Source organism: Oenanthe melanoleuca, chromosome 15 (assembly GCF_029582105.1).
Source record: "Oenanthe melanoleuca isolate GR-GAL-2019-014 chromosome 15, OMel1.0, whole genome shotgun sequence".
In the NCBI taxonomy this organism is placed as follows: domain Eukaryota; kingdom Metazoa; phylum Chordata; class Aves; order Passeriformes; family Muscicapidae; genus Oenanthe; species Oenanthe melanoleuca.
In genome coordinates this window covers 8,046,546-8,154,985 of record NC_079349.1, presented here as the reverse complement: position 1 = coordinate 8,154,985, position 108,440 = coordinate 8,046,546, and the positions used below count along the sequence as shown (strand labels likewise).

Genomic DNA, 108,440 nt, shown 5'->3' with positions numbered 1-108,440 from the left:
GCTGCTGCTCCCAGGCCTTCTCAAATACGGGTAACAGCACAGGTCCATGGCCAACCTTGGAGAGTCTGATGAGAAGAGGTTTAGTATATATATGGTCTTGGTACTTTGGAGTGGTACAAGCCTGATAGGGGACATTCAGAATGGGAAAAAGCAGGATAATGTGAATGCTGCCATTGATAGCCCTTGCCAGCAGCCAGCTCATACTGCTGTTGTTGACTGCTTCCAAGAGACCTTCTCATTGCTTCCAAGTTCTATCCCTCAGGATGTGTTGAACTCAGCACGCTGCTCCTCCTTGCAATCCTCAGGGGGATGGGTTTGTCCATATGCACATCCTTCCCTCAGCTGGATTCCTTCCTTTCTGTTGCTTTCTCCCTCCTCTCTGGAGTGACCATGACTGGCAGTCCCTCCCATGCAAGCCTCTAGGGCTGTTTTGGACTCCTACCACCACATCCCCTGAATTCCACTGTGAGGAAAAAACTGAAAATGAGTGGAAGTTAAGTAATTATCTTGCAAGTTGCCAGAATATTTTTGCTGGAGCTAGATGGATGTTGTTCCTATGGTGTCATCCTTTCTACCATAGAATCAATACAGTGCCATGGCTAAAGCAGTGCAGCTGGTATACAAGAAGCCCCACACCTAATCCCCTCTCTTAATTCTGAAGATAGTGAAAACAAACACACATTTGATTGTTCCCCTGATTCTGAGAATTATTTGCACAGACACTGCCATCACGAAAGAGGAAGCTGGCATCTAAACTGCAGGATTCAAGCACAGATACATTCCAGATGCCTCAGCACCTTGAATTTGATCTTGTCCATGAAGGCATCAAATCTGATGATTCTGAGGAAGCTAGGAGGATGAGGAATCCTGTAAGTGAAGAATTTTCTTTTATTCATTTACACTTCAAACTTCAGTTGTATGAAGTGTATCCTCTAGGACTATCAGGGCTGTGCATAATATTGCCATTTTATGAAGTTTGGCTTTGACTCAGCACTGTTTGATCTCATCTCAGTCCTGCTTACAGTAGAAAAATGAGCAAGTTAGCCAGTGTCAGCTACTGTATGTGCTTTTCCATATATTCACAAAGGGTAGGTTAGGGTGGCTCACTCAGGGTGGGTAACAACAGAATAACTTGAAGAGATGTGACTGGTCTGGATCAACCTAAAGTTTTGCTACAGTCCCCCCTTGTTTTGCCAGTATTGGTAGGATTAACAAAACAAAACCTACTCTCCCTCCACCCAACACTTTTAGCTTTGAATTTGTGTCACACATGCATAATTCCGCCAAAGAATCGACTTTATTTCCCTTGGTTTAGAAACTTTAAATTGGATAAAGTTGACTTTAAAAGCCGAGTGACTCTTGGCCAGAATCAAATCCTGATTCAAATTTCAGAACAAAGAGAAATCCAGAGACATATTTAGTTTTGCTTTGGGACATTTCTTAGAATCCTAAAGTTATTGTCACTTATTCCTTTAATCAGTTTAAAATTAGTACTTGTGAGATGGCTGCTTCATATTAGTCACATTCTTTAGAAGTGCCAGTTCTTCTTCCTTTCGTTATTTTTAATTACTTTTTGGGGGGTTGTTGTTGGTGTTTGTTTGTTTGTTTGTTTGTTTGTGATTTTTTGTGAGAGATGTCCTATTATTACTAGTAAGAGATTATTTAGAGCTTGCAATGTAGCACTTTCTGTGCATCCCTGAATGGTGCTCCTGTTTCCTCTAGATGGAGATGGCCTGGTCTCTGCTTCTGTCATCCATGCAGCAGTTTCTTCACAGGATTAAAAATGTTCCACTTCCTACAGATGCTTAGATATGCTGGACTGGGGTTGTTTTAACCCCAGCAGTGCTGCTACACCGAAGGGGCCTGTTGAGCCTCTCAGTGATAAAAAACTGCTTTGTTACTGCCCTGGGCACCCCTGGGAGGTAGTGGGGTGCTCGGCAGGCAGATCCATAATAAAAGGGTAAGGAGTTGTAGGGCTGTGGCAAATCCCGGGCAGTGCAGCTAGCACTGGTTTGGATGCTACATCTGTGAGGTAGCAGCTGGAAGGCTGGAGCAGATGACAGCCCAGCCAGCAGTGGGATGCAGGATAACTGTATGGGAATGATGAACATGCACCTCAGGAAGTGCGTACTGGGCATGCTGGTGAGCAAAGAGCAGGTACTGTGTGCACATCACAAGGTGACAATGACATGTGAATGAGGTGGCTCTACTTCTGATGATTCTGGAGCTAGAAATATTTCACCATTTTGATTTCTGTTAGCTTACGATCATTAATCCTTTTGCACACAGCAGTCCAAGTAATCACAGAATACTTCCTTAAACATGTTCCAACAAAGGCTTCTGCATTTTATCTATGCATTCTCCATGGTTGTTGCACTGTTTTCCTCTGTCCTATCTCTCTGACAGTGAAGGGTTAAATCCCTCTTTTTTTCCACATGCTTGCTGATGAACTCTAAATATGCAGCTAGGACCTGCTTTTCACGCATATGTCCCTTTCCATAATCCAGTCTTCTCCACTGGAGGCTCTTCTGCAGGCAGGTCTGCTGCCATGGGATAAGAAGCAGTATGTTGATTTACATAATCACGTATGCAAATAAGCTAAATCATGGTGCTTTCATTCAGCTTTGGTTTTAAGGGGACTCTCCATGGGTTGAGAGCAAAGAGGTTTGAAATGATGGTTTTCTTCTCTGGAGCTCTTGTGGAATAGAGCACCCCCTCAGAACAGTTCTGCTGTTACCATCCCCGTACAGCCCAATGGGTATAAGTGATTAATTGTACAAACCCACCTGGTAGCCCATCCCATGCAAATGCACCCCTACCCTCCAGGCCTACATCATCTGTTCTTTCTACTGGAAGTGTGGACTGCATCCTTAAGCAGGAAATGAAAGAAACTCCATCTCTGAGGAACAAAGGGAATTAATCTTTTCATCTGGTAAAACACTTAAAAGATGTTAAGAGCAGCAACAGCCTCACACCTGTGGCATACCAGATGAGACACCTGGGGAGGTCATTTCAATGTGTGCCCTTAGAAAGGCTACAGAGAATAAATCAGAGTGCGGCACTGTCTGTCAGCACTTGGAGCGAGGACTCCAAACATTTGTGCTTCTACTTGGTTCAGTTTTCCTTAGTCCTGGGATGCTGGCCAGCCTGCTGTGGGCTTCTGGAAAGCTCCAGGAAGTGGTGTGAGCCATCCATGACAAACTCATTGATCAGTTCAGTGATCCTGTTTCCAGCAGTGTCCCTTGTAGGGGTCCAAAGAGAATGAGGCTATCAAGGTTCCTGGTAAGGCAGTACCTGTTCTGAACTTGTGAGGCTAGGACAGGTACCAGCAGCATCACAGATTTGAGCCTGGCTGATGGAGTGCTCTAAAGATCTAACAGCCGGAAGATGAAATGTTTAATCAAATATCTTTAATCCTTAAAAAACCACCTAAAATTAGTAAGCTATTCATCTCTCTTGCAACAGTGGGAGTAGAGGTAAATTGAATGTGTTAATTAAACATTGAATAAAAAATGATGACGTTTTGTCAATTTTAAGTGCTTTGCCTTTGGAATTCCACTGACTTTGAGAGAATGCGTATCTTGCTGTGCTGTTCTGTCTGAGTGATCAATTCCTACTTGAAGTAGGAGTTGTTTATAATACATGGAACTTTCCAATTTGTTTTACAGCTTTAGATGAGAGAAAATATGGTCAGGTGCTCTCTAGCTAAATGCCACAGAATAAGGGAAAAGATCTAACCCAAGAGATACAGTAGCTGGGTGCTGTTGACTCTTGTCCATTACAAATTCTGATGGCAGGAAAGTTAACAATGGACATTCAGAGGTAGATAAAGTTGTATTTAAAGTAAAGTTGTAAAATGTAAATGTAAATGTAAAGTTGTATTTAGCTTTAGGCAATCTCTTCAGTGAGGGCAAATTATTTTTGATCTAAGTCTGTCAAGCAGCTTCATCATCCTGGAGTTCAGAGCTGCAGACTCCAAGCTGTTCTAGGGCTGCAGTGCAGTGAGCTGTGTCACACCCTGCTCCCCAGAAGTTGGCAGAGCTCTGTAAGCAGCTACTGGCACATCCACGATGCCAAGGGCAAGCAGAGGTAATGAAAAAAATGCTGACTGGATTGCTTTGGTGGCGTTAGGAGATTCCCTCTGACATCTAGTTAAATCACCCCTGCAGTGTCTGTACCCCTGGAGCAACACAAAGTTGCCATAGATAGGATCAGAGTTGGCTCATTAGAAGTGTGTAAGCTGTCTCTGCCCGGCTCTACCTGCCTTGCACACACTGTGGCACCCAGCAGGTCTCAGTTCTCCTAAACCAATGTCTACCACCAAGTACCAACAGCATCACCTACACTAGCAGGACATCTCAGAAGAGCAAAGATATAGTGGTTCTTCTAAGAATTAGCTAGCACTGAAGAGAAATACAGCTTCTCTGCATTCCTCAGAACTGTTGACACAGATAGTATCCATCTCTTGTAATTATAATGCTCATAGAGTAGTTGTGCAGAAGCTGAACACAGTGTTCTTGCTAGGAAACAGTGCTACTGTTAGAACGTGGTCTGAGTTCATCCTCTGATGCCCAAGAGGTTGGTCGTTACTGCTGAGATTAAATTTTTGGAGCATTTTGCAGCACCAGTAGCATTTTGTAGCACTGCGTAGAACTAATTAAGTGAGGCAGTGCTTTGCTTGACTTGGTGCATCACAGACAAGAAACAATTGCATACAGTTTCTTCTTGACTCCATATGTATAAACTCAGGTGGTACCTGGCACCTGAGGCAGGAAGAGTAGGGATTAAGGGAGGACCCAGTGGCTATTTTTTCTTGAAAGGTGAACTTTTGAAAGTTAAGCTGAGTTTGCGTGTCAGACAGAAACTGGGTGTGCCTGACACTGTGGTCTCATGAAGAGTCTGGGACTGGAAGGCAGGGGCTGCAGCAGCTTTTGAAAGTGCTCATCCAGGTAATTTGATTCTGTGTTTAGTTTCTTCAGCCAGTAAGGATGTCTTTGCCATCTCTTGATCCTTATACAGACAATAGGCCTGACCTGAACTGCGGGAGTCACCCAGCATCCAGTTTCTTAATTCTGACCAAATCTCCATTGGGTGGATGGGAGGAACGCTCAACAGCTCTGCTTTTACATACACAAGTATTTGCCATAACAGAGAATCTTGCAAGTGTGTGCATTTATAGGGAGGCAGATGTAAACCACATTTGTCCTGTATTTCTGGCAAAGAGAGAGCGTGAAATATTTGTGACCCGAGTCATTGGCTTTCCTGCCATTTGTATAAAAATTTCCAGATGTGATTGTTGATGCCTCACCTGGGACCAATTAAAGAAAGAAGGGATATCCAGAACCAACTGTGTTCATGTGCATACTTGATTTGTGTGTGCGTGTGCGCATCTCTGTTGCAATGTGTGTGTTTTAAAGTAAAGCAGAATTTCAGTTCAAAGAACTTGAGCTCTCTCTTAGGACCTTCCTTTTGTCTGTTATCCTTTCCTTTTCGGATTTTTCCTATCCCACAAACCCGCATCAATTTGGATCTCTTAGATACTTTCTCTCCTCCTAGTCATCCTCACCTTTTCTGTTCCACCTCCCACTAACTGTTTGTGGCTCACCTTGATCACTGTGCTCTTCCATTCAGGCCCAGCAAGTTTCTTGGAGGAGATTCCTGAATATATAAACTTCCAGGAAGCCAGTGTGAAATCTCTAGTTACACAACAGCAACTAACCAAAACAGAGTCCAGCACAGCATTTGGACCACTCACCTCCAAGTGAGCTTTTTTCTCTGGTCTGTCTCCTGCCCTTGCTTTTCTCACCTATTACTTCAGGCTGTGAGTCTGCTGGGTCCATATTAATAGACTGCCTGGAGATGCCTGCAGATTAAACTCCTGGCTCTCCTCCCTTCCAGGCTGTGTCCACAAAAACTGCCTCCCAATCACCTGTTTGGTCTTAATTTCCTTCACTCTACTAATGACTGGAAACTTCTATCTCTCTTGTTTATTTTCTATTGAATTTCTCCATGTGTTTTTGTCCCATCCTGGAGTCCTGACTGAGTGTACTTACCAGGCTGATTTCCTGCCATAGTCATACTCTGCTGGAAAGCAAATCTGAAGCCATCCAATGTTCTTCCCTTCTTTTATTGTTGTTTTTGCAAGGAGAGCTCAAACAAATACACCCTACCTCCCCCAACATCTGGTGCCTTTCAGGAACATTAAACTCATGGCCTGAATGAATATGCGGAAAGAGAGGCAGGATGGTAATCCAGCTAACTTGCAAAAACTAAGCATGGACCCAAAGCAACAGACTTTTTCTAATTTAAAGTATTCAAGAACAAAATTTGTACTTCTGTTCTTATCAGTCATCCCCTTTAGCCATGATCAAAAATCCATTTTTGTGCTTCCCTCCACACCTGCTGGTGTCACCCACTTTTCTATGTGGGCACAAGATCTTCCCTGTGCAAGCATTTGTTCTAAATTGGGAAAGAATGCAGGGTCCTGTCTGCAGCAGGATTCATTGGCTAAAAGATCCAGAACCAGTTCTGTAACTTCAAACTCAATGTGGCAAGTATCAAGTCCAAAGTGAACTTTCCTTTCTTCTCTCTCAGTTTTTAGCACTGACCAAGTGGATTTGGATATGTTTGTTTCTTTTCAACACAGAGGATAATTAAAATACAATTGTCAATGCTAGCATATGTTTTACACAGTCATTTCTTCATTAACAAATGTTTTCAGGATCGTTGTTTTATCTCTAGACTTTCAGCTAGGATTTTATTCCTCCAGCAACAGATTTTCATAGCTAGACTGAAATTGACAGTCTTCATAGATGACATGTTAAAACAGGACTACAACTCAAGTGTAGATTTATGTTTTCTGTGTTTGTTGGGGAGAGAGATAGGCACATTCTAACCAGCTGATTATAGTATTTCTAAAAGAGTTATTTTTGTTTCCATGGAATATAGCAAAGGGAAATTACTTGGTGTATGGCTGTGCCCTGAAAAAGTCTCTAACAATTAGAACTGTTCTGCTTCATTTTTTAAATTAGAAAAGGGACAAGCACATTCAGGAAACAAGCACATGACTATCACTTACTCAGTGAAGCTTTTAGATGAAGTGGCTGTTCTGTTTCAAAGTTCTGGCTGGCATGGGTGTAAACCTCTCAGACTTTGCCCGTCGGTGTATGCTGGCACCACCAACCCTTGACCCAGACAACTTTCTGCACTCTGGAAAGGTGCATTTTAATCCCATTGTGATACTGTGTCAGGTGCTGTAGCTGCCTAGCATTGAGCCTCTCACTCTTCTTCTGTGGTGCAAACAAGTAAGAAAATAAATGCAGTGATAGGATATTCCCCTATCTGCTCTGTCTCCTTGCAGGCACTCTGGCTACCCAGGGCTTTGTGCCACACTGCACCATGGAGTGAGCTGCACGCAGCCAGTTCAGAGAGAAAGGGCAAAGATAAACTGAAGCAGTGAGTTCAGCAATGCATCAGCCAGGTTATCTCAGCTTCCTGCAAGTGCCAAAATTTCTCTGAGTTGGCTCCTTGATACTTGGCTTCTTTGTCTTTAACCCTAGGAAAGCCAGAGTGGTGGTTTTCACCCTTCCACGTGCTATGAGCCTCTCAAAGGAGAGGTGGGACAACAGTGCCCAAAGGGCAAATGTAGAAGGAATGAGGCTGGGTAGCTGGGAGCCAGGGGGATGGGACAGTGATGGCTCTGGGAGAACGCTGTGATGGCCCCAGGGCAGTGAAGGAAGACTGGGACTAGAGAGAAGCTGTACAAAACTGATCAAATGGAAGATAGAAGTGCATGAAGAAGATTCATGGCTACATTTGAGCAGGGGAGTGGAGTGCTAATATAGTGGTGGCACGATCAGGTATCTGGCACCATTTCTTTGCAGTGAGGCCAAGCTGAATATTCTGCTGCATAAATAACTCCTTGCTTTGCAGGAGAATTTCTACCAATTTCTGGCTCCCAGAAATTGCTCAAGTCATGGGGCTTCCAACCAGTTTCCTGGCCACTGCAGACTAAGGTGGTGCCAGTGCTTCTAAAAACAGCCTGTGCTCTCTCCTCCTCCTCTTCACTTTGGTGAATTCCTGCCTCCTCCCTTTCAAGCAATGCTTATTCAGCTTTCCTTGCTAGACTCTCGCCCACTCTGGAGTATACTGAGTCCAGATCTGAGGAGTGGAGTAGATAATGCAGGAGACACAATTTTAGGAAATATTCAGCCTTCCCTGCTATTATGAGACAGGTCTGGCTGCTTTGAGATGCTTTCTACCTTCAGCAGCTGCTTGATTGTCCCAGCAATGCTTAAATGGACTATAACAAAGCTTTGTGGGTTTTCTTCTCCTATCTGAAGGAACACTTGTATTGTTGAGGATCTGGCCCAGTTCCTCTGTATGTTAATCAACACTCAGCTGTGTTTTAAACTATAAGGGCTGGGGGATGTCAAAGACTCCTCCAGGTACATGGGGACAGGAATGGAGGCTGTTAGGGAAAAGGGAACCCCAGTTGTAGCTGCAAGCAGGGAATGCTGGTGCCCCACTACGGTAGGGTTGGGGCCTGCCTTTCCCCACACATGAGCATAGCCATTCTATCAGCAAAGCAAAGGCCCAGGCTGGTGGTGCAGGGCACCCACCTCACCCTCTCGGGGCCGCTGGGGCTGTGGGGTGATGGCCGCCAGAGTCAGGGATGGGGCCGTGGGCTGGCCTGAGCTCTACAGGCAAGGGAGCTCCCTGTGGGTCAGGGAGAGGTCTATGGGTGAGGAGGAGACGAGGGACTGCCTAAGGCAAGCGTCCGTCCGCGTTGTCTTGTGTGTCAGACTTGATCAGATTTGCCTGGCGCAGGGGCAAGGCCTTCACGCTGTGAGGGGTGGGTCTGGCCGGAGGGGCAGAGCCAGACCCGCCTTTTATGTGCTGGTGAAAAGTGTCCTTTGTTGTGGGGTTGGCTGGCTTTGTCCCTTTCTGGAAGCAGTGCCCCTTTCTCCAGGCTTCAGCCCCGCAGAGGTGAGCAACCCAGTTTTTCTGTGTCAAATCTGAGCTCTGCCTTGTGGCCAGTGCTTGGGTGTTGCACTGACCCGCCCAGGGGTCGAGAGAAGCATTTTTCTGCTAGTTTGGAGTTGTTAATTTCAAACTGCATTTGGCAAGGATCCAGCAAGGTGTTAAGCTACTTTAAATCCGGACTTCCGCTGCCCCCCCCCCCCCGCAGTCGCTCTCCTGTTTCTTCAACCCTTTGTGAAAGGTTTGGAAGAACAGCTGGAAACAGAAACTCAAATAAAATCTGCTCTTCCAGGCCTTTCTGCAGACATGTCCCCCACAGCCTGGATGATCTGCACTCAGCAATTTCCCATAGGGAAATTAAGGCTTTGTTATTACAGTATTAATTTTGAGGAACATAACAAACTGGGAGTAAACAGGCCTTTGTTGACTTTGTGAACCCCTGAATTCAGGGACTGATAATTGTCCGCCCCTTACAAACTGCATACTCAAATCTTCCTGTATTGGAGAGCTCCAAAATGTGTACACCACAAACCGGGGAGCTCAGTGGGTGTGAAGGCAAAAGGTGGGTGTTCCAGAGAGCAATTTTCAGGCCATGGATCCCAGGGGCCTTGTGTCTCTACCATGGGATAGACCTGGACTGAATGTGCAGCTGTGTCCAAGGACAGTGCACTGGCAGTGCTGCATTGCTTCCTAGTCCTGAGGGCTTGGCTTGTCCAGCAGTCTGTTTGCCACCGTCTTGCCCATTGCATCTGCAACGTATCCATCCCTATGCCATGCACTTCAAAGGGTTAATTTATCTTGCCCAAGGCCAGATGACAGGACAATGAAACAATTTTCAGATGACAGCTGGGTTTATATTTCCTGTGTATATTTATTGTTTTGATTAAAATAATTTTAACACAACAGTAGCTGGAGGGCTGGCTATCTTTCTGTTAATATAACTTATCCCTCCTCTTGTTGCCTTTGGCAATATGAGAATGATGACTGATCTACAGATCCCTCCTCTGCAGACTAATGCTGTCATTGCCCTGGGCATGCATAAAGGTTTGGCACTGCAGGGGTTAAATAGCTCGAGAAGGGTGGAGGATTCTTCAGTCAAACCCAAACTGATTGCACCTGGTTTGCTCAACCTGTGTGTAAATGACAACGTGGTCTTCCCACCCCCACCCCAGTGAATGCCACAGGGTCTGCCAAGGTCTACGTGCAGGTAGGGCTGTGCGAGCAGGTGTGGGGCCTGCAGCACTGGGAGGCTCCTGGCCCTGCCGCGGGAGCAGCTCGCCTGTGCCAGTTGCACGCACACGGCAGCCTGCAAACTGCAATCACCCTCAACTGCTTAACATTTGTAGCCTCCTGTTAAACATATATGTCAGCCACTGACAGACCTTAGCAGAGTCTGTCCTCTTGAGCAGGAAAAGTGAGATTTTGGCAGCATGCATCAGGCAGCCTGCTTAGCCCTGCAGTGCTCTGACTGCTCTGTCTTTGTGGAGTTCCCAAGGCTGAGCAAGGCCCACTCCTGTCTTTGCTCAGCTGTGCCTCTGGGGCAGTGCTGGCTTAATGTACAGAAGAATTGAAAGCAAGGAGGTTGCTCACACATATGATCATTGCTTTGTTATCCTCAGGGAAAGCAATGAAGGGTTTAGGTCCATAGATTTGAGACTCAGAATTTAGTCTTTGGGAATTTAAAGGAATTTAGAGTCTTAAGGAATTGCTAAGGAGGCAGTAAGTTGTTTTACAGGAAACTAGTCTGGAAGTGTGTTCAGGGAAATTATGCTTCTTTAAGTGTGGGCACCTTGTGCAGCAGAGAAAGTGATCACTATCATGCAGTAGAGGTGCTGAGATTATTCACGTTTATTCTCTCTTCCTCCACCCTGACTCCAGGTGGAGCCAGTCTTTCCTTTTCCAGTTCATGCTTACAAAGACAGTTGTCACTGGGTCATCCTGCTCTGCAGAGCCTGTGCTTTTTTTATGTGTCAACCAAGATACCGTTCATTTCTTACTCTGTGTCCATTATTTAGACCACGCATATATATCTGTGGGTGTAAACAAGACTGTTCTGCTGAATGTAAAGTTATACTCAGCTCTAGTGGAGAGAGTTTGGCCTAGGGTTCCCAAAGGATGACCTGCATGTGGGTTTTCTTTGGCATTGTATAAAGACTGAGGTGAGTGGTAAGGGCTGGGGAGATTCCATGTTGTGGCCCAGCTGGCGTGTGCAGCCACAAATAATAATTAATTGGCTCTTTAAGAAGTCTTGCAAACTCATTTTTTTTTGTCTGTTTTAAGCTCCTTTTAATTAACTTCAGTCATGTCCCAACACATCATCTTGGCTGAATCATAGACCTCACTGTGCCAGTTTTTTGCATTCCTGAAATACACAGGCCGCCAGTGTTGCAAATGCAGCTTGGAGGCAGCGGCTCAGAGGAAGTCGGGCAGCTCTCCTGGAACTCTGAAATTTTCAGGAACTGTTGTAACACGGAGAAGCAAAGCAGACCAGCCTCTGCTTCAAACTCGTGTGCTGTCCAGTTCCCAACAGTGTTGCTGGCTTGCACTTTACCCGATGACTCAAGGTGCAGGCACCTGTGTACAAGCAGCTTTTTTCCTTCAGAAAGCCCCTTATTCGGGTTACAGTGCTTGGGGCATACAGCCATTTTTTCCCCATTCAAGAGCTTGTTTCTTTGTCACACTTTTTATTGCAGAGGGTCAGCTTTCAAGATTGTAGGGCATGTTAACAAGATACTCAGGCATACTTAGTCACCAAACAAAGTCTGTGAGGCAGCAGGACAAACTTTTGTGTCTTTTCACTGGAAAGCTTCAGGCCTGGTCCAAGGATCATTTCCTTCTTTCCAGAAATTTGGGGTTCAGGAATGTCTATTGTATTATAACCTGTCTGTGCTCTTACCAATGCTGGTAGAAATAATGCCAATTACTCAAAGCTGTGCCAATAGCTTTTGTCTCTTGATCTATGTGGTTGAAGCTGGCGCTTCTGCATTTGGTAATTCAGACTCAATCTTAGCACTGCATTTAGCAATATGTTTAATTTACTGAAAATAAGGGGGTGGTCTCTTGGTACATGCTTAATGATCATGTAGTTTTGATCATGGAGTTGTCCAAGGAGGGCAAAAAAAATTGTTAGCATTCAGTGGTTAACAGTAGCTTTTAAACAAAGGGGATGCAGTATTACAGCATTACAGTGGTGAGGATCTTTATCCATTTGAATAATGTATACTGCTGTATTCTTCATTCCAAAGCAGTTTTGAACCAAGTTTGGAAGCAGTCTCCAAATAAAATTATCATATTAAAAAGAAGGGAATTTATTCAGGATACTTCTGTGATCTGTGCTGAGGAATAAAGAATTGCAATTTACCTTCTGCCCTAATGAGATATATAGGAGACAAGGCATTATGATAGCAGCTTCAGGTGGTGTGCCCCAGGCTGCAGGTGAGGAGCCATGAGTTGCCAGAAAACTCCTTTCCAGCAATTCTTGTGTTTCCATAGTAGCTCCAGGAATGACTGCTCAAAGATTGTTGCTGTGTTGCATGTTGGACTGTTTTGGTGGTGTATTTTGAAAAGGTGTGAGGAAAACACATATGATAGCTGAAAAAAAAAACAAACAATGAGGGAAAAGTGCCTCAGTCTTTTGGGAAAAGCATAAGAAAATCAGAAAAGGTAATTTCCAGCAAGCATCAGGTTGGAGCATGGCAGCAACATCTGGATTGCTGTACTAAACATCTGGGGCTGTACTAAAGAAGCACTAAAGACACAGGCACATTGCAAATGAATAAGAAGCAGGAGCAGCATTCAATAACGAGCAAGAAAGTAACGCAAAATTGAAAATGCCTCATCAGTCCCATGGAACTGAAGCTAATTCCCTCTGCATCTGGTGCATGATGTGTCATGTCACTGTGTGTACAGGCTCTGACCCAGCTGCACCAGTTCTAAGGTGAGGTAGAAGTTGCTTAGAAGTTTTGAAAAGAAAACTTGTTAGAAGTCAAATAGCAAAATACACTGGTAATGAAAATGAGAGAAAACTTAATGAGCTGTAGTGGGGACACTCAACTTTGTTGCCTGTTCAGGAATTAAGAGTCTGTTGAGACACAAAGGATTTGGGTCTTTTCAATTGCAGCCTTAAGGAAAGACCAGGTATCCTACAGTGGCTAAATTCAGGAATATATTTCCTCTGACATACTTTAGAACTAACGACTTGTTTTTAAGGAGCATGTTAGTCACTGCTTCCCAGGGAGAACATTGCCATGGGTCTGGATGCTACCGGACCTGAGGGAATGTTCACTCCAGGTGCACAGAAAATTGCAACCCTGGAATGGGTTGGACCCCAAAAGAGATTTCAGAAGGCTGCCATGCCAAAAGCACAACTTTAACAAGAGAGTTATAAAAAACTCCTGTCATGGATGTTGTGATAGTATTTTTCCTGAAATTCTTCCTCTAGTGAATAGTAAACACTGCTTTCTAAAGCACTTACTGGGCACCTGTCCCACAAGAAGTGCTGGAACAGCAAAATTGAAGTGTGCTGTCAGAGAGAGAGGGCTGGACTTGGCCTTGAGCCACTGACAGCCTGTTTAATTCACTCAGTGAGGTGCAGGAGGAGAAAAGGAAAACTGAATCACTGGTTATTAGAAATTATGAAAACAACTACCAGGACTTGCTCACAAAGATCCATTGGTAGGTAATGTCCCTTTTCTCTCTGTAGGGGCAAGGCTACTGATCATCACCAAGTGTCTTTAAACAAATCATACAGTAATTTGTTTGGTTTTTTGTTGGTTTTTTTTTTCATATTTTTCACATATTTTCAGCTATGATTTTCTTTCAGCAGACCACTTGAGCCTAGGAAAACTATGAATCAAGTGTTGTTTATCCTGAGGATCTGGTGTCACATGTTTATAACCAAAAATGGGTGCACTTTTGGAAGTGAAGGAGTTAAAACAGCTGTCTTTCATACTAGATGAAGTGAAGAATGCATGCCACTCACTGATGCAGGAAGAGAAAAAGATCTTTGTACAAAAGTTTGGGATTGCATAATGCAAAAAGTAACTAGTGGTAGGGAAAAAGGAAAGCAGATAGCTCTCAGAGCAGCATGTCCTGATCAACCACCTTTGGAGAGCTGACCGGGCAGCTCTGGCCTTGCTGACTTCTTCCAGCATGCCACTTCTATAAAATTGTTACTGGCTCTGCTTCCCTGTGTTCCCCATGGCCCCCACAGGGATCCCCAGGCACTGTGTGTACATGTGACTCACAGTACAGAAAAGGATGGGAAGCTCTACTTCCCAATATTTTTCTGTCTGCTTCCACCTCGGAAGGGAGGTTCTCAGGTGTTCTGCATGGTTGTGTACCAGGCAGTTTCAGCCTATGTTTCCATTTCCAAGGGACTTCAAAAGAGGAAGATACTCCCATTATTGTTTTCCATGGTAACAAATTAGGCAAGCATCATTTTTGGATGCAGTTGATGGAAGACTGGTTACTGCCACTGCCAAGTGGGTGTCTAAGTTGAGACTATCAAATGATGTCTGTTGTATTAAATACTTTGTTAAATTTCCGGCTTGGAAAATTATGCATGTGTCAGCCAAAGCTTTCTGTTCTGGCATTAAAGCAATCTTGGCACCCGGTGCAAACTGTTTACTTTAAAAGCTTAATTTTAAATATAGTTTTGGAACACACTTGGAAATGTCTGCGAATCAACAGTAACAGACAGGAGACTAAAGCACTGTTTCCTTAACTCCTGTGTCCTTTGAAATACCTTTTGCTTTGCTTTGTGTGAGCTGCTTCTGGTTTGTTTGTGATTTATTCACATATTGTTTCTTCCTGAATTGGACCATAGCTGAAAGACAGGTAGGAGCTGACAGCACAGAATAATATAATGCACCATTTAAAGTCTTTTTAGTATTATTTAACCCTTTTTTTTAATATATTAGACTGGTACAAGGAGAACATGTTCTACCTTGCTGAGCAGTCAACAGAGAAGCCTGTGTTAGGATCCTGAAGGGCACTCTCCGGTCTGCTGCAAAGCCAGTGGACATGCCAACATGCAGTGCCATTAATTTCCAGCTAGCAGAAAGGTTCTTTAGAGTGCCAAGCATGACGCCAGAATAAAAAACACTTCGTTCATCAAAGCATTAAGTAAGAAATTCTGTGTTTTTGGTTTTAGAAGTAACTTTTGTACATTTATGACTTTTTCCACATTAAACATAATGTATGGTTTGGAAATTGTTCAGGCAAGGAGCATATGGTTTCTGCTCCTGAATATCAGAAGCAGTTTTGCTAGGTTCGGTCTCTATTTTTTGTTGACAGTTTTTGGCTTTTCGTTTATCTTTTGGGTGGACCTTTTTGGAGCAAACTGCCTCAAGGAGCCCATAACGTGCTTTCTAAATGAAGACTAAGGGATCTGCGTAAGGTGAAGAAGACTAATTTGGTTTTGGTATAGGAAATTTGGGTTCAGAGCCAGACTTTTGCAAAGTACCTGGTGAAGAAATACCTTTTCTGGGATTTTCCCTCATCAGAGCAATTGCTGGAACAAACTGAGAAATAGGAATTTTACACCTGTGCTTTGAGACATAGGTTGTTAGGTTTTTCCACGGGCAGTGTGAGAAGTTATGGAGTAGCTGTTGAATTTTCAGTTAATTCTATTTGTGCTGAATGAATGGGAAAGGGCTAACTCAAGATCTTGGTTTGTATAGAGATTTCAAGACCCTACTTTTTCAGGCCTTTCAGTGCATAATTGCCACATTTCAAGGGAGAGTGGATGAAATTACATAAATATGTTCTCTATGTGCATCAAAGCATAGGTGACTGCATGGATTGGATGTGCTTTTGTTCCTGCAGTAATTTGGATTCTAGTGCTAATTCTTTCTTTAGCTGACCTGGAAGGACAGAATGTAGAAACCAATGCTGGTTTTTGCCTTTCTGTATTCAAAGCACTGTCCAAAAGAACAATGTGTAAATGCTCTGTGGGGGTCCAGTTCTGCTCCTTGCTGAGTCCAGTTACTCCACTGAGTCTTGACAAGCAAATGCTGTGGGGTATCTGGATATAGTGACAGGTACTACAGTGCACAAACTGCAAGAGCTGCTGCAAGCTCGAAATCCATGCCTTTGTGATTCTGGGGCTGATGAGAATGTAAAAATTGCCCTTCTGGGCCACACCAGTGGGCTGCTCCCATCCAGACACAGGTTTTGTCTCTAGAAAGGGTAGCAGGAGATGCTATTTAGAAGCAGCTTTCAAACCTGGCCCCTGTCTGTGCTACACTCACACTTCTCAGGTGCTGACTCACATCTATCTAGAGAAGCTCCTGCTGTTCTCTTCCCAGAATCTTCTCTGGGGCTCTGTGTTCCAATTGCTCCTGGCTCAGAGACGCCTTTTCTGCTATCATGTGGGATAGCAGTCAGAGGGAGTTTCTGCTGTCTTTCCTGAAGTGTACTATCAAGAAAAAGGGCCCTGAATTGAGGTCTTATTTTATTTCCCTGCTCCTGCCTGAATGAGGAATGAATAAAGACATATCCTATGAGATATTAGGGGAGTTCTCTTCGCTCATTAGCCCTTTATATCATGGTCCAGTGACTTCTAGTGCTGGGTGCCTCTGTTCTGGTGCAGTGAGCTTTGAGACTGAAGTTTGTGAAAGTTCCCTCCAGCAATAGCCAATGTAAAGTTGCCTGGAGCATACAGCAAATGATGCCTACAACCTCTGGAATCTGGGATGGAAGCCTGCTTGGAGGGAAAGAATGTTGCAGCTATATTTTTAAAATTGCTTCCTCTTTAGTGTTTGCTTGTATTCTTCCGTTACCTGACCATGGGCATCCATCTGTCTGTTCTGGACAAAGAGCAGCACTAAAGTTCAAGGAGATAAAACAAATATTTTAACAAATTCTTCTGTTTGTTTTCCTCACTTGCCTAAACTTTTGTGTGTGCCTACTTTGTATCCCAGCTGCTTCTGCAAGTCTAATGTGTCTCTATTTCTAAACCTAGCTTCTGCTTCCTGGTGCCCTGGGCTAGGGGCTTGGAGCATTTCTCTCTGGCCTCCCACAGTAGAGCAGCCTGTTACAGCGGGGTCAGGACCACAAACCTACGCGTGGTGGTGCAAGCTCTTCTAGCTCAGTCTCCAGCTTGATTTGCAGTGGTTTCCCAATAATGGGAAGAGATTATGAAATCCAAGAAAGATATTTCAGGGCTGTCAGGGCAGCTGTTTGAGATCTCTGAATCAGATGGAGACAGAACTCCACCACCCTCAGCTTCCCCACCCTCAACCAGGACATCTCCCGTGTGCAAAGCAAAACCAGCCCCACCCCAGCCGTGCCATTTTAGCTAATGTCCTAGTTAATAAATGGCAAATTCCAGGGGTAATCCTGTCAAAGCCTTCCTGACATCCTCAATTGATAATATTAACCACAAAGTGCTCCCCTGCTCATCTGATTAATACCAGAAGAATTCTACTAACAATCTTGATTAGGTTATTACCAAAGGCAAATGCAGGAAAGATAAATATTCCAGGGAAAAACAAGGCTTTAGACAAGGGGGATGTCCAGAGTGTCCATGGTTTGTAAAGCTTGTGGGGCGGGAGAGGTTTGTGATTATCTTCTGCTCCCCAACAACCCTTGCATAGGATGCGCGTCCCAGCCCTGCTTTGCCCATAACTCATTCATATCATTTTACTGTGAGCAGTGTAAGCCAGGTGAGTGCCTACATCTGTGAAGGGTTGCAGACTTTAAATGTAAAGGTATAATGGCAGAGACCCATGTAATTGTTCCCTTGAAAAGTCTGTGAGGCCAAATTACTGCAATTTTTGGGCTCCTGGCACACAGCTGAGATTTAAGGGAGGAGCAGAGGGTTTTTTTCCTATCTTGTCCCTACCATACTCCTTTCCTGGAAAAGGTGGGATAATAGTTTGGAGGCTGGGTAAGAAATACAGTATTTTGGGACAGATACTGAGCTACTTACCCTCTTACTCTTTCCCACCCTTTCCAGAGCTGTGGTTCTTAGTTACCTTCTGTTGAGATGTCAGCTAGTCACACTTCTCAAACTGGCTGCAGATTCAGACAGGCACCACAAGATTCCTTACACATGGGCTTTTAAGTATTTATCATCCGGCAGGCTTCTAGAAATGGTGTGGGGAGAGGGTGTCTTTTTAAATGGATGTCAAGATTATGATATAGAAAATGAGTAGATCAGTTCTTCATCCCTCTTTTCTGATGCTGCCTTTGATAGCTCTGCTCTCTGCATCCTTGCTTCTTCGTTACTGGGAAGTACAACAAGGTTTGGTCATGCAGGTATGATCAGAACAGGAGCAAATACTTGGACACATCTGAGTGGTCGTTTGCTGTGTGTTTCCCTGGCAGCTCTCTAAAACTGGACTCTGCTTTGCTGACCTAAACAGGCATTAATGGGAAAACTACATGGGGAGGAGACAGAAATGTTTTTGGGGTTGGATATGATTAGCTGATGTGTAAAAATAGTTGATGGGAGGAATAAAGAGGACACAGACTCTTAGTGATTTCTATTGTAAGGGTGTTTGAACCTAAGAACTGGTTGCCAGAGTGGCTGTGGAATCTCCAGCCTCAGAGATAACCCAAAATCCAACTGTGTGTTCCCAACACACTGTAGTTGAGCCTGCTGTGAGCAAGGGGGGGTGGACTGGATGATCTCCAGAGCTGCCTCCAATGTCAGCAATTCTGTGATCCTGTAAGTACACTTGCAAAAGACACATTAGAGGGTAGTTGGGATAAGCTGACTTGGGAGGTGAAACTAGCTTTGGAAGTTCTCACAGATCCCTGGAAATACCATAGCTGCAGACAGCTTTCCATATTTTGGGGTTTTTTCTAGGACATGTGAAACATAGCCTGCAGACTGATTGGTAATTTCTACTGGGGAAAGGGGTGAACTGTAGGACTGTAGCAAATTCTCTGAAGAAAAGACATTTTTAAGCTGCCTCAGTTATTTCAGATAATTTTCCATGTAGCTACACTTCATCTCCTGCCCCAAAGTATGGGGCTGTGTCATTCTCTTTCACATAGCAAGCTTGGCATTTGCCTGAAGGTATAGGAAGAGCATCTAGGAGGTTTGGAAGGGGAGAACTGAGAGAGCCCGAGGCCCTTAAACAAGAAGAATGAAGGAGAAATGTGATAACATCATGGAGTAGTAAAGGGCTGGAGAGACAGTACAGATAATACGAGGAGAATGGGTATAATTTGTTCTCAGTGTCCAGGGCATATAGGACAAAATGTCGAGGTTTTTAACTACAGCAAGGATTTCAGAAAAAAAAAAGAAAAGAAAAGAAAAAAAAAAAAAAAAAAAAACCAAACAATCAAAAAAAAAAAACAAACCTTTATAAAAAACCTTTATAGCAGTAAATCTAATGAAACCCAGGAATAAAATGCAAATATGGCTGTGGGGTCTATGAAAGAAATATTTAAGGCACAGTATAGAAATTTCAGTCAAGGATGGCAGACTGAGCTGACCTGCCTTGGGGCAAGCAGATGGATAGACCAGAAAGTCTCTTTTCTGTGACTCCCTAAAGAGTGGGAGTTCATGTGCAGCAGAGAGCTTGCCTGCAGGAAGAGGTTCCTCTTAATGTCCCCCACTCTAGTTTCTAACTCTTAAAAAGCAAGAGAAATTAATTTTACCGTGTGGTTTTCTTGCCTTTGGACTGTCTCAAAATGTAAGATGCACCATCTTTTGTGGCTTTCACATCTGATGATGTCACCAAGTTCAGAATTAGTCCTGGGTCAGCCCTGCCCTTTGCAGGGAAGCTCAACACCCGAATTGTCTTTTTTTGTTGTTATTCTATTCGTGGTTGTTCTTCTGCCTTGTCAATAGCTTGTCTAGAAGACCTGTGTTCTGCAACCACATAACTTGCTGCCAATATCAACATGTGTAAAAGTGTCATTGCACTCTACAGTGGCTCCTAACATGGAGCAATTCCTTAGGAGAGGGGGTGTGGTGGAAAGGCAAGCAATCTCCCTGGAGTGAGAGAGGTAACCACTGCTTGTTAACTGATCTTGTGGAAGGAGGGGAAATAAGCTGATAAAAATAGTAAAAGGTCATAATGCAGAATAATTTAGGTATCAATTCCTGTACATGCAACCTTTGTAATTCATTGAAAGACTTTAAATCCTGATCTGACATATCCATAGGGAATTCCCCACCAAATATGTCTTATGCCTTTCCTACTAGCACCCTTCCACACCCTGTCCCAGACCACAGATAACATTTTAGGCATGCTCTGTGTAAGCAAGAGGGAATAGATCCCACTGGTAAAGCAGGCAGTTTTGGGGATGAAGTTTTGTGCTTTAAGACATCTTCTCCAGAACCCTTCTAGCTTCAAAATCAGCTTTGGGAATTCACTGGCAGCTGAGCAGGGATTCTTTAGGCTTTTGCTGAGTTTTAATTTGTGAAACCAAAATCCCTGAGGAAAAGAAGTTTCCAAGTCTCCTTCAGCCTCCAGGTCATAGCACCTTTTCAGCCCATCTCTTCCTTCAGAGGAAGACACTGGCCTCAGCAGTCTCCTGCTTTCTGCAGCCTGTGCTTTAGAGGTGCCTTCTCAGTGTGGGTAAGCCTCACACTGCCCTGGAGCGCCAAACCCTGTAACGTGCTAAGAGAGCAGACTCCCCGCTCCTGGCATTTCTTTATATTCCAGCCCACAGCCATTCCCTTTCTGAGAAACCTAACCACTCTGTGTCCTTTGTTTCCTCCCTCTCAGCTCCGTGGATACATCTACTGCCATGAGATGTCTCAGCCAAGGATTTGGAGCCAAGATATGACGGAAATGCTTTAACCAGATGTGTGCCCATGCCTGTGACTCTGAACTTTCAGATGCTGGTATTTAAAAAGATTGCCATCTCCCCTGCCTCCCAGCAGCAAGGTGAGTAATGGGTGGGACAGCAGCATATCCAGCAAAACACCTCTTTTTCAAATGGAAGCAGAGGAGGTTATAATTCGACTGCAAAAATTTGCTCCAGGCTGAAAACTTGGCAAACAAAAGCTTAGCTTAGGAGTGATTTAGAAGGAAACAACAAAAAAAAAGCATAAAATAAATCAGGGCAGTCATTTTGGGTAGAGATGAGGGTCCAGAGCTAAAAGATCATTCTTTAGTGGGGGAGGAGAAGGAGCAGCTCAACAAAGAGTTGTATTTGGCTCTCAGCCCTACTATAACTAAGCCTTTCAAAGCCAGGAAAATAAACTTAATACAAGTCCAGTCCCTAACCCTTTTGTCAGAGGAAAGCAAGGGCCCCCTGTATTCTTTAAGGCAGAGTGGAAGCAGATATGATGGGATTAGCTGAATTCTTCCTATTGCCATTTTCTAAATATGGATTTCCCTATACCTTAAATTGTAAAAGCACATGAAGTCATTAACACTCAGTTTGCCCAAGAGGAAAAGAGGGAAAACCCTTGCTTTCAGCATTATGACTCTCCTCAGGCTCTCTCTCACTCTGTGCCATATCATGCCTGCTGCTCAGCATCTGTGCCCTGCTTTTGCCTTCAGCATTGCACAAAGCCACTCCATACCAAGTGGTGACTTGAACAAGAGGATGACTGCTCCTTGCAGCTCTTACATGGGGCTTGTTCACAGTCCCAGGCTGACAAAGCTAAGAAAAAGGAAGAGGTGACTCACTGCATAGCAGCAGACACCAGGATACCTCTAGAGGGAAGGCTTTTTCATACCATAATGTGCACAGCAAATGTGGTTGGCAGCACACTGGGCACAGGCCTTGAGAGACAAAGACAAGGCCCAGCCAGTTCCCCTGCCTTTTGTCATTTCCAGACCCCTGGACCCCTCCAGCCTGTATGTCTATGCATAATTGCATTGCAGACTCCCTTTACAGTGCTGTGACTGGGAAATTTTCCTGATGACCTGGAGCCTCCACGCATCCTGTTAGGGAGAAAAGTGTAATGGTGGCATTCTAGACAAACTCCTCAACCTACAGAAAAGGACTTCACAGAGGAGTGGGTTAGACACTGGAACAGGTAGGCCAGCAAGTGTGTGAAATCTCCATCTTTACAGATTTTTAGAACTCTGTTGGAAAAGGACTAGAGCTACCTGACATAGCTTTGCTGACTATCCTTAGAAGTGTGCTATGCACACTTCTAAAACAGCTGTTCCCTTGGCTGCCTGATGGAGTGCTTTGGCTGTAGCAAGTAGCACGTAACAATAGGCTAAATGAATGATCAAAGGCTTCCTCCTACTGCATGGTTTCATTCCCATGTTTGATTCCATCAACTTAAAGTGACATAGGCTGTCGTGGTTTAGATGGGATGCTTAGAAGAGGCCTTCTATGAAGGGCAGCACAACTTAAACCTCTGGTTTTCTTCATAGTTTGCTCATATAAAAGAAATGCATTTTATTCTGTCCTTTCTCCAGGCCTAATGAGGCAGGGAGAACCAGTCACTACAGAAACTTTTAGAAATTGGTCTGTTTGTTCAGAAGGCTTGGAGAAACTGTGATTTGCTTGGTACTTCTTGTAGTATTAAGAGATGTCTTACCTTAACTGCTATACTGTATGATTTGAGATCAGATTGTCAAAGCATCACCTTTCTAAATATCTCAGTAGAGTCAACTCACTGAGATTTTGAGGAAGGCTGTTCAAGATACTCATGCTTTCATATATTGCCATTTCTAGGGAAGACTGAAGCCACAGAGCATGGAAACAAGCCTTTCTAGCTACCCAAGGGCAGTAAAAACATCTACAGACTGATCTTCTACCGCTGCTCTGGAGCACTGGAACTTGCAGTTGTAGATATTTTCAGGACACAAGCCTCCTCAGGAAAGCTGCTTTTCAAAAGGTATGTCATCTCTTGTTTAGACTAGAAAAACTGAAAAGGGAATAAAAAGAAAAACATTTAGCTTTGGCATCAAAACAAAGCAAGTCTTTCTTTTCTCTAAGCTCCTTTAATTGTGCTGCATGCAAAAGAAAATGACACTGTAAAAATGAATGGGGATGAAGGTAAAGACAAGGTGCTGGCATTGGAGATAAGGCTAAATGAGAGCCCAGCAAAAAGAATATGGCAGTGGAAGAAGTTTAACAAGTTCATTTTATGTGCCACTATGTAATGCTTTCCTTTGTTGCTCAAGAATGTTGCTTCACTGGTTCCTAGGGGTGTGAAAGGGCCATACTACTGGGATGATGTGACACAGACTGCCTGAGCTACTATTGGGCTACCTTTTTTGTCTGGAAATTGTTGTTTTACTTGTATTACCATTTTGCTATGGACAGGAACTGGTCTGGGCTTTGTAGTCAGAGGTCTTCTGTAGTATGCCAGCTTCTGGAACAGTCCTGTGCAGGGCAAAAGGGCAATGAGAGCAGGTGGGCACTCCAGCTGAGTCAAGGGAAGTCAGTATGCCTCTGTAGAAAGCATTCACAGTGGTCAGTAGGTTTGAAAGGTACCCATCTTGTAAGAAGCCCTGAAGTGTAAGCTAAATGCTCTTTAAAATAATGGAGATCCCTCTGACCTTTGCTTTCAAAGGGAGGAGGCAGGACAGGACACTCACAGTCTGTATTGTGTGTACACACTTACAGCAAAGGACAGGAGGAGCCTCACACCCCTTGTCAGGAGGGGGAGAATGCACTATGAGTTTGTAACAAGCGCTGGCGGATACACACCTCCCCACTGCGAGCCAGGCTTACACCAAGGGCTGGCATCCCTCCCTCCTGCCAGCATTTGTATATATCCTAAACTGTTGCTGCGTGCTCGGGTGTGAGTCCTGAGACTGGAAGAGCCAGCTGGTAGGTCTGCAATGCATTGCTAGAGATCTTTAAGCCTGCTTGCTTTCCTTCCCCTCCTCCAGTTCCCACTGCACCCCAGTCTTGGGACAAAGACTCCCATTGAAAAGCAAAGAAGTAGTTATAGTGAGATTCCCGAGTTGCTGCCCATGTCAGCTGCTGCTGCTGTGGCTCGTGTGATGGCAAGGATTCGATTCCATGATCTTTGAATCCTTCCTCTTATGGCACTAAGTCCTTTGTGTGGACACTTAAAACAGTTAGAGTGACCAGGAACTGATCAATGTAAATTTATAAAAGAAACAGAGGTGGAATTCCGCTTCCCTTCTCTTTTTCTGTCTACCTAGAAGCACAGACAGGCAGTTTGATGACAGTACCCAGCTGGTTATTACGTCAACCCTACACAGGAGGGGGGGAAAAAAAAAAAAAAACAAAAAAAAAAGTGATCAGTCTCCTCCATCATTTGTTCTTCCCTTGGTGATCACAAAGCCTATTCTGAAGCACCTCTGTAGGAGCTCCAAGAGTAAGTCCATTGTAACTTCCCGTTCTACCCCTTCCAGCATAAAAGACACTTTATAGGTCTTTGCTTGACAGGACCACACTTCACATGTGAAGGACTCAGAAAAGGCAAGGTAGGACTTCTGTAACAGCTGTAACTCAGATGTTTTTGCACACATATTATTTTTAGTTAACATTGGTGTTAACATTAATGCCTTAACCCTTGAGGAAGCTAGCTAATTTCCAGGTCGATATGGCCAGGGAGCTGGCTGATTTCCAGTGTTTTGGAGAGAGAGCCAAGAAGTGCAATGCCAGGGTGTTTCTGGCTGCTGGTGTTCCTGAGTGGCCCATATCCGGGTCTACACTTCATCCTGGGTTTCCAGCCACTGTTTGAGCTGTGGGCTAAAGTGTCTTTAACAGCAGGGCTACCATTACCAAGCTGCAGCTGTGTTTTGTGATACTGTCACCCAAAATGCCTAGAAGAGGTCAAACTGGCAGCTTATTAACTGAGTTCTACAAGACTGGCAGCTTACAAAAAACAGCCACCCACCATGGTCTAGGAGTTTAGTGTGAGTAAGATGTAGCAAAACAGTGACACCATCACCCACACACCCGGTGTTGTTACTGAAATATGGGTCTAACCAGGAAAAGGCTGTGGCAAGCAGGCAGAAGAGGAAAAGGGAAGGGGGATTTCAAACACCACAGCCCAGAGAAAGAAAACCTTGCGTTCATGCTTACGTCAGTAGCCTGTCTGTGTGCTGACCCCAGGCTCACCTGAGCTTTGGCAAAGCTCCCCTTTGTTCTGTGTTGGCGTTCAGAATCCAGAGTTATCCACCACTTCGTGACCCATTCCACCCAGACAGCCTGCCCATGATTGCTTCATAAAGCAAGACCAGGAATCAAAAACAGGGCATGTTTCCTGAGCAGAGATGGAAAACAGCTGTGCTGGAAAAAAGGAGGGTTTTCCTGGCTGAGCAGTGGAAAATACAGATCAGGGCTTGGTTGTGCAATCTTCTCTGGCTGGCCTTTGGCTGCTATTGTGGCAAGGGGACCAGCTGGACTTGGCAGGATGCTGCTGCCCAGTGATGGGCGTAGCGAGAGCCTCTGGTGACAAGACTAGAAACCCAGAGCTTAGTTCTGCACGTTTTACAGATGCTTGGGAGGCTGAGAACTGACATCTGATGATGCTGCCCTCGCCACTGTCCTGCAGTCAGATCTATCTGGCCAGTCTCAGATGGTGTTTGGATGGCCAGGCCTGTTACTGCAAAGGCACAGAGCTCTGTAGGGCTACAGACAGGCAACATCTACCCAGGTGTGAAGCTCAGTTCTGCCTAGTGCTCATAAAGTGCTCCCTGTGCAGCCAGAGCCAGGGGATGTGGTTATGTTGTCTGGCCAGGTTCCTGCATCTGAATCCCCAGTGCCTGACTGGGGTCTGTGAAGGGAGACTCACCAAAAGATCTTAGAGCTAGAATCTGCTGTGCCACTGCTGTCCTCTGAAATCATGGGAAAGCTATGTCCTGATTTTACTAGCCTAAAATGCTTCTTGCCTCAAGCATGGCTTCTGGAAGAGTTCTTTATTTTTATCAAATTCAAAATCTATAATGAAAAGTAAAGGAACCAGCTGTCTGGATCCAGAGACAAGGGGTGCAGGATTCTGTCTGGTTTTTTAAAATCTAGTTATTGTGTACAAGAAGGAGAGAATGGGCAAGAACAGAGAGGGAGAATTTGGCCTTTGCTTCAGAGCCAAATTATCAAAAAAATTACCCTCTTCTGCTGAGAGTGCTGCAACATCTCTCCTCACTTAAAACTAAGGGGTAAAATGGTGAGAAGGCAGAAGCAAAGGAAGTAGGCAGGACCATGAATCACCTCCTGGGCTGATACATGCCAGCTACACTGGCCTCTCTTCTTATCACCTGGAACAGCAGAAGACAGTATGATGGATGTTCTTTACTCTGCAGTGTTGGAGCTATGGATGCACTGCAACTGCAGGGAGATTGTGCTTTCTTACAACTGGTTCAGCTACTGAGCTGAAACATATGGATCCAAACTTTGCAGCAGCTTCCAATAGTGTTCATCACTAAGACAACACAACTGCACGGCAAAAAGCAAACCCAAAACTGATCACTGCTAAAGAGCCATGACGGGCAGGAATGAAGATGTGATATGGTGACCTATAGCAGGGAGGAAACTGCAGAATTTAGGCAAGAGCAGTGCCCAGAGGGGATGCAGAGGGAAGCAATTTTGGTCCAAATATCAAACTGTGGAGTATTTGTAGTTCTGGGTTGGGGGCTGAATATGATAAACATACCCCATGGTAAGGGTGAGAGGCTTAAACCTCTGCTGAGAGCAGCCAACCTTTCCTTTGGGAGATCCACTTTGATTCTTGAGGAGCAGCTTACAGGGGGCTGCAGGAGCTGCCTTCTGCAGCACAAGAAAAGAATAAGATGAAGAACAATGCACTTTGCTATGGCAAGTGCACCTGCTTTAGCTATTACTGGTTTAAGCCAGGTCACACTAAACTTAGTACACAGCAAGCTTTGCACAAGTGCACACAAAATCAATTTGCTGAAACCTGGACAACTTTGTAAGACATCCAGACAAAAAAACTCAGCTACACAAAATTAGTAGTTAGTAACTGCTTCAGCAGTCTTAGGCCTTTTGAAAATGTGGCATTACTTGCAGATGAAATCTCTAGTGCTTCAGTTCATCTTCAATACAAAACAACAACAAAAAAAGAAGAAGAAAGGCATATTTTAGAAATAATTTGCAAAGTGAGGTGATAGTCTTTCAGCCTTCATTGGTCTGAAATTATTCTTGATTTAAAAATTGTACTTCCTTTTATACTTCTTAATGTGGTATCAGTCATGATGATTCTTATGAAACAAACAAACATTCTCCATCTGTATCTACTCAGCAGAGTCCAAATGGGACCTCAACAGCAGCTGAAACAAAATTTCATTTAAAAAAATTTGTTCCCATAGAAAAGTTCCAATTTTGATGAAATATTTCCTGCAAGAAAGCAAAAGCCAAATCTATCATTCAAAGGTTTGACCCAATGTCTGCTCTTCAAGAGGGAGAAGGGTAGTGGAGAGGAAGCAAGCGTGGGTTTGGGAGAAAAGAAATCCTACCAATAAATGGGAGTAATGAAAGCAGAGAGAAGAAAGTACAGATTCCCAGGCATTCCAGACATATCTGGTATCCTTTACATCCTGCACTCTGCATTTCAGTTGTACATATTTCAGTGTTCCACTGCAGAGGCAGTTGCATTTCAGTTGGGAGTTACTGTATGTAGAGTTTTGTATAGTTTTTACAGGATCTTAGGAGATGAAAAGGAGCTGACCACGACAAAGAAAGTAAAATAGAACATGCAATCTTTTAACTATGTTAGAAACCACTTATGCCACAGAGAAATGGGTGCCAGGAAGCAAAAACTTCCAGAAGAAATTCGAAATACAAGGAAAAAGAAACAGAAAAAGTCACTGGTAGCTGGCAAAAGAGTGCAGGCTCATTACCACATCCGAGATGTTGAAAAACAGCCTCTGGTTTTCTGTAGCTCTTCATCTGTTTTTTTGTTCATTTTTGTCCTTCTCTTTAACCTTGCTGGGTAAAACACATCTCTAAGGACAAATAAAAATTATTTTCTTGCCAGTGCTGCTGACTTTGCAACCTGTCAGAAAACTGACTAAACTTGAAGTTCCTTCAGTCAGTCACTTTAAAATATAGTCAGCATTGTGTTTAAAGAAAAAAAATGAACTATATAAATTCAACACCAGGGTTACTCTGCTGCATATTACAGCATTCTACCAGGCTCCAGGAGAAACAGCACAGCTGAGGTGACGAGTAGTGGTACAAAGGAAATGCTGCTAAATATTAGGCTTGGCTCTTGCAGTGTAGTGAAGATGCTTTATTTTTTTTCAATTAAATAGATATTTTATTAAAGAATCCTTTGACAAAAAAATTGGCATGGGAACTAGAAAAAATAGTGTTTAGAACCCAGGCTCAGGAAATGTGAATTAATTTTGCTGGGGTCACATTACCCTGCCCAAGGAAAAATGGCTGAATTGTAACATTGGAGGGATTGTAATCTGCTTTTGTGGGTGCTTTTGTCACCAATTACATTCCTCTTCCCTGGAAGTATTTACCCCTTTTACCTGCACCATAGGTGGGTGGAGAACTGTAATTGCTTTTAGGAAACTTTACTGCCTTAGGTTCCTCACTGCTCCTTATAGTTACACTTAGAGCCCAAATAGTCTAGAGGCATTTATGGATTGGCAGGTCTACGTACTATCTAATGTAAACTGGCAAACACTGCTGACTGTGGTTAGGACAAAACAACTTTTCAAAAGCAGCCTCATCTTGCTCAGGGTCACAACAAAAAAAAAGTGATATTATGATTGGTCCATTATCTACTGCCTGTACTGTTTCTGTGTGCCCACCTAGCCCACACAATTAATCATTTCTTATATTCTAATAAGTGTCAGATTTTGGCTTATGATTCAAGTGCAGAGGTGCATAAAGTGTGAGGTTGAGTGCCTTTTTTGGCTGTGTATGTGGGAGGGATCTCTTTGTGAAGTAGCTGGTTCAGATCCCTGGGCAAGAATAAATGAAGAGAAAACATGGAGAGAGTCAGCTATAGAAACAAGAGATGTAATTTTTCAATCAAGCTTTTAATGAAAAGATCATAAAATAACAGTTTCTCATTACTGTACATTAAGACTGCAAATTTCTGAATGCTGAGATCATATTATAATTTCTGTATCTTTTTATATGACACTTGAGTTGAAGCCACAACTATTGTGGCTCTGACCTGAATTCAAGCTCTTGAAGGAAATGAACAGAACATTGCAGCAGGAATGTCGGCCTTTCCCTTGACCTCCCCTCCTTCCCTCCCCTGCCCCCCCAGGAAACATCCAGGGCTTCCAGTCTGACTGATAGTTAAGGCTTAAAACGAAAAGAAAACTAAAAAAACCAAACGACCAAAAAAACCAAAAAGGGGTGATGCAAGATCCCTTTTTCAGTTGTATCTAAAATATTAAAATAAAATGGGGAAAAATATCCAGCCAGTCAGAACAAGATTCTCCCCTCATAGATAAGTTATCCCCAGCCAGTCAAAAGTCCCATGGAAGGTCAGAGGAACAGCTGTGCTGGGAGTGCTTCCATTGCTAACTTGTGACAGAGGAAGTTTAAACCAGTCCCACTGCTCAGGGAAAGCAGCGCTATGAAATGGGTCCCTAACTGCCAACAAATGCCACATCAAGTGTGGGGGTTCAGACCTGCCCCACCACATGCCACAGGGGCTGCTCTGTTCCAAAAACATCGATCCCCTGATCCCTGTGTTCAACACTGGCCTTCAAAATGCTTAGGAAAATTAGGGAAGGAAGGATAAAAGACGGAGGCAATAGGAGACAATGGAACAAAAATGCATTTCTATCTCTAGACTTATGTTTCAGGATCTTTGAGTTGTTAGTTAAAACAAGGAAATCAGAACAAACAGCAGTTTTGATGTGGCAGAAAGATGAATCAGAGCTGAAAAAAGGAGTCTTCCTGACTGGGAGGACCAGCTAGGAACCTTACAGCAGAGCTGGAACTGCCTCACAAGGGTTCCCAAATCTTTTCCTTTTGCAAGGAAAGCAGCAAATTTAGCGAGTCTAACAGGAAATAATCAAAGGTGAAATTTCTTACCCTATTCTGAAAAAATGCAAAATACGAGGAGTGGAAAGGGGCTGAGAAACAGCTTTTCCTTTTGCCTGCTTGTCTCCTGCACTAAAATCAGGACCATAGAGTAACCATGGGACTTAAAACACTGCAAAAGGCTACTTTCAGCTATTGAAAGCAAAATTTTCTTTTTCAAGAATATGGCCAGTTCTGGAGCCCAAGAATAAGCTTATAAAAAGAAAGGATTTTACAGTAAATTGAGAGACTTGACTGATGTTGAGCAGTTAATTATTTAAACAAAAACTAGGAAAAAAATGCCAAAAGTCACTTTAATTACTCCAGAATTACAGCTCTGGGTTTATTTAGATTTTAAATTCTTGCTTAAACAAATGTTTATGTGAATGTGCCATCTCAAAGATGAGCGTTTCTGCTGTCTGGGGACAGCTTGATGTTTGCTACCTAGAGCCTCTTAAACCCACTTAAAACATAGGAAGGTTTTGTCTCTCTGCGTTTTTATTTGCTTTTTCCTTAACTCCAGCACTGCTGATTGGAAAGATTTCAGAATTTGGCAAATATACAGAAATCAGCAAATACCCTTTCTTCATGCTAATTTGTAAGGCTGTAGTGGGTGCTGACTCCACCACTACTGGAACAAGAGGCTTTGTAAAGCACAGCTTTTGTGCTGTGGCAAACCTGATGCTTCAGTATGGTTTGCAAGGCCCACCATGAGATGGCACAGAGGCTGTGGGGTTTGGCACGGAGCTTCCTCTGCCCATCCCAGGCCTCCACTCCCCACTTGAGATCCTTATTGCTACCACAGTAAACAGTAAGTGAGGAATGAGGGGGACTTTAAAAAGGAGCTACATCCTGTTCTTCAGGCAGGACAACAGACTTGCCTTAGTCAAAAGCTGCAATCAGAAGCACACAACTATTCCTCAAGTGACTTTTACCTTCTCTGGATTTTGCCAGCAGTCACCTCAGATTTTATTTTGTTTCACTAAGTGCACTGGATGTTTCTCTGGTCAAGACCCATATTCCTGCTTTTCAGAACTGAAGCAACATGGTAAAATACTGCTAACCCAGACACTGCTTGGAAACAATGCTTTCCACACACGTGAGAGAGAGGAAAACAAAAACAAAAACCAAAACAGGAATCTTAAAAGATTGACACTGTAAATTGAAACATTTAAATACAGCAAAACATAAATTCCTCTTCTATGCAAAGCTACAAAAGTCCAGTCTTTGTATTGTCTTCACAGGTTATGGTTTATGGCTATGTTGAGTCTCTGAGATTCCTTTTTTCTTTTTTTTTTTTCCTTTTTTTTAAATATATTTTTTCATTTTTTTTGAAATCCTGTAGAGAAGACCCTGCGGACACATCTTTGTGTTTGCAACTTTCTGAATTACATTGCAAAACTGTGCATACAGAATCTGAGAAATAAATACATTCATTACTGCACATACATATTGATACAAAAACAACACTGTCAAATAGTGTTTGCACCATCTTTGTTAGATATTAAGACCAGGCAAAATTAATATTTCATTTTCCATCAGCCCCCCCTCAAATGTTTGAGGTGGCTTTGGTGTAGAAGGTAAAAGCTACAAAGGGTCAAGACTAATGATGGGGAGTTTTCTTAAACCTTTTTATTTTTGGCTTCAGCAGTATTTTAGCAAACCATCTTCATTGGTCATCTTTAAACTGTTCTACCATGCAGATCGGCTAATCGGCTTAGGTTTCCACCTAGGCAGCCTTATGAGTTTTGCTCATTTGCGCAGGACTATAATGTCTGGAGTGAATCAATCCAGCGGTTTTGCTAAGGGGGCTGCGAGGGCCCGGAGAGCACAGCCCGGCCCGGCCCGGCCCAACTAGCACAGGCAGAGCCGCCCGGTGTGCCCCAGGGCAGGGCCGGCAGCGGGATGGGCTCTGCCGCGGGAGCAGCCGCAAAGCCTCACAGAAGCTGCATGTCAAGAGCTCTTTGGTGTCTTCTGTGATCTTTGTGGCTCCTGCTAACACCCTCAGTGCACAGAGCTGGGCCTTTGGGGTTTTGTTTTTTTTTTGCCAGGAATCTGGTTTTGGAAGTTTTGCAGTAAAGGACTGGAAAACAGCCCAGCTCCCCATGGCTAAAGTTAAGGAGATGTGCTGGGTACAGCAGCTCCCAACATCTTCTGACATCTTTTTTTTTATCCTTAGAGCTTCTTGCATCTCCCTTTGCCCTCTTGGTTCCCTCAGACTCCTCTGAGGAAGAGGAAAGCTGGAATGCCTCTACAATAGTGGCTGGGTCTCACTCCCAGCAACATCTCTTATGGATTGAAGAAAAAAATATTCTATATGTCGTATTTCTAATTGCCCACCCTCTCCCCACTCTACCCGAGCAGAGCTGGAATGCAAGCTGGGACACAGATCCCCCCTCCCAAGCTGGGGAACACTGCGTAGCCTTCAGACAAACCAATGGAAAAAGCAAAGATTAATTTTGACTGGCCCCTAGATCTGTTGAGGTCTGAAACTGTAAAAGTTTATGTAAACAATGAGATAAATATATTAGTACTTTTCTGAGCCAAGTGAGGTTCCATACTCATTCAAATGTGCTTTGGTTTAAAAAATAGTTGTGAATTTGGGTATGAGCTTCTTTATTCTTTTATACTATTTGCTATTTTATCTTTTTTTTCCTGTTATTCCGAAAACATTCTGGAACTGGCTAAAGCATATACTTAAGCTGCCTGGCCTCTTTTTTTTCTTTTTCTTTTTCTTTTTTTTTTTTTTTTTTTTTTTTTGTTTCCTTTTAAATTGTTTTATTCCTCTTGAGGCTCTTTGTGTATTTAAAAAAAATTCAAAATAAAATTAAAAATAACCAAAAATGCAACTCCCTCCCCCCCACCCTAAAACTTTTAAAATCTTAAATATGAAACTAGTGTTTTGCTTTCTCATTAAAATACAGAAAAATGTTGATACAATACTATGTCGTACAAATGCAGTTGAGTGTTTAGGCCCCAAGCAGGCCTGAAACAGTCCCTGAAGTTTTGAGTATTATTAGTTATTCATTATTACTGTCACAATTTGGAAAACGTTGTTCTTACTCAGTCTATGGAACACAACTTTACACAGCTATTTGAAAAAAGAACATCATTTCCTTTCGTACAATACTCTTGCTGTACACAGACTTTATGTCATACTGTTTAAGTGCTGGGGAGGGGATTAAAAAAAAAAAAATATGCTCCAAAACATTGTTTTTAAAAAATAGCGTTGGGTCCTGAAAGTTCAACGTAATTCTCAAGGCTTAAGAAACAAATGAAGAGGGGGCCTGGGGCAGGGGAAAAGCTACATCACCTAGACACATGTAAAACTGGAATTAAGAGAGGGGAGCAGGGGTTTGCCCTCGTGCCTTGGGCCGCTGCCGAGCTCGGCTCCCTCGGTCCCAGCCCGAGCCGCTGGCCCAAGGTGGCTGCTGGCAGCTCCAGCCTGCCGTGCCCAGCCCCACTGCCGGGCCAGAGCCGCAGCCCAGCCCAGCCCCGCCCCGCAACACGGCCAGGGCCCATCCCAGCCGGAGCCCCGCTCAGGGAGCTCAGCTCTGGAAATGGGGCCGCGGCCGGGCGGCTCCAAGGGGAGCCGGAGCGGGGTCAGGGTCTACTCTGCCTTGGGTGGCTGAGGGGAGGTAAAGGCGGGCTGAAAGCAACGAGGAACCCATCTTGCACAGCTGTCCCTGGGTTCTGCTCACATTCGCTCTGAGAGCAAGGTAGATGACACGGCGTTCCCTGTCCTCCCCAAAGACTATTTTGGGGACATTCTCGGGGGGGTTGACAAGAAACCAAGGAGAGAATAATTCAGCGTATATTCAAAAATGTGGGAGTGCTAAAGACGCTTAAAGCCCAGTTAACCCCCAAAAAGAAAACAGCGCCTCTCAGCACAATCAGACAAAACCAAAAGTCCATGCATCCCTCCTGCGCTCCAGGCGTCCGGGAGCAAGCGGACAATGGCACTGGGAGAAGCACACGGGAGCGGCTGGAGAGGGGCGAGTGTTCCCTGTAACGTGATACCAGGCCAGGGCTTAGCGCCTTTGGGTTGTCTATTGCTTGGGGCCTGGATTCCAGTTTCCTCAGTTCAATTGACCCTAAAACTTTTCATGGACTAGTCTACCTTAAAAAAAAAAAAAAAAAAAAAAAAAAAAAAAAAAAAAAAAAAAGTCCAACCAAGCAAAAAAACCCCAATAGAAAATGAAGCTTATATTTCTTTGTTTTAGTCAAACATGCTCACTTTTTTCTTTTTTTTTTTTTCTTTTTTGGTCAAAACTTTAAAAAATTGTTTGTTTTGTTTTTTTTTAAAAAGACAAAACGTGAGGTTTGGTAAAACTTACGCAGAGAGACTACACTGGTTTGAGTGGGAAAAAAAAAAAGAAACACCAAAAACCAACAAATGACAAAATGCAAGTGTAAACCTTAGTCATTTCAGAAGGGATGATTCTACTGGCTGTGAATTTTTACCACCACAGTCACGGGAGGCTTGAAATAAGCCATAGCTTTCCACAAGGTCACGCCAACAAAGTCAAGGGGGCCAAGAATCGGTGGGCAAAGTTCTCTGTCTTCTCTCCTAAACGAATAGCAGCTGTTGGCTGTGATGTCTTAGGCAGATGTTGCAAGAACATTTTGTTTCTTTTTCTTTTCTTTTTTTTTTTTTTTTTTTTTTTTTTTTTTTTTTTTTTTTTTTTTTTTTTTTTTTGTGTGCGTGCGTTAAATTGTCTAAAAGGGAGGATATGAAACACTTTGGTTTGCTTTCTCCTCCTCTCCCCCACCTTATTGCACTCTGGATTCTAGTAAATTATAGGCTGCTATGCCCTCACCCTCTGTCCTGCCAGGTGTTTACAGACTGACCCAGATGTGCTGGGGGAGTGGAAGATGAGGGGGACATTCTCCCCTCCCCATAGTATCCAGACTCAATAAACAAAGCTGGAAAGGGCCCAGAAAGCTCAGATAAGTTTTCTGCTTTTATCTAAAAGCAACTACAGACAGCCAAGAGACTGCGAATTGAGCCAGTCCGAGTAGCCAGCACAGCCTCTAGCTCAGTGTATTTTTTGCTTTGTCTTTGGCCAAGCTTTGCTTTAACATTTCTCTAGTTGACTTTTGATGGAAGGACAGGGTGGTAAAAATCCCTTAACTTTAATTTAGCTTCTACTTTTATACATTTAATTACTTACAATAAAAGGGAAAAAAATGCCTAATCTTTCACTAACCATCTTATTGTTCTCATGAATTCAAGAGGTAGCAAAGGTAACGAGTCTGTCCACACAGACTTGCTCTTTAGTGAGGGAGGAAAGCTAAAAACATACACACACACAAAAAATAAAATAAAAAAATAATAAAAAAGTACCTATGGAACTTGTAGCAAGTCCAGCCTACATCAAACCCCCTCCCCACCCACCCACCCTAGAATTAACCTCAGATCTTCCAGTTCAAACATTCACATAAACATTACAATGGTTTTTCCTTTAATAAAACAAGTACCTCTAAGCAAAGAATATTCATACGAAACTACTAGAAAAGTAAAGACGACCCCCTGCTCACTGAAAGAAATTCCCAGGGCATCCAGTCCCTGTTCAGTCATGGGTAAGACAAAAGAAGTTTGTGTGTTTTATGGGAGAAGGCGGCACATGGTTATGTGTGCCAAGGACAAAGATTGAAACTGAAATGGGGAGGGATGGTAAGGGAGGCTTCGCCATTTCTTTAAGTGAAGTACTGGGGCTGGTGCAGCCCTGGGAGCTGCTCCCCCCACCATCACCAGCCCAGGGGACGGGGGTGGGCTCCACCACTGCTGTGGCTTTCCCCCAGTCTCTGGAGGGGCTGCCAACCCTGTGAGACGGTCGGTCCACAGACACAGCTTCTGCACTTGAGAATGCTGTTATTTCACAACTACTTGGGCCATTGAAAAGGTGTACTTTGTTTTCTTTTTAATGGCAAGAAATACTCCTAATGAGTTTGGTTTTAAGAGACGAGGTGAGTACAGTGACAGGAACACAGGAAGAGGCAGGGAGATGGGAGCCAGCAAAGGATGAAAGTTCCCCAAGGTCCCCCTACCTGCTCCAGATCAGCAATATGGCAATGAAGTCGATGTGTGCAAAAAGAAGAGGTATTTCTTGCCAGTTCATCAAAATTTGAAGGGAGACTGGGACTAAATGCATCAGCTTGGCTGTGGACCTTTATTTTTTTAAAAAAAGGGGAAAAAAAAGAACTTTTTTTAAAATGTTAAAGCTACATTTGTTTAGGCCTCTCATGACTGAACAGAGTATGGGGAGTTGCCCCCTTTTTTGTTTTGTTTTTTTTTTCCTTTTTTCTTTTTTTTTAAGCAGCAAGTCTACAGAAAGGTAAATCACTGCGGATGGGCTTGAAGCTCATTCTGGAGTCTTTGGCTTATGTGGGAGAGGTATGCATTCGCAGGTGGCTGATCAGATTGCGCTGCTGGGTGAATTTCCCACCACACAGTTGACATTCGTAAGGTTTTTCTCCTGAGTGGACACGCATATGCTCTGTTAGTCGGTACTGTCGGGTAAAGCGCATCCCACATTCCTCACAAGCAAAGGGCTTGAGCCCCAAGTGGCTGCGCATGTGCCGTGTCATGGTGCCCCGCTGCGTGAACATCTTGCCGCAGATGTTGCAAGGGAAGGGCCGTGTCAGCCAGTGAGTCTTCTCGTGCTGCCGCAGCGTGGCTGGATCCTTGTAGCTCTTCTCACACACTGAACACTTGAAGGGCCGGGACTCTGCAGTGTAGGACTGATTGGGGTTGGACAAATCCTCAGCTTCATCCTTGCTGCCATATGTGCCTTCCTCCTTGATGTAAAGGTCTTCCTCGGTGTGCGTTTCCACATGGGCATTGAGCTGCTCAGAGCTCGGGAAGCCTTTTCCACAGGGGATACAGACATACAGGTTGTCACCATAGGCCACTGGCTCAAACCCCTCCTGGCGGTAGACATAATTGGCACTGGTATGGCCACCACTCTCACTCTCACTCTGGCCACTGTCATCACTGTTCTCCTTACCGTTTTCTACCTCCTCCTTACATGGGTAGGGCAGGTCTGCCCCGTAGGCTCCAGCCAGACTCCTCTCCACAGACTTGGACAAGGGCCCCAGCAGGATACCATTGGGCAGTCCTTCACCCTCGTCCCTGTCTTTGCCCCCTTCCTTTCGGTCAAAGGCGTTGTCTTTCTTGATCCACTCCTTCTTGCGGGACGAGTGCCGGAGGCCCTTGCGCTGGCTGCCCTCTGTCAGTGAGTGGTGGCACTCCTCGCTCAGATCCATCTCCATGGGGTCGCTGCTGTCCGCCATGCTGTGGGGGGCTCCGACGCCAGACTCGTCAAATGATGAGGCACTGTTGGCTGCAGGGGCTGAGGCAGATTGGGGAGAGCCTTGCTGGCTTTCGCTGTGCTGCGTGTCATCGTGGGAGGCTGCGACAGGGAGCGAGGGGCTTTTTTTGGACAGGTCAAGGCCTAGCTCCTGGTCACCGGTGCTCCCGTTCGCACTGCTGCTCCCACCACCGTTCCTGCTGGTTCCCCTGCTTAAGGAGTGACAATTCTCTTGGTTGGAGCTGCTGATGAAGACCTCGTCATCAGAGAGCTTCCCCTTTGACAGCTCCTTTGAGTGCGAGCCCTTCAACCCCTCATTTGACCCTGAATAGCGAGCTTGGATGACTGAAGCAGTGGAAAGTCTCTGACTCCTGGCAGATCTCCCAACACCAAGGCCACTGGCCTTGCCAGCAAAGGACTTGCCGTTCCGCTTCAGCTTCTTTCTGCAGAGAGCTGCCAGGTCGTGCAGTTGGAGGTAGCTTGCTGCGGTGAGGAGAGCATTAAAGTTCTGTTCACCAGGCTGGTCAGTCGTTAAGAGCTTACCAGTATAAATAAAGTCCAAGATCTGCCGGAACACAGTGGGGTTTACCATGTCCGTGTCTAAGTTTATCAGGTTGTCATGCAGGACAAGGGATTTGAAATACATGCTGCTGGCTGCCAGGATGTTCTTATGGGCACGAAATAGGGCATTTTCTACCACAATGATCACATCACAGAGGAAACCTTTGGCTCGTTGCTGGTTCAGCTGCAGTAGCAGTTGTTTGGCATGATTTGGCAGTTCCATCTCCACCTTCTCTTCCTCTCACCTTCACTTTACCACCTGCAAAATAGGAGGATGAGAGGTGTGAGCTTGCTGTTTCCACTAAAACAGGTCACATTTAATAGACTGATTTAACGTGTTGCAGTCTATGTTAGGCATGACACTGACTAGGGAGATCTGAGTACATTGAGCACTGCAAGCTGTGATCCTGCTGGGAATACAGAGAGAAATATTTCTCATGCTAAGACTTGATTCAAGTCTTTTAAAAATCAGATTTGTAATTTTCTTTTTACAAAAGCAACTGTCGTTGGCTGGAGTCACTATTCAAAAGATATCATATGAAAACAATATCGTACAGGTACAGAGAAAAGCTGTTCTCTTGTGACGTAGACTTGAAGGGAGGATGAGAAGCGAGAAAAAGGAAAAAAAGAGAAGCATCTATTTCACTGTCATTTGCATATCTGAGCATATCTGAGTAAAATGATTAGCATAAGCTGCAGCTTCCCTGCTTTAACATGCAGTTTGTTTCTTGTCTGTTAAATGTCAAAATCTTATAACACACAGCTGCTCTGGGGTTGAGAAAATTACATGTAGCAACTAAATCCATTAAAGATGGAATTACCCACACTGAGGTGTGAATGGGAAGCCTCCTTAAGAGTATGAAAAGCTGCTTTAAAAACCACTCCTCTGGCAATGTTCATATTCCAATCCACTGACATGAAGGGTTAGAATCAACCCTCACCTGGCTGATATTCAGGATGCTGAGCTAGCTAAATGTCACCAAATGTCTTCATAAAGAAGAAACATTTTTCTCAAGTTAATTTTGTTCTGTCTTTAATTTTAAAAGAATTTTCTTTAAAATAATAGAGTCAAGTAACATATCTGAAGTCACAATTTCTCTATCCTGAAACATTGTAAAGAGGGGAAAATTGTGGTTACCTGCATATAGTTAATGCATTTCACAAACAGTAGTCATGATGTATTTTAGTTTAGATGTTTATATTGGCCTTCCCAGTAGTATGGACTGTAGGAAACACCCAGTCTGAGATATGTCAGAACTAACTGCAGCTGCACATTTGGTAAATATTACAATTCATAAAACCCAAAATTCAATCTCAGGCTGCATTTGGGAATCCAAAATCAATATCAATTTATTTCCCTTGTTGGTTTATTTTGTGTGTGTTTGTTTGTTTGAAAGTGCCAGCTACTACTTGTGTTTATCCATTAAAGTTGATTTAAAATAATTTCTGAGGTTCAAAAGTAGGAATTAAATACCAAATTTACAACAACCACCATTTAAGCCCTCTACTTCTTTCCTTCCTTTCCTAGTTCATCATATTATTGAAACATTTTTATCATTGAAGGAGAGGCAAGCCATAAATACAAAGAAATTAAGAGCTTAAGTTTTCTCTTAAAATCATCATCGGTTAATTTTTTTGTTGCTTGTGAGTCCCACTAACACACTTCCCATCAGAGTTCAAATGATGAAGCATTAGACTGCATTATGTTCCCTCTTCCAAGTGTATATACACAACAAAAAGAAATAAGGAGTAATCTGGTTAGTATAAAAAATTGCTTCCCTCAAACCTGATTCTTTCTACCAGGTATTAAATAGAAAGATTTCATTTGGCAGAAAGGTGGTAAATTTATATCATCCATTTCTGCACAACAGAGAAGTTTTGCTTTATGAAAAGAACTACAAAACAGTAAGCAACTGCAATATTTCCTCCAGTGTTGTTGCTTGACTACCCTGGTACTTTTCTCAACAGATCTACCAAGCAGATCTGTTCTTCCACAGGACATAGCTCTTCACTTGTTTTGCTGGTGAGCCTGGTGCTTGCCTGTGCTTTTGCTGGATTCTTTTTGGTGGCTCTTCAGTGCAGCAGCACCTAAATTAGCATCCATACAGATCCCTCTGGCTCATCACCCTGACCCACAGCTGAAAACACTGCTCTGCTTTTCCGTTTGATTTTGTTTCAGCAATGGATGGCAACCCAAGAAGATGATGTATTCACCGTAGTGCCTTCATGCACATGGATGTTGTTCCCAGAGCTCGATGGCTTTAGAAAGGGTGGCAGCCAAAAGGAAGAAGTACAGGCTTGCCATGGTGCTAGTTCCACCTATAGTATTTCTGTAATAGAAATTCACCCTGCAGAAGCAGAAGAACATGACAGGACAGGGGCTACCTCCACTGAGCAGTGTTAAGCACTTTAAAACCAAGTTTTGATGTAATAAATCACATCGGAGCTGCAGCACAGAGGCAGCATGTCCGGTTCTAGTGGCTTGCTTCCAGAATTGCTGATTTAAGGGGAAGAAGCAGCAGCCCAGAGGCACAAAATACCTACTTTTACCTAGCCAGGCCAGTAAGAGCCCTTACGTCTGGGTCACTGAGATACATTGATAGGGGAAGACAAAAACATGGCTTGCAACTTAACAGGACCTCTCTATATAAACCCATCCTGCCTATATATAAAAACAGTCTAGTACTGGTACAATTGTGCTAGTACAATTTCACTACAAACATAATGGTGCTTTCCCATGCATGTAACACACAAAATCCCTGGATGTGATTTTTAAGTGTTTCATAAAGGACAAATATGGGAAAGGAAGGAAAACAGTACAGCCAATATTTTCTGCATAAACAAAGTAGTAGTAATAGTACTACTACTACTACTACTAATAATGCTACTGAAGTAAAAGTGGGCTTATTTCCCATTGATGTGGCACTTAAAGTAGAGGTCTAGAAATCACTGTATATGAGTTGTCTAAGCCTTAAGACTTGCAAAAGCTATTAGAGCAGAATATTTACTTTTTTTTGTCCTACTTTTTTTTTTTTTTCCTTTCTGCCTTAAATGATATTGAAACCAGGTAATGAGCCTGCAGAGAAAGCCCTAGAAACAGAGTTGGAATTCTAGTTCCGCTACTGACGTTAATGAGAAATATAATGTTATTATTAAACTTCAGTATGTTCTGCAGCATAAAAACTAGCATATTACAAGTTGTTTAAATTACCTCTATTTCTCTCACATGTCAAATTTTACAGAACTGTTCATGTTCAGTAGGACTTATGTATGAGGTAGGCTATTATCTTCAGTAGATTTTAAAAGCAGTAGTCAGGTGTCAGCAGTACAGCAGTCTGCCTATCAAATTTGAATTTGTTAGCTGAAGTCTAACGTGGATTTAACAACCCCAAAAAAATGAATGTAATGAATCAAGGCAGGAAAACCTTCAACCACACTTAGAGCATTGTGTTTAAAATGTTGTCAGAATTGCTCACCAAGGGCTTTGACCAGGACAGGAGCATTGCTCAGAGAACACTCCTTTGGCTGATGTCCCTTTGTTGACAAAAGCCTTATAGCAACCTGCTTTGTGTATCTTGTGCAATCTTCAACAAAAATAAATCCAGTCCAGATATTTTCCAGAGATGGCCAGTTACAAACCCTTCTTTAACAATGATGCATTTCAGAGGTGGGAGGAAGAAAGGTCTGTTGGAAAAGTTGTTAGCAAATGAGAAGTAGGCATTATTCCTTAATTTATAGCATTTCCTAGAACCTCACTTCTAGATGAAAGCATGGGACCAAGGACAACTGTGAATTTAAATCCTGTTTAAAAGTTATCTGCCCAAACAAATGGCAGGTGCAGCCTTATAGAAAGGCCTTGCTATCCATTAGTTTGCAGAGAGTGTCTCTTAACAAACCATAACATTTGAATAACATCACCACAACCTGCCAAAGCCCTAAAAAAAAAAAAAATCACAGTGGTTTATACATCTGTATTTCAGTATCATTTTTAATAACCCTTCCTTTTCTGTTTTCTGAAAAAAAAAACCAAAACAAAACAAAACAAAACAAAAAAACCAGAAAAAACATACTCCAAGTTCAGAGGAGCCCTGGTTCAGAAAAGGCTCAAATGCATTTCTAACATAGATGTCTCACTGGGGCCACAGTCTTTAAAGATTGAATGTGGTGTGCAAAATTTCACCCCATTGCATTTAAAAGAGGATTACGGAAGGCTCTGGACAAACAGCAGCAGTGATACTCTTTTCCCAGATTCAGGTTGGTTACTTCACATTCAAGACACACTTTTTTCAGAGCAGTGAACCTGCTCAAATACTCCCATGCAAGGAGGGAATGAAACAAGACTAAGGCTCTCCACTACCTCCATCATACCCATGACACTGAGACACAGCACATGCAAAGACATGAGAAGTACAGGTCACAAATCACAGAATACAGTAATGCTGCAAGCAGATGCCACACATCAAACAAAGCTTTGCAAGCTAGGAGCCGACAGCATCTTAATAAGCAATACTGCCCCAGGAGCTGGGTAACTGCAAGCTGCTGTGCCCAGCCTGGGGCACACTGTGACCCCCTGGGCAGCACAGTTGTGCACAACACACAGGCTGCTCCTGGAGCTGTGCTGCTCTCACTATACAGCAGGAAAAACTTCATTTGCTCTCAATTTCCACAAAGACTCTGGACATCACAGAAAATGAAATTGCTAAGCAGAGGAGAAGAGAAATCCCTTCACCCCTTTCAACAGTATAAAATCTACATCTTCATTACAGGTTTGATTTCTCTTTAATATCACTAAATCTCTTCCTAAAAGTAATTACTGAATGAATGCTAAATGTGTTATCTTAACAACCTCTGGCAGGAGATGCTATTTGATTTCATCTCTGAGTTATAGATTGCAGCACATGAATATTGTTTACCTTTTAAGAAGCAACACCAGTGAAGCAAAGAATCAATCAAAAACAGATCTAAGGAATCACTCATTTCACGTAGAGGATTTGTGGCTGGATGAGAAGGCTAGACACCGAGCACCTGAGCTAACAGTACTGCAGATAAAAACCAACAAACAGATTAGATGTGATGTATCAAATTAGATGCTGTTAAAACGTCAGCCTACTGTGCATGTTATAATAGACCCAGGAAAAGACAGTGGCCTGCTCGCTTATTTCTCCACCTTCCCAAGCAGTTAGGCTGCACTGAGCAGGCACTGCAGCAGTGAGCATGGAACAGAAGAAGACAAAATAAAATCCAGTGTTTCCTATATTGCTCTCTCCCACCAATTTAAGACACTAAAAATGCTGTGTCCAGCTACTACTGGAACGGAATGAAACTGAAACAGATGACTTTCTGCACCCTTCAGTTTCAGATAGACCAACTTTTTTTTGAGCACTTAACGACTCCCACTGGGAAGAGAGCTTTCCTGTTCCTCAGTGGCTGATCTGATCTTCCTTTCCCCACATCCCAACAGAACCAGGATTCTCAGAGGTGTCAATGTAGTGGGTGGTTCACAGCCACTAACCTGCCCCCAAAAGTTGCATTTGGCAGGTCATTAGCCCATGACTTTTAAAGGAATTCACATTCTAGAACAGCAGAAGCATAGGGAGAAGTGCTGGAACTGTGTTAGTCCAAATGGTTCCCTATCCCCAGCCCCTGCGAGCAGTCAGACAGCAGAATTCAGAAGCTGAGGCACAAAAATGCATTTTCATCATTGACAGGGAGCAGCAAAAGCTCTGTGAAAAAGGCTCAAGCAGAAAACAGGATGCAGCACCCTTGTTTTTCTCACACAAATATTTAGCACTTTAAAATAGCTAAGATCAACATGTGGAGTTACTCTGGCAGAGGTCTGCAGAGCTGGGGGAGGGAGAGAAAACATGCAGGACAGAGCAGGATGTGCAGCTAATTTTTGAGGTTGTGGGCATGGAAAAGAGAAGGAAAATGGAGGATGGAGGATCATTTTGCAGAGGATACCATATCAGCAAACTGAAAGTGGCCCTTGTTTAGTTTGTTACATTCCAATTAGTGTCAGGCAGAACTGCCCTCCCAGCTCCCTGAGGCAGCTCTTGCAGGATGCCCCCAGAAATGGCAAAGCTTTGCTTAAGGACATGAGCCTCTGTCTGGTACCTCTGTGCGGCAACATTTGGATATTTGGGATGTGGGCAATACCTGCTCAACTGCTACCAGCTCCTGGCCCAAAAAGGAGAGAAAAAAAAAGAGTGAGATGATTTCCCAGTCCCTTCTCTCATGTTCTAGAATAACAAGGAAAGCCTGACATGGCTAGGCCCTTCTCTACTGCATGTCAAACTTCCCAGGGAAAGGGATTCTCCATGGGTGAAAAGGGTAGGGGCCCTGTGTGCATGAAAGCACTAAAATCAGGAGTGCAAAGTGATTTCCAGTCAGTGCAAGGCTGCAGCAAAGCAGGAACACCTTGCTATACAAGCTGAAACTATGAGCAGTAGAATGCAGATTAACCACTTGGTTGCCGCTTACCATGCCAGGTACATTGGGCTAAAGGCACCTCCATCCAGTGCTGCCCGACGTGCCAGGTACATCCCATGATGTTCCATTGAAATCACAACAGGCCATCAATAGAACGTGGCTGCACGGATGCAGAATGGAGAACCAGCAGGGACGCTGTTAAATGCAATTAAAATACTGCAATCAAAATTGAAACGTACATTTTAAAACAGCCACCTGCCTTAAATGTGTAACTTCTAGAACAACCTCCCCTCCACCCATCTCCCCACAGCTGTTGAACTGTGACGGAAGCAGAACAGAAAGACTGCAAGTTTCTTACTGATGCTCCTTGGTCATTTGCGTTTGACTTCCAACAGCACTGAGCTTCAGGGGGACCAGTTCACATGTATTCAAAACCAGCAGATCCCAGGATGCCTGCACCAGCTTCCTTCTGCCCAGAAATTCAGGCAGTGAAATATCATCACCATTTAGAAATGCCTCTATGACAAGAACAGCCTGGTGCCAGAGCTTCATGTCTCATTACTGACACAGTACAGGCAGCAGAAGAAACTCTTCAAACCTGCTCTGCTGTGTTGTCCCTGTTACCCTGTCCCAGTTCCCAAGCCTTTGAAAATACCTTCTAGAGGTGTTATGGCATTGGGCCAGGCTGGATACTTTGGTGTAAGGCAGAGAGAAGAAGATGCTGTATACCCTCTCCTATTTATAATGATACTTCCCTGATAATTTAATCTCTGTTCTTGGAGACTGGAGATCAAGTTGATTCATGGTGAACTGCAGCTTGTATGAGTGTCGCAAAACTTAAGATCTATAATTCCACCCTTCCCTGCCCAAAGGAAAAAGCAACATCATATTTTCCATGTCAGAGAAAGGCACATATCACAGCTACCCTAGGTTTGACAAGCTGTTGTATCCTCTGCAGCACATAACCTTTCCACAGAGTTCCTCAAATCAGCTCCAGCGGGATTATCATGGAGGAGTCTCAGGGTAGATGCTAAGCACAGGTTTCTTTCTACAAGTGGTGATGCTGCCCCAGTGAAAATAAACAAAAAAAAAAAAAAAAAAAAAACCCCAAACCCACCAAAACCCAGTACAAAAATAAGTTTGTAGCCTGGCAGGGATTCAACATAGGTTTTAGACCCTCTTGTTGAAGTGAAACACGTGCATAGCACTTATCACATTGATGGCTGCATATCTTCAGCTGTGTTTCTGGAGATAGAAATCTTACATTTAAAAAGTGAGAATACTATTTATTATCAACCTTGAAAGATAAAAGGCCAAATGAAAAATATCTATACTTAATATTGAATGAGAGCATAAAGCAGGACACAGGCCTGGGAAATTGTTTGGGTTGTCATAAAAAGGAGAGAGTATAAGAAGTTCATTCTTCCTGAACATCTGCTTAGGTCTTAGGCCCAGGACAGTGTTCTCAACATTCCCACCTGCATAGTCATCCCCACAACTCTGTAACCAAATCCCTTTCACACTGAACTAATAGGTCTTTTGTTTCCAGATGACCCTGTTTTGATTCCTGTAGGCTGAAGATTTTAAAATCTTCTCAATACAACAAAGAAGTGAAATATAAACAACTGTTTGCCTACTGACCTGGGCTGTGCTGAGCTAAGAGCATTTGCTGAACTAGTCTGAACAGACCAATGCCAGCATGAGCAGGCCAACCCACAGTTAACACTTGAAGCATAATTGACCAGAGCCCCAGGAATCTGGAGCTCCCCCCTCTCCAGATCACGCTCTGCACCGCATTAAAGCACCTGAACTCTGGCTGCGTCTCCCAGCATCACAAGCCTGCAAAACCCTCAGCAATACCAGCAATTCTCAGTTTAACACAGGCTGAATGCTGCATAAAGGTATTTCTTGAACAGCAGCCCAAACATGAGGTTTTTCCCACCCAGATTACATCAATTTGCTTCTTGCTACTGTGAAGCAAGAGCTCTTCTCCATAGTTGTATTTCCCCTCTAGGACAGAGTTTAGTAGAAAACTGCTTCAACCAAAAGGTGTTTCCTATTGTTAGAATACCTCACTGCAGTCAGAAATGAAGCTTCCTGCCAACTCCTAAACACAGTGCTTGTATGGTATATATTTATTGTAACTGCTGATACACAGGAGACTAGAACTACCCAAATCTCTACTGAGAGGTGAAGGGAGAGGCATGGACATTGCAGATCTTGTCAGCCAGAGTCCAGCACTAAAAATTCCTGCATATCTGCAGAGCACAGTTGATCTCAGGAACAGAGCAGTGGCATAGAACAAAGCTTCAGAAGCTCATGACCAGCAATAGACTCTGGGCTCCTCTTCCTACATCAACTGAGCAAACTCAGTTTTAGTTGTACCTGCATTGTAAGTAGTAAAGGCAGCTCCAATGTCCAATGCTAATCTCATTTATTTCATTTATTTACTCCCTATTGCACAAAAATAACAACAACATATTTAATGAAGTAGCTCAAAGGTCCCTTTGGTATGCAAAATTCTCTTTCCTAGCCACCTCTGAGCCTGTACAGAATTCTCCCTTTACAATGCAAGAATTTAGGACATGACTAAAGGATCTTTGCTACCTCCCAGTTAATCCTAGAGAGTGTCAGCCTGTCCTTCATTAAGATAGGTCACTTGGCAGGGGGTGCATGGGTTGGCAACCTCATGCTGAGCGTGGCTCTGAGGGCAGGAGCACACCCGGCACTGTGGAAAAGGAGGAATGTCACGACCCTCTTCCAACCAAGACTGTCCTACAGGACACTCCCAGCTGCAGCACGGCTTTAGGGCTCTGAGTCACCACAGGTACAAACTGATAGCAGGTTGTGAAATGCAGTAATACTGGAGCAAATGCATGACCCTTTCCACTGTCCCTGCAACTGGGGAGAGATCTCCAGGACAGGGATGAGGCAGGCAGCTGGAACTGGTGACTGTGACTCAGACTCCTTAGTTACATGGTTTGTTAGAGCAAACAAAGCCTCAGAGTACTAGGAAAAATGGGAGCAGGTTTGATAAAGATCCTCCCCATCAGCCTGTTTATTTTCATTTCTTGTGTGGACTCAGCAAACGTTTCTGCAGAGAGAAGCAGTCTGCACAGGAGCATCTGCATACACAATACTGTTAATATTATAAGCTTGCAATAGTTAACACTATGTTTCCATGTTGAGCGGTGTAGTAACTGTCTTGGACCAAAATGTCATCTCTCTCACCATATGCCAGATACCAGTGAGCACAAAACAAGCATTGCTGTCTTGTTTTTTCCCAATAAGAAAAAAATCTCATTCCCTTTACCCACATCTATAAATCCAGCAACAGTTCTTAATATAAATGATACCTTAAATGCAGCACTTTTAGCATTTCTCCACATTTTTTCACTTTGCTTTTCCCTAAAAACTGACTCTAAACTCAGCCCTGTACTTAGCAAAGAAATCTTTGGTTTTAAGTTTCACTTTGGTGAAGTCTTTCAAGCAAACCACTGCAAGAGTTGGTCCCAGAAGTATTAAGACTATACTGCCTACCAAACATCCCTTCAAATCAGATGCTTAACCCATCATCCTGAACTCTTTTTATTTGGTTCTTTGCAGCCACCAAGAAGTCTCAACACATCTGAGCCTGGCAATTGAGAGAAGGCCAGAAAGTCACTATTGCTTGTAAAAGCAGAAGGCCTAACAGATCAAAGTTTTGCAAACTGCCTGTATTGCATCCAAATCTCTCCAAGCTGAAGATGACCTAATGGGAAAGCAGTTTACTCACTTTCAGAATTCTTCATTTCTTTGGCTACTTTTCCTCAACCCCTACTTCTTATTTTGACTAGTTTATTCCTCTGTCTTCTTCACTGGAGACTTCAAGCATTATTTAAACTCAGCTCACAGACTGCAGGGAGGTCACTCTATGTATGTTTCCAAAATCCACCTCTTCTAAGTAAAGCTCCCATCCTGCTGGCTTTGTCCTGCAGCCCTGCACAGCAGTGGTCCAGGGCTGCAGATATGTGGGGCACATTTGGCCAGCCCTCCCTGACAGACAGCTTCTCAGCCTGGGGGATTACAGCCCCAAGCATACTAGGAAAGGCAGCCCAGCAAGGTCATGGGGTGTTGAAAAGTTTGCTACAGTCCAAAGCACAGGATCTTCCTCTTTTCCTTCCCTACACACTATTCTTGTCAAGGTCAAGGATTTCTTGGCAGCCCTCAAAGTACACAAATGATAGGCTTTTGTCATGAATTAAGACTTAAAAAATTTATCTTAAATTTATTTTAAAAAAGCTAGAAGGGATGGAGCAAGGCAGAGGGGAACGTACTTTCACCTAAGATTTGGTTTTGGAAAGGGGATTGACAGTCTATGTATGTGCTTTACCCTGTAATCTGAAAGCTCCTCAGGACGAGACCCTTAAAAGTATTTTCTGCTGAACCATATACACATCCCAGAGCAAGAGAACCAGCAGCTCCCTGCATCCATTCCAGTCTGCTTAGCTTCTCCTAAATCAACACTGCCAGAAGGCAAGACAGCACTATAACAAATTAGCACCACTCACAATTTGTTGAAGTTGCTGTTGCATTGTTTGTTTATTTAAAACACAAGCAAGCACACACACACAAACTTCCCAGGCTTGCTCTCTGCTGCCATCCCCCAAACTCCAGATCTGTAGCCTCAGAGAGGCAAGCAATGGCTGTGGATTAAACCCATGCACAGCAACAGCCACTGTGCTGGGACTCTGCTTGGGTTTTACTCTTTCACTACAAGCAAAACCAAAGAATGCCCACGTTATTCCAGCCTGGAACATAATGGTGTAGAAATCCTTATTTCAGCACCTGACTAGGAAAGATTGTTGTTAAGAAAAAGAAAGAGCCACAGGCTTGAAAGGACCCAGCACTAATACAACTCTTAGTGCTAATGCTATTTATGAACATCCAAGGGATAATCTGCACCCCTTATCAGCCCACAAGATTATAAGATCTTTAAAATAGGAAACACGTCTTACTTCATAAAGTACTGTATAAGTTTGAAAAGCACAATATTAGTGGTAGTAAATAATTGCCAAAGTCAAGCACAGAGGTGGCTGTAAAACCTGAAGCACCATCACTGTTCTATTTCATTCTCAGCTCTAGGTAATAGCACTGTAGATTCTCTGGTTGTGCTGACTTGGTCTCTTATGCACCAATCTGGTTTTACTTTAAGAGATAATTTGGGAAATGTGCTATGCTTATACTCACAGGAAGAAAGTAATGTTTGATCATGAGGTGGTCACTATGAGCATGATGTTAAAGATCTGTAGTAGATTTTTATCCTTCCACCAAACAGTTTTGTTTTCCAGCCTGTGTCAGTGTGACAGCAATGATTCCTCTACACAGCATTTCTATCTGTAGGCAATTATCACACACAGAGAGCACTCTACTATCGGAGCAGCTGCTCACCAGTTCCATCGTGTAGCCTATAGAGACAGCTTCCCTTTTATTTCTCTTGGTTTATATGACAATAAGCTCTAGGCTGCTGCAGGTATACTTTAGAGGACAGTAAAGTCAGCATCATCCACTCAAACCCTTACATGCTTTCATTCAGGATTTTTTTTCTTAGTTTTAGAGAGGTTTTTTCTGTCTTATGAATGCTTTAAATGTTTTCATTTCTGGCTGCTGACAGATAACTGCATCAACCAAAGCATCTCTGCTTGTCTGGGTTGAGCGTGGCTTTGGTTTCTGGACAGGCAAATGCCACAGATACCACAGCTATCTCCAGCAGTTTAACAACAATTAAGGAAATTAAGAGATTTTCTATTCAGATTGAGACCTTTGCATGGAATTCTGTTGGTGCCAAAACATCATTAGATAACCCATGATTTATCAAATGTTTAAATACTCAAGCTTAAGTACTTCAAAAGCTACTCACTTTACATTTGCCACCTAAGGAAATTACTAAGCAATTTGTGCATTTTTTTCCCTGCCAGAAAAAAAAAAGAAAGCCTCAAAGAGCAGAGCAGAATGCATCATCCTCCTTCTTTCAGCATTATTACAACCATCTCATTGGTAATTATTGTCCTCAAGGTGGGTGTGGGGGAGTGAAAATCTGTAACAGATTCTATTTTTAGAAGATAACCTTGGGAAAAACAGGAGGTACCAGAGAAACAGGCATGAGGGGTGAAGTTATGACAATACTGAAACTAGCAGGAGACACAGGTGTACCAGGTGTCTGTGCCAGAGAGCTCTGAGAACAAAAATGTGGCCGCACCTACTGTAAGATTTAGGCTTGGCTGGCAGGTTTCAGAGGCACTCACAATTCACAGAGACAAGGCACATATTTAAAAGTTTGTGCAAGAGTTAAAAAAAAACCAAAATAAAACAAAACCAAAACCAAACCCACACCAAAGGGTTATTTTAAAACTTTGATGGATCACTTCCCAGGAGATCTCCCCTTTCAGCAAGGAAAGCAGTTAAAGGAGAAGAAAAAAAAAAAAAAACCAGCCAAAAAGCAAAGCAGAACCAAAACCTAAAAACAGCCAGAGAGGCTGAACTTCCCTAACACAGATGAAACAACACAGCAGTTTTATACTTACATAAACAGGATCAGAATCTGGCCCAAGGAGTAATACATGTACAAACTTGAGCTCACAGCCACAACAAACATTGATACCCCACCTTAGAGTGGAAGGAAAAAGTAAAATCCTTCCATCCTTACCCGGTGATATAACAGCATCAAGACACCCAGAGGATGCAGAAAGGACTCTTAGTGAGGATACATTTGGACTAAAGCCTCTCTCTTGGCAATGTGCATTCCCAAGCATCTGTATCTAGGATCCAGCTGCTTTCAGCCCCTGGCTGCACATTATTCAGCCACATGCAGTTCTGTCACAGAGAAGGGCTGAATAAATTTTGGCATTGTTACACCACAGTGCAGGTGCTCGGAAACACAGACATTCTGAGGCTCTTGCCTCACCAGCCATAGGGATGTTCTGATGCCATCCAGCTTTCCCTGATCCACCAAGTCAGTCCACCTTGGGTTAATTTGTTCCCTTCTCCAGGCATTTTCTTGGCAGGCACTTCACTCAAAGAATATGTTTTTTGAACAGGAAAACCACCTCAAAATCCCAAACCAAAAAAGTCAACGCCTCGAAGGACCTGAATAAGTCACATAGGTGGCATCCTTATCACAAATTAACCTCCATCACAGATGCTAACATGACTTTCACACACTTGCTTTCTCTGCAACCTCATGTAAGAAGCCTGACAGTAATGCCAAATCCCCAGACCCTTCCAGGAGCACTTACTGCACACCCAGACCTACTCCAGAAAATCAAATTCTTATAACAGGGTATGCAGTGTGAAAGCCAGTTTAATCTTGTGCAGGCAAGAAATAGCAGGGACTTCCCTGTGGAAAAATTAGGAGGTATATAGTAATTCATCAAATTGATTTAAAAGAGCCAGCTGCACGTGCATATGTGGATTCTGGCCCTGGCAGACAGTCCCAACCCTATGCATTTGCTTACAAATAGGCAAGGTGCTTTGCCACAGCTACTGAACCCTTTGAAAAAGTTGGTTTTGACATGTTGGATTTTTCAGCTGCTCTCTAAGCAGAAGGCAATTGAGAGAACACACCCAAGAACTGTAGCAGACACGACTTTAAAATCTGTCTTCATTATGTTTTCATTTTTATACAACTTTCTAACATTAGCAATAGCCAGATGAAATTTTTCATGTTTCTTAAAACAGAGGAGAGGTCAGGAAAACATCATTACACATAATTTGTTCTTTCTCTAGTGATAGTCAGAGTCCAGAGTCCTGGCCCAGGGTTTCTACTTATATTTTCACTGTGCTTCTTAAAGCCAACAAACCAAATAGAGTTAGTTGTCAGGTTTAGTGCGCTTCAAAACAAAATATGTATTAGAAGGGGAATTTTTTTATTATCATATTATTTAAAGGATTCAGTGAGGAATCTAAAAATCTTTGGAAGGGTTTGTTGGAGAGGGATTAGGAAGAGAGGAACCTTATAAAAACAACCTCACACACTCCAATCACAGGGTTTGTTCCTCTTCTCCATATAAAACCATAGAATCACTTAGGTTGGAGAAGACCCCTAAAATCAAGTCTAACGATTAACCCATCACTGCCAAGTCCACCTCTAAACTGTATCCTCATGTACCACATCCACACATCCTTTGGATAATCTCCAGGGATGGCAATTCCACTATTTCATTGGGCAGCCTGTTCCAATGCTTGATGACCCTTTCCTTGAAATTTTCCCTAATATCCAACCTAAATCTCCCCTGGTGCAACTTGAGGCCAGTTGCTCTTGTCCTATTGCTTGTTACTTGGGAGAAGAGACCAACCCCCATCTTGCTACAACATCCTTTCAACCTTGCTGAACCTCCCCCAAGTGGCCTCAGCCCATGGATCCAGCCTGTTCAGATCCCTCTGCAGAGCCTTCCCCTCCAGCAGATCAACACTCCCACTCTAGCCTAGTGTCTTTCACCTGTGAGCTCACTGAGGTGCCCTCAACTTTCTTATACAGATTTCTGATAAGGACAAGCACACTAAAGCCTGCCTTTCATTAGGGAAACAAAGCCAAAAGACCTAGAAAACACTGCACGGAGACACGATGGGGAGGTTCTGGGAAGCAAAGCAGCAGCTGAAGTTATATGGAAATAACGACAACATTCACAGAAGTTCTCCTTGGATACATATCAGCGTGTGGGAATGAAGGATTAAGATTGAGTATTTGCATTTCCCAGTCAGATGCCAAGATAGCAAAGCTGGCAGGCTGAGGTGCTGTGATGTTCCTTGAAGTGAGTCTCCAGCCATGAACACTGTGTGTACAGAACTCTTCTGCTTGCAAGTGTCTCTCACTAACAGTGAGTATTTTGAATTTTTAAAAATGTACTCTAGGTCAGTGCTTATAAAAGTAAAGCATTAACAGCTCCAGCATAGCACAGGCAGCTGGGCAAGCTCTGCTGACAGATCATTGCCAACACAACCCCAAATTAATCCTGTGCTGTGCTCCCAACCCACACACAGCAAGCAGGTAGTGCCATGGTGCCAACTGCTTCAGTCAGCATGTAAGAGCAAAGTGCCACGTTATTAACTTTTCTAAAGGCTGCAGCAGAGCATTTTGATCCCTGCATACAACAGACACCTGAATAATTAGGGTGCAGGGCTGAATCCCTGGCAGACCTGGCTTTTAAAATAAGATATAGTACTTCAGCATCATGGCCCTCCACAACAGATTTCAGTGCTTTTATGCTGCCTTTTTAAAGGCCAGCATTAACATTGTCAATGGTACATGGTTTACCAGGTGGAAAAAAAATCCCAAACCAAATCACACAAAAATAGAGCCATCATTACAGTGGATGAGGTATCATGATCTGTTTTAGGGCATCCAAGTCAGAGTCATCACCTTAAAGGTCAGGTTTTGCTCTCTTTCTGCATCAGCGCTGGTCTGGCTCAGCCAAGCTCCATAGTCTTCAGGGCAGCACAACAGAGCAGGCAGCAAAGCGCAGGTAAGGTTCAGGAACACTTGTGAAGAAAGCTGGCTGTAAAGCCAAATCCTACATGTCAGAGGTCACAGCAGTAACTGAGGATTGTGCTTCAACCCCCAAAACATCGTCTGGTATCCAGGAAGGCTGCTGGCAGTAGGTGAAAAATGATTGTGAAAAACAGAGGAACAATGAAGAGAACGTTCTTGGAATTGTTGTTGACACTGTGTGGTGCATGCACAGTGAAAAGGCAGAGCAGAGCAGCACTGGGACCAGGAAGAACTTCAAGAGGACATTCCTGTGAGCCTTTGGGCCTGAAATTCTCCTCTCCAACACCCCAGTTTCCATAGTCAGAAGTGAGATCAATGCCTAACTACACAAGATGCTTCTACTTTGTAATGACCTTAATTTCTAGGTGATTAATTATTGTTGACTTTTTCCTTGGAACTTTGTAAAAGCCCAGCAAGAATGAAAGTCTGGAGATTCTCCCCAAAGTCCCTCAAATGCATCAGAAACTGGAATCTGGTGCAGAGCTGCAGTAGGTTGTCTCAGCAGACTCAGTGGGTAATGAGGTCTCCTGAAACAAAGTGTAATAAGTGTTTCTGCCTGGACTTGCCAAAAGACCTTAATGCAAATAGAACTGCAGGAAAATTAGGGTGGACTCTAGTGGCTGCCTACCCCTCAGGGTTTCGGTTTTTCTGTTGTTTTTGTATTTTTTTCCTTCAATCCTGATGAAATTCATCACAGCTGCATTTAAACTGAGGTTGTGATTTAAATTTCCCAAAGCAGGCAGGACAGGTTTGAAAGCCTGATATATCAGTGTGTGTGCTTCCTGGGAACCAAGGTAGTTGCAGAGCCTTCCTCAAGGGGTGCCTTGTTGGTCCCCTCACCCCCTTGACATGTTAGATGTCACACAGGCTAGTGGATTCCTGGCAAGTCGAGCAGGCTTGCTCCTTACAGCCAAGCAGCCCCACATTCAAACATGCCACTAAGTTCCTTGAAGGTATTTACAGTTTACTTTTTAGTGCTATTTAAGTTCAAAGGGGCTAGTAAAGCCCCATTAAGCCATTTACATCAAACTGGTTAGTTAATTTTCCTGTTGCAGGCTTTAAATTAACAATTTATAACCCATTCCCTGGAGATGCCAGTATTTGGAAACAACTCAGCCAGGACATTTTGCAGGGTGCAGTTAAGGAACAAAAAACACCACTAAACCAAATTACCCCCTCCCCCCACCAAAAAGAATCCCAAAACAACACAGAATAAATATCTTCAGTTTTTTATTAACATCTGTTAACTTTGGGAGAATCCACTAAGAACAGAGGTGAGGGAGAGCCCACTATTACCAGCTAGCAGGGATAGTGAGGCTGTGTCTACCTTAGGCTATGCAGCAAAATGTGATTTGCAGAGGCCCAAAGCCAGCCTGGCAGGCACCGCAGCTAGAGGGGGAAGATTCTTTCCTTACAACAAGATATTCTGCTTTTCAGTAGCATAATCAAAGGTATTTTTACATTCATATGTGCAAAAATGTATTTGTCCACCAGGGAGGAAAACTATTTGAGGGTTTGGATCTGGTCAAACTGAACACTGGCCCACAGCTGCAGTCCTCTTTCAGGTTAGGATTAAAAAGATACATATTTATACCCCCTTGTCATAAGAGTCAATGATCCCAGGGGCCAAGTGAGTCTGGAGCTGAGGGGTCTCCATTCCCAGGATCTTCTCCCTTGCCAACAACCTTTAATTTCTGAGGAGAGTCTGTTATCCACTCAGGGACTGTTTATTCCAGACAACCACACTGAGTGAAAGCTGTTACAGAAGAGAATTACCACCCTCCCCTCAAAATACCTGAGTGCCCAAACTAACCAGGTCCTAGAGCACAACCCTCCTCCTTATTTCCACCAGCCATTACTTTAGTTCTGCAAACAATTGACATACTGGATGTTTACCTGAAAATCTTATTTAAAATAAAGATGGGAGGAAAAGACTGCTCAGCTGCTACTATTTCCACACAACAATCTATCAAATGTAGGAGAAGCCTTGGCCCCAATCCTGGAAGCTGTCCCAAACCAACAAGCACTTAACACCTCACCAAGAGCAGGAATCCATGGAAAGAAGGGCAATGTGGAATGAGACTAAGGCAAACTAGGAGATTTCACATGAACATCAAAAAAAGGCGCATCAAATTTGAGAGAAAAATTCCATTCTACTTGAAAGACATGACAGACAGCTGGAATCAAGTCATATGACAGACCCTGCAATTTCTTTTTCCTTTATCTTAATACATCCCCTTTTCAATGGCAAAAAACAAAAAACTATCTTCTGCCAAATAAGTGTTAGATAAATTTTAAAACGAGAGATAAAAATCTAGGCAATTTAATTCTTTATGCTATGCAACCATGAGATTTAGTTTGTATTTACCTGCTTCTACTTATGGAGAGTAACTGTTTCACAGTAATTTTTGGGAAGGGGGCAGAAGGGAAGAAGAGAGGGAAATACACTCAGATTTCAAGCCAAAATGACAAAATATTTTTGTACAAAATTTGTAAGATGGTGCAACTTATGTGATTTACTGCTCTAAATTGCAACACAGAGGCCTTATAATAAAAATACTGGTAAACACAACACAAAATCTAAATTATCTAAACGACTGAAAAACCCAACCCTACACATAGATTACATTCTCCGAATTCTCTGCCCTTTCTTGGGAGCAGTTACACCCGAACCATCACTCAGACCAGAGGCTGTTCTCTCCTGCAAACACCAGCCTGGCCTTTGAAACAGCCCGGTGCTAACAGGCTACAGGACTGCCTAACATTAGGGAATTACAAAATAATGTGCAACCAAGGAGAAAAGAAAGCAAAGCCCTCCTGAGGATAAAATGAGAGTCTTTCCTGCTCCACCAAAACCTTCCATTTCCAAGGCATGCAATAACCAGCCTGTGCCTAGAAACAGGTGTGTCTCCTTAAATACCTCGCATGTCACACTTGTGTCTCATGGACACAGTCCTGCGGGATTATATTAGTACCAGTGCATACCAGCTGGAGCTACCCCCGGCGGTGTCCTGTGATTCCTCGGTGACAGGGGGAGTTGCTCTCGCAGCAAGCACGGCCCCTGTGCCACATGATCCCGGAGACAGACAGACAGACAGCCACCCTGCCACGGCAGCTTCCGAGCACTTGTGCTCCAGGGGCCAGCCCAGCGCAGGGACTGCAAGCAAGAGACCTCCTCCAGAGCAGGAAGGGGGCACTGCCGGGAGACACCGCGCAGGCTCCAAGTGTCCTTTTCTCTCCCTCCTCTGCGTTATTACCAGCAAATTCTCAACCAATTTTTGCCAAATAGACACGCTGAAGACCTCCTTTAAATTAGAAAAATGCAAAAAAAAAAAGGCTAACAGAACAAAGTCTACCCAGCCATTACCAAGCAGGAAATGCTGACAGAGCACAATGCAGGTATGGCTAAAGCAGAATGAAGGAAGAACAAAGGAGAGCGAGCCTCATACATCTTCAAGTCAGTGCAGAAAGACACCCCTTGGCAATTTCAACCTAATTCATCACTAACCTTGGGGTATGCTAGCTGCTGGCCTAAGCAGCTGAAAGAGATAGAAAATTTTTATGGCAGCAAACACATTAGTGACATTTTGTGTCATGAGTGGCACATAATACAAAAGGAAGAACTACTTGGTTGCAGCTATAGCACTGCATCAACGATTCAAAGGAATTCTTCAGCATGAAGAACTGCCCCGATGCCATCTACCATGAAAGGGATCCTGTAGTACTGATCAGGGAGCCAGAGCACTGACAGGTGTGAGAAGCTGCTGAGCAGCAAACATGGGTTAAGAGGTGCAGCCCTGTAGGATCTCCTTCTTAGTCCTCCTTAGCAACAGAAGTGCCTTCATTTTCCAGAGAAAAATTCTTGCAACAGCTTTTAGGAAAGAGAATATGTGAGTTAAAATGAATGGACCAATTTTGATGAAAAGCCTAACTTACAAGGAATCTACCACATCCATAAATTATTACAATGTTTAATTAATTCTGATTTCCAGGTTTCATTACACATCAGGTTTATCTGCTCAACCCTGCAGTAACTGGCTCCAGGCATCACAATCAGCTGTTGGGGATGAAGGCATTGCCAAGCTAAATATTCTTCTCAAGTATTTTTTCAGTCCACCTTTGCTTTATAACCCTTCAACACTAGCTGAAACAGAGGGTTCAGTGAACCCAGTTCATCAGTCCAGCGCAAGTTGGAAGCAAAGGGAAATTCTCACGTATTTTACATCCCATTCATCTCTTCATCTCACTGGCCATTTCTGTTCAAATAAATCTAGAATAAGGACATTCCATGATACTTCATTCTCAAACACATGAGCAGGATGTCAAAACCCCCCAAATCCATCTACCCCTACAAACACCTTCTTATTTCTCAGTTTCTGTAGGCCTCAAGTCTGTAGCCATAAAAATCAGCATTAACTGCCAGGTGAACTCTTACTACTTAGCCAACTATCTATTATGCTGGGTCCTTCACTGCCAGGCAAACATCAGTTGCAAATGCTACTCCATGTTCTCAGACACCAGGACTTTAAATGCTGAACAGCCTCCCATAACCAACATTTAGCATCCTTATGTTTTCTTTATGCTTTGCCAGCCACCGTGTTAGGGACTTCCTGGCCAGTTAGCAGCCAGTCTGGTAAGAGCTCTGAACTTCACACATTTGTCAGGACATCTTGGAATACAGACTGTCCTGTACTTCTCAAGCAACTTAAAACCAAGTTGACAGAGCAGGTCTGGGTCCCCAAATAGACAAACGGAGGCTCAGCTGTATTTCACAGACATGTATTTACTGTGCCACATAGAAAATGGACACTTCCAGGAACCTTGAGACTTGGTGACACACCTAATGCAGAAACAATTATTTAAGAAGCCATTTTTTTTAAATCCCCACATTTAGTACAAGAACAAAATAATTCACTTCATTTTTCCACCAAAAAAAAAAAAAAAAAAAAACCCAAAAAAAAAAAAACACACAAAAAAAAAAAAACAAAACAAAACAAAAAAAAAAAAAAAAAAAAACACACCACAAAAAAAAACACCAAAAAAAAAAAAAAAAAAAAAAAAAAACACCAAAACAGACTTTGGGGAAACCAGGCCTTCTTATAAGCAACCTCTCTGCATACCCAGAGCTGTGTGTTCCCATAAGGAAAGTCTGAATTTCTAGGTGAGAGCAAAACAAAATAACTCCTTAAAGCGGGAGTAGCTGAGAAGAGAGCTGTCCATGTGCCTCTGTACATGCCTCCATCCAAATGCTCAACACCCACTCCTGTCAGTACTTGCATGCCTTTAATCCAACTGAGGTTCTTCACCAATTTCATGACGTGCCTGTCTTGGGGCATAAAATCCTAGTGAGTGTCCCCATAAATCAAGCACATTTGTTATATAATTGAAAAGGTTTTAAAGGGGAAAATGGAAAAAGTCCTACTGTCATTAACAAGAAAATTAATGATCTAGAGCACAGCAGTAATTAGCCAGATAGCTATTCTTTTTTATTGAGCAACCAGACTCATAACTAAGGTGCTTTTTCTTAAAATAATACATAAATAAACTGTTGGAAAGTTTTACACAACTGGTAGAATTTCAGAGTTCAAATAAATTACAAGCTGCTTCACTGTTGGACTGTCTCTAAGGCAATAATTAATTTTAATGTTCAAATTTGCAGTGCCAGAAATGACCAGGAGTAAAATAGGTAAAACCTCTTTAGGGCTCTCTTGAAGTTTGTATCAACAATATAGAATAAAGGAAAATAGGAGGCCAGGTGCACTTATGTTCAGAGATATCTTCAGCTTCACATACTTTGAGAAGTATTTAAGACATAAGAAATCCAAAATTCACTTGCTCCCATTTGGGGGGAGGGTGATGGAGATGAGAAAGAGAAAGGGAAGGGAAAAAAAAGAGATCAACTGTTCCATTAGAGATTTCATATATGAACACACAGCGGGAGTTTCCTTTATCTGTTTATCAAACCATTGCAAATACAGGAAAAACTAGTGCAATGCCATGCCAGCAGCTAAATGTGCCTTTATTTATTTATTTATTCATTCAAGAGAGCATTCAGTGGTACAGGAGACTGGATTTAAATAGAAGTAATTGAAAGCTACCAATTTTAATCTTGCTTTACATTTATAGTCTAGATCACATAGAATGATCAGTGCCTGCTAACTACAAAGCCATATTGATTTGCAACCAAATATAATCTGTTCTCAATTTGGTCTTATTTTCTGCTAACGAGAGCTACACAATCTCCAGCTGAAACACTTATTCCATTTCATAAGTATTTATCCAGCTGACATTTCTCTTCTTTTTTATAATTTTAATAAACAGCTAATGACTTTTATTAGACATTTTCTCATTTGAATCATAATGCCTGAAAATTAAAAAAATAATGATCCATTGATAATTTTTTACTTCATTTGTATCTACCATACTAAGCATTTAAGCCCAAACGTGTTTAACATTTAAAACAAACTTTCATAAAGAAAAGTAAGCTGTTGCTGATGATCTAAAACTGAATTCACATTGCCTTATCCTTCAAAATCTAGAGCTACCAGATGTTGGCCTCCCATTAGATCTAGTTCTTATTCACCAGCTAAGAAAAGGAGAACAAGCATCCTGAATTTCTTAAGCTTTCCCTGTTTTCTCAACTGAAATCTTTTACCGATTAAATTTAAAAAAACCAAAAACTTACAAAGGCATCTTCATCAGTCAGAATAAACTCTTGTTCCTCATGTACAGGGGCAGACTTTCTGCAATTGAGCATTCTGTCTTTTCTTAAACCTTTGGCAGAACATAAGCAATGTCTAAATAAAGACAGATCTAAGCTCATTAAGATGAAAATTGCTTAAGGCAGCCATTGTAATTTCAAGTTTCTCTTCTAGTTATTAAAAAGGCTGTTCAATTCAGTAGCTTTTAGTTGTTACATCTACAGTGCATTTTACTTTTGCACAATATCCCACAAACTGCCATCAAAGACTACTAAAACCAACAAAAGCAAGAGGTTATGCATCTATTTCCTACCATACACATTGTGCTTCACTTTTCTGGGTGTGTGTACTGAGAGGCTGTGATTGCATCTGTCCACATTTTGTTTAGCAATTTATATTGAAGAAAAATCTTATTTTCAAGAAAAATCTTAATACACATGCCAAAATAATAAGATAAAGCTGAATTTGCTATCAGGAAGATGGCAGAGAAACAGAAGACAGACCTTTACCTGATCAAACACAATGTTATGTGCAAAGTGCAGAAGAAACAGGTTTTCATGGAATCTTCACTTGCTACTTTCAAATTCATGTTTGTCTTCATAATCCATGATATTTCTCAAACCACTTCTGCACTAAGTGCCTTATTTATTTATTCCTTCCCAAGGTAGCACTTCCATGTATAAAATTCATGCTTTAATTGCTTGCACTGACCTGTAAGCTTAGGAAATCTGAAAGGAAGTCTTTCCTTTTGCCATGCTGGAGGATGCTGTTCAAGCTCACCCATGGCCACATGTTAATCATCCAGTAATCTGGCTGAGGTAATAAAGCAGGAAAAGCAGCTCTGTATTGAACAATGTGCCTTGGTCCTACATCATGCTGGACCACTGTCATGTATGCAGCTTGGACATTGAGACAATCCCCCTGGATAATTTATCAGTATTGCTGGTTTCAAGTCGTGGCTAGATAGCAGATGCACAGAATCCATCATTCCATCTTACAGATTTTTGACAAAAGAAAGTCTGGATGCACTGAAGGAATTAAACCAATAAACCTTCTTTGCTCCCTGCTATAAACAGCCATTTTGCTGGTGTGGAGGGAGAAGCTACCAGGGGGAATAAGACTGCACATCCCTTCTTTAAAAGAAAAATTACTTGTAACTTGGAATTAGTCTAGTAAGAACACTATTTCCCTTCCCTAATGAAGTTCCTCATTCAATATTAAAGGAAAGTAATCTTTCAGTACCATTTCAACCACCTCAAAAGGCAATTAAAAAAATAACGTAGGGTTGTGATGTTTAAACAAGCTTTTCCACCAATTACTTAATAGCATCCAGAGGCTCCAAGTAAGAAACAGGACCCTTCATTCCAAGCAATTTATAGTAGCAATACACAGAGTGAGGCAGAGGAGTTGAAGGGAAGGAAAATGCTGGGGGCAAGGAGAGAGGGGAGGTAAAAACCACAGGTAAGATGACTAAATATATCCAAAATCTAAAAACTGGAATAAAAGCCAATGCCCTGCACCAAAGCCCTCTGGAAACACAAGCAAATAAAACAAAACAAAACAAAAAAAAACCCAAACAGAGAAATCCAAAGATCCAGCAGCCCCACTCTGGGGAGAACCTCGCGCCCTAGAGTAATCCTGCATGGCAGGTGATGACAGCCAACAGGTACAAACTCATTTGCCCCAGGACTGCATGGCACGTGAACTCACAAGGGCTCTGTGAGCTGGAAGAGAAATCTCCCAAGAGAAGAAAGAAACTCTGGCTATTTTGCCTAGAAAAGGCTCTTCCAGAGAGTGAAGCCGTGCTGAAGGTGGGGAGTGACGCCTGCGCTGCAGCCGTGCTCCTGCTCGGGGCAGGGAATGCCACGCTGCAGCGAGCTCGCTGCTCCAGGTTCACATGGAAGCATTCCAAGCTACTTAGCTTCTGACAGCTCTCCAACTACTCTTCCATGAGGTATTGCTTTACATTACATTGCTTTCCCTGCCAGGAGGCACTGCTGTATTACAGTACAGTCATCTAGCAAAATGTAAAACTGATTTTTTCACCTCCCAAATATCAACCGACTATTGCTGCTGCAGTCACGGCTACAAGCCCTCCTCTGTGTTACACTTTCCTACTTTTGTGCATATACAAGGGATTTTAGTATCTTCTCTTCAGCCTCCTTCCCAACTTTCAGCTTCCTCCCTCCCTGTTGTGCTTCACCAGTACTTTCTGTGGAGGGCAGCCATCCTCAGCTTCCAACCCAAAGTGTCACTGCTACTCGAGTTAAAAGTGCCCGAGTCGGCTCATTAGGTGCATTATCAGTGACTGTAGCACCGAGAGAACTGTGAAAAGTAACTGGAAACATTGTAGTTACTTACACTTCGTTAACAAGCTCAGCTTCCTGTTCACTCAGAATTTTAAAAAAAGATGCCAGCTACAGAGGCATTTTATAACACATATACATTTTTAGGTATTTGACTCCTAATTCTCTTCATTTTAGTGTGCTATACATTACTTGTGGGTTGCAAGGCAAAACTAGTTTCCTGCACTGCAAGGTAGCTGGTTTCCTTTCTAGTTTTGAACTGTAAAAATAGCCATGTTATAAGAGCAAAGGTCTATCTGTCTCTATTCTTCAGCAACAGCCAGAATAGGACCAAAAAGTAAAAACAGTGAGGGATGGCAGAGGGAGGAAAAACAATGACGTAGAATACAGGCAGTCTTTTTCCTTCTTATACCCTGTGCAATTGTTAAAGATCTCCTAATCCAGAGGTTGCATCCAGGCCATCACTTTTAATAAGGACTTATCTGTCCTTCATTGATTTTTCAATCTGTTTAGACTTCTGCTATCCATAACACCCTGTGGCAATGAATTTCACGTGGTAACTGCTGCTTGACAGAGTGCCTCCTCTTTGCCTGCTTTGAATCAATTTAGTGAACCCAGGAGCTGTGAAGGATCACTCCCTACTCCCCTTCCCATTCATGACAATACAATGCATCTGCAATTTCTGTAATAAGTAATTTCTTCTCTATGGCAAAGAGAAATCACAGGGACCAACTTTTCTCTGGACCTTCCCTAGCCTTCCACTACCTTTAAAGGTGTGATTAGAACTGCACAGTGCCTAAGACACTGGCACACCACGGATTTTCCCAGCAGCACACTGATGGTTTCTGTTTGGTTTACCAGCTTGAGTAAACACCCAGAGTTTGCTGTTTCTTCAGGGAGTACAGCATTTCCTCCCAGCTGCCCATTTGTCTCTCTGCAAGAACTTTCTGGAGACTCAGTTCAGAGTGCTCTTAAGTAGTCTGCTGAGGTAACAGGTGACATTTTACTTCTCTCAACAACTCGTGCCACAGTTCTCTCAATTTTTTTACCCAATTCAAGTCAGTTAAAATCTCAGCTTTCAAATCCCTGCCATTTTTCAGTGTCTTCCCAAAAGCATAGCAGTTTGCAGTTGCTCAAAACTCATGGGTGCTTTCTTTCACCTGCACACCTAGCAAGGAGGTCCACAAAGCAGAGAAGCAGAAAGGACGTGGTTCTGCCCAGCAAACGGGGGAAAATTGTTACATTAAAATCTATACTGACAAGCCAAGGAAACTTTCTCAATCTTGTCCCAGACAATATCCCAGTCTTTAGAAATTTTCCAGGAGGCCCCACATAACAGTGACTATCCTGAAGGATCAGTCAGACTTGGCAGTGTGATACACAAATCACTGCCCTGCCTCATGAGCCCCTGCTAATCCCAAAAGATGTGCTTCACCAAACAGAGATGCTCCATATAATTGCTTGGCTTATCTTCCCTCTCTTAGCTGAACAACCACAGTTCCTAAATGCCATAAAATTAATGACAGAAATGCTTGCAGATTAAAACCCCTCTACCTGTGTAGTGCTGTGTGCATCACTTGTTCACACAGCATTGCCATTCACAGTCCTCAGCTGTGGTTTCTCTGTGCTCTTATAAGCAGCTCAAGTGCTGCTGAATTAGCAAATACTATGAGGAAACATCAGAGCAGTTTGTTTGACCACAATTTCAGAATTTCTGGCAGGCAGTTGTAACACATCAGGAGAAAAACAACAAAAACCAAAGTTATAAACTGAAACACTGCATCTCAGCATACCTGACCAGAAAACCGAGCAGGTAATTTGAGCAAACACGGACACTTATGAACACACAGTTAACAAAAGTAGCTCAAGACAGATTAAGAAAACAATAGCACAGACACATTTTACTTCCATAGTCACAAACCTCTGAATTTGAATGAAGTAACTATAGAAATAACAACCTCTGTACATTGACAAATATCTACAACTACCCACAAGCATAAAACAGTGTGCAAAAGCTGGGGGAATAAAATAATCCAGTTCAGCATATCGAAACCTTCCTTTTGGATATCTCATTTACTGAATATTTTGCACACAGTGCCTGGGCGTGTTAAGATCTGTGAAGAAGTATCCCTTTCCTTCAGTTTCCGAAGGAAATTATGTGAGATAGAACATCCCTTTTTAGGATAAAAAATTGCACCAAATCCCTTGTTGGAGTTCTGACATAAAGGCAATTCAGAGAGTCACCAGAGACCTGCCCACACCCATCACCATGACTTTCCAAGAGTGGAATGAGAAAAAGTTGTGTTTAAGTTTTGCAGTCAGCTTTACATGTCAGTCACCTCTATTTTCTCTTTTGAAACGTATGCACAATATACACACACATTTATACACACATGTACAACTCCCTTCTGATATTTCTTCTGAAATCCCTACTCTGGTAATTCTTGTGGTGCTGAATCTATTAGATGGTTCCCCAGTTAGTTTACCCCCTGTGTTATAAAATGCTGCCATCCCATGGGAGATCAGAACCAGCCAGGAGCTTGAACACAGAGAACACAACAGCCTGCTCACAATAAGCAGAAAAGTTATCACTGTAAAACAGTTTGCAAAGAGTGCCTTAAACATTATGACAAGGAAATGGCAGTCTGTTCAGAGCTACACAAAGCAGGGGAAAAAAGTTTAAGTCACTTGAGTCACAGAGCTAGTTCTTTGCTGTTCTCCAGAAAGGAGTGCACAAACAGGTGAGGAAGCAGATCCTATCTCCTGCCTTACACGTTGAAACTTTGAGCTATAAAAAGTCAGCACGTACTGTTTGCTCACATCTCCTTTCTTTGGTAACCAACTGAGAAGCTGCATTCTTCTTAGCATGAAAGTATCCAGCCCTGGTTGAACTTTCAGAGAAGATCTGACTGAGAAGAATGAGGATGCCCTGCTTGAGATAAATGTTCTGGCCTCTTGTGGGCATAACTCTCCCAACAGGAATTGACAGCTGATAATGTTATTGCAGAAAACGCATTTAAACTCAGTTTTGTTAATAAAATCATCTTCTAGCTGAAACGAAAGGATCCCTGTTCACCTGGTATCTTCCACATTTATCCTGCCATTTCTCCAGAAGCAAAACTACTACTAGTGAGGAAAAGTCACCTATAGTAAGGGAATGGACTCTACTTCTAAGCCTCAGAAAAAGGACAATGGATGAACTGACTTTGTAATTTGAGAAGGGTACTTCTTATCATCTAGGACATTTGCATGAAGCAGCTTCTCAAACTCTTGGTTTAATGAATAAAGGAATCAAATCTTTCAATACATGTTGTAAATAACCACAAAGATTTGCCATCTGAAACAGCTATACATGGCTTTCTCTTCATATCCACCATTTACAAATAAAGATTTCTCAAGTAATCAACTGGGAGGAGAGCTGAAGTACGCAGAGCTCAATGTGTAGCCAAATTGAATCATCAAGGAAAAATTTGGACAACACAATGTTGAAAGTCTTGGAGACAGTTTGCAGTGGCTTCAATATGTTCAGTTTTTCCTTAAACAAATGTTTTTCTAGCAAGCTGGTAATTTTCCTATTGTATCAAATTCCTTGATACTTGAGAGAAAACTTCATTGATCCATGAACATTTGCATGGCTTATTTAAGCTGTGAAAAAAATTCAATGAAGAGATGAAGAAACTTGCTCAAAGTGAAAATGGCAATTGCAGAGTTAAGGAAGGACTCCCATCCTCATGCCCCTATGTCCTTTTCATTCTGCAGCTACAGGAAATCACAGGCAAGAGGCCCTCAGCTGAAGGACAAGGGTGGAGTGATCTGGCTTCAACTGCCTGAGCTCAAGCTGCTGCTCCCAAGTCAGTAGCAGAATCATAACATCCATCCTTTCTCAGGGAGCCTGGAGATGCCCAGCAGGCCCTGGGGAAGAGCTACACCCCAGGATCTATCCACGGAGTTAGGCAGAAAGTAGTATCCAAGGTACCTATCATGGTAACATCTAAATGCAAGTATCAGAGCACTTCACGGACAAAAAGGGCTTTCCCCCAGGCTGTTTAAAATTTCCATGTTCCTGTGTAGCACTGAAGATAGCAGCAATGGTGATTCATTAAGATAATGATTTAAGTAGGAGGCTTAAGAAAGTTGGGGTGGATTAACATCCAGAAGGCTGCAGTTGGAGCTTCTCCACTCCAGGCTGCCACCTTCCCTCTTAAGGGAATGGATGAATTCCAAAAGTCAAGAGAACTATGAATTAACAGCAGCTATATCACAACTACAATGTACTGGACCACAAGAGAACCACCTCTGCTCCAGCCTATCCTCCTTGGCAAGGACAAGCACAAAACTTTATGCTGCAGGAAAAATTTAAATTATTGGCAATTATAAATTATTTGGTTTCCTTTTCCTTAATTAGTTTGTTAGTGTAGGTTCTTCTCAAAAGAAAGGGACTGTGTGAATTGCTTTTAAACCAATTTTCTATCCACCTTAAAAACAATACACATTTTCTTCCAACCAATTGTCTTTCCGCACTATTGAATAATCAGATGGATTTGATAAATTGATTGCTCCCACATAATGATGTAAATATACACATTGGGAAAAAGTACACAGGTCCTTTCCACACCCCAACATTTAATCAAACTGTGATCAGTTATGGGTTGAGACATGCATTCTGTCCGTAACACCAGGTTAATGCTCAGACAGTAACAGGCAGCTCAGACTTCATCCCTGCTAAGACACAGGCCTTTGTACAGTGATTTTCATACTTACTTCCAGTTGCCTTTTAGAGAGATTTACTGGCAACCAGTTTGGCTATTCTGCTGCTCACTTGGAATGGTTGCAATAGGGCATCCCTGTGTGTATTACCCACTCACCGCTACGTGTTCTTGGTCTGAACGTCTTCTAGGCACTCTATCCCATGCTGATTCAGAACAGAATAGCTTCCTGGAATGCAATTATAGAAACAGTGAAGGTTTGTCTTAAAAAGGGATTATTTGAGAACAGCTATTCCTTATGAACCATTCCAAATTGCCTCTTCATTAGGATGATGAAGTTAACTGAGAATAGCTCTTCCATTCAATTTGTAACTTACCTTGTTCTCAATCAATGACCCTGTTTACATGAGCCCTTGGTACAGCATCACACACCTGTAATAGCCGCTTCACCCACAGAAACAGACTCAGTTGCAATGAAAGTAAAGTTGCTGTGTGGGCACATCTCAGCTGAGTTTGTTTTAAGTTGGGTAGATAACAGGATCAGGAAATATGTTTTAAAAAACAGTTGTTTCAATCACAGATCTCATCAGTACTGCCTGTGACATTTTGTAGTATACAAGTCAGGATCCGCTTTGTTCAAACTTGGTTTATTCCTCAGATATATGGAGACCTTAACAGCAGGGACATTTTGAATTCTGGAACTTCTTTGTTTATTAAGTTCTTAGCTTGCAAGATTTCTCATCCAAAAGGGCTGAGAAAGTACCTGGCACATCTTCGATGCTTATTGAATACATTAAATAAATCAAATGTTTTATGATAAAATTCCAATCCCCCACACCAAACAGATGCAAGTGCAAGTCAAGGAGGCTTGAAGAATTGCACTAAAATTGATTTTGCTCCAGTTTTCCCCAAAGGAAAAAATTTGACTGTGGGTTGAGACAAAAACATGGAAAATTTAAGCTTCATGAACAACTGAAAAGAGAAATGGAGAAAAGACAGAAGCCAAAACTGAACTTCACATTCAGCATGCATAATTTATATTCTCTCCAGTGTTCTACATGAGAGGCATTCCTGGACTCACACATAAAGTGGGAGTCTTTTTTCTTGGGCTCACCATACTTCTAGAGAAAAATGCAAGATACCTTAATGCTGGTGTCTCCTGCCTACTCAGGGGAAATCACAAACCACAGACATCACGAGAGGATAGAAAAGATAGGACCCAACACAGCTGAGGATGTCAGTACCAAAAGGATCCTGTGTCCAAAAAATGGGTGATCCAGTCTGCCATAAGTTGATTACAGGATCAAGCTTTCAGCCTCCTTTTGCATACAGGCAATCTTGGTCCATGTATGTAATATTTTATAAGCAGCTTTTATGGGTTCTTTTCCCCATGGAAGAGAAAGTTAAAAGAGATGTGATAGAAAGGGGAAGGGCAAATACAAATATATGCAAATCAAACCAGGGGAAAAAAAGAAAAAAAGAAAAAAGTTAAAGAAACTGTAACCACTTCCAGTCTCTCCCTCTAATAAATTCCACACTCTCATGGCCACTGGCACCACTTCACAGTAACCCCAAAAGATGTTCACCTGCTCCCACAGCACTAAGAAACAAACTGAAACATGAACAAAGAAGCTCCCACCTAGGATGACCAATGTAATCCCCTGTGAGCACATTGCAAGGGGAAAACCTTATCATGAAAGCAGAAGAAAAACAAACACGCACATGCACACACACAGCTCCACTGCTGTGCACCATTAGCATCCTCCCCACTTTCTATACACATCCAGTATCAGGAGATTTAAATTCAGGCCAAAAGCTCATGCTGTCAGGAAAGTACTTTGGAGAAGAGAGGGGAAGGGGAAAAAAAGCCTACAGTTTCTTGGCTTGTGATCAGCACGCTGGATGCATTCTGTGGAACTAGGCCAAAGCATTGGTTATTATATTCAAGAGAACATCTGAATCCCAGCTCAAGGGAGCCGCGTTTGCGGCTCTCATTTATGCTGTATATCAATTGAATATCAAACCACATTTTCCGCCTTCTGAATAATAAAGCTTAATAGTTTGGGACTCCCATATGGTCTATTGTTAAAATATTTCCAAACACTGGCTGCTGTTTTATTTCTGAAGGAAAGATTTCTCTTTCCTCTTCAAGCTTTACTTGTTTAAAAGATGCATGTAGCAAAAGCTATATATATTAACCTTTTAAATATTTCCAGAGTTTGAACTAGGGTTAAAAAATGAGGGGATAAGGAAAAGAAAATACATTTTGAAACCAGCTTTTTTTGTTTTAATGTCACATGCAAATGTTTGTTCCAGGCAGAAGCAGCTGGTGCCACCAGGCTCTGCTGTTTAGAACAGGGGGTGCAGAAGCTTTCAGAAGCCATGAGTTGCTCTAACAAAGGAGGGACCACACAGATTCAAGCCATTCACAAAAGGACCCAGGCCAATTATTTGACTATTACTTACAAGGAAGCTTGGCCAGTAACATAGGCAATAAATACTGGAGAAACCTGTTCTGTGCATAACCCAGGTTTGTCTTTTCACAAGTCCTGCTCTCTAATTAGCTACTCATTCCTCGAGGGCACTGCTGATGGATGGAGTGTATCAATTTGGTATAATTTTTTTTTAAAGTCAAGAAACTTGCTAAATAATAAAAGCATCAGCATAATAAACACTCTGCAGTGTTAGGAACAGTCACTCCTTCCCAGTCCCACCAGAGAAGAATATTCCTGTGCTTTCTACTTTGCAGAAAAACACTCAGTGGCCAAGAATCTGTAACTCACAAGGGCTGCAGTGCCCTGCTGAGAGCTAGGATGAGAACTCAGAAGTGCTCAGCTTTTGATCCTGCATTCACCCCCTGTTCCATTTGCACAGAAGGACTCAACTGCACTGTAAGCAGAAGTGAAACCCTGCTGCACTGCCTGATCATGCTCTGGTGTGACCCCCCAGCTCCACCTCACCCAGCCCCTGACTTTTCCAAGGAGTTCCTCCTGCACTTGGGGACAGGAGCTCCCGGTGTGGCACCTTCCCACATATCTGCTGGACATGCAGCCAAGAACAGGATGCTGAGCCAGGCATAGCCAGCAGTGAAATAGCACAAAAACAGAGCTGTTCTACAGCCCACGGAGCCAAGTAGAAACTTCTGCTCTCTCCTCCTTATCTTTTGCTCTAGCCCTCATTGCTGTTTCTCATTCCTGTCTCCTACTTCCCTCCTTCTTCCAGTGTGTTCCCCTCCCCTCCGTGGCCTATCTGTCCCTCCATCGCCTGCTCTGCTCCAGTATATAGGGCTTCAGAGTCAGCTGTCCCAACCCTGAAACTGGTTGCTCTTACTCTCCAGCTGCCTCCTCCCCAAAAAGGAAGAAATTCCAGTATTTCAACATTTGCTCTCATCCCAATTCAGGCAGAAAAACTGAAATTAGAGACTATGTAGAATGGAGTTCACAAGTTTAAAAAGAAAGAAAAAAAAAAAAGGAAAAAAAAAAGGAAACCTATTTGTGAACACCAGTGCATTTTGTGTCATTTGAAATGGAATATTTTACATTACTGAAACCAAAGTTAGTTCATTTTGGTTTGGTGACCTGACCTGAGAAATTTTGTTCTGAGTCAGTACAATGTTGAGCTGCTTTTCTTCCCACAGTGTTGCACTGCCTCAGTCACTGCAGCTTGGCAGCCCGGTAACCCTGGCCCCACTTCTGGGTGAGACTCCCGTGCTCGAAGGCAGTTCCCAAAGCACACACTGAGGTCTTCTGTGGCACAGCAGGGCCCCTGGGAGACCTGTACTGTCACAAGGGAAGGCCAGGGCCATTGGAGTCCTGCAGAATAGGTACCTCGCTCAACAGCCCTCTGAGCAGTCAAGGATGACCTGGAATCCAATGCAATGTTTTGAACCAATCCCAAGTGAAGCCTTTTAGATCAGTTAGAGAAAAGCAAAGCAAAAAGGTATTCCCATTCAGGCAGCATAGACAGGTCAATATCGCACTTCTGGTAAAAGCTAGTTTATGAATTTTACAGGTGATCAGAAATCTAGCATTGGGCTTTTCTAGGAGAAAAACAATGTTTCAATTTTAAAGACTGTTCCCTGAAAAAGCCACTGAAAAAGGAAAATTCAGATCAGTCTCCAGATGACAGTAACATTCTTACAAACTGGCTTAAAAATAATACCATGAACAAATCTCACTCCTGCAGAAACTTCCTCAGCAGGGAACTTAAATTATAGCAATATCAGCACCCTTCTGCCTCCTGCACAGCTCCTGGCATGACCTGAGGACTGTAGGATTAGGTTCATCAGCCAAGTTTAACGACTAGTTTAGAGTCTGACAAGTATTGAACCAGGGGGTTTGCAACAGATGTCTGAACGGTGGATACCTTGCTGTTCCAAGCTAAGGCACAGGCACAGCTTTGATGAGAGTTGGGTAGAAACAACTGCTGCTGAAGCTGCTGAAGGCTCTGAGGTCTGCCCCAAACGTTAGGGGTGCCAGCAACTCATGTTTAGCAAGTAGTTCTTAAAACATATGGAGAGGACTCAGAGGGAAGATTAGTATGCATTCACAGAAAGCTACTTTAGTAATTTTCCTGTAGACTGTATAATGCAGCTCTGTAGTGTGTATTCTTCCCCCAGGTCTGTTTATCTGAGAGAAGGCAGAATGTGTGTGTGAATTTGTGTGTATAGATGGATTTGATTTAGTCTTGAAAAAAAGGAAAAAGAGAGACACTTAGCCTGTAGTTTCAGTGTTGGAAACTGCAATAAACCTCTCTTTTTAAACCCCATAACCTTGTGACTGTTTTATAGTTATAAGGAATCATAAACAGAGAAAGATTTAGCCTAACAGTGATCTGCCCTCAATGACATTAATCTGTCACATCTAATAGAAGGGAAATAAGGAGACGAACCTTTCCTTTAAGTAATTCAAACAGATGGTGAATGGCTTTGGTGGGAACTTACTGTAAGTTGCCCCTGTAACAAGGGTAAATTTGGCAATGCTGCACACCCAAAGATGCTATTTACAAGTCAGTGTGAGAAATATCTCTGCATGATTTCCTTGTGTTTTAAAACCTGAATTCTCTACGACTGTATCTCACCACTTTTGTGGTTGACACATTCAACCAGCTTTCCACCCACTTTTTCACCTCCTTTTTGCCAGCAAGATTGAGTCTCTCTTGTTTGCAATTTTAAACTCTTCTCAAAGTAATTTTTTACTTTTGAGGGATCAACAAAAGATAATTAAGTGCATCATGCCATGTTAAAGCAGTTTTCTACCAGTATTTAAAATACAATTTTCTTTGTCTGGGCTTATAGTAGATTCTTTCTTACCCTACAAAGTACACATAAGTCTTCAGTTTAGTTTCTCTTTCTTTCCTTCTTCATACCCTCTGTAGAAAAGAAAGGTTTATTTTCTCTCTTCCCCACCACCCCCATCTCAACCCCCAATTTCTCTTTTCTAGTTTTATCATACAACTTCTCTTCCCTGCCTCTCCAGACTCACAGTAAGAAGCATTACTTGATCACCTTGCTCTGGGTTCCCGCCTCTCCTCCAGAGGAGCAACAATTGGCTCCTGGGATTTGCTCTGTTTCCTCTCTTGGAAGACAGCCAAGGCTTACTCAATTCTCTCTTCCTCAGGTCTGCCACTCAGCCCACTAACCTATCCCCATTTTCCACCCACACTGAACAAGACATAAGGTTTCCAAACTTGTCTGGAGAGCCTAGTCCAAAATTCAGCTCCTTGTCCTATAAGAGATCAGACATTAAACCAATACCAAGGCTTAAGAGTTCCCATGATATCTCAAAGCAGGTGAAGACCATTATTGTCAGATTCCTAGCATGCAACAAAGCTGATAGGGAGCACTGAAAGATATGGGGTAGCAAGAGACCAAATGCACTTGCAGTGGCAGTGCAGAGGAGTATATTGAATTCAAAGGAGCAGAAAACTTAGACACCGGTTTTCCAGACTGGTCAGAGAAGGATTGGTATAAGAGGACCTGAGGGTAATCCTCAGATTACCCTTCCCCATGCTCACAGGGAGCAAATGTCACTTTGCATGGTGAAGCATGCCAGCTCAAGAGCATGCTCTGTGTTTCATGTTAATGAGTATTACTGTAGAACCCAACTTCCTTCCCCTCCCTAATTTTTATGTAATTAAGTATCAGAATGAGCATTTTGTTTCAGTCTACAAAAGTGGCAGACAACAGCACTGTAGAATAACAGCAAAGGGAGATAATTAAGAAAAAAAAATGCAGGTGGTAGACACTGCTCTGGCCACTGCATGAAATGAAGGCTTGAGTGCACATTTTTGCTTGATTGCATATCTGTCTCTGCTGCCCATCTAATCTGCTTAGAAAACTGGTTTTGAAGGATATGGTTCAGACATACCACTCGCATGGGGAGGGGGGAATGATGAGGGGAGAAAAAAAAAAAAAAAGTGCTGGAGCTGCAAAAGATAAAATAGAGACAACTAATTTTCTCAGAGCTTGCAACACCACCTCTCCCCCTCCTCCACATGCAGTCACTGCACTGGCAGGATAAACTGGAGATTCTCCAGCGTAAGCAAAGAAGGCACAATAAGGTGTGCAGGCCCTTCTTCACCCCGCTCCCCACAGGCCTGGGGGTACCGCAGAAAGCAGAGGCTGACAGCCCCATCACAGGGAGGGGGACATTCCTCCGCCCGCTCTATTGCATTCCCGTTTTTCAGAGGGGACGTGAGAAAGGCACAGTGCTGCATGTTATGCTGAGACAATAATGAGCGTAAGAGAGCTGCAGACTCCTGCTGTACCAATTGGTGGCTGTGTTCTGAACTCTCATTGTGTGATCCAATTTCTCCTGTCATTCAAGCCATTTTGCAAACTCCAAGCAGACATTCATTTAAGCCATGTGTCCTGAAATCTAAACAGCTGAAGGGGACAGGGAGAGAGGGGTAGGGAGAGAGGAGAGCCGCTGGATTTCTGGTGACAGTGTCTAAAATACACATTTGCACAAGGAAGTCTCACTTTAGATCGTCACTTAGCAAAACAACTACAGCTGCTGACAGGCAAGAGGTATAGTTTCAAGTGACCATCAGACATAAAATAGGCCAAATAAATTACTGCAGTCTAAAGGGAGTGGGTGTGTGTGCTCTCACAAATGTAACAGAGATAACAAATGGATTACCACTGGGTGACCCAATGTCAAGATTAGCAGCCCCAGTTCTCATTTCAGCTACACCATAGCAATGACATTACCCAAGATCTAGCAGAAGCGAAACTGCAATCAGAGTCCAACCCAGGATTGTCAGGGAGGCAGCTGCTTTAGTTTATTAATGCCTAGAATTTCAACCCAGTTTGCTTTGTTTCAAAGGCCTAAACTCTGACAGAAGGGGCAGCAGCCTTTGCTAGCTGCCACGTGATCTGCAAGGATGTTTTCTAAATGGATTTTTTTTTTTTTGAGATGGGCTTGGAGGAGAGGAAGTAGGGGTTGTTAGTGATAAGAGGTAGCATAAGAAGTATTTTGGCGTGTTTTTTCCCTTTCCTCAAAGGTATTTTGTCCTTTATTTCCATTCTGTGCCCATACATACAGTTACCCTCTCCTCTACACTCTCCTACACTTGCACCCATATTTTCTTTGAAAGAATCAAGAACGCCAGATCTGGCCTTTGTGGGGTCTTTGAGGAGACGCGTGACTGGCTACTCCATCACTGAAGTAAATACAAGAAGTTTTTACATATATATAAATAATTTAAGCTTTCCAAATATTAATTGCTTATGGAAATTAAACATATGCTAACAATAAACTCCTCAAACAAATGAGAAGATAGTTTCAGTCTGACTGAAACACTTTACCTTCTTAATTGCTAAGAATACCATTTTCTTTTCTTTTACAATGGCAATTTCATTAGTTCTCCAATTATCCTAATATTTCAGTCCTTTCTCTTTCACAACAGATTGAAAAATGTTGGATTCCCATCTCCAACGCAACTTTTGAAGTCCTGCAAAACCAAGTGAGAAACTGGCAATTACAAGCCACGAAAAGCCCTCGGAGCAGAGACTGACTACGTGAGTTGCAAAGTCCACCTGCACACCTTTCCTTACCACAGTCCCCTCTGAGTCTACCGAGTTTTCACAAGTATCGTACTACAGACTACACCCGGTTGTGGCAACTAGGTGCTGGAAGTGCAAAGAGGAGCTGAAATGCTGATAACCCACGTGAATGCTTAGAATAGCAGATGCCAGGGGGGAAGAAGGGGGCCACCAGCTGAATTTGCATCACATAAGGAAATAAGTCAGTTGGGCAAAAGCCCCATATGGCTGATTGGGAATGCAGAGCTAAAAGGGCTTTCACTGCTTGGAGAACTGCAGATCTCCTCCAGCTTCTCATCTCACTCTCTGCAACTTGGTGCAGAAGCATACAGAAAAGATTTCAAAACCTCACAGTACTTTTTACCATACAAGGAAAGCAACTAGTTCTTTGCATGAATATGTTTTCTGCATTTAAGAATAAAAAAGCACTTAGCTACAGTACTTTCCCTCTATCCACTTAAGGGACAAAAGCCCCAGCCTAGTTTGCTCTATGTCAAATAGCAAGTTCAGCAGCAAGAGATGACAAGGGCTCAGGTACATCCAAATCCCATTCAACTGCTGTACCCCTTAGACTGAAGAGGTGTTACACACACTCATGGTGTCAAGAATGACTAATGCCCTCACAGGTCAGTTTGTGATAGAAAACTGGGAACTTACACATCTCCTTCCTCTTGCCTCCCACTCCAGTATTGTTGCAAAGCCCACGTGATGAGATTTTCCTAATCAGCAATTAAATAGTTAATGCTTCCATTACAGCAGATGGAACAGGAGTTGCTGCAGGGAAGGTATGCAGAGGGAAGGAGGAGAAAAGAGACAGCAAGGAGGAAAAAACAGAGAAACAATCCTAAAGGAAAAGCTGTTTTCCCACTGAAATGAGTGATTAATTGACTAGACAACATAACCCTTAAGACTTTGTCTAGACTAGGTTAAAATGCTATACTGTTGAAGGTATAATGTAGGTAAGGCTTGTGGCCTTTGAGGATGTGGTAGCCAAGGAAGAGACTAATTAGGACATGTTCACTAACATGTCTTAATGTTCCATGTTTAAATCTTTGCCCAAGAACTCAAGGCTATGCAAAGCAAAGGTCTATGATGCTGTTCTAATGATTGTAAAAGCCAAGCTATGACACAGTACAAAAAAGTCAGAATGGTGAGGAATTGCTGAAGACTCAAATCCCACATTTTTCTTATGCTCATTGAATGCCTGGGAACATTTGCATTTTAAAAAGTTCACCAGCATTTTACTAGACAGCTATTATGACATTTTTCCTCTAAAAATCTAATCAAAGGCCTAAATGCCAATAATAAAAAAGACCACAGGCTAACAGCCTACACTTCTACAAAACTTATCCTTTTGCTCTAGTGTTTGCACAGGCAGATTTTGGAAGGAGGGTGTGAGAGCAAAAGAAGACAGGGCTATGAAGAGTGTGCCCAAGGCTTCAGCAAAACCATCCTTTCAATAATCCATTACTGAATTTGTAATTGAAATCAAATCCTACCTCAGTAGGACAGCCAGATATATCCACAGAGTCCTTATTCTGAGAGTTGTTACACTAAACACCAGGAGAATCACAAATGCTGTAGCTTCTTCTTAACCCTTCCTGCAGTATTTCAGGAACCACCTGTCAGTTTGAAAGACTGATCATTTTTCTCCCAGCTTGTTGCAGGCTCTAGGTGTGCCCCTAACCAAATAGGCTTACCACTTAAAAGCTTAATTGCACCTGTGGCTTAAACCTTATCCCAGACAGCACTCGGGAACATTTGGATTTGGGTGTTTCAGGTGTGTGACTGGGGCCTGCATTTACAAACAGAGCAAGACAACTCAGAATAGGAGCCCCTAGTAAAAGCAGACAGTACACTGGGGAGCAGGAATGAGGAATAAAGAAGTACTTTTTTCATTTTGATCACATTTAACTGTATTTACATTTCCACAGTTGGGCTTGAGTAATGTCCACCTCCTTGTTTGTGACTGAGGGCAGGTTTCAGAGTCTCAGATTTCTTTTCCACAACAAAAAGATCAAAGTTTGAGCCACTTGTGCAATTTAGATGTTTACAGTGAACTGGTCTAATCACATGGCAAGCCCTCCCTCCCGTTATCAGTCTCACACTGAGCCCAGCTCCTTCATTCCATAAGCACCAGGGAGGACTGAGAGGAGAGGGCCATGTCTGGTGTGGATTATAACCCACCATCCCTTCTATCTACTCTAACATGGCAACTAAAATACAGTGTGCAAGGAAAGGGTTTTACATGTTCAAGTAAATATTCACTCAAGATGTGGTCTGCCGAGCTGACGAAGCATTTCCAGGCTGTCGTTTTAAAGAAGCTTTCTAAAAAGCAAGCAAGCAGAAGAACCAGAATGAAAGAGAAGGCTCCCTTCACTTATCTTCCCAGTATTGCCTAGGTAGTACAGCCTCATGGTGCGTCTTATTGTCAAAGGAAACTTGTGCTGCCTTGTCCAAAGTTACTGGCAAAAGAAAGGTAAAGAAATACTGTGCAGTAGAAATCCATGCAGACAAGCTTCCACGTTCCTAATCTCACTTTGTCTCATGCAAAGGACACACAAAGTTTCTGGGTCTTTATTTTGTAAGCTATGAAATGTAGCTAAATTTTAGGGGTTTATGAAATGGTTTTTAATTAATAATTGCAAAGCACACATCTTCAGATGAAAGGTATCGTATAAATATTAATGAGCTCAGACTACTGGCAGTATGCATGTCTCTTAGGAATCGTAAGCACCATGGATGGATCAAAGAGGACATGTAGCTCTAAGAGACAGAGTGGTGGGAGTAGTCTGTCTTTAACTGTATTTTAAAGCAGATCCTCAAGACTGTCATGCATATGCCCTATCAAGTTACAGCAGCTTTCAATTAAAATGATATTTTATCCTTAGGCAAAATTTCACCACGCACCTTTTAATATTAGCAGGACACATTTTCACTCATGTAGATATTTCTTCTGCATACATCCATTACTAGATCTTTTTAAATAGGGGTCAAACCAACTGGGAAATAGGGATTTTACCTTCATTTTCATCAAAATAAATACCCCTTACCTAGTTACATTGCTGAAAAACTTCCAGCTCCAGTGCAGTGCCGTGACAAGAAGTAGGATGAGGATGTGGCAGCTGCTTGCTTCGCGGTGCTCGTAGTTTAGTCTGGCAGCACTTCAGACATGGAGCTGTCCTTTGAATGAATATGGCAGAAAATGCCGCATGGTGAAGCTGCTGCTTCTGTTCCCCTGAGCAGGGGCAGCACAAACCGTGGCTACGGACACGGCGGGGGAGAGGTGCGAGCCCCTCGGGGGGCTGTGCGCGGGCATGTCGGTGCAGCGAGGGAGCGGCAGCAGCGCTCGGAGCCGGCTGCCCTGCTGGGCAGGCACGCTGGGGAGAGGCTCCAGCCTCCTCAGGAATGCGGCATGGCCGCAGGCCCCTGCACTGCTTTCCAAAGAGGTGCTTACTTTGTTTCTCTCAGGGTCCAGCGAGCCTGTGCTTTTTTATTGTCGGGGCTGGTGGTAGGGAGTGAGGGAGAATTGCCGTGTTGGGGTTTTTGAAAATACATTAGAAGACAACAGGAAGCAGGGAGTAAAGATATTTCTTTGCCTGAGGAAAATTCAGTTTTATCAGCTGCCTTCCTACCTTTCTCCAGCTGTAAGACCCCATGGACAGCTTTCTGCCTACTCCTCTGTAGCCAGGCATCCTAAATTCCTTTGTGAGCCTGACACCTGGCCAGCCAGGGGGTCTGGAGCAACTTGCCTCCAGTGTGGGGCTGCATTTCATTTCCTCAGCGAGTCAGACCAATGGCCCTCTGTCCTGCTCACCTCAGACACATTCCCATAAGTTCTGCTCTCTGCAGTTTTGTCTACACTGGAGCAACTGGGACTGGTTGCTTAGTGCTGGTAGCAAGAAGAAAAATCAAATGGTGTAGGCACACTCAGTGCTTGTAATTGTGTCCTTGAGCTTCTCAGAGGGAGCACAGCAAAGAGATGGCATTAAGAGGCCTTACTACTTCTTTGGCAAAAAGAGGTTGAAATTTGGAAGATGCTCAGAATAAATAACACCTTGATAGTTCAGGAAAAAAAAAATCCCCAGAAATTAATTTCCTCCTTCATTGCCAATAAAAGATGGGGTGTTCACAACCAGTGAGTGGTGTCCAAAACAATTGTCTAATGGATCTACTTGCTGTGCTCAGTGCTAAAAGATATGATAGAAAATGTAACTGTGTTTTGATACCAAATAACATAAATCTGGACACCATGCCTACAATTTTTAGGCAAGGAACCATGCCCCTAACTAGAAAGATTGGGAGGTTAATTTCTTCCTCAGCCACACCAGGGAATTTTACACCTCTGTATGAATAATGTTTTCATAGCAAACCTAGGCATCAATCCTAGCAAATACCTCTGTAAACTCTAGCCCAAAAGAATCACTTTGGAAAAGGTCATACCACCTCCTGTTCCCAGAAGTAAGTTAATTAGCACTTGTCCCTCTCTGTATAAGGTCAGGGATACTCCCACAAAGAAGGTACACAACCAGATTGTTAAAAGATGTACATATGCCCTCTTAAGCAAATAGGCTTCTTTGTAGTATCACTAGGTCATCCCTGTAGAATTCCCAATTGGAAGGGAAGCAGGCGGGGAAATCAGTGCTTTGCCAGGTACAAGAAGCAGAGTGCACACCAATAGAGTGCTGATATTTTTGTACTAGGTAGTGATCTCTCTCCATCTGGTTGATTTTTATTAGGTTCAGCATCAGCCTTTATGTAGAATGTAATATCTGAACTATTGGAATGTTTTTTCATTGAAGTTGAAAGATTTGCAATGCATTTCCCCCTCTTACACACTTTATTCTTATTTCTTCTTATTCCATCCGGGTATTTGTGATATATATTATGGAAGTATTTCACTTCTCCTCCATATGACCACCTACATGCATTGAGAGAAAGAAAATCCAGGTAAGACCTGCTATCAGTTATATCTGGATGCAACTGAAGTTTCATCAGCAATGAAGGTCAACACACTGTTCTGTATTTTCTGTCCACAAAAATGTTACATAGAGCACTTATTGAAAGAAGTTTAAAAATAGCCTAGTCCACACGGTTCCTGGGCACAGAAATATTGTCAAAGGTTCCCTGCCACAGAACTCAGTTGTTGATTACAGTAGTTTAGGAGCAGAAACCCAGACCCAAGTGTTTAATTACCAATATGCCCATTCTAATCTAACACAGCACAAACTGTGTAGGATGCTAAATCCCCCTTTCTGTCAGCCAGCCATGGCTGCTTGCTCTGAGCACAGCCTCGAACCTGCTAAGCAAGAAAGGATTACACCAAGGACGACAGGCTCCAGTTCCCCGGAGAGAGCACTCCTTTGCAGGCCCATAAAAATGGGTTCAGAGACTATTTGTGTCAACTCCCTAAACCACAGACCACAACTAGCCCTCCCTCTGAAGCATTTGCATGTTGCTCCTTGCAAAGCTGGAGCAAGATATGTTGGCATCCAGATCACCGCCTTTGGGGCCCACCCATCCCTCTTGGTCTGCTTCCATCCCTTATCGCAGACTTGCAGACCCTCTCCCTGGGCAGCAGCAGAAACTGGAGTGTATTTGCCTCCAAGTATGGCACTCTCCAGTTTCACCATCTCCCTGTTCTCCCTGTTCTTCTGACCCAGGGTGCAGCCTACCCACCCTGCTGGGTCCTCTGATACTAAGAGGAACATAATATATAGAGAATCAAGAGTAAGAAATGTGAAAGGGGCAATTAGCATTTGAAAGAAAAGGGGATTTAGGATGACTTGGCATTTCAGGTTTAAAGTTTAAGATAAATGAGGCAAAACTGAACTGTAGAAAAGGAATGGCTTATGGGCAGCTCAGACTTGTCCCAGACTTTCAAGCCAGTCATTCCCATAAATACTCATAATTTCAAACATAAAAAAGGTGGAGAGGAGACAAAACAAACTGAGTCAACTGTTTACTGCCTTTCTGATTCAGACTCCTCAGCAGATGTAGGACAGAAATTATTTTAGGAAAAAGTTCCTTTTTATGTATCTGGGACAGCCCCCAAAATTTTTACCAAAGGGGAAGGAGAGGACAAGAACTAAACTGCGAACTTGTCCGCACCCTAGCAGGAATTCACCCATTTTTCACCTCCCACAGGTATCATTAGCATGCTACTGAAAGCAGAAAAAAAGCAGCTAAGATCAAACACAAGCTAGTAACAAAGCTCTTCCTCTTGTCATCCTGCGATCGGCCAGAATTTCTGGCTGCAGTCTTTCCCTGAAAGGCTGGGCTAGTTCAGAGTCCCTTTTAAAAGAAGTGCCGCACTATGAACGTGCTACAGCTGCGACACAGAAAGTGCAGAAGACAGGAAGTCTGACGTTAACACCAACCTCAGCCCCTTCACTCACACCTCTTTTCAAATAGCTTTAGCACATGGAGCCCACATTTTCACGTTCTCAGAACTAGCTTTATCTATCACACTGCAAGTTTAAGAGAAATTTTTGAAATAAGTCTCTTTTTTCACATTCAAAGACTCACTCAGCTGGGAGCAACTTTTAAATTGTTTCTGTAACCTGTTCTTTCTGATTTTTGCAATAAGTTGCCGCGCTCCTTTTTAAAATAGTATATATAATTTTTAAAAAATAAAATACAGATTGAAACACCATACCAACTGTTGTCACAGTCCAAAAATGTCTGGATTTTCAAACTTAAGTCCACCACTATGTAAAAAGGCCACACACATGTAAGTGTCAATCAGGCTCAGTAGCAAAACAGAGGGACCCAGGCTGAGCCTGCAGAATGGCACAAACTTTCCTGGACAGAGAGAGATTGCCAGTTCTCACCCATCTGGAATAATTTCTGCATTTTTCAACACAGACTTTTGAAATTTGACCTCAAGAACCCAGGTGCTTGATTTTTGCATCTCCTGCTTTGCCGTGTTTCATGACAGAATAGGAGGAGAGAGAAATTAGAAGAGTGTATTATTTACAAGGCTACACCTTAATTACACCTAATATTACCATAGTGACTGTTTTTTCAGGCAACTCAAGTGGTCCGTTCTGTGCCCAAAAATTCTGTGCATTTTTAATAGAAACACTATCTCCATTCCCCTCCTCTCAGCACCAGGATTAAAATAAAGTAACATTCAAAGTATTTGTGGGAAATGGCAAACAAATGGGTAGTAAAGCCTGGAGGTTGCTTGGCAGCAGAAATTAGCTATGGCAAGTAACTCAGTGAGGGCAACAAAACCCAAAGTTACCCAGCATTTGGACATGCAGCAAAAGACTGATGGATGAGGGGAAAGGGCCAACCCCACATGATACTGCCAGGTCTCAAGTACTATTTTGAATCAGGTAAACTAATATCTCCTGTACCTGTTCCAAACCACAGAGTAATGCATGGTCTGTGTCTACAAAGTCTGCTGGCTGCCCCCTTTGGAAGCAGCATCTGTCTTGGTGAAGATCTTGTATTTTCTCTTGGTTTCTGGAAAAGGATCCCAAACAAGTGGCAGGGACACAGGGTTTTGGAAGCCTTTGCATGTTTATCATTACTGATAAGGCTGCAATCCTTGCTGCAAACACATCAACCTGTGTCTGCAGCAAAACCTTATTCCAGTGAATGCCTGCCTCGAAACAGGCTTCCTCAGGACTGGGCAGTGCCTTTAACCCCTTAGTGCCCTATCTAAAGAAGTATTAGTGTAGATTTATTTTTCTTGCTTAAAGATGCATCATATTTTCATACAACTTAAAAAACAAGCAGGTAAGTCAGACCTGCTTTGAGACAGCAGCAGTGCAGATTATATAGATTATATACCTCCACAGATACTATCAGAGCAATTTACCCTCAGAGAGTTTCTTCTCCCCAAACCTCCTCTGGTTCTGTGCAGATCAAAAGAATTGTCAGTTTAAAATAAAGGGATGCAGCTATCCAAACTGTGGGTGGAATACATAAAAATTCATTAAGAGGACTTACTGAAATTATCTTATCTAATTGATTGGTGACCTTCAGCCAGAGCTATTTGGATTTTTAGAAGTGGGGAATCAACTATGATTCCCAGACATCTGATCTTTTTCTAATAGGTTAACTGACCTTGTTTGTGCAGATTTGTTAAATGAAATCTCAGATCACTCACAAACACGCATGCCAAGGGCAAATATCCAGAAAGTCACTAGGGATCTCCCAAAGCTGCCAAGAGCTTGAACAGCCTGAAAATGACAAACAAGTGGCTTTTCTCTGACAGCAGGTTTCATATATCTGCTCCCACTTTCTCTTTCCCCATCTTCTTCCTACACCACTGAGTCAACCTTGACCAGACAAGTTTCAGTTAAGCATGTGCTTTGCCACAGGTGTTTTTAAATTATGTTTTTAAAAGTTTATTTATAGTACACATGCACAGTGCATGTTTTTAGGGCTTCTGAAGGCTTCAGCATGTCAGGCAGAACTTTGCCAGGTGAAAGGAACATGAATTCCATTAATCAGCTGGCCTATGAAAAACCGCGTCCTTCTCACTGTGTCTATCTATGTATCCTAACTCAAAGACGGAGTGCAATAAACTAATTTTTACTGTGTTATCTCCTACCCATTATTCATAATTTATACGATCAACATACTGGAAATTCCAATTGAAAAAATGTAGAGAAATCCAAGTGATCCCCCTCCAGCTGGTCTCTCACCAAAACCAGCAGCCCGTGAGACAATGCAACTATTCTATGAACAATTTCCCATTAGGGCAAGGGTTGGAAAACAGTCCTATAAAGTAACTGAGTGAAACATGAAGTGAGTTACACAGTCCAGCAGTCCTTGCATGTGGCAAACAGTAAGTTTCATTTAGGGGTTTGTCCTAAATGGTTGTATTTGACCCGTGTGACCAGTTTCTCTTTTCATAAGAAAAATGTAACATGACCACTAGATCATTTCCAAGCAGAAAAGCAAATATTTTCAGGAGCAAGCCTCTCAGCTAAGTTCTGACCCTAAAAGACAGTTGTTCAAATGGTTTGGCTTCTGAATTATATGCAGCACAAGTCTGGATTTACTGCACAAACATTTGCTATGACAAGAGATTCCCCATCCTTGCCCCAGCTCTGCACCTGGCCTGGGCAGGGAACATCCACTGGACAGATCAAAGGGTGTGTTCATGACTGGTTTCAGGACAAGTTTAACTTTCCCTGCTCCAAAAACGGTACAAGTTGCTGAAATATTGTTTCCTCAGCTGCACAGCAAATACAACCAGAGCAAGTTACTCAGAGTAATGGCTCAGAAACCACAATTTTAGGAGGTGGCACAGAGGCGTTCTGAGAGAAGAAAAGGATGTGGTAGACAATTTGCTAATGTCCAGAAAATCTCTGTCTCGGAACAAGCGGGCTGCATGCCAGAATGCCTTGGGACAGGGCTGAGTCCATTGCTCTTTCTACAGCAGCAGCTTTTTCTAAATAAAGATGTCTTTACACGCAGGACTTGGGAAACTTAATTCAGATTAACTAAAGTTGTGAATTTAAAGTGAATTAGCTAAACCACAATGTATCTTCCTACCGACACCCTCATTCACTATTGAAAGAAACTTCCATTTAATTCATCTCGTTCTACTAAATTAAGAGCATTTTAATTCTAAGAATGCCCATGCAGGGATTAGTGAGTTGCACAAATGATGAAGTTACATGCTATGCTGGAGCTGAATGTGGCATAGGAAGTCTCCCCACTTCCATGCTAAAAAATGCCCATTTCCCAGCCACTTAAAAATAAGCTAACTAAAATTATAAATTTTATTTTTCTAATTACCCATGCCTATAAATCTAAAGCTGCATTTAGAAAAACTTGCCTCTGGCTCTGTATCTGTCTTTTGTTTCAATCTATCAGAATATATGAAATGTTTAAAAATTAAAGGATCAGAAGAAAAAAGAATATTGATATAATAAAAAAATGGGAAAAGACAACAGCACATAAGAAATATTCACAGCATAACTTAAAAAAAGCCAGACACCAGACCCAAGCGAGATCAGCTGCAGTCTGCCAATGGACCTGGGTCTAGACCATTCCATGAGCTACTGATTTGACTACCTAACAGAGAGGATAATTCTCAAGTTTTAAAATTGGAATTGCTATGTTGCTTATTAGCATCTAGGTATGTTTCCAGCTTACTAAGTAGTATGGACCTCTTACAGCTTCATCATGGGTCTTACAACATCACAGCCCAGATAGTGGCTTGGACAGAAAATTTCTTCATCAAAAGGCTCAGCAAAAATCACTTCACAGAGGACAAATGACAGGTAATGATCAATCTCTAGCTGTTCGAGTCATGGATTATAAAAGTCCAGGTAGCACAAGGGAGACTGACCAACTGCTTGAAGTGAGAGCAGTCTGGTAAATGTGGTTACTAAATAGGCTGAACCTGAAAGATCTTCCCTACAGAATACGTGCTGCTTTCCATGCCACCCCTTGTTGAGCTGAGAGGAAGCAAAATAAGGATAAAGAATTTTTATTATAGATCTTAGGTAAACAACACTCTGACTCCAATGCAATCTTCCACAAGAAAGAAAAACAACTTCTCAAGCAAGTTCAGATTGTCAAACAGGAGACAGATGAAAGCATTGTCTCAGAATGCAAGGAAATCCCAGGCTGGCTGGTTGGGGAAGAATTAGCAATACATAATTAAAAAGAGCACTCTCCCCTTCCTCTTCCCTGAGGTGAGCACAAGTCCTGCATGTTACTGACTTCTACATCAGCACCAGACAATGAAGCTATCACTGAGGTCTTTCTCCTTCCTCCCCAAGCCTCCCCCGCTTATGCTTTCAGTTGCTGGAGGCTGTTTCACACCAGTTCCTGCGAAGGTCCCTGTGTAGCAGGACATGCTGTTGGCATGTGCAGCTTGTGATGAAAGATTTGGCCACTGAAGAACACCAGGAAGGAGGAAACCAGATAGCACCACTTATCCTGACTTGTGATAGAGGTTCAGTGGTCCCCTACTGGTCACCTTGATTGAGCACCAATGGATCTAGCCCTCCTGCTCTCGTGTTTAGAAGTCAGGAGCAGGGCAGAGCTCAGATCACACTTCACTGAACAGAGTAAATCCTGTCATTTGGTAGTACTGCCTGGAACACAGTCTCTTAGCATCCTCTGCACACAATGATATCAGCAACACACTATAGACCTCAGACCCCTTGCTACAAAGGCTGGGGACTGAGGACCACACAAGCACAGTGCAGTGGTGCAGCTGAGCTGTGCTATTCCTTGGCACCAAACTCCAGAGGCAGGGAGTCTGTGAGAATGGCTTGAGTGCAAATTTGTCATATATGAAGAGAATACCCAGCTACACACTCATGTAAAGGCTAGAAACTCCCTCACCTCAGGGCATAAACCAACCACCAACTTCCTCTATGTGCAAGTTATACCATATTTGTTTGTTTTAGGAGTTCTTGTACCTTTCCCTCAAGCATCTGGCATTTGCCTGTCTTGGAAAAAGGATGCCAGGCTAGACAGACAGATCATGGCTTTTTCTGGTATGGCAATTACTGCATTCCACCCTGGAAGGGGGAGAACACACTGGGGAAAGCGAGAAATGTTAGATGGCAAGTTCCAGTAACACATGGCCCCATTAAATAGCCTTCCCTCCCTGTCTAGCCCTACACAGTCATGCCAGCAGCACACCAGAAGCACACAGCAGCACAACTTGGCCCTTTCTACTCTCAAAAAGTCCTGTGTCCCAATGCAGAATTTGGGAACAAAGCTGAGCAGGGCTCAGCCGTCATCCTGGAAGTCCTCACATGTGCAAGAAGCAGGATGTTCCCATGCAAATAAATGCGTTACAAAACAAGAGGACAGAGCAGAGTTCTGGTCTGCAGCACAAGTTAATACAAAATACAATATTTAAAAACAACAGAACTCACTAGACATCATGGTCCCTTAACACCAGGTCAGATCAGTGATTGTCCTATAGGATCTGTGCCACTAGAGAAAAAAAACCCAACAAAACAAAACAAAACAAAACAAAACACAACACCAGAAAACAAAACTCATCAAAAGTTACCTAAGAAACCAATTTGTACAAACTTTGAGTAAGCCAACCCACTCCCAACAGAATATTAAATAACTGTATCAGCTGGTGAACTAGGGGATTGGGAGAGTGTTTATACTTGAAATGGGCACTTGGCAAAGCCTTTTTTTTCCTGCTCTGGAGCCAGAAGACTTCCAACCTCCCCGAGACAACTATAATTTGGGAAACTCAGACCTGCCTTTCTACCTAAAAATTCTCTCTCTGTTGACTTTGGCTCTGACTTTGGCCATCAATTCCATGTCTCCTGATCTGTGTGTCAGCAGAAATTGCCAGTAGGTATCTGTCCAGATTAGTTGCCTGGACACCATCTCACTTGCGGCCTGCTCATGGATACTGTTCTTGAAAGCAGCTGCTGCTGCTGCATTTATCCACTGGAGCCCTCAGTTTCCTCACTGCCCATCTGCTGCAGGGGAGGCAGAGCCACATAGACAAGACACAAATAACTGACAGGGAAGACCTTGCCACACACAACAATAAAGACCAGGAAATCCAAATCCTGAACCTACCTCATGAATTTGTGCTGGTTTTTAAAAGCAGAGGAAGAATGTGGATATGCAAACAGAGATATGGTTGAATGACTTATCTAAGTTTAGACAAGCGGTATCTAAATAATGCCATTTTATCTTATTAATGTAACAAATACGAGAATTGATTTAATAACCTAATGTTGGTTTTGGACAGTGGAGGTCTGCATCAATGGACCAAGACACTAATTATATTATCTTATCAAATCAGTGTATAATAATAGAACTTCTCTATGCATTGATGGAACTTGGCTTAGCTCTGCATGAGAAAATAATCTCTGAAAGACAGAGGATGAGATGGTATTTAGCAGAAACTCCTTGTGCATAGTTGTTATTTTCTTTCCCTTTCAAAATATTATTATCTTGAAGGTATCACATGATGAGAAATTTCCTCGATAATCTTTATTGCTTGTTATTTAACTTCCCTCTATCTTTCTGAGAGGTGGTCAATATAATTTTCCAAAAGACTTAAGTAAAAGGAAAAGAACTACTGGTGCATATGCAGATCAATTCATTGAAGCTGACAATAAAGCTTTTTTCATCAAAGTACAAGCAAAATGACTTGCTGACATTAACTGGCAAGTACTTTGCATTCATATGGTATCTTTCATCTACAGACTTCAAAGCATCTGACAGGAGGTAGGCAGGCCTTGTTTCGTCATCCAGCCAAGGAAGAAGCTGCAGCAAGTGGCAAGGCTTCCCCAGAAGGTAAAACCATTAGCAGAAATCTAAATGAAGTGATTCCTAGTCCTTAAAAATGAACTACTCTGCCCAAGTACAAATTCCGTGTGCCCCAGAGAGCAGAGCCACCCCTCATCCACACCCCCTGAGAACTGCTCAGGATTCTTTAAGAATGTAAATTTAATTCATGAGAAACTAAACAAACACAGAACACAAGAATACTCTTCTACACACAAGGAAATGATGAAGATCTGAAACCAATCCAGATCTGAAATTCTGTAGTGCTCCAAGGAGAAGCACTCCTTGAGCATACCTGCAGAAGCACAGGTTTTCATTCATGAGGAGTGGAAGGGAAATCCTGATACATAATCTAGCAAGTGTTTAAATAAACCTGTTCAGATGAGGATCTCTCCAGAGAAAAACTAGGACTGTAAGAAAGGTTATGGAATTTTTTTTTTTAAAATGCCTTCTTAAAGAGAGTAAACCTTTCAGCTCTTCACCTTTTTTATAAAGCTGAAGAATGCTGAATGCCTAGAACGCTCAAATGGCCAGCAGAAACTCTTTTTAACATCAATAGGGAAGAAAAATCCCTGCACAGTGCTATTTTAAAAGAAGCATATGGATTCCTCTTTGCTTGAAAACAGCAAATAAAATATTATGCCAAGGCAATCTCTGGAGCAAGCAATCTTTCAGCACTGGTCAAAGAAACTGAAATAGAAATATTTTAAAACTTAGTCTCTAGTTATGAGATCTCTCATGGCCTGTGGAGGTGGACAATATTAGAGGCCACTAAACCCTGAAGTTTATTTTTCTTAAAGTTTTCACTTCAAATAAAGCTTTTTTTTAATATGTATGGAGCCAACTGTTAGAGCATTGAGGTCCTAGTTATTAGCCAGCTAGAGATCATGAATTATGTTTAGTGAGAAGTTTGGCTCAGTAAACACCACTCCAGTTCCCCTCACTCCTGAATTGTGGAAGTCAAACCAAGAGATATTCAATGCTATATTACCACTAGTACCACAGCAACCATTATCTGATTACAGACATTTTATTTTTTGTAAGGAATTTGCTATTGCATCATTTAATACACGGAAGTCTTTAAATTTACCAAGGCAACACACAAAGAGTAAGTAACTGTTTGGTCCTATTTATCATCTTCTGGGGAATATTTGTTTCCATCTTGTAGTTTTCCAAATCCAAGCATTACAGAAATGCAGTCCCTTGAACACTTTGTAGGGTAGGAGTTTGGCAAGGCATTTTTAACACTAGCAAGGTGCTCATGAAGATCTGAAGTGGAGCCAGAGCAGCCTGAGGTGGTGTTGGCGCTACCTGGCCTCACCCCATGTGGGCAGGCACCAGGAACCTGCAGACCAAAATGCAAGGTAGGCATCTCTAGAACAAGCAGGACTGATGAGTAGCTGTGCAAATATAGAAGCAACTGCTACTTGTACTTTATCCTGGGTTGTAGCTGGTTACCTCTCACTGCCATGAGCTAAAGCCCCAAGTTCAGAGAGTAAGCAATGTTCAGTCAATGTGCAGTGACTTGTTTGTGTGCTGGTTGTTCCAGTTCTCTGAAATAGCTAAGATAGCCAGAAGACTGCACAGGGACCATGACAGTCCTTGAGGCAAGGTAAGTTAATTTAGTTGGAAGAGTAAGAATGAAAAAATGAGTGCTATAGTAACAGTAGTCTATTCTGGTAGCAAAGTAAACTGTAACTGAAGGAGTTTAGGTTCTCTTCCTAGTTCTCTACATCTGTCACATCACCTTGGCCAAATAATGCATCTGTTTGTGTCTCTGCTTCCTCTCTCCCCTTCTGTTTTACTATCTACTATCTACTATTATCTACTATTACTATTACTATCTACTATTATCTACTATCTACTATCATCTACTATTTAGACTGGAACATACTTCAGGGAAGAGATTGTGCTGGTACAGCCCAGTGACAGCCTTAGGGTTCTGCAGTCCCTAAGCCAAACATAGTCCAATTTACATAGCACCAACTATGAAATCATGTATTATCATGTAAATGGTTCTTCTGATGTCCTGAATCTGTCCATATTACAATGAAGAAACTTGGCAGTACAGATCCTCAATGTCCAACCTATCCCACACAGACATATCATCATATGAAGCGCCTCTGGGGAACAGACACAGTTAAAATCTTTCCACCCCAGTAGTGGTGAAAGACAAGATACCCTTCTCTTTAAATTTAACCCTCTCCTTTCCAAAGAATGCCTGGAATTTGTACTATTTCCCAGCAGAGAGTGGAAGGCAAAGACTTGGCATGGGGCAAGACAGATAAAAGCAGTTGCCTTCTCTAGGTTTTGTTAACTCTGCATAATTGCTTAGGGCATGTGATGGTTAGAGAGAGACACATCTGCCAGAGACAGACTACAAATCACTAGGATAATTCCAAGCAAACAAAATCTAGTTTACAATGTGGCTCTGTAAAACTATGGTATAATTCAACTGCTGCACTTTCATTTACAAAGCAAGGATACAGTTTTCCCTCTCAAAGACTGCCATTTAGGATCACTATGACATTGAATAAAGTCTTAGCAGTCCTCTGCGGCACAGGGTGAAGGTTGATTGTTGTTGGAAGTTTCTCTAAGCAAGCCACATTGAAATACCATGTTTTGCAAAAGGGCCATATTGCCTTGCCGGTGAATTCAGGTTCCTTTACCAGTTTAAAATCTGGGTCAAAGCAATTTGCTTACATTTGGAGTCCTTTTCCAAAATTAATGGTGCGTGGTATTTGGAGTTGCAGATACAAGACAACTGGATACTCTGCTAATTATCTGCTCTGCATCATGCACCTACCATCTACAGTTTTCCTGCTAAGTTTTGTTCACATGGACAGCCTACTCCTGCAGCAGTTGCACACTCAGCATCCTAATGATATTATTCTTGGCCATCCTGTTAAACTCACAGTGTAAGGTAGATGCACAGGAATGAGCCCTGCTGGATTCTCAGCAGTTTTTAGATGGCTCCAGATTACAGCATGGGTGGAAGTTTTCATAAGCAGTGATGAAGTTCAGAGCTTTTCTATTCAAATAGGATGTTGACTACTGCTGTCTCTATCTCTTTCACTTCTGTGGTGATAATTAGATTACCCAAATGTACTGGGCTCACAGCTACATCAAACCACTTGGAAGATCCAGTTAGTGCTGCATACAGCTGTCAAATTGCTTAGCTAAATTTCACACAGGGATCATACACAACAACTGTGACAGTTGATGTTTGTTTCATTTTGCCATTCAAGGAGGTACTTTTGGATTACTAATTTCTTGTATGACTTGGGTGCTGGCTGGTTCAGAGATTATTTTGTTGTGCCCTGACAGGCAGTTGTTAGCTGGACCCTAAGCCCTCAGCACACGCATTTAAATCTCTCTGATCTGGAAGTCTGGGTGGCGTATCTGCTCAGGAGTCCCACCCAGAGTAAGGATCCTTACCCATGTTTATTTTGGTGCTTCTTGAAAGAAGAAAGACAGAAAGGAAGGGAATAAGAAAGAAGTCCAAAACCACAACACAAATTTGCCACTTACTGACAGAACTGACCTGCAAAGTACAAACAGTAACAGAGAATTATGATATTCGCACTTTCTCATAGAAGTCCTTCAGGTATAATATATAATGTTTCCTTAATACAAACCACTTCGGAGTAACAATTAATGAATTACATTAAAATACAATAGAAATACCGGGTTTAGGATAAAAATGAGGTTCCGTCCTATGGGCTTAAAAGAAGTCAGCAGAGCCTTACTCCTCTTGTAGGTAAATTCTGAAGTTTCCTCCCCTTGTTCACAAGCCAGGCGGAATAAAAATATCCACCTACACTAAACCAAAGGGAGCCACTCATAACCCAGACACAACCACAACAGACATTCTCGACAGTCCTTGGCTTAATAGAACACTGCTTTGTGGTTATACCCACCACTAGGATTTCATCTTGCAAGTTCTAGCACGTTTAATTTATTCCAGGTCATACATCAAACATAATATTAAAATTTAAGATGGCATTTGAGATTGAGACTTTCTTTTGCAGTTTGAGTAGAGAACACAGTTGGGGACTGTGGGTGCACAAGCATATTAATACATAAACACAAACCTGCAGCCATCACTCAAGAAAAACAATTGGTCTTTAAGAGGGGAAAAAAGTTGCAAAAAGAATCAATTCCATTAAATAGCTCTATAAATCAATTCCACCAAAAATCAATGGGAAACTGCATTCACCATGTGCCAAGTAACTCCCACACATCAGGTGCAACTGTCCGTGACAGTGGCCACGCAGCAGCTCTGCCTGCCGGGAATGCAGGCAGCCAAGGGCTGAAGCAAGAATCCCAGCACTGCCCATACTGCTCTCCTGAGAGCCCCAGCATTGCCCATGCTGTCCTCCTGAGAGCCCCAGCACTGCCCATGCTGCTCTCCTGAGAGCCCCAGCACTGCCCACTCTCCCCTCCTGAGAGCCCCAGCACTGCCCATGCTGTCCTCCTGAGAGGTCCAGCACCGCCCATGCTGCCCTCCTGAGAGCCCCAGCATTGCCCACTCTCCCCTTGTAAGAGCCCTGGCACTGCCCACTCTCCCCTCCTGAGAGCCCTGGCACTGCCCATGCTGCTCTCCCGCTCCTGCCGTGGTACCTTAGCACTGCTCGCTCAGGGGGAGCTGCAGCCGAGGTCTCTGGGAAAGCAACTGCTCCCTGCCAAGGCCTGCACATCTGTTCATGGAGCCCATGCTGGGAGCAGCCCTGTGACGTAACCCTCACCTCCAGACTGTGGTGGCTGTGCCACCTAAAAATCAGTAGAAGAAAGCTCACTTTCTTGTTAGAGACAGGCATCTTACATGGCCAGGTCTGAAATGAAGTGCAGCTTCAGAATTTTCCAGCAGGTTTTGTGTCACATCAAGCGTCCCCAAAGGAGAGCTGACTTAGGCACAGATGTGGGGAAGGTGGGAGGGGAACATTAAGGATGTGGGGGCCTATGAGCCAGCAACATGCAGTAAGTCACATACTGCTTAAACAAATTACTTGTTTAAGTAACAAGTTCAGGAATTCCACACCGTGTCAGTCTTGCTAGTTCAGTGACTCCCCCAGTGACTGTGCCAGGCCACTGCCCTCTCACTTTCAAAGTGCAGCTCAGTCGCATTTTCACATTTACAGGTGGTGGGTGTCCCTTCAGTGACTGGAGAAACCCTTGGGGCTTTCATTTTGTGCTGGCAGCTCTCAAATGACTTTAGAAACAAAACCCCTGGGGCTTTTGTTCTGTGTGGCAGAGCAGAGAGGGCATGGAAGATTCTGGCTTTGTTAAAACCTGTAGAAAAATTCATGTCCTCTGTCTTCCCCTTCATGTGCTTCACGTGTGCTGTCATGTCTCTGGGCCATTAGAGACACACTGTTTAAGAAATTGAGATCTAGCATTTTTGCAGTAGAAAAACTTGATGAGTTGGCCTCTTGTATTCAGCACTAAGCACCAAAGCCCATTTTTTTCCTGTTGTAACTGAATGTCAAGTGTAACTTGACAGCTACTGCACATAGAAGCACTCATATCTGGTATTACACATGTTTATTTTAAACAGAGAAAGAATGCATATATGTGTATAACAAATAATGAACAATTTAATGAGAGGGCTCAGGACTGTCCCTGGCAGGGAATGAAACTATCTACTGCATCTCTCCAAGGCTCTGTGACCCAGCTGAAGGAGAAATCTGATCTCCAAATTGCATCTTTGATCTTAGTAATCAGCATCCTCAGCTTACTGATTTCAGTGGGATTTGAGAACATTTGATATCAAACCTTCCATCAGTCACAAGTTTCCCCTAGATATAAGGACATGCAGTTCTGAAAAGCAAGACTTTGACATGGGCTGGAAGTTTGATGTCAAGAGTAACTGGGAATTGTACAATCGTGGCTTTAATCTAACCACAGGTATTTGGCAAGACAAAGCAGCAATGCATTGAAGTCTGTCTCTTTTGAATTATTCCTTAAAACTATATCATATGACTCTTCTGCTCCAGAAGAATTAATCAAATATTTAAAAATATACCAAGGAAAGCTGAAGCACTGTCAATAGAACAGCCAGATTTTCCTGCAGTTAAGAGTGGAATTCCTCCTTTTCCCTGTTCCTAAATGCATCTGCAGTGATACTTCATTTACTGGGATTTCAGTTTCATACCAGTCAGGAAAAACATATTTTTGGCAAGTGGAGTTGAAATACTATAATAAGGAAGGGCGTTTGCAGAGAGTTTTGAAACCCAGATCCTGTTCTAAAGAGTCTCCATGCACAGATTTTTGCATGCAGTACTGCAACTGTTGCAACTATTCGGTGGCTCTCTGAAGTTCTGTAGTAGCTTAGAGTGAAGAAATTACTGTTGTATTTATGAAGGACAGTCCAAAGCATGGTGTAAAATTTGTGCGGAAAGAGACAGAGAAAACAGATAGGAATAAACACAGCCCAGGGAACAAGGAGATTACAGTGATACAGCAAATATGTAGGAATGGTTGGAAATAGCAAGTATGTGCACACAGGTTAGATAACCAAAGCATAAATTGCAATAAGCAGATGCTATGGACTTGAAGCCAGCATAGGGATCTGAAGTGTCAACTTGCATTTAAAGACTATCATAAGTAAAATCATAAGCCAAATTGCATAATAGGCAAATAAGATGAATTGAAAGTTTAAGCTATGAAAATTGACTCAGAGAGAGGATTGTAAGGATCTTTTATTTTTAAATCCTGTTCCTGAACTCTTTAATATTTAAGGAAAAAAAAATCTTAAATCCCATTTCCTGCCAGTATAGGGCTAAAATGTTAACACCATATTTCATAACAGTTAACGTGAAACAGGATTATTGTGCTGACTTGTTCTTGAAGAGCAAATACACTCTAAAAACTAGATTAGGAAAGGAGGTAGATTTCTTTCTGACAAATCTGCTGACAAGAAGCAGAACAGAGATAACGTATTTTTCTCAATGACTTCTGGGGATGAAGAGAATTTAAAAGTCTGTTGTCCTCAGTAGCATTGATGTACTCTTCCAGTTGGACTTCTTTTGTTCAGTTTTTCACTGTAGAGACTGACTTACTATGAATAATTGTGCTTTTCTTTCCTACTTCAGATGAAGTGCTTACACTCTTTTCAATGAAAGCAAAAGAAATGCCTTGTTAACCCTATGTTTAAAAATCTTATGAAGAAGATCCAGTGACCCATCAGAAGAAATAACTTCTTAATACCAGCCAGGGAGCTGCCTCCTAAGAAAAATAAAGATTCAAACCCCTATACTCAAGCAGACTTTCCAGCCAGAGCCTTCTCTGATACTTCAGTCTATCTGGAACTTCCCTATGTCAAAGCCTTTTACACTTTGAGAGCACTTAGGCAGCGAGTCTGTGACACATCCAGCAAGACTCATAATGTCTTGCCTGTTTTCTCTTGAGCCTCTAAACTGTGGCCTCAAAGCAAATGAAACTGAGAAGAAAATACATTAATCAGGCATTCACTCAGCCAGGCTCTGGGTTTTTAAGGCAGGGATCTGAATCAGCTATATCGCCTCCCACTTCTTTCCTGATACAATTAGTCAGCATCTGCCCCAGCAGCCAACCCACTGCCTCTCAGAGGTGGGGGACAAGCAACTGAAACTCCCCTGCCCCCTGCTACTTCCTAGCAGGCTGTAGAACCGCAGAAAACAGCTTCTGAATTCTGTCTGGTGAAGGTTAGCATCCCTTCCCTGTGCTCAGGGGAATGAGAGGAGCTGAGAACAGCTACCACTTACAGCCTCTTTGATTCCCTGCTCCAGCCCAAGTGCAGGTTCCTACGCGTGCCAGCCACACCTCTCCCACCTTGGGCCAAGGCCATGCCACCTCCACACACCTGTTGGAGGCTTCCCCACATTTTAAGGGAATCCCCAGAAGGGGATTTGCAGGTGCTTCACTCTCTTCAAAGAACACAGGCAACAAATGAACCTGGGAAATTGGACCCATAGCATTCAATGTGGCCCTCTGACCTTTTTCAAAATGTTCTCAGCCCACCAGGCTGGCAGGACTGAACTTTATAGCTAAGTGTTTTGAAAGAAGTGTGTGCTTTTAAACTCCAGTTGAATTTTTGCTAGGGGAACTTTACAAAGGCATCATTAGTGTATCCACAGGAGTTTTGCAATTTTGGGTTACAGGTGATTACAACAAAAAATAGGCATGCAAGTTAGGGTCAGAAGCGGGCTTCTACTTAGAGCCTGCCTCACCAGGCACTTGGAAAATAAATAACCCCCCCAAGCAGTTCTGTTTTACCCAACAGCTTTAAGGCTCCAGTCCCACTTCTAGGGCTGGATTGTGAAAGCTTTACTCCAGCAGTCACACTGAGTTCAAGCAAAGTGCCTGAGTAAGCATTTGCAGAATCTGACCCCCCCAGCCAGTTATCTATACAGCACCAATTTGGGCCTTGCATTGCAAGCTCTTTAGCTGGGGACATGGTCTGGAAGTATACTGTCAGCTGCAATGGGCTTTATCTCCATTTATGGTATTAAATCTAATTTTTGGTGCCAAGTGCAGTATTAGCCTTACAATGACATCTATTAAAGACATTTTCCCCTGAAGACTGTGATATGACCAACAACCAGTTTGCACTGTTCGTATTTTTATTTTATTACAAAACCACCATGTTCGTATTACCTTTCCACTTCTCTAATTTGAAGCATTTTCTCAAAATACAGTACAACAGGCACTGAATTAAAGACATCCCACACCCTGGCATTACACTACTTCACCTGAGATGCTGCCATCCTTCCTTCCCTGAAGATTTACAAAACAGGGAACTTAAAAATAAAACAACAAACTTGACTGGTTAGTCTCCAGTAATGTGTAAGTTTAGCAGAGGCAGACTTGTTTTCTTTGTGTCATCAGAAGTATTCTAGATGAGTTCCCAGCCCCTTCTCCCCTGCCAAGACACAGGGGAGGCAGGGGACAGCAGCCTGGCACAGCATGGAGCAGTTCTTATGGGGAAAAAAGTTGCAAGTTGCCTTGAAATGCTGCATCCTGCATGCCTAAAGGGATAACTGCCACCTTCTAACCTACAATCTACAGCCAGTCAATCTACAGCACTAACACTGTCAGATACCCTCCCACTCACCACTTTTGATGGTCAAAGCCATTGAAATGCAGTGGCTTCTCGTCCACCTCAAAAGGGGATGTGTTTTGCTTTTGCTCTAGGAAGTTTCAGGGAGGTGCTTTAGGTATTTTAGTTTTTCGTGAGGGTACAACCCAAGCTGTTTTAGATAAACACAGAGGTAGCAGGAGTCCATGTGTAACCACAGAGGAAGCGAGCACAAATGTTCTGAATAATGGTAGCCTAGATGCACATGGAAACTTGCTTGAATTCACCTGGACTCTTCCCCTTTCTTTTCCAACCAGTTAAAGGATGGGGAACATCCCAGGCCTCTGGCATATGATATTAGATATTCTGGGCATTAGGTAGAAACTGCTAAGTCTTTTGAAATGGAACAGTTGGTTCGTGTAGCTCAGGTCCTATTTCATATCAATTCTCAAAATTTGGAAAGGAGAGGGGGATTTTATTTATTACAAGTGAAACAGAGAAACTGAGATACTTGATCAGTCATTTGCATCTAAGTAGAGTGGTTTATTGGGCTGTGGCCATGGCTTCTGTTCCGTTAAGGAAGAGCCCTTCTGCAGCTTTCAGAAAGCCATATAAACATCTCAGAAGAAGTTACATGAATATGCCAGAGACACAACTGTAAGTCACAGATTACTGATTATGAAAGTATTTTGAGACCTTTGAAAGGATGTCTTTTCTGGATAGGCAAATATTTTAACTCCATACTACAATGATCAATGTTTCAGCAGGACCCGTAAAATATATTTTCCCTCCCTGACTATCCTCTATGGTTAGTTACACCTCTGTGTGTAATTTCAAGTACTACAGCTCTATCAAAAGTCCTCGTTTTCTCTGCATTTGGTTCCACTTACAAGACTCTGAATTATTAGTGCAGCATTCAGCTTGAAATCCTCTTACACAATTAACAGGGTGAAATACTGGACAATAGCAGCTACTATTGTTATTTTCTGTTCATTAAATGCTAATGGAAATTCAGCACATCTTCCAAATACCATCGCCTTACACAGGGAAAGGTGAAGAGGTACAGACACATGAAATTATTTTTTCCAGATTCAAACAACGTATCAGTGGTAAACAAATTCTCATATTTAACTCTATTTTAGACACCAAAATAGAGATTGTCAGAATGAAATTGATGGTCCTGTCTCCACACTCAGGACTTTTTCCCTCACTCAGGAGCTGAGGAATATCAATACAACAATTAAACCCATCACCTTACAAGCAGCAACAAGAAACTGGGAGACCCAGCCTGACTGGAATAAACCAGCTGACTGCAGCTGCTAAAAAGAGGTCCACACTTGGGCAAATACTCAAGACATTCCTTCTCCAAGGCACCACCCATAATAACAGGCCAACAGTCTCAAACACCTCTGCATTTGGATGGATACGCAGAACCGCATACATTAAACTGCTTTTCTTGGAGTTCATTTAAGAATGCTGCCAGCTTGTAAACTGCAGACAGTTTTGCTGCCAACACAATTTCTACCTAGAGCAAACGGAAGTGCTTTTCCAAGAATTTCCAAGACTGTTGCGTCACGCCATGCGCTGGCATTGCACCATGCAACCCAGGGAGGGAGGACACAAAAATCCAAGCTGCTGCTTGCTGCATTCTGAAGGGGATTATTTAGAGGATTTTACTTATTTTCAGGAAGAGACTGACAGTGCAGAACAGTCCTTCCAAAAACTCCCAGTGCTCACTGCAGGGGAATATAGTCTCATTAATGCTTCCAGTGCTGTAGCAAAAAGAGACTGATTTTTATAGCTGGTGTGTTTCCATTTTCATTACAATTCTGAAAGCCTTGTTTGATAAGGTGCAGTGGAGGCTAAAAAATGTAGCATTTCTGAAGGACTAGAGAGACTTCTTCTCTAGCCTCCCTCTCCCGTCATGGGTTTTCCATAATCCTAAAGCATTAGTCCTTTGGCAACTTTACCATTTTGAAGCTTTATTAGAATTATGTGTATGATGACAGCATTTACAGGCTGTTGCTAAGGTCAGGGTCCCATTATGCAAACTTTAAAATATGATGAGCATTTATAAGATAAATACACAAAACAAATCAAGGACATTGTATTCTCCATACTTTAAAGATGAAGAAAACTGAAGTTGCTTAACTTCCTTCATGACCATAGCATGGAAAGTTTAAATCAGGGATGGAAGCAGAGTTCCTTGGACCACAAGCTCACCCAGAAGAATTAAATGTGGGCAAATATTCAACCACTGCATCAATTCATAAAAGCCAGTGCTTATAACCAAATTTTCTGGGTAAAACTTTTCAAGTCATAATTTACATTACTTTTAAAAAACACTCAGCCAAATATCACTCTGCTGACATCTGAAGAATTTCAAGACAACTCTTGCTCTCATGCCAAAATTCCCATTACTGAGCATTCTGGTACTATGGTTCTGGCTATGTACACTTCATAACTGTGCACACAAATTTAAAATTTTAGTGAATTCCTTACCATCTACAACTTTGGTAGATATTTTCTCTGCCTAGAAGTACATCCATGTTTTTCTTTGAAGACTGGGCATAATCATGTCACTAAAATATCACATTATCAAAGAACATTTGAGCTGCCTAGAAAAGAACAAAGAACATTTTTCAAGGACTTGAGGAGTTTGATGCAAAAAGTTCCACATGAGGACTGTTCTGGATACTTTATAAGGGAACTAGGAGTAACAAAGCATCTCACCCTTCCAAGGGTAGAGGAAACAACATTGCATACAAACAGCGCAAATTTAAGTCTCACTGTACACTCATAATTTCAAACCTTCTTTTAAATAAGTCTTGTTTTTAAAAAGCATTCTTCAATTATATGTCTTTCCTAGTGAAGTTTTGAGGAAAATTTGTCCCTCCACAGAAGAAGCCACTATTTTACTGCTTCATCTACCCTGGGCAGTTCACTAACCCTTCACACCAGGAGCCTCTTGCAAAGGCACAGAGAGGCTGTTTTTTCAGTTTAGTTCAATAACCACTTCTTTCATACTGCAGAAAGCAACTGAGATTTGAGGAGGGGCAGAAGGGCAGGAAAGCTGACTTCCCTCCAAATGAAAACTAGGTGTTAGAAACTAGTTTGCTAGTTGCAAACTCAAAAAAGGGCAGCAAAACTAGAAAATAATCAGTTCACTTTTGCTCAAGGAATGCTTCCTTTGCTTTGCATTTAAATTTGAGCTGAATAAAAATCACAGAATAAGTCACACAGGAGGGCACCTCAGGAGGTCATCAGAAAGTATTATGATAAGAAAGTATTTTGATAAGAAAGTGTTACACAAATATTTTTATTTAACACTTGAAAATCTACAGGTTTAACATTTAATTGAATTTAATGCTATATAAGAAGTTTCTCGAGTCACTTCTCAGAAACAATAAGATAGTAAATTAATTTTGTTTCTGATTTGCATGTTGAATCATAGCCTGAATGTGTTAACCCTGTCCTTCTGCTTAACATGAAATTTATTTGGAAGTTATTTTAGTTACACATCAACATGCTTTAATAGGTATGGACCAGCAAGATCCAGTCTTTCTGCTGGAGAATAACTACCACATAGATAAACAAGCAAGCTTTAAAATAAGGTTTCTTATTGGCTGATTTCCATTCTCAGTTAAAACTGGCAATGCAAATTTCTCTATTCTGTTCTTTATTGAACAAGAGAAAAGATTTCCAAACTGTCAAACTGGCTGGTGGCATCTTGATAGCAGATGGAAATGCAGTAAGTGCAGTCCTACATGGCAGTGTCTTTATGTGACTCCTAGAAAACTGAATCCCCTCACTAAATGGCTCTTTATACAACAGGAAATGAGCACACATTTAGGGGAAGGAATCTGCTGCACACCTCTGTCATCTTAAACGGGCCCAGGAATGAATGGGGCTAGCCCAGCATGAAGAGCAGCCAGGTTGTTTACCATGAGGCCTCTCCCCAGTCACTCCATCGTGTATCTCTTTTTACACTCATGGCAAAGGACTGATTTGAAGACAATTTTATCTTGCACAGTGTTTGGTTCAGTGGGGGAAGGGAGTGGATAGGGCAAACTGATATATTATGGAAAGCCATCCCCTCTTCCTTTACCCAGGAGACTGAAGGACAGTAAAGGCCTCAGGCCAGCATACTGACATGAAATGTTTCCTGCCTCCCGTCCAGAACCTGGGCAAGGACAGCATTGACACATTTTTCCATCCAGTATCTAAAGCTGGAAGAACAAGAGGGGATTGTTCCTAGCTCCTGCACAGATCTCTCAGAACACCTTGCAACAGAAGCAAGAAGTTCATCCTGTTTTCAGGGACGCTTTTATTGGGAGGGTTCCCTGATGACTGTTTTGAACAGGAAAGCAATCCCTGCACTTCTTTAAACTCTTCCTACTGCCAGCTGAAGACTGAGAACCTTCCTCTCCCAGCTTAGCTCTCAGTGCATGTCTTCTGACACTTTCTGCAGGACAGCTCAGTTTGTCTTTTCTCCATTAGAGAGAGTTAAGTGAAGGAAGCTTCCTACAATGGTCCATTTCCAAACGCGTGCTTGAGGTTTTCAGTTTAAAAGATCACTCCTTAGCCCCTTCAAATCCACAGGGTGCACATCCGAAAATGTGATACAATACATATGTAATCCTGGATAAACTACATTTCCCGCCCCTTTCCACTAAGTAAAATCAGTAACTAGAATCCCTGTTTAGGATTTGTGATTACAAGGATCACCCTCCACCCTGCCCTGGTCAAACAATATGGGCTCTAGGAAAGCATGAGAGCCGTCATTTCAATAACGCAAAACCCTGTTGCTTCCACTCTAGAACAGCTGACTTGAAGTGCATGCTAGGCTGTGCTTATTAACAAAATGAGAAATCTGATACATAGAAAGAAAACACTATGTGAGGATTAATCCTGGATTGCTGTTTGTGGCCAGCACTGGGCTGTCATCCAAACACAGATGAAAAAGAACAGAATTTCTCCCACCTGTCACTTACAGCAGGTAGATCTATGGCTGTCTTGTAACCTCCTTTTTTACAGCTATTGTAACAACTCATTTTGTACTAGCTTAAAATTCAGGATTGACCTCACTGTTTCATTTCTTCCTTGTTTTGTGGGAGCCAGCACTGGAGGGTGAATTTTCTTTCCAGGAATTACAAACAAGCATGAGTAACTTGCATGTTTGGACAGCTAGCACAATACACGTATGCTTCAAGGAAAGAAATCCAGCTTAAAACCAACATCCTATTGCAATCTGGAGATGCTTACTGCACAAGAAAATACAGCTCTCAGGAAAATCTTTTTAACATTGTCCTGCTGCTTTGGAGAGAAGTAAGCACACTGTCACTGAAGATTGCAAGAGACCTGAACAAACCAATGCAGTTTCTTTGCCAATGAGCTACTGCACAGCAGAGTGAAATCCCTACTGCAATGCATTGTTCTTACTCCCAATAGTATAGCGAGACAAAAACCAACATAAGAAGGCCTAATGGCTCAGTCACTGGTGTTCAATCCACACTGAACCAAAGAAGTCATCTTTATTTTCTTTAAATATATTCTCCTGCTTATGGTTGGGTTGACACTCTGTTGTTGCAATGCCACAGCTGAGCCCTGTTAATTTTTCTCCAAGCCCAGCAGGGAAGGCATGTCCAAGGATGCTGAAATGGTCCCTTCCCATTGAGCTTTGCCTGTCACAATACAGCCAATATAATGGCTATGTCACAAATGTGATTCTGTTTTCTTCCACTCCAGCACCACATTTGTTGCAGCACTGAAATGTCACTTTGTGGCAATGTTCTTCCCTGGCTGTTGGCAGAAGCTGCACTGCTGTCCGTACGCTTTATCAGTCAGATTTGGTTAGGGTATGGGAAACTTGGTTTTCTGTAGAGAAAACATGGCAACCTCTTCCTACCAATGCCTCTGGCTGTCAAGCTGCAATATGTTCATCAGACTGGATGACAGGGTTAAATGCTGCAGTCAGCACAATCAGGAGTTCTGATAGGAAGGCAAATGCACCTCGGTTTTCAAACATCATCCCATTTCCCTACATCTATCATCAAAGAAGGCAGCAGGAGTTCAAAGAACAGCCACATTATATTTTCTGCAAGGTCACAGGAATGCACAACATACAGTTTATGTTTGGCAGCTCTTAATTACTATGGGCTGTAAAGATGCTAGAAAACAACAAATCTCATTGCAAGATCTGCTGTTCACAACTTCAAATTTCATGCTGTGACCACCAGTTTTGGGCTGTGGTGGCTGTTTTAGAGAATTTTAATCCGTTACACAGCCAAACTGCTTAGCATTAGCTTATTTGCTAGTTATTTTAAAGAACGAATCAAAATAAATTTGACATGTACCCTTCTGGAACAAGGCCTCTCACCTTCTCTTTTTCTCCTCTCCCCCTCCACCCTTGTCACACACCAGCTTCTGCCAAACAATTCAGCACTGACATTACAGTGCATCATGTGATACCAAGTGCTTCAAGCATCTTGCAATACTTATTGCTATCTACACATCCATAAGTCATTCCACCCAGAACTGTATGTGAATACTAACGTGAGCTATTTCCTTATGCATTAGAGATTTAGAGCTCTCACAGATCCTTGGAAGAAGTTTTTTCCCCTAAATACTGAAAAATCATCCCTTTTATGTGTGTGAGTCTCATCTGCATTTCGCATAGATTAGGAAGCATGACATAAGGAAAACTCTCCCATTCATACTGCTTACGCTCCTGTGGCCACGCAAGTCTGTCATGATTAAGCAACAGATTTTAGATGTCAAAGAACAAGGCACTTACACGGGGTGCCCTTACCCATGTTAGAATGGAAAGTAACAAATGTAAGAGGTTGCTTATTCTTAATGCTGATCTCCTCCAGAGCTAAAATGGTATGTCAGTAGCAGGTGGCAAGTTTGAAGACCCCCTCCCCTCCTCTATTTTTTTTTTTAAATAAATATAACAAAGGACACACAGATTTGACCTAATGGGTCAACCATCAAAAGTTAAACTGATTTAAATAATTAGACCTAGAATGTCAGGCACCACTGCAAATAATTGCTCCTAATGCTTTTAGGATTAGATTGCTAATGAAAAGGCGCAAAAAGGAGGCCATTTGCAGTTGTGGAAATAAGTCAATTTTCTTTCCATATGTCATTTTCCCCATGTAGATTTGCTGTGAAATCCTGAGGAGTCATTTACTGCTTTCTCTCCAGAGCTGCTGTAGTATATACAATAGTTCTGATTAATAAAAAATAGCAATAAGTCATCTTGAAATATTAGTTTTTTATACACTGCATTTATCAAGCATAGCAAACATCTGCTCATAATTCTGACATTTTCCAATGAAAGTGACTATTGCATATTGTTTTCCACTTAATTTTTGGAAAAACATGGGAGCTATTCAAATATAAATGGCATTCCGCAACAAATTTAAACCAGTTTTGGTCAAAGGACAGTTCGTTAGCAGAATGTAATTCTGATGCTCTTAACTGGTTTCTGGCTGCTCTCTCAGATTTATTCTAACAGCTAAGTAATACCCTGAGTGATTTCTGTAACCGTCTGCTAAAACACTGGGTTCCATATATAATTCATTAATTCTGTATTAAGGTGTATATACCCCCACCCCACTCGCAAATTCTAACGCCAAGTTACCCATCTCTGGAAGGGCCCAGGCCGTCCGAGTTCTCAAAGGTTGCGGATTTCAGGGCAGAAGGATTCGAGTGGCCAGCCCCCGTGTGTACACACGCGTTCCGGGGCGGCGACGGGGCCGGGCGCGGCGTCCGGCAGCCGCGGAGCCCCCGGGAGGAGCGCGGCTGGCGGCCCCGATAACGGGGGGCGCGCCGAGAGCCGCCCGCTGCCGCCGTGCCCACTTCCACCTGGGACCCGGCCAAGCAGAAGTCAATAATTGACTTCCCCGCCGGCTCTCGCCCCGTACCAAAGGGGCCGGGCGCCGGCTGGGCGCTGCGGGCACCGCGGGGCTCTTCGGGCCGCGCACCGCGCAGGGGGCCGGCACCCAGCCTCCCCCGCCCCCACTCCCCCCGCCGGCTTTGCTTTGCTTTTAAATGCAACCAGAAAAACACAAAAAGCCCGGCTCCCCCCGCCGCCGAGCTGGCACCGGCAGCGGCGCGCCGGGAGATGCAGAGCCCGGTCCGGCTCCGCGGCGCCGTGCCCCCGAGACCGGGCAGCGACCAGCTCTCCCAGTTTCCTCAATTGCGATGTCGAGCGCCTCAGCAACAATATTGCCAGCCTGGCAGCACAATTTTCTCTTTTTTTTTTTTTTTTTTTAACCGAGTGGACAGCTCTAGGCTGGCTAGCGCGGCCAGGGAACGTGCATTTCCTGCGGGGCACAAAGCCGGTGGGCCGGGTCCGGGGAGCCCCTGGCCGCGGGAGGGTGCGCGATCCTGCTCCGTCCATTGCGTCCGAGATGGGGCCGTAACAAAAGCCAGAGACCCGCAGCGACGGGCAGAGCGAGCGGAGCCGGCGGGTCCTTCCCTCCGCGATCCCGAACGGCCGAGGGGGGCGGCGGGGAAGGGGAGAGCCAGGGCAAAAGTTCACCGCGGTCCCGGTAGGGCAGGGTGTGCTCGGTGGGGCTGGGGCCGGCGCTGGGGTTGGGGGATGCCGGCCTGGCTCGTCGCCTCGCAGCCCGGCGGATGGACCGCGAGGGGCGGGAAGGAGGCGATGCAAGTCCCGGGAGCGCCTTTCCTGCCCTCTCCTCCACAATGCGGCCAGATCCCCGGCACAAACACGCCCCCCGGCACCCCGGGGCTTCGCTCCCCCCTTTCGGGAAAAATCAAATCAAATCAAATACAATACGGCTCACTAGAAGGGACGAGTGGGGATGGGGAGCAGGCGGCTGCTCGGGGCTGCCTGCGCACCCCGCCGCTCAGCCCCACGTCGGCCGGCCCCAGCGGGCAGCAGCTGCGGCCCCCCGCCCCTTGTCCGCCGGGGAAGGGGCAGCGCGCACGGGCGCGCACACACAAATGGCACGGGAGAAGGGGAAAGTTTCCAGTCGCTTCAACCAAATAACCAACATTTGCAAGCTCCGGACAGGCACGGTGGCCAGCACACCGATGCACGCCCCGGCCCCCAAAGCAAAGGGGCAGCGTGCCCGTAGAGCGAGGGGAGGGGGCCCGGGGCACCGAGAGAGGGGGGCAAGAGCAGAGAAACCCTCTCGGGTTTTTTCAATGGAAGTACCGCTGGTGCCGGGCATGGCTGGATGCAGGGCAGGGAACAAGGGGACACTCCCGCCACCCGGGCGACTCTCCCGAGCGGACCCGTGCAGATGGGCAAATCACCGGGGCTGCGAATAAAGAGCGGGGGAGCGGGGCTGGGCTGCACCGCGGAGCCCGGCAGCGCCCGGCCGCCCCGCGGGACCCGCGACCCCGCCCGCGCCCCGCACCGCGTTACCTTCTTATTGCATCTGGAGCAGCAGCTTTTCTTCCCCTTCCCCTCTCCTCCTCTCCCTCTCCTGTCCTCTTGGTTTATACCAGCCTGTTCCTCATCTCACAGCCTTCCTCCCAGCGCCATCTTGCAAGCTTGTGACGTTGGGAGCCGCTCACCCCTGACCCACATTTGAATAGAAGCCAAAATGAAAAAAAGAAGAGGAGAGAGCGAGGGAGAGAGGAGAGGGGAAAGAAGAAGAAGAAAGAGCGGAACAAGGAGAGGCAGGGAAAGCAGCGGCTAATCAAGTGCTGTGCCAGTGTGGAACAGCATCGGCTCCGCTCCCTTGCCAGCTAGTTTAGTAATAAGCAATTTCCTGCTTTTGCAATAAATGTTGCCGCGGTGGGGCTGGGAAAGGGACAGGGATCTGAGTAATTCCCACCGAGGAATCAGGGCTTCCCCCACCCCGAGCCGCCCCCCCTTCCCTGCCACCCACGCCCCGAAACCCAGCCCAGAGCCTGACCACTGCCTCTCGGCAACCCAAATACTGCTGCTCCTATTTCTCCCATCACTGATGATCTCTTAAGTGTGTATTAAGAGAAATTATATAGATTATAACTTGTACGTGTATTGGAATCTGAAATTAGTTTTATACACAAATTTAGGAAACATCACGTATAGCACTATTTGCATATTACCTTTTTGTCCCTCATATCTATATGTTAAGGGCTGTCTCTGTATTTTGCATCATTTTGTATCACAGATACAGACATGGCCTTTGCACCCACAGAATCTGAAGTTTTGTTTGTGCATTTCTTTTTTTACATATTTACCTATCAGAAGTATATTGGAGGGAAAAGTTATTTATGTTATGTATCCCTGATCCTGCAAGATTTCCATGCATGCTTAACTTAAAGCACATCAGTAATCACACTAAGGACTACTCAGATGCTTACACTGAGTGTGCCCACCCTGCACTCAACCTATTACTTTGCAAAATGTTAAGTACATGTAATATTTTACATCTAAATTTTACTGACCATTGCCTCAAAGTACAACTGTGCAGAAATCTGAATTACCCCTTTGTAGCACTCTCTCCCTTCTGTAGCTAATGAATCACTAATAACAGGAGAAATGCACATAAATATTTTTACTGTAATCCTGCACAGGAGTACTTCCACTATCCCATGCAGGAATCACAGTATTAGCTCCAGCTATGAGATTATATTTCCTTTCCTTTCCTGCCCTCGCAGCCACCCATAAGCAAAATTCTCTGTAGTCTCAGCAAGGCAATTCAT

The 108,440-nt window shown here is 43.0% G+C and overlaps 1 protein-coding gene across 5 annotated transcripts; it reads right to left on the bottom strand.

Moving 5' to 3' along the window:
* Window positions 1-35,268: 35,268 nt before the first annotated feature.
* Window positions 35,269-107,592, bottom strand: HIC2 (HIC ZBTB transcriptional repressor 2). 5 transcript variants are annotated; one of them, XM_056504062.1, is made up of 3 exons: window positions 107,170-107,592; window positions 44,214-44,357; window positions 35,269-37,992 (listed from the first exon to the last, which is right to left on the bottom strand). In XM_056504062.1, exon 3 carries the CDS (start codon window positions 37,954-37,956, stop codon window positions 36,244-36,246), a length of 1,713 nt encoding a protein of 570 aa, XP_056360037.1. In that variant the 5' UTR covers window positions 37,957-37,992; window positions 44,214-44,357; window positions 107,170-107,592; the 3' UTR covers window positions 35,269-36,243. The 5 variants fall into 5 exon arrangements, with proteins under 5 accessions (XP_056360037.1, XP_056360036.1, XP_056360038.1 ...); XM_056504061.1 differs by lacking the exon at window positions 107,170-107,592 and adding an exon at window positions 105,415-105,790; XM_056504063.1 differs by lacking the exon at window positions 107,170-107,592 and adding an exon at window positions 67,561-67,630.
* Between the last annotated feature and the right edge of the window lie 848 nt (window positions 107,593-108,440).

Coding starts and splice junctions, on each gene's coding strand:
- HIC2 (XM_056504062.1), bottom strand. CDS start 37,956: ATGGAACTGCCAAATCATGCCAAACAACTGCTACTGCAGCTGAACCAG.